The sequence below is a fragment of the Motacilla alba genome, chromosome 8 (assembly GCF_015832195.1).
Source record: "Motacilla alba alba isolate MOTALB_02 chromosome 8, Motacilla_alba_V1.0_pri, whole genome shotgun sequence".
NCBI lineage: Eukaryota > Metazoa > Chordata > Aves > Passeriformes > Motacillidae > Motacilla > Motacilla alba.
The window spans coordinates 10,993,241-11,128,735 of NC_052023.1; the positions used below are offsets into that span (position 1 = coordinate 10,993,241).

At 48.5% G+C, this 135,495-nt stretch overlaps 10 protein-coding genes across 21 annotated transcripts; 4 read left to right on the forward strand and 6 right to left on the reverse strand.

Annotated features, from left to right (window-relative positions):
* Positions 1 to 10,045: 10,045 nt before the first annotated feature.
* On the forward strand, positions 10,046 to 24,011 carry ELOVL1 (ELOVL fatty acid elongase 1). 2 transcript variants are annotated; one of them, XM_038144201.1, is made up of 8 exons: positions 10,046 to 10,098; positions 20,233 to 20,294; positions 20,732 to 20,922; positions 21,084 to 21,164; positions 21,371 to 21,427; positions 21,753 to 21,858; positions 22,009 to 22,145; positions 22,548 to 24,011. In XM_038144201.1, exons 2-8 carry the CDS (start codon positions 20,249 to 20,251, stop codon positions 22,800 to 22,802), a joined length of 873 nt encoding a protein of 290 aa, XP_038000129.1. In that variant the 5' UTR covers positions 10,046 to 10,098; positions 20,233 to 20,248; the 3' UTR covers positions 22,803 to 24,011. The 2 variants fall into 2 exon arrangements, with proteins under 2 accessions (XP_038000129.1, XP_038000130.1); XM_038144202.1 differs by lacking the exon at positions 10,046 to 10,098 and adding an exon at positions 18,302 to 18,448.
* A 3,158-nt stretch (positions 24,012 to 27,169) lies between these two features.
* Positions 27,170 to 32,647, reverse strand: CDC20 (cell division cycle 20). Of its 2 annotated transcripts, none has more exons than XM_038144196.1 (11): positions 32,462 to 32,647; positions 31,884 to 32,080; positions 31,192 to 31,337; positions 30,472 to 30,568; positions 29,809 to 29,937; positions 29,257 to 29,453; positions 28,827 to 28,921; positions 28,251 to 28,482; positions 28,016 to 28,141; positions 27,734 to 27,851; positions 27,170 to 27,440 (listed from the first exon to the last, which is right to left on the reverse strand). In XM_038144196.1, the coding sequence occupies exons 1-11, from the start codon at positions 32,506 to 32,508 to the stop codon at positions 27,262 to 27,264; spliced, it is 1,563 nt and encodes a 520-aa protein (XP_038000124.1). In that variant the 5' UTR covers positions 32,509 to 32,647; the 3' UTR covers positions 27,170 to 27,261. The 2 variants fall into 2 exon arrangements, with proteins under 2 accessions (XP_038000124.1, XP_038000126.1); XM_038144198.1 differs by having other exon boundaries at positions 32,391 to 32,541.
* Positions 32,648 to 32,660: 13 nt separating this feature from the next.
* MPL (MPL proto-oncogene, thrombopoietin receptor) lies at positions 32,661 to 40,023 on the reverse strand. Of its 2 annotated transcripts, none has more exons than XM_038144195.1 (11): positions 38,197 to 40,023; positions 36,021 to 36,150; positions 35,508 to 35,683; positions 35,048 to 35,301; positions 34,816 to 34,972; positions 34,521 to 34,650; positions 34,050 to 34,222; positions 33,803 to 33,945; positions 33,511 to 33,670; positions 33,258 to 33,345; positions 32,661 to 33,138 (listed from the first exon to the last, which is right to left on the reverse strand). In XM_038144195.1, exons 1-11 carry the CDS (start codon positions 38,447 to 38,449, stop codon positions 32,808 to 32,810), a joined length of 1,995 nt encoding a protein of 664 aa, XP_038000123.1. In that variant the 5' UTR covers positions 38,450 to 40,023; the 3' UTR covers positions 32,661 to 32,807. The 2 variants fall into 2 exon arrangements, 1 of the variants encoding a protein (XP_038000123.1); XR_005257784.1 differs by having other exon boundaries at positions 32,904 to 32,964; positions 33,051 to 33,345.
* Positions 40,024 to 40,162: 139 nt separating this feature from the next.
* TIE1 (tyrosine kinase with immunoglobulin like and EGF like domains 1) lies at positions 40,163 to 53,330 on the reverse strand. Of its 2 annotated transcripts, none has more exons than XM_038144193.1 (23): positions 52,722 to 53,330; positions 51,969 to 52,256; positions 48,525 to 48,635; positions 48,261 to 48,416; positions 48,039 to 48,170; positions 47,620 to 47,760; positions 47,287 to 47,415; positions 46,758 to 46,903; positions 46,470 to 46,614; positions 46,059 to 46,217; positions 45,747 to 45,884; positions 45,339 to 45,629; positions 44,034 to 44,324; positions 43,196 to 43,509; positions 42,884 to 43,094; positions 42,621 to 42,731; positions 42,327 to 42,517; positions 42,087 to 42,200; positions 41,852 to 41,922; positions 41,563 to 41,603; positions 41,344 to 41,440; positions 41,004 to 41,103; positions 40,163 to 40,767 (listed from the first exon to the last, which is right to left on the reverse strand). In XM_038144193.1, exons 1-23 carry the CDS (start codon positions 52,765 to 52,767, stop codon positions 40,696 to 40,698), a joined length of 3,495 nt encoding a protein of 1,164 aa, XP_038000121.1. In that variant the 5' UTR covers positions 52,768 to 53,330; the 3' UTR covers positions 40,163 to 40,695. The 2 variants fall into 2 exon arrangements, with proteins under 2 accessions (XP_038000121.1, XP_038000122.1); XM_038144194.1 differs by having other exon boundaries at positions 43,316 to 43,509; positions 52,722 to 53,327.
* Positions 53,331 to 56,029: 2,699 nt separating this feature from the next.
* Positions 56,030 to 60,778, forward strand: C8H1orf210 (chromosome 8 C1orf210 homolog). 2 transcript variants are annotated; one of them, XM_038144200.1, is made up of 4 exons: positions 56,030 to 56,459; positions 58,699 to 58,858; positions 59,498 to 59,644; positions 59,983 to 60,778. In XM_038144200.1, the coding sequence occupies exons 1-4, from the start codon at positions 56,370 to 56,372 to the stop codon at positions 60,330 to 60,332; spliced, it is 747 nt and encodes a 248-aa protein (XP_038000128.1). In that variant the 5' UTR covers positions 56,030 to 56,369; the 3' UTR covers positions 60,333 to 60,778. The 2 variants fall into 2 exon arrangements, with proteins under 2 accessions (XP_038000128.1, XP_038000127.1); XM_038144199.1 differs by having other exon boundaries at positions 56,036 to 56,459; positions 58,351 to 58,858.
* Positions 60,779 to 60,917: 139 nt separating this feature from the next.
* TMEM125 (transmembrane protein 125) lies at positions 60,918 to 72,050 on the reverse strand. Of its 3 annotated transcripts, XM_038144204.1 has the most exons (3): positions 71,779 to 72,050; positions 70,153 to 70,295; positions 60,918 to 66,360 (listed from the first exon to the last, which is right to left on the reverse strand). In XM_038144204.1, exon 3 carries the CDS (start codon positions 66,052 to 66,054, stop codon positions 65,392 to 65,394), a length of 663 nt encoding a protein of 220 aa, XP_038000132.1. In that variant the 5' UTR covers positions 66,055 to 66,360; positions 70,153 to 70,295; positions 71,779 to 72,050; the 3' UTR covers positions 60,918 to 65,391. The 3 variants fall into 3 exon arrangements, with proteins under 3 accessions (XP_038000132.1, XP_038000133.1, XP_038000131.1); XM_038144205.1 differs by lacking the exons at positions 70,153 to 70,295; positions 71,779 to 72,050 and adding an exon at positions 66,476 to 66,629; XM_038144203.1 differs by lacking the exons at positions 70,153 to 70,295; positions 71,779 to 72,050 and adding an exon at positions 66,471 to 66,629.
* A 2,473-nt stretch (positions 72,051 to 74,523) lies between these two features.
* On the reverse strand, positions 74,524 to 97,347 carry CFAP57 (cilia and flagella associated protein 57). Of its 2 annotated transcripts, XM_038144826.1 has the most exons (23): positions 97,076 to 97,347; positions 96,679 to 96,995; positions 95,127 to 95,410; positions 94,787 to 94,952; positions 93,733 to 93,885; positions 92,561 to 92,700; positions 91,726 to 91,891; positions 91,214 to 91,327; positions 90,624 to 90,711; positions 90,499 to 90,530; positions 89,698 to 89,871; positions 88,308 to 88,469; positions 87,668 to 87,823; positions 85,479 to 85,572; positions 84,624 to 84,814; positions 84,029 to 84,202; positions 82,761 to 82,919; positions 82,215 to 82,358; positions 81,000 to 81,116; positions 79,807 to 79,941; positions 79,580 to 79,723; positions 75,666 to 75,792; positions 74,524 to 75,381 (listed from the first exon to the last, which is right to left on the reverse strand). In XM_038144826.1, exons 1-23 carry the CDS (start codon positions 97,230 to 97,232, stop codon positions 75,203 to 75,205), a joined length of 3,573 nt encoding a protein of 1,190 aa, XP_038000754.1. In that variant the 5' UTR covers positions 97,233 to 97,347; the 3' UTR covers positions 74,524 to 75,202. The 2 variants fall into 2 exon arrangements, with proteins under 2 accessions (XP_038000754.1, XP_038000753.1); XM_038144825.1 differs by having other exon boundaries at positions 90,499 to 90,711.
* Positions 97,330 to 101,946, forward strand: EBNA1BP2 (EBNA1 binding protein 2). The gene is made up of 9 exons (XM_038144828.1): positions 97,330 to 97,425; positions 97,509 to 97,592; positions 97,836 to 97,993; positions 98,704 to 98,827; positions 99,955 to 100,044; positions 100,270 to 100,345; positions 100,603 to 100,693; positions 100,974 to 101,154; positions 101,499 to 101,946. The coding sequence occupies exons 1-9, from the start codon at positions 97,345 to 97,347 to the stop codon at positions 101,547 to 101,549; spliced, it is 936 nt and encodes a 311-aa protein (XP_038000756.1). The 5' UTR covers positions 97,330 to 97,344; the 3' UTR covers positions 101,550 to 101,946.
* A 56-nt stretch (positions 101,947 to 102,002) lies between these two features.
* Positions 102,003 to 105,185, reverse strand: FAM183A (family with sequence similarity 183 member A). Of its 3 annotated transcripts, XM_038144830.1 has the most exons (4): positions 105,039 to 105,185; positions 104,308 to 104,367; positions 103,305 to 103,408; positions 102,003 to 102,274 (listed from the first exon to the last, which is right to left on the reverse strand). In XM_038144830.1, exons 1-4 carry the CDS (start codon positions 105,166 to 105,168, stop codon positions 102,185 to 102,187), a joined length of 384 nt encoding a protein of 127 aa, XP_038000758.1. In that variant the 5' UTR covers positions 105,169 to 105,185; the 3' UTR covers positions 102,003 to 102,184. The 3 variants fall into 3 exon arrangements, with proteins under 3 accessions (XP_038000758.1, XP_038000759.1, XP_038000757.1); XM_038144831.1 differs by lacking the exon at positions 104,308 to 104,367; XM_038144829.1 differs by having other exon boundaries at positions 102,003 to 103,408.
* A 109-nt stretch (positions 105,186 to 105,294) lies between these two features.
* On the forward strand, positions 105,295 to 113,376 carry PIF1 (PIF1 5'-to-3' DNA helicase). Of its 2 annotated transcripts, XM_038144402.1 has the most exons (12): positions 105,295 to 105,824; positions 105,898 to 106,003; positions 106,079 to 106,204; positions 106,303 to 106,456; positions 106,991 to 107,105; positions 107,181 to 107,287; positions 107,686 to 107,825; positions 108,494 to 108,600; positions 109,373 to 109,460; positions 109,995 to 110,140; positions 111,051 to 111,242; positions 111,547 to 113,376. In XM_038144402.1, the coding sequence occupies exons 1-12, from the start codon at positions 105,348 to 105,350 to the stop codon at positions 111,601 to 111,603; spliced, it is 1,815 nt and encodes a 604-aa protein (XP_038000330.1). In that variant the 5' UTR covers positions 105,295 to 105,347; the 3' UTR covers positions 111,604 to 113,376. The 2 variants fall into 2 exon arrangements, with proteins under 2 accessions (XP_038000330.1, XP_038000329.1); XM_038144401.1 differs by having other exon boundaries at positions 105,898 to 106,204.
* The last annotated feature ends 22,119 nt before the right edge of the window (positions 113,377 to 135,495 follow it).

Here is a 135,495-nt window from a genome sequence, read left to right on the forward strand (position 1 = left end):
ATCTCCTTATGCATCTGTGTCCCTTGGGACACTGGACCAGGACACACTATTCTAATTGTGGGAATGGGAATTTCAGATGTAGAGCGACTTTAACCTCTTATCCAGTTGCTGCTAGTGTTTGAATGTTTAAACAGGGAGCAGGAACAAGCCTTTTACCCATAAAGTCACTGTGGAATTCATGGTCCATTGCTTGTCACTGTGGTCTGCGTGTCCAACAGGGATTGACTGTCCCCAGTGCACTGTGTCAGAATAAAAGTGTGACCCTGCTGGGTCAGGGCAAAGGCTCAGGCTGTGTCCTGCTGTGGCAGCAGCCAAGTGGGTGATTGGGAAGCACTTCCTGTGAGCATGGGATGTGCTGCCATTCTGAACTCGTGTGTTTTTTTCCCCTGCCTCATCCAACCCCTTTTGACCTCATCTCTTCCAAGTACGATAATTTTGGCAGGAAGGAGGCTCAGCCCTGGCATGGCAGGTGCTGCTGGGCTGTCTGGGCTCCAGTTCGGGTGCAGGAGAGTGATGGAGAAGACCACAGGTTTGTTCTGGCCCCCCAAACCCCCACCTCAGCACCTGCCAGGCTCTGGTGCAGACAATGGGATTTGCTGCATAGCCCCAGTGCCCAGGGATGCCAAGGGCTCCCAGGACAGCAGGCTGTACCCATGACTTAGTTTTTTTTCCAGGTAACCAGCTTTACCCTGCTGCAAACACAGGCTCAGTATCAGCTCCCAGAGGGGAGCAGCTCCTCTCCTGTCTCCCACTTGGCCAGGCCACCCATGAGCTTGTTCCTTGACCACACACACTGCTGTACCAGCTCTCTGATACTGAAGAATGTACAGTGCCAAAAAATTTATCATGTTAGTCTGACAGGCTTATTGTCTGTAATCCTTGTTGATTGATATTTACATTTCCCTGCTTTAAGTCTTTATCAATATGATCACATATTTTTTGGTCATTATTTTCCATGGGATGTCTGTCGAATAGGCACACCTGTTTACTAGGCCATCCTGTTTACTTTTTTAATATGCTGGCATAACATCAACTTGCTTATTCTCTGGAGCTTCTCCAGGTTTCCTTGTGTTACTGGATCTCAGCATTAATAATTTGGATTTTTAAAAATGGATGTTATTTTTTTAGATGCAGGATACCCAGACTGAAGAGTTTTCAACATTTGCCTTATCCAACTGTTGTTTAACATCCTCCTGAGTTACTGTTAGAGTGGAAACTGTTTCACCTTCGTGACAGGAATGTTTCATCTGGCTTCCTCCCAAATGCAGGAGAGAGATATTTATTGCCTTTCCTTCCTGCCCAGCTACCCCCTGTCCCACTGTTCCAGTCTGTATCTCACGTGCAGCCATGCTGGGTCGTGCCCACAGCCTGTCCTGCTGTTGCCCTGGGAGCCATGAAGCTCAGAGTGGTGCCACCACTTCCCTGCATCTTTCTGCATCCAGTGATCAGCGTGACAAACACCTGCTGTTTGTTTGTTCTCTTGTCCTGTCCCCAAGCAGCGATGTGCGCACAGATGTCTTCTGTTTAAACAAGCAAAACATAACATTTTGTTTGTTTTTTTAACCTACAGATCTTTTAAGTGGATGTCATTAAGCCTTTATAGTCGAAGTGAAGTGTGTGAGGTGTGAGGGAAGAAGCAGCTGAAAAGATGGGGGGACAGAGCAGTGAGGGGAACCTCTTCAGTTCTCCACTCTCCATACTACAGGTAAGGCAGGGTTTTGGTGTACGTGGCAGATTTGGTTTCCATCCTCCTTCTAGGATAGGATCTTTCTGCCAGAAACATCTGGGAGCAAAGAAAAAGTCTTGTGGTGGTTGGGTTGAGAAAGCCAGAGCACTTTTTTATGCTAAGAAGCAAGATAATGGGATGAGTGCTGCCAAAGGATGTTCAGCCAAGTTTTTCATCTGCATTGTTTCCAAAGCAGCTTCACCTGCAGCTCACTGAGGAGAGACAAAACACATGGAAACAGCAGCAGGAGATGCATTTTAACTGACCTCTGAAAAGCTCACAGACTGCTTGGAAGTCAAAGGCACAAACACAGGGTAAGTGGTCAAGTGGTGGAAACAGCTCCCCAGTCTGGGTCTTTGCTTTTCCCCAGGCTCCCTGCGTGAGCTTGGTGGCCCCAGGAGAGGCAGAGCCTGTCTATGTGACAGCTGGTGCCTACAAATAAATACACAGGTTTTTTTCAAAAAATCCCATGGATCTCTTCCTTCCACCCAAGTGCAATAAATCTTCAACTATCTTAGACATAAAATGTTACCACTTTGTACCTCACAGAGATGCTGTGGTGGTAAAAGCTCATGCTCAAGAAATGGGATGTTTGGATGTGTTTGTAATACATGCCATAAAAATAGTTCAAGCTGATGTGATTCCACAGTTTATTTATTGTCCCTATGATACTGCAGCTCTCTGGCTGGATCCAGGAACACTGCCTTGGTGGAAACCTGCACTTAGAAATTAATGAAAACCTTCTGCAATTTCCCTAGGGGTAACCCTGTACATAAGCATAATGCAAAGCATGCTGTCTGGCTCCTCTGAAAGAGAAGCCTTTGTCCTTTTTATTTTTTTGGTGTGTGTTTTTTAAAGAAAGGAAATTACTGCATGTATATTTCTGACTGAGATGCATATTTTCTAAAGTCAGGGGTTTGAGAGCTGTAGTTCCTGCAGCAGCTATCTTATCACTGCTGCTCAGATTCTGTCACTGATTTACCTGCTTCTTCTAAGGCTTCTGCCTTCTAAGGCTTCTCCCTCCTCATCATGTCCAAGCAGTTTCTGCACTGAAATAGCAGCGGGTGCTAAGTCCAGCCTGGTATGTCAGCTCCTTTCCTCTGAGTAAAGACCGTGCCCCAGGGTACTTTCGCATTAAGTTTTTTATTTGCTGGCCATACATTGGGGTAAAGGCCATGCTTTGGGGCATTGCTGTGTGTGGGTGTTATTTCAAAGCTGCAGCATTTCCCAGGATGTTCCTCTTTTCAACGCAGACCTCCCCCCTCTATGCCTATTGCCAGGTGGCTTTGGTGGGACGTGTCTGTCTCCCACTGCCAGCCTTGGGCTCTGCCCACCTTGGCGTGCAGCACAGAGGTGTGCTGCTCCCACGGGAATTCGGCTTTGAAACGTGCAGCGGATGTTTATGTGGAGTTTATTTTTGGTACTGAAGTCAGGGTCCCGCTGTGTGATATGACAGAGACAGCTCTTGTCTCCTGCTTTGCGGCAGCAGCGTGGCGGGACTTCAAAGCACTGCCCCAAGAACCCGTGGCAGTAGCTAACACAGGAGCGGTTTGCATCCCCCCTGAGAAACACGTTCTGCATAAGTGGGACTGTGGAACCAAGTTTGGCTGTCTTGTTTTTGTATATTTAGTCTCTCATGGGCATCGCAGCAGTAGAAACAGCATCAATCATCATCATCATCATCGTCATCACGGCACAGCCTGTTTTGCTCTGTCAGCAGAACAATGCATCAGGTTGTGGCTTGATGGCACACGGGGCTGTGCGGGAGCTCCCACGTGTGCAGCCCCCCCGCAGCTGGGCAGGGAGCCGGGCAGCGCGGGGCTGCGGCGGGAGGAGCCGGGCAGCAGCGGGGCTGCGGCGGGAGGAGCCGGGCAGCAGCGGGGCTGGGCGGGAGGAGCCGGGCAGCAGCGGGGCTGCGGCGGGAGGAGCCGGGCAGCAGCGGGGCGGCGGCGGGAGGAGCCGGGCAGCAGCGGGGCTGGGCGGGAGGAGCCGGGCAGCAGCGGGGCTGGGCGGGAGGAGCCGGGCAGCCCTGGGCTGCGGCGGGAGGAGCCGGGCAGCAGCGGGGCGGCGGCGGGAGGAGCCGGGCAGCCCTGGGCTGCGGAAGCCCCACTGCAGCTGCTGAGGAAGTAATGACTCACAGAATGCTTCTGTGGGTGCATCCACCATTCCTCTTAAATGTTGGTATTCGCTCACACAGGGAGTAAAGCCAATAGGAAATTATAGGAGTGTTCCAACCCACGTTTTGAGCATGCAGCTCCCTCTCCCTTTGCCTCTGTGTCCTGTGCTCTCTGGTGTGTCTTGCTGGAGCTCAGGTGCAAGATGCTTGTCCCCTCACACACCTTCAGGGCGGCCATCAACAACACTTTTTGGAGAGGTGAGTGTACACCTGTTACTGGGAGAAACAGTGCAGCTTCTCACCATGGAAGCTGCCCCAGTGCAGCTCTCTCCTTTCCCTGTGCCCCTTGGACCTGCCAGGCAGGTGCAGGAGGCCATGGCCGACCTGCCACAAGTTTTCTTATCCCTCAATTTCCTTTTTCTCCCTACCCACTATGGGTCTCAGGGCATGTACTTGTGCTGCTGACTATGCCAGTGGACAACCTCAGAAGCAGAGAAGATGCCAGGCAGGCCAGAGAGAAGAGTATGCCCTGCTAGGCTGCAGCCCAGACAGGCAGGCAAAACCCAGCCCTGACTGGAGCTAAACATAGCCTCATTTCGTGGCAAAACAATTCCTCTTTGTGCAGCCTGTTCTCCCAGAACAATCCTCTGCTCTGACAATATCCTTTCTATGGCTTAGTCCCTGTGGAGTGACCAGCAGCATGCTCAGCCTGATGCCTGGCAGCTCACGCCCCACTGCCCCATGGCTGAGGTGCAGCACCTGCGAGCCCTGCCCTGGGCAGCCTCTGCTGAGGACTCTGTGGCCACTTCAGGTCAAGGCAAAGTCTACTCAGGAAAGTCTCCAGCACAGCCTGAAGCACTTGGGAGGATTTTTCTTCTACCTTTGCTCACTCCATGGAGCTGCATGGCACCGCTGTTCCACAGGTTAGGAGGACAGCCCTAGGACACAGTTGCGGAGCATGACATGGGCATCGAGTCACCAAATCTGACCGTAATCCCAACTGCCTGAAGTCACCCAGCTTCACCAAGCTGCTCCCTCAGGCTCCAGGCAGTTTGGGATAGGTTTCCAGAGACGATCAACTCCTGTGGGCTTTAAATCACAGAGGTAAAATGAAATTATTTCGTATGGAAAGGGACTCTGGGGATGAGCAGGACAGTGGCTTTCTCATCACCTGCTTTTTTCTCTTCAGGAGCATTGCCCATGAAATGTCATGCCCACATGCCCAGCCTTGAAAGGTCCCTGAGAAGGGACAGTTTCCATGTCCCTACAAGACGGAGCTCCCAGAGCTCCCGTGGTCTTCTGCCAAGGTATGGCCTGTGGCCAGTCTCCAATACTTGTACAGTAACCAAGGACTCCTGTTGAGCTGCATGTCCTGAAACCTTCTGACCTCCTGACCCTTTCCAGCCTCCTCCCAGTCCACTCTGGGCCTTGAGGTGGTCCTGCCATGCCTGCTGCTGTGCAGAGACACTGAAGAACGGGCTTCTCCAGGCTTTGAGTACCCTCAGACATCTTGCTGTGGCTATGGCTTGGCTTCTTTCCCTCCCCCTGCCCCATGATTAGATGGACTTGAAACAAGCACCATTATTCCATAAGACTATCCTCTAGGCCACAGGAACAAATAAGGATGCTTTAGCAGGTCCAGAGTGGGCTGAGACTTTTGGCGCATCTGTGGAAGACCCCAGGGTGTCCTGTATTGCTGGGGTGATGTTGCCAGCCCAGGGAGGTGGGTGGCAGGGCTCATGCTGGAGAGGCTGCTATGCAGCTGACAAAGAATTCTTGTCCCAGTAGGAAACAACAGTCATGTGTGCTGCCCACCCCAGCTGGCAGGCAAAGTCCAGCAATTAAACACACCGGGGTGAAAGTCTGCTGTCAAAGCTCCAGTGCACCACCACAGTGCCAGCAAGCTCCCAGGTGATGCTTGCACTGCCCCTTCCATCTCGGGCAATGCCTTTTTGCCGGTGACATTTTAATGCAAATGTAAGTGTCATGTTACAACAGGGGTTTCAGCGGGGTCATTCCATGCCTGTCGGCTACAGAAATGTTGTGTGTTGTTTGCTGGTAGCTTGAGGGGCTTATAGGGACCTCAGATTCCAGGAATGCAAGCATTTCTTTTGGCTTAAGGGAAGAGGGCAACAGTGATGGGGTATTTGGCCTTTACTGCCACTACAATGTAATCAGCACAAATAACAAAAAATTTTCACAAGGTGAGTCACTTAATCTTGATATCAGCCGTGGAAGGAACACATGCCCAGGCATGGCCTACCTGCCCACCTCCACTTATTGAAATTGCGGAGTGACATGATGGCATTTAATGGGCCTTCAGGTGCTGAGTAGTGTCATCTCTCACCACTTTTAGTGGCCATGAAAGCCTTTTTTATTCTCTCAGTATAGACAGAGGTGTTGTAGGAGCATTTCTTGGATGTGTTGTGATTGTGAGCATAATCAACTTAGCATTTTTTTCCATGGAGCCACAGAGAAAGTGTGCAGCAATACTTTGAGGTTGATACTGCTTTAGAGTCCAACCTCAGGGAAAGGGAGAATGTTAAAACAACATTAGAGAGCCAATTTATATTCAGTGTTTTTATCTGGTCACATGCAAAATTTTTGGGTTTGCCAGATTAAATCAAAAGGATGGGAGGATCTGTAAATCATCTTCTCACTCCTCAAGCATATTAAGGTGTGTAAATTTACTATGTGTGTCAAATACATTACTGAAAAATGACAGGGCCAATTATTTATGTGTTTAATTTCACTGAATTCATTTGAAGTTTTTATTTTCTTTTAGATTTTTTTCTAGTTGAATAATGTTAATGTTTTTGCCAAATAAGACTCTCACCATTCAATTGATCAATATTTAAAAAAATTAATTCGTAGTTATAAACTCATTGAATAAGAGAATATAAACTTACTGTATAAACCAAGCATGATAAAAAAGATATTTTAGTTCTCCAGAAAACAAAGATTTTTAGAATTTCTAAATTGTCAGAAAACTGAGAAACTTGACACCTGAAGAGATTGAAACCTCCCTTTTCCCACCCAGGTGCATGGTGAGCCTAAGCCAGTCTTCAAGACTGGCACCAGAAAAGGTGCAACACTGCACCAGCATCTCTCATTACATGCAGAAGAAATTATCATTACTAATCCCTGAGGTCATAACCTCTCAATGAACTTCATTCCTTTTCCATTGCTTCGTTCTTGCAGACCTTCCCATCTGATAGTCTGGTAATTGTGTGCACTGAGGATGGCTTCAGTATTTGTGCCTTCAGCAAGTTACATTAGCCCACGCCTGCTTTTTGCACCAGGGCAGAGCTGTGAGGGGAAAGAGAGGCACACTTGGCTCTGCAAGGAGAAAGCAGAAGACAAGGAGCAGCGGAGGGAACAGTGCAAAGGAGGAATGCAGAGGCTCCCACCCACCTCTATCTGACTGGATCCCCATGCTAAGAAGGACCAGCAAGACCCTCACTAAAGCTAAAGTGAAAACGGTGTGTTGTTCTCCAGGATAAGAAATGGAGGAAGGAGCTCAAGCTTTTCCAGACTGGAGTCTGGTGCAGCCCAGGCTGCTGGGAGCAAGCACAGGTTGTTTCTTGAATTGCAGGTGAAGAATTAATGACTTTGTAGGGCTGTGCCAGCTGCAGGAGTGGCTAGAGCAGGCAGGACTCCCTCGTGCAGGCATGTGACAGGATCATCTCTGGTCTGGTGGTCCAGACTGTAGCCAGGGTGACACACTTGGCTGACTGCAAACAGCTTCTCTCCCCCAGATTTCAGGTCAGATGGGCAGGATTCAAGATGGAAGCAGAAGATCACTCATCTATAAAAGATTCTGTCCCAAGACACTTTTGGAAGATCAGGCTGTACACAACAGGTCACATCACTTGTCTCCCCCACCTCCCTTATTTTTGAGGGATTTTCTTTGCTGTGTTCTTGTGCTACTCCGCTTCCAAAGAGGCTGGAAGGCAGAAACCCAGATCCACAACACGTACCAGATTAGTCAAGTCCTTGCTGGAGACCTGTCCCCAGGGGTTAGGAGGGGACCCTGCATCACCCTCTTGGAGAGCACAGCACCATATCCATGTCCCTGCAGCCAGGCTTCTCCTGCAGACCAGGGTCCTTTCTCCAGCTGGAGCTCCTGCCCAGGCTGCTGCAGCACTGCCAACGGTGTGGGAAGGGTGAACAACAAGGAACCCAGACACCCGCTGAGCATGGGAAGTAAACAAAGGCCAATGTGCAGACAAAGGGAACCCATCAAAGCTAGTGAGTGTGAAAAGAAGAACAGACTGATGGAGGAGAGGTAAAATGGTGAAATCTATTAGATGTGTTGGAGAATTAAGGAGTGAAGCAGAAGGTGCAGTAGAAATTAAAAAAAAAAATCTAATGAGCAAATACCACACAGAAATAATAGTGGAGGTGGCAGACACAACAGGGAAATGGAGTCCAGGACCAAGAAAGGAGAAATAAATTGGATTCAGAGCAGAAGAAAAGAGAGTGACCTGGAAATTAATTCCAATAGCAGGAAGAGGCTGGGCTGTGCAATTTGGGGTTCATTAGAGCCTAACAAGCCTGCCAGCAAGGGTGGATCCAGAGGAGAGAAAGAATGCTTGGAGAAAGCTATGAGATGCAGGATACAAGGTGGAAAATAATCCAGTACGAGAGAGTGTGAAGGAATCCACTGATGTCTGATTCATGACAAACTTCTTAGCAAGGTTTCCATTGAATTGGAACACAAATCAACTAAAAACAGAGTAATGTTGCAAAATAAAAGGAGAACAAAGAAGAAAAACAGCGAAGAGTAACAAACAAGGCTGATGCCTATACTTAACAAGGGAGAAAAACTGATCCAGACTGCTTTGGCTCTGCCAGTCTGGTGTTAACAGTATCCAGTTAAAGAGTAACACAGAACACAGGCATGAAATGGAGGATAAAATAAAGTTTATCATGTCGACTAACTTGATAGTTTAAAAAAACCCCTTTCTATAAAGCCACAGGCCCTGCATGGACTCCAGGGAAGCAGCTCTGAACCTTGGGACCAATTCGGAAGCACGGTAGGTGTTGGGGCAGAAACAAACACAGGAATTTCACGTGGTAAGGAGTGGTTCGGGTCAAGACGAAGGCAAGGACTGAGGAAAAGGAGCATATCAGGACACACAGCTTACTACCGAGGTACTTTGTGGATATTTTTATAAATTAATTTCCTTGAGGACTGGCACAAATATTAGGTGTAATCTGATGAGATAGGAATGTTGTAGTGCATTAGCAATGTAGGGGAAAGTAAAGGAATGCTGTACCACCAAAAAAGGGCAAGAAAGTCACCAGAAGAGACACTGACCTGCCTCTGCAAATTCAGCCCTGCCTGTATCCAGGTGGAAATTCTCCCTAGGTGAGCACAAGTCTGTAACTGCTCCTGGTCACCCATCTTCAGGAGAGGAAATGTGAACAGCAGAACAGCAAAAAGAGCGACCATGGTATCAGGTGCAGGAACAGGCAGACTAATAAGAAAACGCTGGAAAGACTTGTTTAGTCTTCCCCGTAATGGCTGAGAGGGAGATGATTGCAGTCTACAAACACACTGCAGCATGAACACCAAGGCAGGACCGTGGTGAGATAAATTACAACGCTGGCACAGGAACAAGTGTTTATTAGCCAGCCGTGCATCAAATTAAGCTGGAAATGAGAAGATGATTCCTGACAATTAGAATAGGGAGTTTTGAAAACGCCTTCAGACCAGACGAGCGCGACTCAAGTCCCGGCCACTTTTTAGGGTGCAGATTGGCCTGGCTGTGGAGGCGCCACAGGATGGAAACACTCTGGGAACTGCCCGCGGTCCGGGCCGGCGTCTCTGGGCTCTGTCCGGTGTCCCCGAAAGCTCTCGGTGCCTGTTGCGGTGTCACGAGGCGGATAAAAGCCTATGAGCAGCAGATTTATGGACCTGTACGGGTCTCCCTCAAGCAGCCACCACCACCCCCGAGCCAGCCCTCCGCCCCGCTGGCTGACCCTGCCCAGCCCGCGTCCTTTCCCAGCCATTTTCCACCTTCCCCTCGCGCCGCCCTGCCCGCAGCCAGAGCCCGCCCGGCCCCTCAAGCCCCGCCGCGGTGGGCGTGGCCACGGAACGGGCGGGACGCGGCGGGCCCGCCGATTGGCCGCGACTCCGCCGGAGGCGGAGCTCTGCACTTTCTGCCAATCGGCAGCGACGAAGGGGCGGGGCTTCCCGCTTTAATGGCGGGGGCGGCCGTGGCGGCGGCAGATTGGGGTGCGGCTGGCGGTGAGTGCGGGTGGCCGTGGAGTGGAGGGTGCGGGGCTCGTTCCTGCCTGGCAGGGGGTGGGCTGGGGATGTCTGGTCTGTTCTAGCGGTTATTTGGGGTGTTTGCGAGTGGGGAGTTCGGGTGGAGGTGTCCGAGGTTACCGGTGGGTCGAGGCTGGTCATTCGGGTGTGCTGAGGGGGCTTCGGAAGGTGGTTGCAGAGCCAGAGGATGCTGAGGAGGCCTTAGCAGGGTTTAGCTGCTTTGAGGGTCAAGCCTTGCTGCTAGGAATAGCGGGTCCTGCCCTGGGGAAGCCATGTGCTGGCTTGGCACCTGTTAACTAGCCTGCTGGAGGAGGCTCGTGTGTTGTGTGTATGTCCATTTTCCCGTCACCTGGGATGCTCACGGTCATGGGAGGAGGTGTGTGGTGTCTCCTCACCACAGGGGTGGGGAGCCGTGGCCTGATGGGTGGGATGGGTGTTGTGATACTGTGACGTGCCCTTGGCGGGTGATCACGCTGGGTGCGGCTGTAGAGGCTGTCACCCCCCCGGAAAGGGGAGTACCCGCAGTACCGTGTGGCAAGTCCACCGGTGTGCAAACCTGCCCGTGTCAGGCGGAGGGACACAAGGGGAGTCCGAGTTGAGCTGTTGAAGTAGTTTTTGGGTTTGTGTTTTTTTTCTCAAAAGCAACAGGCTCCTGTGAGGAGCTGTAGTGCTCCTTGGCTCACAGCCTGGTGCCGCTGTCTCAGCGCACCCATGGTGCCAGGGAAGGGTGCGATTCCCTTCTTCCGTCGGCTGCTCTCCTTCGGGGCAGAGCCGGCCCCTCTGTGCGAGGCTGGGATGCACTGCCGGCCGGCCGGGGGGAAGGACTGTCCCTCCACGCTGTGTGCCGTGGCACAAACACCGGCCTCCGCCCCGGCAGGCCTCTGCCGGAGGCCGCGCTGGGTCCCGGCCGTGACGGGGCTGCCTCCCCACTGCTGGCCGGCGGCCCGAGCCCAGGGTACGCCTGCTTCCCGGCTCCGGGACCGGTGGCGGCGCGGCCTCAGGAGCGCGGTCGGCATCGCCCTGTTGGCGTTTTGGCGGGGTTGTCCCAGCTCCACAGGCAGCGGAGTAGCCCCGTGGGCTCGCTGGAAGGTGGCTGAACCCCCACACATCGCGGCGGCGGCGCGGGGCCTCTCTGGGCCCGCTGCGGCCCTTCCCAGCCGCGCAGGCCCCGCTTCCGGGCCCGTCCGCGCCACACCCGAGCCGGGCCGGGAACCGCCCGGGCGGGGGGAACCGGCGCTCCCTCCGGCGGCAGCGGGGCCGCGGCTTTTGCCAGAGGGACTCGCAGGGGTGGCAGTCAGCCTGAGCGGGGCGCTGCCCGGCTCCTGCCATGGGCACCGGGCTGAGAGCTGCGGGTACGCCGGGCAGCCGAGGGCTGTGGTCTCCTGGGGCTTCTTTGCTGCGGGGCGTGAGCAGCCCCCGGCGGCCGGGGAGCTTTCTTTTACCCGGCCGTCGGCATCAATGTAACCATTCAGACGGCTCTTCCCTCCTCCTCCGGGCAGGGTGGCAGTACCAGGCCTCCCCCGCTGCTGCGACACAATGTCAGCTTTGAGTGCCGGCTCGTGTAGGTGCTTGGCCTCCCGCTGGCCCTCGCTCTGGAACGCGGTGGCAGGAGGAGGAGGTCACTATCACCCCCCGGATGGCAGCAGTTGCCTGGCCTGGCGCTGACCTGGCACTGGTGTGGTCGTTCACGGGGGCTGTGCTTCCTTGACCACTGTGGGCTCCATAACCCCTGGTAGTACCGAGCTTGGTGTGTAGATCTCCTTCGTGGGCCAGTTCCTCTGTTGTAGCGAAGGGGAAGCTGGGAAAGCTACTTATTTTTACGTTGTAACAGACTAAATGAGGCATCATAAATAGGCATTGCAACAGCTTTGAGGGTGGCAGTCTGTGCCTCAGTGCCTGGGCTGCTGCCTGCAGAGGGGCTGTCAGGTGCTCTCCCTGTGACTGATCATGTTGGTTCTGCAGTCCTAAAAGCAGGGAGGGAAAAGTGGGGTGAATACCCCTTCTTATTCTCAGTGGGTAGCATGGAATAACACTAGGTGCTTTACCTGCTAGTGCATTTCCTCAGAGCATCTCTTCCCCTCCTGGAGGCCAGGATTGCCTGTGCAGCAGTGCATTCATCCTGCTGTGCTGTCCCAAACTGACCACCTTCTCTTCTACCAGAATGCAGCCAGGGCAGATTCCTAGCTGGATGGAGCTGACCTTCCCACCGGACCTGCTGGGCAGCTTCTTGAGGGTAGTTTAGAGTCAAACAGCTGGCTGAGCCCTTGGGGCTTGGCTGAGACTGCTGTGCCTTATCTCTTTCCTAGGAAGCCCCTCTAGCTCATGGGTGTGAGCTGCTGCTAACAGCCTGCTCCTATGAGAAACAGCAAGATGCCAGTTGTTGCAGCATCTGCTTGCTACATCTCGCTGCAGGGATTAAGCTGTGCCACCCACACAGCCTGGGCCTCTGTGGTCCTGCCTTATGTTGTGTTCTTATTTTTGTTTCCTGAAAGCCCATTGGTGGGGGTGATTATGTGGTCCTTCAGGGAAGAAGTGTAATATAAAAGTACTGTTAAAACTAAAACTTGGGAGTAGAAGCTCACTCTGACCAAGAGGTGTCTCGTACCATATGTTAGAGATAAAAAATAAGGGAGCTGATGTTGCATAGTGTCTCCTTTCTCTGCCGGTAGAGAAAAGCTTTGCATCCTGAGGAACCTCTGAAGCTGGTATTGGGGGCAGGTGCTTGACTGGGTGCTGTCCTTGAATGTTACAGGTGAATGCTTTCTTCTTTTCTGCTGGGGGTTACAGCACAGTGAACACTCAGCCTGAGATGCTTACAAGGGACACTGGGAGTGGTGCCTGTGATGGCCCAAGAGATGCTCTGTGTTTCTGTGCTTTTGTGTTGGAGTTCTGGTAGTGTGTGCCCTACTGGCTGTCAGATGGTGGGAGTACCTGGGCTGGAAAATCTGGTTCTTGCCAGTCAAACAGGTGAGGCAGCTTGGGTTCTTTTAGGGAGGAGACAGTCCCCAGGAGCCAGGACTCTTCCCTGCAGGAATTGTGGGGCTGCTGTTGCTCAGAGATGACAAGTTGCTGCTGCCACAGCCTATTCCCCACCATCATGCTGTTGTCTGCATTCTGAGCCTTTAGCAGCTTGAGGGTGGTGGAAGTGGTAACTGGGTCTGATGTTTCTTGATTTCCACGTTTCTTGATTTAGTGTGTCACAGGGTCGATTCTTCGCTCTGGGATGGGTTGGGGTGGTGAGCTGTCACTGGCAGCAAGCTCTCCAGCTTTGTTGCAAGGAGTGCTCTTACCCTGTGGATCAGATCAGCTAGCTTGCTCTCATAGTTTAAGATTTGCTCTGTGTGCACACAGATTTTATAACTCGTGCTGCTTCTACTTAACCCTAAGAGGCTTTCCTTGTCTGTACAGCAGTAGAAGCAAGTGCACTGACCGAGTGGTCAATCTACACCTGTGTTGAGATAGCCAGTCTTCATACTTCACTTTTTTTGTGCTTGGAAGGCTGTGAACCTCCTTGAATGTGGTAACCATTAAGCCTCAGGCATGTTGGGTTCTAGGTGCATATACTGTGCTACTGGAGTATGACATCTCCATACTGTCAGAGAACATCCTGCACTCTTGTTAGAAGATTGTGCACTGTCTTCTTGATGTGGAGGGTACAGAACCCAAAGCTGGTGTCATGGTACGTTCCAGGCAGTGGCCCCTTGTCTCGTTGAGAAGTGGCTCTGGATTCATACCTGGGCTTCTTGAATAGTCCAAATAAAGCTGTTGGAGGCAATTTGTGAGTCTTTCCTTTCTGCATCTTGCTTGTAGATTTTAATGTCCATCTTGTCTTGATGTACCTGTCTAATTAAGGCTCAAGCCTGAGTGGGGCAGACTACACTAATCATTACTGTCATGATTACAGCCAGGGCTGTGAGAACAGAGGTGAAGCCTTGTATTGAGGCATTTGCATAGTGATTACAACCAGAGATGAGTGCTGTGGTACAGCCTGTCCCACCTCCAGATAGGGGTACTCTGTGTCTTTGCTAGGTGGCTTTAGAAGGCTGACCTGATTTTGGATGCAGGTGTTAGAATTTGCCTAGCTCAATGTAGCCCTGCCTGCCCTCCTGTCACCTGCCTAGTTCTGTCCTTCCTGAGTGTGCTCTGTGCGCTCTGGGGGGCTGCTGGGTGCCTTCACTTCAGAGAGGGACCTCAGCCATCTCTACCTTCCCCCTTCACCTGGTGCTGTATGAGGGAGTAACACAAATCAATATGGTTAATTCAGAAAGGAAATACTTTATTTTCCACTTCTGTTGGTATCTCATGTTGTTTCTTTTTTTCCTTCTTTATTCCTTTGTTCCTTGCTATGTCAGATTTTCTGCCTAATGTTGCCTTTTCTAGTTTGTTTTTTTTTCCCTCATCTCATCTGCTCTCATCTCTACTGATATCAGTTCTCTGAATGTGCAGCCACCAGCTTTGAATGCAATAAGGAGTAAACCTACTCTTTACAGCTCGGGGAGGTGCTGCCCCTCGCATAAAAAAGTATGCTGTGCATATTAAACCTCTTACTGCAAGGTATGCTCTTGTGGGACCTTGAAGTCTGATTATCTGCCTTGATTTTTGTACAAGGTTACCAGACCCTATTGCAATGCATGTGCCCTTTTCCCTGAAAGCTTGTGAGGTGCCACACTGACTGTCAGTCAGAGCATTCCTGCTAATCTGGGAGTCTCCTCTTGCTTTCCCTGCTTCCAGTGAGTATGGGAGGGGGAAAGCTTAATCTGTTTGTAGGTTGCTATCCAAAGGCCTCAGGGTTTTACAGCCACTGTGTGAGAGAGCGGTAGAGTATTAACACACACTTGGTGAGGATGAGGAAACTGCTCAACCAGGCAGGGCACTTCCTGCCACTTGGATCCAGTGTGCCAGGAGCAGCACCCAGCCAGTGGGATTCCCTCACCAGTTGCAATGGCAGCTCTTGCAAGAGCTGTTACATATCACAATTTTGAGAGTTTGCATCCCTTATGTCTCCCAATACCTCCTGTACTGACTTCAGAATATGCTGGTGTAGAACATATGCTACCAGGTAGTTGCTCACTCAGCATGAAGCATGTGAGCCAGAGGAAGTGACTAATGGATAGGATATCAAATAGGAAAACTAGCATAAAGTTTCCTTGCAGTCTTTGTAGTTAGGTTGTGAACGGAGTTCTGGGACTGGTTGTTCTCAAATTGCAATCAGAGTTTGCCCCAAGTCCTCAGAGCTGAGGTGCCAGGCTAGCACAGTTGCTTTACTGCCCATATCTGTTGGTATGACTTTCCACACTTAAAACATAGAAGCTCTGGTTGTCCTGCCAGACTTGTCTTCTGTGGCTGGTGAGCTGGTGACAGGCCTGTCTTTATACTGGTATCTTTTGAGAAAAAACATGACTTTAGAAGCATGTGGACAATGTTATCTTGAGTCTTCAGTGAATGGCTGAAGTTATTAGCAGGAATGCAAGTGTACTTGAATACAGCTCTCCTGTTGAGTGGCCTCTGCTGCGTGTGTTTGAGCTGGTGTTAGGAGATGCTGTGTGTGAAATAAGTGTGTACTGCCTGGTTACAAGCCCCTCTTCCTTTGACTGAGCACACAGCAGCAGACAGTGGAGATCCAAATTCAGTTTTCTGTGCTTCACTGTACACTTCAGTCTTAGAGTGATCCCATTGCAGAATTGATAGAAAATAGGGGTTTGCAGCTTATTGCTGCCTGGACTCCTTCTCTCTTGTCTTGCTCTGGCTGCCTTGCTGCTTGTGTGTTGTTTGGGACAGATAAATTTTCATGTTCCTCATCTTGCTGGATTCACTTGTGCATAAGCTCAGGAAAGCCACTGGAGCTGTGGCTGTCAGCTCTTGGTGATGATGTTTTGTGATGCCAGCCTTGTGTGTGCAGTACACGCCCCTGTCTGTGGCTGGCTTGATCAGTTCCACTCTTCTGCAGGGGAATATAGTTCATGGGCACATGAGGCTGTGTGCAGGCTTTGCTGGACCCCATGGTGACTTTCTGGAATGCCAGGCAATTGGGTAGGAGCCATGGTGGGGAGCTGGAGGAGGAAGATGCCTCTTCCTGAGAGGTGGTGAGCTCAAAGCTGCGTTGGGCAGCAAGCCTTGTTGCCAGCTTGTAGGGCAGGGATGCGAGTTAGTTTCACATCTGGCCAACTGATTATCTCCTGACCTTTGAGGGCTGCTGCTCCCTGGGAAGCCCCACGGGGCCAGGCCTGCTTTAGCCAGTTCAGCAAGGGCCCTGTGCCAGCTCTCCCTGGGGTGGCAGCTCTGTGGCCACCTACCAGATGGTTTTGGTGCTGCCTTTAATTAAACTAGTGGGGAGATGAGGGTGTTTGCTTTTGCACTTATTACAGGACTGATTTCTGACCTGAATGCTGAGGAGTAGGAGTGTTCCGTGTCTGAGGCAGAGTCTGTTGCTTGCAGATAGTTGTGTGGGGAGATGTGTGCCCTGCAAGGCTGTTAACAAAACTAACTGGGTTGAGCTCTGGTCTCTGTCAGTGTCATGGTTCTGACAGTGCTGTGGTCTGACTGGGGCTGGTCATAAAAGGCCTTGCTGCTGAAGTTGCACTAATTAGCTGTATAGCTTGCTGGAAATATGCAGTCTACACATTGCTTGGTGTAAGCAAGTATTTAATCCTTGATGTCAGTTACTGGAGCAGATTGTGGCCTGATACTCTAGTTTGCAAATAGTGGGAACTTTTTGTCTGACATGGGGAAGCGACTCCCTGCTGCTGAGAGATAGGAGATGTGTTGCAAGGTTTCTCTGTATCATCTAGGGTGTGTTTAGGCCCCTAGGGTTCCTGCTCATTTGGGATGCTTGGACCTAGTTGCTTGATTTCTCTTTAGCTGTTGAAGGCTCAGCTTTGGGTTCTGCATCTTTTCCCAACTCCTTGCTTAAGAAGATCAGAATTTAGGAGGAGTTAGAGGAAAGTGAATGTCCCCCATGCGCAGAGAGGACAGATCCAACCACTGAGCTGTGAACACCTGCAGTGTGTAATGTGCAGTGTAGTGTGGAGTGCAGTAAGAGCCGATGCCTGTCTGAATGGTGAACCCCTCTCAAAGTCCAGGGGTCCTGTGCACAGAGGGGAGTTCAGCTTCCTGGACAGTTGGCGCTCGTGCTGGAAAACCCCTGCCTGCAGCAGAAAGGCTGGCATGGGGCAGTCATGGTTTAGACAGGCAAGTGCACTTCACATGCCCCTGCCTAGCGAAGGTAACTCGGGCATGCCCTGCAACTCCCACTTTGCTGCTCAGCTGTCAACACCCCAAGGTCAGTGGCTGGCCCTTGAGGGACAGAGGAGGGCAAGACATACCTGCATCTGCTCACTGAGCAAGGCATGCTTTGGCCACTTTGATGCAGGATGATGTACCCTGCCAGTGGGGACAGATGCCAGATCTTCTGAAGACCTGAAGACCTCAGGGGTTTCTCTGGAGATGTGGTTGCTCTGTTAACTTAATTTAGCAGGATGTTGTGCCTAGAGAAACCAAGGAAATTGGTCCTTTCCATAAGGGCCTGTAGCACAAATCTTCTATTTCTGTCTTGGTAGAAATGTTTGTGCTTGCCCAGAGATTGTGTTCAGGACAAGTCCAATGCCTCCCAACTTCCTGTGGCACATGTGGCTGTAGGAGTGTCAGGGGTGCTTTGCAAAACAGCAATAAGACAGACTTGTTACTGTTCATGCTGGTGGGCGTTTCTGTGCTAGTCCTGGTTTGAAATGGGCTTCTCCCACAGGTTGGGGGAATAGCTGTCATGGACCCTGGATTGTTTTGAGCTGGGGTCCTAGTTGGCCAGTGGTACCGGAGGCTTTGGCCCAGGGTCAGGGAAGTGATCCATGGTGTCTGAGCTGAAGTGTGTTTCTGCAGTGTGGGATACAGCTGACACTCTCTCTTCTCATCCAAGCCTGCTCAAAATAGGCAAGTACTCGGCAGGATTTTTGTCTCTGCCCTGGACCTGTAGTAAGGCTGACTCATTCACCTTGATAAGATAAACACAGACCTTGAATAGTCAGGTGCCTCTGCTGGGAACTGACTCTTGAGGGCTCCTCAATCTAGCAAATAAAGGTGTAGCTGGATGTAGTGGTTGAAAGCTGAAACTAGACAGACAAGTTTGGAGCTTGCTCTTAGCCATTAAAGCAACATAAAGCTCAGCAGCTTTCCAGACTTGTACTTACTGTGTTTCCCACAGCTGAGCCTTGAGTATCTCTTAAGGATGCAATAGTTCCTGCTATGCTTTTAGCTGGCCTTTGCTGCATGTGGTGAGTGGATTATCTTGGCAGTACCCAGCACCTGAAATATTACTTGCATCACGGTGATACTACAAGTGAGTATTACTTGCTGTTAAACCCTTTGAAACCTTGCTTGGGAGGGTGAACGTGTGTTTTGCTGCTGAGGTGCCCCTGATGTTTGGGGGGATTAGTCCCAAGTGGGCTTTCCCCTATTGCTCCATCTGCTTGCAGGATGGCACAAGGAACTACCTTCCCTGCTTTCTGAAACACAGCAAAACTTCTTGGGCTCTGTCCTTGGGCTGCATGGCTGTGCAGGCTGCTCTGGAACCTTGCTTTGTGGAATGGGTGCTTTGGAGGATTGAGGTGAAAGAGGAGACCTCTTCCTGCCTGCTGCCCTTGCAAAGAGGTTAGCTGGCACTCCCCAGTCTGGAGGAATGCAGAGGGTATGACTGGGCAGGCACAGAGCCAGCACCACTGCTGCACCAAACTGATTTGCAGGGAGTCGTGCACCAGAATGGTGTGTGCCAGGCCCTCCTGAAGATTGCTGCTGGCAAAGCCTGCAGTGGAAGTGCTTGGTAGCTCTGCACAGGAAGTGTCTGCTACCACCCTGTCTACAGCAAAGATGACATTGAGTTTTTCCTCTTGCTGTGAAGCTGAAGGAGCAATGCTGATGTTGGCTGGTGAGGGCTTGAGGTGGCAGTGGCTTCTGAGTATTCAGGGACCTTACTGGGAGGAAGGGTACTCTGGCTTCAGCTTCCTGGCTGCTGGTCTGGAAGAGGCCATGTGCTTCCTGGTGGTGGCAGCAATATACCTCCTGGGAAGACTGGGCTGGGGACCCATTTCCCAAGGCCATGTGTGGGCAGTGACTCCACTGCAACTTGGAGGGAAGGGGTAGGTGGAGTGTCTGGTAGCAGCTGTGGGGAATGCCTCCCTTGCAGATGGATGAGTCAGGTGAGGCTGGGCCTATGCTCTGTCTCCCTTCCTGCTGCTCTGGTGTCCTGTGTTCTGGGGGGAGGTTGGGGAGCACAGGGGATTGGTGAGGGTGTTCAAAACTTGCCTGCAGCAGTAAGAGCCTGGGCCTTTCCTGCTTTTCTGGAGAGCATCTGCCCGGATCACTTTCTGGTATGTGTTCATACTGAGGCTGAGCAAGTGTGGGGAGTGCCAGTCCTTCTCCTTGCAGCCTTCCATCGTCTGGCTTTCTCTTGTCTGGAAGGGGAGTGGAAATGCCATTGCCGAGCAGGATGCACCTGGCCTCTGAGGTACTAGGTTATGTGGCAGTGGTTTCTTGTCCGGAGGGTTTTGTGCAAGGATGTGAAACTGGGAACTTTGACATCAGAAACTGATGTTTGTTTCTGAACTATGGATTTCCTTCCTCATGTAATGGGCATGCCAGTGATGGTGTGCTGCTTCTGTGGTGGGAATCAGTTGGCAGGAGCCTAAAGCTGACCACAAAGGCACTGCGCTGTGGAGAGTGTGGGCCAGCCCTGCATCTCTGCTCCAGGGTCAGACAGAAGTGTGCTGAGTAGGTATGGCTGCCAATGCTGCTGGCGATGTCATGGTGCTTGTGGATGATAGTGCTTGAGCTTGTACAGCAGGAGCAAGATTAAGGGGCTGGAGATACAGTGCTGAGGTTGGAAGCTTTCCTAGCTGGCTTGAAGTGTTGGGTTCTTGCCTTGGAAGGACTGCTGGCATTTGACGATGGGGTTCCCAGCAGAGCTGGGGAAACAGAGCCAGGCTCTGTGAGAAGTGAGGAGGCCTGTGGCTCAGCTGGAACATGACTGTTTGTTTCTCTGAAACTGGGCTCGGTGCGCAGGGCTGTGGTCTGTAGGCTGCCATCCTGGGAAAACAGCTACTTGATCTTCCCTGCCTCTTTCCACAGAGACACTGCCACCACCATGGAGGGGATTGTGACTATGTATCAGGACTTCATGAAGAAAGCAGGTCAGTGTTTGGCTCTGCCCAGCTATCAGACAGGTAGCACTACATGCTTTACTGCCAGAGGCACTGGGGGTGGTCTGTCATCCCTGAAGCATCCCTTGGTGTAACTACATCCTGCCTTTGCCTTTACACAGATGCAACTCCGGGGTTTTTGTGCTGCCTGTTATGAGGCTGTCTTGCATCAGTGCCTGTGTAAATTGTTTTGGGGCACTTGTGTTCTCCTGGGCAGATGATCTCCAGGCTACCCTGCAGCATGGCTTCAGGCTATACAGTGCTGAGCCTGCTGATTTCACTGGCCTCTGCTCCCAGACTGCTTCCCTACTTACACTTGTGTCCTAGAATAGGATTGCCATGCCCTTGTCTCCACTGTGGCAGTAGCACTGCTGGCAGCAGGCTGGGGTGAGGATGCTAACCGCTCTGCACTGTGACTCTTTCTGCAGACCCTCGCATTGCTGATTATCCACTGATGCAGTCCCCATTCCTTGTGATGGGTATCCTTCTGGGATATGTCTACTTTGTCCTATCCTTGGGTCCCCGGCTAATGGCCAACAGGAAGCCTCTAAACCTGAAGAAGTTCATGGTGCTATACAACTTCTTTCTGGTGGGACTCTCCCTTTACATAGTCTATGAGGTGAGTTGTCGGTAGCTTGGTCAGGCATGTGTAAAGCAGTGTGTGCAGGCTGTGTGGGTGATGGGGAGCCCTTTTCCTGGCTGTTCCCTGCCCTTCTGTGCAGACCTTGATGTGCAGTGGGTGATGTGTTAGGCCTCACCCTGATGATGCTCTTTTTGCAGTTCCTGATGGCAGGGTGGCTCACTGGGTACACCTGGCGATGTGACCCTGTGGACTTCTCACAGGACCCCAAGGCCCTCAGGGTGAGTTCTCATCCCTGTCCTGATAAGTGGGGATCATTTTTAGTGCTTCTGTTCGGGTGGCAGGGTCACAGCTCCTGCCTTTCTGAGGCAGAGGATGTGTAGTCTCTGGGCCTTGGTTTCACACCAGGGTAACTGTACGAAGCCCTTCACTCACTGGGCTGGTTCAGGCTGAGGCAGGTCTCTAATGTTAAGCTGTTCTGTTACAGATGGTCAGTGTTGCTTGGCTCTTTGTTTTCTCCAAGTTCATTGAACTGACAGACACGGTGAGTTACTGAGAAGGCCTTTTCACCACTTGCTGGGCAGGGAGCTGAGCCCAGAGTATTTGGGGTAGGTGCTTTTGCAGCCCTTCCAGTCTAACCTGGTAGTGCTTCTGTTTGGCATCACTGCCAAGGAGGCCACCCTGGAATACTAGTGCTGAGGCCACTCTACATGCTACAGCTCTGGAAGCTGTGGTGTGACCTAATGGGTGATGGCAATGGGTGGGGAGGGAGGGAAGCATCATTGAGAGCACACACTGAATTAGTGGCCCAGCCTGCTCTAGCTGCTCCCAGGGCTGCAGCTCTTAATGCTGTTGGGCTTTCATTGCAGGTGATCTTTGTCCTGCGGAAGAAGAATGAGCAGGTGACATTCCTGCATCTTTTCCACCACTCTGTTCTGCCATGGAGCTGGTGGTGGGGAGCAAAGTTTGGTCCAGGTAAGATGGCAACTGTATGAGTGCATGGATTGAGTAGGGTTACCCCAGCATGCTGAGAAGGGGGTTTTGGCCCTGTTGTGCTCTTAGCAGCTCTGTAGTGCTGATTTTTGTGGAGTATTGACTTACACTAAGGAAAATCTATCTTAACAGGGGGAATGGGCTCATTCCATGCCATGATCAATTCCATGGTGCATGTTGTCATGTATTTCTACTATGGGCTCTCAGCAGCAGGACCTGCCTTTCAGAAGTACCTGTGGTGGAAGAAGCACATCACAGCCATCCAGCTGGTGAGTCTGTGTGGTAGAGCAGAGCATGTGCCTGATGTGATGGGCAGGCCAGCCCTTGTACCTTTGAAAGGTGCAGCCAGCAGCAGTTGTCTCCTGTGTAGCATATTGCTCTGAGTTTTTAGCAGCTCTGCCCCACTGTGGGCCTCTGATAGCCTTACCAGCCTGGTTGGGGTGTGGGTGCTGTTCAGCTCCTGGGCTGCAGCCACGTTGGGAGGGTGAGAGGCATATGCTGCTCTGAGACTTGTACCTGCCTCTTCCAGCTGCTGCTGAATGCCTCACCATAAGGACCTCTGCTTCAGACTGGGAAAGGAGTCTAGGTGTTGCCTTTAAAAATAAGGCCTCTAGTGGGTTCCCTGACCCTGCTCCCATGAATAACTTGTTCTTACTCTGCCTTGCTCCCAGGCACAGTTTGTGATTGTCTCCATCCACATCTCCCAGTATTACTTCATGCCCAACTGCCAATACCAGTTCCCCATCTTCATTCACCTTATCTGGATTTATGGGACCATCTTCTTCATCCTCTTCTCCAACTTTTGGTACCAGTCCTACACCAAGGGCAAACGGTTGCCCAGGGTGGCTCAACAAGCAGCCCAGCACAACGGTAGCAGCATCCATGAAAATGGCACTGTCACCAATGGCAAGGTCAAAGCCAACTAGAGGGTAAAGTGCTCCCAGAGCCAATGAGAGCCCCGGGGCAGAGGCAGCTGGGACCTGTCCCTCTGCTCCTGGGTGCCACTAGCCAAGTCAAGTGCCTACAGACTGTTGTACCCCTGTGCCCAGTCCTGCTGTCCCCTGTCTGCATGCTCAGCCCCTCTGCTCTGAGCAGCCATGGGCCACTTCTGCTCCTGGGAGGGCTTGTGCTGTTTCTCCGTGTTGCTGAGCAGAGAGGCAGCTGCCTGCATCACAGCTGTGGGGCTGCAGTCCCATTCCAGTGTTTCCAAAGGAACTTTCCCCAAGTGCCTACATCTGGCTCTTCTGCCTAGGGGCCATTTCCTTCTGAGTAGGACCAAAAGAAGAGACTGCTTCCTGTCCTGGTGCCCTCTCCTCTTCCCTGTCTCACAAGAGCTTGTGTGGATGAGCAGATTCGTCCCTGGCTGCTTGTTACTGCCAGCTCATGTGTGAGTGCTCCTGCTCTACGATGCCTTGTGCCACTTTGTTCCATGCCACAGTGCTGCATGTCCCTTCTGGTCCCTGTGTGCCCAGCTTGGGAGTCCTGCCCTGGCATATCTGTGCCCAGGTGTCTGTGGAGAACGTAGGGGCAGTACTTATGGGACTTAAGGGCCCAGACCTGCCCAGTACAGTACCCATGCCCTGTGCCTAGTACATAGCAGGGGCTGTGACAGCCTGAAAGGCTTCCCCCATGTGATAAGCCCAGGTTGCCTTGCTGTTCTTGTGCCTGGGCTGGGTGCTCAGTGTGTGCTTAAGCCACACTTACCTGATCCTCTAAGGCAGCTGGTGGCTTGCTCCATAGTGGGGGAGACCAAGCTCAGCCTAGTCTTGGACCACTTCCATTCCTGTAAATTCAAGACTTGAGCAATAAGTGCCCCTAAAATCAGCTCCTGGGCTCTCCTGCTTGGGTCCAGCCCTGCTCTGGCCTAGCCTGAGCACAGTAGAGGGTGGTTTTAAGTATGCTCGGCTGTGGTGCAAGAGTGAGCACCTCTTGCCTCTGTGGATCTGACTGGGTCTGTGTGAAGATGTGCTCTGTCCTTCAGCAGGGCAGTGCAGCATCTCTCCTGGCCTGGTGCCCGTCACCTGCTCTGATTGTAACCAAAACATGCTGATGGCCTCGAGGATGAGGTGAAGGAGCCAGGCCCTGTCAGATTGGGCTGCTCTTCTATCACAAATAAACAAACAGAAGGAGAAATGGCTCTGTTCTCTTGTTTTCTTGGCTCAATATAAAGAAAAGCTCTTCCAGGTCCTGCCCAGCATGGTTGAAGGCAGGGCTGGGAGCAGCAGCTGGTGTAGCAGGTTTGTGCTGGGGGAAGAGGGTGATGGTTGTGTGCTGATGCAGCAGATGGCGGATTGTTTCCAACTGTTTTGGTAGAGCAGTGCTTAGGGCTGGATGTGTGTCAAGGCTTCTGTTGTGAAAGTGACTCCACCCTGTCAAAAAATGGCTGGGGTGGAGTGTGGGTGTGGGCTGGGCCCTGGGCCACCTGCCCAGGAAGAACTGCTGCTTTTCAGAAATTACGGGGATTTGAGGTATGGCAGAGCAGGGAATAGAGACTTTGGAAACTTGAGTGCTTGAGAAGCAGCAGTTTGTTGCTTTCTGAATCTGCCAAAGCACAAACTGCTGCTATCTGTGAATGCCCCTGCAGCATGGATCTGTGCACAATGTAGCTCAGGTTTGTCAGAGAAATGTTGATGTTGCTGTCTTGCTTTTGCCTGGTTGGGCTTTGTTATCTTTCCAGCCATCTCATTCTGGTGTCCCTTCAGTGCTGTTGGGGTGTAGGGCTGCCTTCCCATCACCCCGTGACTGGGGCCCTCTTGAGCAGAGGGCAGCCTGGGTGCTGACTCAAGCCTGGGAAGAAGAGTGGGGAGCCAGCTGGGCAGCATGTGGCTGGGAGGAATGTGTTAGATCAGCAGCCTCCAGATGCTGAGTTTCACTGTAGGTTTGGTTGTGGGGTGGGAGGGTGTTGGTAGATGTCCAGCCAAAGCCCTGGAGCAGAGCTTGGTGTGAGAGAGCTCTGCTGATCTGCCCTGGGCTGCTGTATGCCTCAAGGCCATGCTCTGAAACGTAGGAAAGCATCTTCAAGTGCTCTGAACTGGTGTGACTAATATGCCTAAACTGCACACAGCCATCACTCTCTTCTACAGTGCTCAATGTCCTTGTATGTAAGAAGTCATGCAGTGTGTTCTCCCAGTTGTTGATGCTTCTCTGGGAGTAAAGACTTGGATGAGAATTTGTTCTTGTCCATGCTGAAGTGGTGTGTAATGTTAGTTCAGTGCTCAGAAGTCACCACTTCAGGAGCTGTAGGTGATGGTCCAGCTGACATGGACCTTTTCCTGTCAAGCCTCCTTCTCTCCTCCAGCTGGCTCCTGCTAAAGACAGGACTGTCTTTGCTTTTGCCCAAAATAGTAACAATGCTTTAAACTACTTATGCTTGGTATTTTAGAATGGGCTGTTCCCTGCATGTGCTCTGCTCTCCCTTCCTACAATTGTTCCTGTTAGCTGTGCTCTTCTATGGGCTGGCCATGGCACTTGGTAATTAATATGCTGTCATGCTGTGAACTGAATTCACACCTTATAGGGCTGTGTTTACTGGGCCTGCTGGATCAGTGCCCACTTCCTTCCTTTGCTCCTCCTCACTCCAGGACTGTAAGAGACCAGCATGGGGTCGAAGACCCTGCAATATCATTACCCTCTAGTAATGCTCAGAGGTATGTAATGTACAGCAGCTGGGTGTGGGGCATGTGCTAAGGAGAAAGAAAGAGGCTGTGAGAGAAAGCTGAGCTACTCCTACATAGGAGTGAAAAAAATACAGCAGCTTTTTGGCACATAAAGCTTTCCTTCCAGGTCAGGGACCAGGGAAGGCCTAATCACTTGTGGCCCTACAGGGCAAGTCTGTGCTAACTCTCAGTGCCAATGTGCAGGGGCATGGGGCAGGGCTCCTACAACAGCACCACTGCTCTGTGGAGGAGCCCAGCCTTGCATCTGGATTCCTGCCTTCTTCCCCATTAGAAACTAGCTGTGGCCCTAGGATTTGTGTCTGAAGAGGGAGAGCTCCTTCCTTGGACCTCCTGTGATCTTTCCCAAGCGGCCAAAGGGGGATGCACCAGCAGCACTGCTGGGAAGGTGCTGGGCTCAGTTGCTGTTTTTTGAGACTGTGCCCCCCATATCAGCTCTGTGTGTGGGGGGTGCTCTGGTGGGTGTGGTTACACCCTCACTGGCCTTGGCAGGGCACAAATTGGAACCTTTGAAAGTTCTAGCTGGTGTAAAGCTCAGGAGGCAGAGCTGGTGCTAGGTACAGTGTGGTACTGTGCTGAGGGAAAGGTGAAAACAGTTAATAATCCACCCTCAGCTAATCACTGGGGGCTGATGCGAGGCACAGGCTTGATGGAGCTGCTTTGCACAGGCCACAGTGCTTATCAGCTGTGCAGTGTAACCAGCAGCCCCTGGCAATGCTGGCGCAGCTGAAGGACAGGCTTGATGGGTCTGTTGCAGCCCCACAACCTCAGACACTGTGGCTCCACCATGCAGAGCAGCATGGCTGAGCTGGCTGTTGGTCAGGTAAGGGTTCAAATATGTTTCCTGCAACTTGCTCCAGCACAGTTCAGCCTGGAAAAAAGGCGTCTTTTCAAGTGTAGGGGCATCAAGCTTGAATAAATGCCAGCTAAGCCCTGGTGCCTGCTCCCCTGCATGAAGCCTCAGCAAGGCACCAGAGCTTCCTGGCAGCAGGAGGGGAAGAGAGATCAGAGTTGTTGGAAGAATACGTGACTGAAGGCTGAGCACAGGGTTGGTGGTGCTTTGCGTGGCTCTTGCCTGACATCCCGGCTGGCTGTGGCAGTGTAAACTAACCTTTTGTTTTGCATCAGGCTTTATGCCAGTGCCAGCCCCTTTCTGGCCTTTGGGGTGATTTCAGCTGTTGCTGTATGTTTCCCCCGCTCCTTTTTTTTTCCAATAGCTATTCTACTCCAGCACCGCAGTGATGGCTGCCTGTAGCTAACAAGACAAACTAAGGTCTGCCTGCAGAGCCACAGTAAGGCCCCTGTGGTTGTGAGACAGGACAACACAAACTGAGGCCACAGCCACGCTGTGCTTTCACTTGACCTATGGTGGAGCTGCTGTGCTTGTAGTCAGCATCTAGATGGGGCAGGTGACATATCTATCTTAGCTGGGACAGAAACAGAAGTACAGCCCTTACACTTGCACAGCATCCTTCTGCTAGGCTGTGCTAGGCTCAGGGACCTGTAAACTGGCCCTAAAGACCTAACTCCTAAGTCTCCACTCCTTGCCAGATTCCCAGCCTCAGGGAGAGGGACATGGGTTTTGGGAGCCATGGCTTTTTCTTCCATCAGACTCCATTAAGAAAAAGTCAAGTTAAGCAGTTTATTAACATTTAAAATACTGTACAGTGTGTAAACCAAATAACCCCCTCCCCACAACACCCCAGCGCTCTCAGCGGATGCTCTGGTGAATAATACTGCTTTTGGCACTGTTTGCCTTCTCTTTCTCCTTCTTCTTTATGGGGTCCATCTCAAAACAGCGCCAGAGCCGCAGTGTTTCATCAGCAGCTGCTGAGGCCACTGTTGTACCATCAGGGCTCATGGTCAGGTTCAAGATTCTGGCAGTATGACCTGAGGAGGAGAGGGAGTGTGCAATCAGGGCTGAGCTGATCAGCACATGCACATTTACTCCTGTATGCTCCCATGAGCCCTGCCTGCTTGCATAGCTATCCCCCCACTGGCTCTGGCAGCATGAGTTCAGACCCCAAGCACAGACTTGGAGCAATGGTATTTCTTCCACAGCCCATGGGCATGCTTTACTCCCTGGATACTGTCCTGTATTGGTGCTGATGTAGGCTCAAACCAAGGAGTGCGGCTGCCTTCAACTTCTAACAGCCCCCCCCACCCAGGCCCTGTCCACCTACCTTGCAGCTCTGCGACCTTGGTCATTGTTGGATACTTCCATAGAACCAGCTGATTCTGTGCAAAGCCATGGCCTGAAACGAACTCCTTGTAGTTTGTTGACCATAGGATAGAACAGACCTGAAAAGAGGCACAGGTAAGACAAGGGGCTTGTGCTGACGCTCACCACTCAGAGGTGAGCATGATCCCCTCCTTCCCCATGCCTCTGGGCCTGAGGAGCCAGCAGCTCTGTGTAGGTGTGCTGCCAGGAGGTGTTGGTCTCCAAGCTGATGTTCATTTCTCACCTGGGAATGGGTATCAACAGTACTGAGGCAGGCACCAGAACACACGTTCCAGATGCGTATATGTCTGTCACTAGTGCCACCTCCAGTGGCTAGAACGTTCATCTGCCATGGGCACCACGCCACAGCCTGAGAGTGAAGAGTTCATTTTAAGACATACAAGAGGCAACCTGCACCCAACCAGTGCTGCATGTCTGCACTGCACACAGATACCTGCCCGTGGCAGTCCTGTGCTCACCTTGACAGCACCCTGGTGCTGAGTGAAGGTCTGTACAGGAGCGAAGTCTCCACCCCCACCTTGGGTGCATGGCCAGACATTCACCAGATTGTCATTGCCACCACTGGCCAGGTAGCGGCCATCTAGAGACCATTTGAGTCCGCACACCTCCTGTGTGTGGCCAGTAAGGGTGGCCACATGATGCTCAGCCACTCGGACATCGTGGTGATGGATGTGCCCAGTCCGCGCGCCACTACAGAGAGAAGAGAAGGTTTGCAGGGTCTGGCTGACACATTTTCACCCAAATCCATTTTTGTTGTTCCAAGACTGCTATACCTGCCACTGGGTTTCAACCAGTGTTACCAGCAACACTGGTCTGTTGGTGTGAGTGAAACACCCACACTAGCTCTTTACAACTGCAGCACAAATTGCAATACAGGAAAGAGGCCTTCTCCTCACAGTCCCAACAGATAAGGCTGAGTAAGAATCCCAAGCCAGGACAGAAACTTCCCTCTGCCATCCCCAACCCACACCACACATAGATTGAGGGATAGAAATTTGCAACAACTGGAAACTGCCCTTGACCCACTGCTTTACCTGGAGAGGATGTAGCTGTTCCAGCTGAGGGTTCCCACACGAGCGCAATGGCTGGTCATGTTTCGGAGACGTTTCTGCTGCTGAATGTCCCATAGCTAGAGAGGCAAAGCAAAAAGTTCTTCAGAAGAAATCCAATCCTGTTTCTATGCCCTAGGAACCTCACTGCACAGGCTCTGGCATTCAGCTTTCTCAGTAAGGGAACAGAGAAAATGTGTATCTCATGATTGTAGCACAGAAGGTAACACTATCAGAAAACCCCCACACCAAACCCTGCCTTGCACACTGTGCTTGGCTGGGGCAGTTCCACCCCACACCAGGGAATTCAAGTCAGGTGCATAGCATCCTTTCTCTGCCTGACAAGGTTTGGTCCCGAGGCCCCACAGTTCTGTCAATCCCTAGAAAACACCTCTAGTTTTATTCCTGCATTCACCTGGACCTCAGCATTACTTGTGCCAACAGCAAGGTAGTTTCCTTCTTTAATCCATGACACAGAGGAAATGTAAACATCTGGATGCTCCATCTGCAGCAGCTGGATAATCTCCCCAGAAGCGTGATTCCACAGATAAACAGAGTTGTCCAGAGCCACTGCCAGGAAGTTCTGGGAGCTCCAGTCTATGAGATTCAGATCTACGATTTGAAAGAGCAATGCAGGTCACACCATGCTTACCTGGAGAGCCCTGCCCTTCACCTGTGCTGATGCAGCAGGTGTGGGTGCACATGTGCACACACACACGTACAGGTGAGGGGCAGCCTTCTGAGTGTCACTATGCCCAGCTGGTGGGGTCAAGTACCCTGCTCCAAGTCATCTACACAGTGCCCTAGACCACTGTTCCTGTAAGGCTACACAGGGACGCTCCAGAACTGGTCTGTGCCAGCCTGGGTACATAAAATAGTACAAACAGCCCAGTTACACTGTCTTAGGAACAGCAATCCAGTGCAGAATGTTCTGGATGCTCAGCACTCAACCCTGTAGCCTACTTACAGTAGTCATTGCGGATCTCTGGTGCATCCAAGATCCGGTCTGGCATTGAGGGAATATATCTGCTATTCTTCCTGCTGGATCCAGGCGTCATTTTCTGACTGTAGAGCACTTTCAGGTTATTCTGATAGCCTGTGTGCAGAGGAACAGGTTTGTTAACCTGACTTAGTTTCCTCCCAGCTGAGTGCTGCTCACCCAACTAGGAATCCCTTGGAGTGAAAATGAAGTCCTAAAAGAAACACTCACAAGAGTGCAGTGCACTAAAATCACTGGCAGTATGAACTGCTGAACCGGGGTGAGCTACAATTTCAGCATTCATGGAAACAAATTTTACAAATATTTGGAGTTTTATATCCCATTATATTTAGTTACAGTTTAAGCTAGAAAGTGCACAGCAGAGTTTGATGCTCTTACAGACTTCATGAAGGTTGGGAAACTGCAGTATAGGTGAGCAACTGGCAGTCATAGCATCTTCTCTAAATAAATTCACTGTAACTGTCATGCCCTCCCTCAAACTCAGGAACCTTAAGAAAGGAGAGACTCCAGCCTGTACAGCTGTCAGAAACCAGTTGATTTCTCCTGTGACTACACACAGAGCCTCTGTATTGCTGTTCCCCTGACCCGATCTCTCCCGCTGATTCAGCTCACACAGACCCTGTATCATACCTTCTGGAGCATTCTGTGGTTTTCCACTGAGGCGGAGGATCTTTGCCTCTTCTACATCAAAACCATTCAGATTCACTGCCCAGGCTTTCTGTTGCTCCTACAGAGACAAATCACCCTCAGTGCAATGCATTTAAAACAACTCCTACACTGCAATTTAAACACACACCTAAGTCCCCTTCTCTTAGAATCTGAAGGTGTTCAACTGTGCTGCAAGGGTCAGCCACACAGAGGCAGGTCAAAGCAGTTTTTCCTCAGACTTTCACACATTGTCCTGCTCACATTTTCATACAATCGCAAATTCAGTGTCATTGCCAGTGGGAAAAGCCACAGCCACAAAGCGACCAAATGCTTCATAAACAGATTTCAGAACACAGCGAAAAACATTCCAGAAAGCGTTCCTTGTGTAGACATTGTCCTAGAATAGCTACCACCAGCAGTTTTACTTTGCATAGGCTCACAGCTTTGTGTTTTTGTTGCCTACTACATTTTAAAGCCTCATTAGTCAAAAGCTAAATTTTGCTACCAGAAGCATAGGCTATAGTGCATGGCAGGCTCTACAGCTTCCATCTCATCCTAGGCTCCTGAAGTCCAGGGCTGCAAGTAGTGATGGCTGGGGCTATCCCGTGTGTCCACTCGATAGAACCTATAGTTTACTCCTCTGTAAAGGGGCAGGAAGGATTAGTGGTTGTTGTAGTAATTGTAACTTAGCAACATGCTCACCTTCTTGGTAGGGGATTCCTCAGCAGGGTCATTCTCTTTGGTTAGGAGGAAATTTGCCATCTCCATCTGCATAGTGCTGCGGTTGGGAATGTAGCGATCTCCCCCAGCCTTTGTGGGGGTGCTTTGAATTTTGGATCCAGATTTACCTGCATTCACATATGAAAATATTATCTTACAGCTATTTAACAGCTGTATTCGAGCTTTCGCGAGAGCAAACCCAGCACTCTTCCACATCACACCCACCAGACAAGTAGGACTCTCATGCCACCCAGTCACAACTAACTTATATTTTCCTCCCTGCCGCCAAGCTCTGGTTAGGGACTGTCTGGAGCAACTCCTTGGGTCTAGCGCAACAATTCCAGAGTCCAGAGATAAGGGGAAGATACAAAAACATTGTTACGGGATGCAAAGCTGTCAGCTGACAGTCCCGCCCACACTCGTCCCAGCATGCAGCTGTGCCAGCAAGGCTCAGCTGGGCGATCCGCAGTTCGCCAGCCGCGGTGCTCAGAGCCCTGCCCCGCATGCTGGGAAGGAGGTGGGTGACTGTCAGGAGCACAGCCCACCCCCTCCTGCCTGACCAGCAAGCGGTAGGTAGGGCAGCGTGGCAGGGAGCCCAGAGCCCCACGGCTACAGACAAGCAGCCCGGGCGAGGCTCCCGCACTCAGCCTCTGCCGCTGGTGGCCGGCGCTCACCGGGTGTCTTGGACGGCGTCTTGCTGGAGCTGTGGGAGCGATTGGCCGGCTTCATGGGCGACACGCCGACGGGGCTGAGCCCGGGGCCGCTCTCCTTGGCCTTGCGCTGCCATCGCGCAGGCGGCGCGTTCGGGATCGGCGTGTCCAGTTTCAGCAGCCCGTGCAGGTCCGCCTCGAACAGGAACTGCGCCATGGTCCTGCGAGCGGGCGGCGTTAGCCGTGCCCACCGGCCGGGCTGCAGCCTACTCCGACAGACCCCGCTGGCCTCCCCACCACCGGCCCCTCCAGCCCTCCGGCCGCTCCTCCCCACCACCGGACCCTCCAAGCCCTCCGGCCGCTCCTCCCCACCACCGGCACCCCGCACTCTCCCCAACCGCTCCTCGGGACGCTTTCCATCAGCCGACACGCCCTCCCTCCGCTCGTCGGGGGTCCTTTCTATCAGCCGACACCCCTTCCAGCCGCTCTTTGGCGCTCTCTCCGATAAGCGATATTCTCCCTTCCCCTCACCCGCCTCGCCACAGCCTCCCCGCTCGAGACTGCGCCTCCGAGCCGCCTGGCCAGCCCCGCCGCACGCTCACCTGCGCCGCGCCGCCGCCGCTCGCCCGCCCCGCCTGCGCCGCGGCATTTTAAACGGCGCGCGGACGGGGCCCCGGTTGGCCGCTTCAAACCCAACGGCCGCGCGCTGCCAGGCGACGGCAGCGCGACGCAACGCGATTGGCTGAGCCGCGGGACGGGGCGGGGCGCTCCGCGCGTGCGCTTAGGGGGCGGGACCGGGGGCGGAACCGGGGGCGGGGCGTTCCTGCTGGGGCGGGGCGATCCGGGCCGGGGGCGGGGCGGCGAAGGAGGGAGCAGGCGGTGCTCGGGGCGGGAGCAGAGTTTATGGCGGGCTGGGGGCGGCCGCGGCTCCCCGCGGCTCCCAGCCGCTCATGAGCAGGTAGGACTGGTTGGCGATGTCGGTGCTGGACAGGCGGCCCGCAGCGTGCTCCGGCGGCGGGCCCGCCTCGCGCCGCGGGCCGGGCAGCACCTCCAGCAGGCAGGGCAGGACGGCCTCCTCCGGCGGCTGCTTGTCGAAGGCGCTGGCCTGGGGGGAAACGGAGTGGACGCGGTAGGGACTGCCCTTCGAGCTGCCCCCGGGGGCAGCTGAGCAGCCCTGCCCCACTCCCTCACCTGGCCGTGCTTGCTGCTTTCCTGGAGGAAGCTGCCTAGAGCACGGTGCAGGTCAGGAACGGGCGGCCAGAGTTTCTGCTTCACATTGCTGGGTACGGAGGAAGGGGCATCGAAGGCACCCTCAGACTTGGGGTGCCCTAATGCCCCGTGCAAAGTGCCCAGGCTTGGTGCTGGACCGCCCCGCCTGCCCCTGGCACAGCCCTTTACCTGTAGAAGGAGGGGAAGGTGCACCGCAGCGCCAGGAGCACTGCCGAGAAGAGCAGCGGCACCACCGTAACACTGGGGATGAGCCAGCCTGCATCGGAGAGGACCGCTGGAACTGTAGCCCTTCCCAGACCCACCACCTCTGAGCCCTTGCCAGCACCCTGCCCGGTGCTCCCCACCCCAATTCCAGCACTCTCCGTCTCTTGCCGTCAGCCGTGTGGCTCCTCTGGCCGCAGCCCCCAGCCCCAGCCCTTACCCGCATCAGCCATGGCATCCACCACAACAGGTTTGGACCAGGCGCTCCAGCTGCCCTGGTACCACGGCCCGCTGGGCTGGGCCCGCACCTGGGCGTGGTAGCGGGACCCTGGCCGCAGGTCCAGGACTTCTTTCCTAGCTGCTCGTGGAACCTGCAGGACCTGCGGGGCAGAGCCGGGGCTGCTGTCGGGGGGCACCTCGGGGCGGGGTCCCGGTTTGCCTGACCCCGCGCCTGCCGTGTGTCCGCAGCGGAGATGGACGGCGCTGCTCGGGGTATCCTGGCCGGGCCTTACCTTCCAGTCGTGGCTGTTCTCCGTGGCATAGCGGACCTGGTAGTCCAGCTGCTCTGCCAGCAGCTCCAGGGGCGGCAGCCACTGCAGGCTGAGCCGGCCCTGCGACACTGTTGCCTGCACAAGCTGGGGGGCGTCTGTGAGCACTGTTGGTGTTGGGGACAGGCATGAGTCGCTCCTGTGAAACGGGACATGGGACTCTGTGTCCCCCTGTGAGCCAGGCAGGGGCTGTGGTGGCACTGGGACTCACCAGCCTGGTGCAGCCAAAAGGGCTCCTTGAAGTAGCTGAGTGCGGGCAGCATGTGGGTCCTGGTGACATTCACCAGGACGGAGATGGCACTGCCAGCCTTGGGCTGGAAGGTGCAGGCATGGGTGCCCTGTGCCCCCCTGCTCACCTCCTTGCACTGTTGCCATGCATCTTCCCTGTGGGAGGAGTGGAGAGCTAGTCAGTCCCACCAAAGCATACCCACAGCCAGCATTTCTCCTGCACTGGACACAACGGAGGCAGAGGAATGGAAAGGCCCAGGAAAGCTACTGCTGCTTGTAGCCTGAGGTGCAACGTGGCCAGGAGAGGTGGTGAGGAGGTATGAGATTGGTGGTGGTAGGGCAGGACGGAGCAGGGCATGAGCAAGGGGCCCAGTGTGGGATATAGGGACACAGCAGGACCAGTGGTCCCTGGGATGTGCCTGCCTGAGTGCCATCTGCCTGCCATGCCCCTTACCTTGTGCCAGCCCCGCTTGGAGGTGGCCGGTAGAAGAGCTGGTGGGAGCTGTGGGGCTCTGCAGGGTCCCAGCTCCACTCGCAGCGCACGTGCCGCAGGTCGGGGGTACTGCAGCACAGCCCGATGTCTCCTGGGCAGGGGAGAGCCAGGGCGGGGAGAGGGCTGCTTCCCCTTGCTCCCCAAAACTTGGGAGTTGCACCTCGCCTACAACAGGACCCCCACCCCCTGCAGCCCCAGGCGTGGGTGCCTCCCTGCTGTTCCTGCCAGCACCCCTGCAGAGGGGATGGCTGCTCACCGGAGGAGTGGGGTGTCTCAGCAGCCAGTGCCTGCGACCAGGGCCCCCAGACGCCATCCATGGAGGTACCGTCGGGCTTGCTGCGCACCTGGATGTGGTACCTCACCCCTGGCTGCAGGTCCCGAAGCACCACCCAAGTGTTGGCCTGGACCAGCCTCTGCAGGAGAGGGGCCAAGCTGAGGAGCAACTGCAAGCCCCAAACCCCCTGCCCATCCCTGACCCCTCGGTGTACCTGCCCCACTGCCGGGGAGGCTGCCCTGGGTGTGCGGGTGCTGACAGTTGACTGAATGGAGGGGTCTCCAGGGTGCTGCCCACCAGGATTCAATGTGGTGCTGCAGGGCACCCCTGGGGAGCCGGCAGGACAGCACTGCACCTCGTAGAGAAAGAAGTTTGGGAAGTCAGGAAGTGGTGGCTGCCATGACACGCAGAGCTGCCCCGCAGCCCCAGCCCAGCGGGCCGTGATGTTCACTGGGGGAGCAATGAGACCTGCAGAGAACATGCCAGGGTGTTTGTCCTCCTGCAGCAGCCCCGGTCTGGGCAGTGCCTGGTCCTGCTGGGGGACACGTGGAAGTCTCCCCCCAGGCTCCACCGCTCACAGTGTTGCCAGGCCCCGTGGCAGGCAGAAGGTCAGGGGACCCAGATCTGGGGACTGTCCTGTTGTCAGAGGGCATTGCCCAGTGAAAGAGACTCACCCACTGCGTCCACGCTGAGCTCCCGCCAATACTTTGTGTGGTTTGTGGTGGCATCCAGGACGCGGAGGTGGAGCTGGGTGAAGAGCCGCACGTCCCGGCTGGGGAAGACGCAGACGTGTCGCTTCCCGCCAGCCCCATGGTGCCATGTGGAGACCACGCATGCTGTGGGCACATCCCTGAGGAACATAGAGCGGGGTCTTGCAGCACCTCACGCCTCCTGCCTCGCGCCAAGCTTGAGGAGAGGCAATGTGGGGCACAGCACCAAGACCTTGATGTCACCAGCTCCTTTCCCGTGCCATAATCCACTGCAGGGCACCATCCCCATGGGACTGAGGGCCAGCCAAGGCCCCAGCCCTGCTGCAGGGTGTGCAGTGGCTGCTCCATAGCTTCTGTGGGCTCTCCATCTCTTGCAGCTTGGAGCCACTGGGATGGCCCAGATTGCTGTGACACCCTGACGCTGCTGCTCTCTGTGCAGCAAGGAGGAGGCTGGGCTGTGTCCCCACCATCTCCTACCTGCTGTACCAGTAGTAGAAGTGGCACATCCCAGTTGTTGTCTCCTCCTCGTCCCAGAAGCAGGTGAGGTCCTCGAAGGAGCGGGAGAAACAGAGGATGTCCTCGGACACGCCTGCTAGCAGTGCAGCGTCTGGGAGGAGTGTGGCCATGAAGGAGCTCCTGGGCACAAACCCATCCCCATCTCACCTGCTTCCACCTCAGACACACAGGGCAGCCTGAGCGCGGCCGTGGCACAGGTGCTGTCCACCAGCTTGGCACACTGGGGAGGGACATTGGCACCCATGCTGGCTGCTGGCTTGCACTGGGGTCCTGGCTGGTGCTCCCCCCGCCCCACCACGCCCCCTCCTCAGTACACGAGGTCCTTGAGGACAAACAAACATCCCGAAATAGCCCTGCGGTCAGAGGGGAGCTCAGGGCCCAGCGATCAGGGGGAAGCACCCCTGCCCTGCTCATGCCGGAAGGTGCACGGAAGTGAGATAAGGAGGAGCAGCACCCCAGGGAAAGGGAAAGGGCCTGGGGGCTGGAGGGGGGGCATGTGCTCCTGAGCAGGGGGGATGCTCAAACCCCTGCTCAGGGACTGCCCTGGGGGCACATCTGTCCCCCTCAGTAAGCTGTGCTCCCTGTCATTACACGGACAAACTGGAGCATCACACCCTGCAGGATCTCTATCTGAAGCACTGGTAGCTCTGCTGACATAGGTGTCTGCCCTTGTTGTCGTGGAAGAAGGGACAATGCCCTCAGCATTGCTTTAGCAGTCCCTTCTCCCCCTTCTCCTTCTGCCCTGTGATCTGCTCCAGCCCTTTTCCTCCTCCCCTTCCTACTGGCATTTGCTGCCTTCCCCAGGGTTTGCCCCCAGCTTTGGGACCCCGCAAGCCTGCTGCCAATGTCTGCTGCATTTGCTGAGTGTATCCATTCTCTGCTACACACCCCTGCACTGCCACTTGAGCCCATCCTGGGCAAAGAATAAGTCACAGTTCCCAAGTATTCTTGCCACCTTCTTGGTGTCCTGCTCGCCGTGTCCCTTCTCTTGCCTGGACCCTCCAAGACCTGTTCCTCATTTCCCAGCCCTGTGTTGCCTTCTTCCCCATGCCCATTGTCCCATCTCTGCCACAGCTTCCCCACCTGTTCTTCTCTTTTTGCCCCCCATTACCCCACCCCAGGCCTCATGCTGGCTCTATGACTTCACCCAGCTCTGAGCACCAGGAGATGAAGTGGCCAGGTCGCAGCAGCTCGGTGGCACAGGGACCCATGGCATCAGTGGAGGCCCACCCATGTCCTGTGGGCTACCAGAGCATCTTTGCTGAGCACAGCCCATTTCTCAGGAAGGGCAGCTGCCCAGCTCTGCAGCCCACACCAGCCATGCTGGGGCAGTGCTGCCAAGCTGGCGGAGGGCTCAAGGCACAATGATTTTGCAGAGGCTGTGGGCAGAGTCCACCCCTGACTCTCATCCCACCGCCCCTATGGGGGTGACTCAAAATGTGCTCCCAAGTCTGTCCTGGCCAGAGACCTGGGGTGGGGCTGGAGAGACAAGGAGGAGATCAACAGGGTTTTATTCAACTTAATGCTTTTTATGGTGTTACAGAAAGTTCTAAAGGGGCTAAAGAGGCGCTTAAAGAATGCATGATTTCATTCTGAAATGAGACAAAGTTGGGGAGTGGCTCTGGCAGGTGCAGTGAGCCAGACTGGAGCCAGCTATCAGCTAAGATGAGGATGTCCAGCAGGACAGTAAGATCATGACAGCAAGGCTGGTGCAGGAGCACTGGGGTTAGCCTGGAAGTGCCACTGCATTGCCCGTGGTGCAGAGCTGTGTTAACTTGAGTCTTGTTCAAACCCTCATCATTTCATAACTCTGAGAACTTCTGATGAGTGAGGAGCACCTCTGCTACCTGAGCAGGACTGGGAGCACCAGGCTGCCATCCTCAGGGGCAATCCATGGGCAGCCAAGCTCTGCTTGCAGAGAGCATGGATTTTCCTTTACTCCAAGCATCTCAGGGTGTCCCACAGGTGAGAAGCACACTCCATTGCTCACTCTGAACACTCCCTGCACACCCTCCTGGAATGCCCCCTTCCCAATCCCATAGATTTTGGCTGCTGTGAGGTGCTCGCTGCCCACATCTGGCATTCTAGCTCCTCTCTGGCCCATCCTTTGGGGGAGAAAATAGCCCCAAGGACCTACCTTGGGATGTCACTGGCTCAGGGGCTGACGGTGAGCTGCGGAGGCTGAGCAGGATGGCAGGGAGCAGTGAGAGCTGCCAGCCCTGGCACAGGCAGGCTGCCATCCTGCAACCTGTGTGCCGGAGCCACACGTGCCGCACTCGGCCCTTCCCAGTGTCCTGGGAGCTGCTGCGGCTCCTCCAGGCGATACCTTTATCTGGGAAGTGGTGGCTCTGCAGCTCAGGAAGCCTGGCTGGGGGCTCCCCCCGCCCCATCACCAGCACTTCCCTGTGCCTGAAACCACAAGGCCACAGCCCCTCTGCCGCCGGCCGCAGTGCCAAGAGAGACTGCTCCTATCAGATAGGCGGCATGTCCTGCCCTTGTGGCTACTGGCATGCTGGGAGGATGGGGTAGGAAGAAAAACAACCCCCGAGAAACTAGGGAGGCCCCTGTGTGGGGCAGGGCAGGCTATTGGGGCTGCTGCCACATGGGAGCATTGGATATGGCACAGCTGATCTGCCTCCATTGTGTCCTGTGCCGCCCGGCACCGGTGCACTCCAGGTCTGCTCTGCCAGCAGCACCATCTCTGTGGCTGTGCTGGGAGCAGAGCTGCAGGCACAGGGGACAAAGCCCTCAGAGGTGCTAGTGGTGGTGGTGCAGGAACAGGGTCACCACAGTGAGGTCCCACCGCTGTGTTAACCTCCTGGCAGTCGATTACTTCTGGTACTGGAGGGTCTCCCACCCTGCCAGGGCACAGCACTATTGCATAGCCCGGGGCCACTAGCCAGGGCACAAGGAGCCACTTGCACATGTGTCCCCTGTGCACCAAGGCCAGGTTTGCTTCTTCAAGCCCAGCAGCTGAGGACAGCACTAGAGGCACTGAGGGGAGAGCAGTGCTAGCCCCAACTTGCCACAGGCAAATTTTGTCAAAAAAAGCAGAAAGACCTGGGTGTGAGCAGGACTGGTGGCACTGCCCCAGACTGTTCCCAGCTGGGAGCAGAGGGGGTGCAGAAGAAGTGGCATGTGTCAGGCTGTTTATGAGGGCAGTCCCCATCACTGATTCACTGGGGACCTCAGGGATGGGGCAGAGCTGCAGTTCACACCAAAGAGCACTGGAGGCCAGAATGGAAAACCAGAATGGTATTGACAGGGTTCAGAGACCTTTTGGGAATAAAAGATGCTTGCCTAGAGGGACAATGCAAATGTCTCTGTCTCCTGCAGTGATACCAGGCTCTGCAGGAGCCACTCTTGCTTCCCATGGGACTGCAGACGATGGGTACACAGACAGCTGGATGGCATGTCCAGGGCTGAGCAAGCTGAAGCCAGCACAGGTGAAGCCCAGCCCCTCTCAGGGTAACAAACAGCAGCAGTGCAGGTGAGGGATTAAAGCCTGGGACAGGAGCCCCTCCAGGAGGGTTAGGGCAGAGCCCAGGCTACCCTTGAGGGACGGGCACGTGAGGCTCACTCTGGAAGCACATGTTTGAGCAGGCTGGTCAAACACAGCCATCACTTTGCCAGATGTGGGAAGTTACCTGATGGCTCAGCACAGTGCTGGCAGGTGCCAGCTGGCCAGGGTGGGAAGGGTGTGGAGTTGCACAGCTCCACGGGACCCAGATGGAGGAGCAGGGCCATCCCTTTAAAGACCAGCCAGCTGAGGGGAAGCTGCAGGAACAATTTTTAAGCATGCAAGAGGCAGCTGTGCATAGGAAGGACATAGTCTGCTCTCCATATCCGTTTGGGGACAAGACCAAGTCTTAAATTGTGTGTGGGAAAAGATCCCAGTTGGATCCTAAGAAAACTCATTTCTATGCCATGATGAGACCTGGGACTTGTCTGGGAATGCTGAGACATTATCACAGGACCCCAGTGGGAACAGGATTCTGAGGAGTGCCCACCAGAGCAGCAGATCACTGGGCCCCCACATGCTGTTCCCCAGTGCTGTCAGTGGGGCAGAGGTGGGTCCCCACCAACACTCCTCTGGACCCGGCTGTTGCATGATCTTTATTGTCCATAAGGCAGAGCTGACATCTCCAAAGGGCCACTGCAGAGCTGGAGGCTATGCACAGCCAACATTGTCCCTTTGCACCCGCCAGGGTGGCCCCATCCCATGCCAGCGCGCTGCTCACAACCCCTGGCACCATTTCAGGCCCAGAGCATGCTGAGGGCTGCAGCTGTACTGCTGCTTCCTCCTCTCGCCCAAAGCTTGAGCATTTGTGTCCGTGGGCGTAGGCAGTACCCTGGCTCCTGAGGGAGGCCGTCTCCTGCCTGCTCTGCTGCCAGCACCCTGCTGCTGCTTGTCCTTGGGGGCCATCCCAGTGTGTCCCAACAGTGTGGGGCTGTTAGTGGCTGGCACCATGCCAGGGAGGGGATGGCACAGTCCTGCTGCGGGGAAGGCGCTCTTGGGAAGGGGCGCTGCCATTTGGCTGCTTGGCCCTGGAGCGGATGAGCAGCCCCTTGTCCCCACAGCACTGTTCCAGCAGGCTGGGGCCAGCGCTGCCCCTCTGAGCGGTGCCACGCAGCATCACGCCTCCTCGGCGGTGGCGTCAATCCCCGCGTAGGTGAAGTTCTCGAACAGGGCCATGTTCACGTAGGCCTGTGGGGGAACCCCAGTTAGGAGCCAGTCGTGAGCATGTCCACATCTACCTCCTGTCCCCACCAGCATGCTCACGGGCACTGTGCCCTGTTGTCTCCCCGCACCCAAAAAGTGATGGTGGGGTTAACCCCCATGCATGGTTCTGCAGATGGCTGTCCAGTCCTCGAGGCCGCTCCAGCATATGCAAAAGCCCCGTGCCCTGTGGGCATCCCTCCCACTGAGCCGCTACCACTTACCTTCCTGGCCTCCAGCATGCGGATGAGCTGCATGGAGATCTGGGCGAAGGGAGGGCGCTCGTAGGGGCGGTCGCGCCAGCACTGCCGCATCAGCTCGTACCTGGGGACAGAGAGTCGTGCGCGGCTCAGTGCGCACAGGAGGAGAGGAGAAAGAAAAGCTCTTTGTGGGAGATGGGGGAAGCAAGCAGGAAACTAAAGCCGAGGAAAGGTGTTTGGGTGTGGGACCCCAGCCATTCCTCAGCCACAATGCAGAGGCAACCAGGCAGAAGCTACTGAAAGTTGGTGCGAGCCCTGTGGGGTTACGTGGGTGCCACCACCAGCCGAGGCTCTGTCCACTTACACCTCGTCGTCGCAGTTACGCGGCTTCTCCATGCGGTATCCCTGGGGCAGCTTCTCATAGAGCTCGGCACACGTCATCCCGCAGTACGGTGTCCCCCCTGCAGCCAGAGACACTCAGGGGCTGAGGAGGTCACAGTCCCTAGGGTGTTCCCCCCAGGACCCCAGGATAACTAGACCTACAGGGACCTGAGTGAAGGCAGGGGACAGGGAAGAGCCTTACCCAAGCTGACAATCTCCCAGAGCAGGACACCGAATGACCACCTGAAAGGGAAGGAGCCGAGGCTGTGACAGAGTGCCCAGCTGTGCTCCGCTGATGGGCACAGGGCAAAGCCCAGGGTGGAACAGGCAGCCAGGGCTTGGGCTGAGCCAGCAGCTCCTCAGGAAGATGCACCAGCATCACCTCCTGCCCTTGCAGCACCCAGAGCAAGAGCATTGCCTCTCTGCACCAGAGAGGGGTGGAGGTGGCCACAGCCATGCCCCAGCCCCGTGCCCCCGCCTGCAGCACTTACACATCGCTCTTGGTGGTGTACACACTGTAGTTGAGGGACTCGATGGCCATCCAGCGAACTGGCAAACGGCCCTGGGGAAAGAGAGAGCCACCATCAGGGCTGGAGGGGTTCCTCCTGGGTGGAAGACAGCTGTGATCCAGCCAGTCCTGCCATGGCGGGTTGGTCACACTGATGGTGGGCATCCTACCCACCACACTGGTGCAGGCCCCATGGGGATGTTTCACTCCTGGCTCACCATTGTCTTCTTCACATAGACCTCCTCCCCTCTGGAGAGGCCAAAGTCAGCAATTTTGGAGGCCAGGTTTTCTCCCACCAGAATGTTTCTTGCTGCCAGGTCCCTGTGGATGAACTGAAAGGGAAGAGCAGTTAGAAGGAGCTACACGCTTCCTCCTGCTGGCCCCAGGGACTTCATGCCTCAATGGAGAACCCCCAGGCCTCAGGGAGAGGGTGATCTGAGGGGCTTGCTGGGATGTACCTGCTTCTCACTCAGGTACTGCATCCCCTTGGCCACGTCTGAAGCAAACTGGAGGAGCTGCTGGGATGTGAGGGTGGAGGCAGTGCCGTGCTCCTTGGCAAAGGCTGGGTCCGTCTCCAAGACTCGACTTTTGCGGAGGAAGTCGAGGAGGTTTCCATACGGAGCATACTCAATGGCGATGTACAGGTAGCCTGGGGGGCAGGAGGAGGTTGGGCTACTGGGGCTCTCCCCAGCAAAAAGGAATAGACAGCTGGGGAGAGGTTGTGGGGCAGGGTAGAATGGGACAACCCTCACCCTTGTTCTCACAGGCACCCAGCAAGTTGATGATGTTGGGGTGATGGCCCAGTTTGCACAATACCTCCAGCTCCCCAGCAAAGTCCCGATGGTCATTCTCTGAAGCAAATTCTGGAAGCAAAAAGGGGATGAGCACCTCAGGCTACAACAGGGGCCTTTCCTCTGCTTCTCTGCAAATAACTCCTGATGCTCCCCAGCACAAGCCTGGCCCAGGACACAGATGCAGCACTCAGCCCACCCTGCCAGTCTTCCCCAACACTTACCTTTCAGCATCTTGATGGCTGCATTCATTTTCAGGCCGTCCTTTTTGATCATGGCCCTGATTACCTGCCCAAAATTGCCCTCCCCGATCATGTCCTCAAACTTGATGTCTTCCCACTCCAGGATGGGGTAGCTGAGGGGCTCAGGCTGTGGCTTGGGCCGGCGTGTCAGGGTCAGGGTCCCCGAGTTGAACTGGAGGATGGTCTCTTCCCCCTGGCAGATGGAAGCGGGTGAGGTTAGAGGCACCGGGCACCTGCCTGCCCATGCGGCAGTCCCAGCAGGACAGGAGTCATGGGCAAGGGTGGGCTCCGCACCCTCTCCGTGTGGAAGTGAGGTCTGGCTGCATCCGGACTGGAGGCTATGGAACGTGACCTGGATCGGGCTGGGACCTGGGGAGCAGGGGACACGGTCCTGGCGGGGCAGGCGGCACTCACCGAGCCAGACTGGTACGTAAAGGTGCGGCGCCGGTGGAAAAAATTCTTCTTGATGAGGAAAAGTGCCAGGAGAGCAAAGAGGATGGTGAAGCAAGTGACGGACACAGAGCCAACAATGGCCAAGAGCAGCTGCTGGTCTGTTCCCGCCTGCTCAGTGCTCTGACTGCCCAGGCTGGGCGGCACGCTCAGCACTCCTGCCAAAAGGAGGGATGGAGGGTTGTGGTCCATGGTCAAGCCCTGCCTGGCCTGCACTAGTGGCCAACCACCATGACAGCAGCCCTCTCCCACCACCAAGATCCCCAATGAAGATACCATAACCACATCCTGAGTTCCTGGTGCCACAGTGGCACAGAGGGGAAAGTGTCACAGCCCAGCTTCTGACACTGAACCACTGGTTTCTGGACCTCCAACCAGCTTTGGGTCAAGCCATGATCTCCTCCCATGCTGGCTCTGCTCTGCTCGCCCAGCCCCTTGCTTCACATCCCCCACTGCCCAAGGCAGAGTCACTATGTAGGTGCCATGCTGTCATCATGCCACCTCTGCCCCTGTAGGAGTAGGAGGAGCAGGTTTTCTTAAGACATCAAGAGTTTTGGTCTTAGGCTGCTGCTCCAGAGCAATGCTCAGAGGTTACCACAAGCACCCCAATCACTCTTTGCTGACCCGGAATCTGAGCCTAAGCTGCAGCAGAGCTATGAGCCTGCTGGGACACCCCTCTCACCGTCCCCGAGGGTCTTGGCTTTCACGGGCAGGCTCCATTCCCCTGGAACATGGGAGTTGGCACGGACACGAAACTGGTAGCTGGTGCTGGAATTGAGGCCCCCAACAGTCTTGGTGGTCTCGGCGCCGCTGTCGGTGTCAATCCATTGGGGTTCACTGGTGCCCCCCACCTGCTGCAGCTCCACGATGTACTTGGTGATGCCCCCGTTGGGGTACTCGGGCACCTGCCAGGAGAGCCTGACAGCGGAGTCGGACACGGGCTCTGCCGAGAGCAACTGCGGGGAGGAGGGCCCTGGGACCAAGAGAGGAGAGTGTCAGTCCCAGAACAGGGCTCCTCGCGCTGCTGGGGCTCAGTAGGATTGGTCCCTGTGGATGGCAATGGCAACCAGAGCCAGGTCAGTTTTGAGGGATCTTCAGGGATCCCTGGCCCCTGTTTGGAGGAGGTGGAGGTGCTCTCCATGTACTACAGTGAAGCAGGACTGTACTCCCAAATGTTCCAGCCACACCAGCTGTGGTCTAGATGCTTGTCTATTGACTAGCTCTAGTGACATTTTATTTCTTCAGGCCTACATCACATACTGCCTGCCTACCACTTCCTCTGAGCTCCCTCCTGCCTGCCCACATCCCTAACCCCAAATTCCCAAATCTTACAAAGCTCTTACATGCAGAGAGCAGAGGAAACCTCTTATCCCTCAAGCCTGATGCCTATCAGTCCTCTCAATGTGTACCATACCGTGCCAAGCCCCTCCAAAGGCCTCATGCATGCCTTTCCCCTTGGTTGACAGAAAGCTTGGTCAGGCTGGTGCTCCATCTCTGCATCGTCTTACACCTACTTCAGGGGCTGAGTGTGTGTGTGCCCACAGGTGGGACTGCAGGGCTCCCCAGGCCCTAGTGACTACACAGCAAAAATTACCCGGCACCAGGGTTAAAGCAAACCAAAGGGAAATATTTTTTTCATGCAGAGTATAATTACATAGAGGAACTAGTTGCTACAGGGTATTGTAAAGGCTGCAAGTACAGACAGGTTTGAGCAGGGTGTAGAGAACAGATCTGTTTGTGAGCATCACTCATGATGACCTGAATGTCACATTCAGCTTAGGAAGTTTCTCAGCTCCTGGGTGCTGGGTGTGAGACCTGCTGCAGGGTCTAGTGAGGAAAGGAGGGCCCATTTTCCCTAAACAACTGTTCGTGTTCTATCAGAGATGGGATAAGGAGCAGCCAGACCTGGAGATGGTTGCTGCTATAGTTATAACTGATTTATCATTGTAATTCCCTGTTACAGTTCCCAGCACTCTGCTGGACCCACCTTTACTGTTGATCATGACTTTATAGGGGTCAGAGGGTGGCCCCAGGCTGGTGCAGTGGTACACCAGCACCTCCAGCCTGTACTCCTTGTTAAACTCCAAGTCCCCGATGCGGGCAGAGAGCACAGAGATGGACGTGATGTTTTTCTCAGAGACCAACCGCCTTGCAGAGTCGAAGAGGTGGACAATGAACCCATGTGCTGGCTCATGGTTGCTTGGCAACTTCCAGTTGACATGAAGCATATTTTTCTCTTCTACGGACCAGCCTTCGATCACAGGTTTGACTGTGGGCTCTGCAAACCAAAAGGCAGCAAAATCTCACGGTGCATCAGCTGTGAGACTTTTCAGGCTCTGTGCTGTGCAGGGTCAGGGTCAGGGTGATGGTCAGGGTCAAGGAGATGGAGGCTCACCAAGGCAGTCAGTCACCATGATGGCTTCGGGACCCTTGCTGCCCTCTCCACCAGCCCCTGGCCGGCTCAGCTGCGCCTTGACGATGTAGGCGGTCACTGGCCGGAGGTTCATGAGGGTGATGTTCTCACTGTTGTCAACTGTTGGCCAAGAAAACATGTCAAAACTATGCCCATCATCCGCATTCTGCCATGCCACCGAAATCCTCCTCAGCATCACCACAGGGGGCCTGGTATGGAGACATCTGCCCACACCAGACCTCACCCTCCCACACACAGGTTCTATCTGTGTTCCTCAGCCCTGCAGACACATACCCACAATGGATGACCACGCTGAATTGTCATCCTTGGGCTTGTAGAAGAGCTTGATGGAGGTGATGGGCCCATCACCAGAGAAGCTGTCCACAGGTGACACCACGAGCTGGCGACTCTGCTTGGCCAACAGCCGGGGGGCACTCAAGGGCACTGGTGGCACTTTGGGGGAAGAAGGGAATGACACTGGTGGGCCTGGGAGCAACAAGGAGCAGAGCATGGATACATCTGCCACCTCTTGGCTCCTTCCAGCTTTGTCAGGAAAGTCTTTTATAATCAGCCAAACCTGTCTGCTGGCACTGTAGCTGACGAGGGGGGCACACAGTCAGGCACAGGGGTGGTATTGCACACCATGCTGACAGCCTCCCCCAGCAACCCTGGCTTGTCCTGCTCATGCCACCACACTTTCCTCACCTCGGATATTGACCTTGACTTTCCGGCTGTCCTGGCCCCCGGTCGTGGAGACCCGGCACTCCCAGAGCCCCGTGTCCGCCTTTGTCAGGTGCCGCACCTCAAACTCGCAGGTGATCTGCTTCGGCTCGATGATGGTTTTGATGACCTGTGGCACAGAGGGTGCTGTCAGCCCTTCCACTCTGCCCCTGGCTCAGCCCCCATGAGTCTGGAGCTGCCCAGCAGCTGCAGGTATTCTTGAGGGAGCTGTCAACATGGAGATGGTGGTGGGGCAAGGGCACGGGGCAGTACCTTGAGCACAGTGCCGTCAGCCTTGCGCAGCTCCACGCTGTCCCCGGTGGGCAGTGGGTTGCCAATGGCCATGCAGCTGATGATGGGCTCTGAGCCCAGGTTGAACTCCAGCTCTGAGGCCAGCTGGATGATCTGCGGGAACCGGTCTGGTACACAGAAATCAACATTAGGGCTGGCCCTGCTCTTCCCCTACAAGAAAGCCTGGCACCTTTTCTTTGATCCAGATGTGGCCAGACTGTGGTGCCAAGGGAAAGGTGATGGATGCAGTGGTGTAACCCTGATCCCCACCCCACATGCTGGGCTCAGCAACACTCTCAGCACAGATAATGCTGGGATGCCAGACCAGATGTTGCCTTTGCAATGTCCTTGTTTCTACAGACTTGGAGTCTATTTCTGCAGCCAAGGGGTCCTGCTGAACCAGCTGGCGAGACCAATAGCCAATGGCCCTCCCAGCCACTGATGAGGAAGGAGCCAGCACCCACTAGAGAGTGGGGGATGGAAACCTGCCACAGCCCTGTGCCAATCTCACCTGACTTCTCACAGTGCTGCCCATGCCAGCCTGCGGGGCAGACACAGCCACTGAAGCGGTTACAGCTGCCTCCATTTTGGCAGGTGCACTCCAGGGCACAGTCAGGGCCATAGAATCCTGAGGGACAGGCTGTGGGAAGAGAAGAGCTCACTGCTACCCCTGGCCATGGCACAGGACCACAGAGACAGCAAGCAGCTGATACAGGCAGCAGTACTGCTCAGCCTGTGCTGACCCTCAGATGTGGAGAGGGTTGCAGAGGTGCTGCTGGAGAGCAGCCAGGCCCTGGAGGAAGCCCAGCTGGGTGAGAGATGATGGACAACCATGTCCCTGTACCTTGGTCGCAGCGGGAGCCACTCCAGCCTGAGGCACAGGAGCAGCCATAGGGGTCGAGAAGGCAGAAGCTCAGCCCCTGGCAGCCCTGGGCACTCTGGCACGTCTCCTGGCAGTTGCGGCCAAACTGGCCTTCCTGGCAGGCTGGAAAAAGAAGCATGGTCTGCCCTCACCCACCATTCATCCATGCACTTACTGCTTGTGCATGGCACAGAGCTGGCTCGGGCGCCCCAAGCCCTGTATCACCACCTTGAGGAGACACGGGACCCATGTGGGTGGTCCAGAAATAGAGGGCACTGAGGGTGGGGAGGCACTGGGGATGAACACTGCATTTCTAGACACAGTGCTCAGGTCTAGGGGTGCAAGAGAGCCCCCACATATGCCCTGGGCACAGCACCCAGTGCTGGGCAGGTGGAACACACCTCTCTCACAGCGGGTGCCCATGAACCCTGGAGGGCAGATGCATTCGCCAACGTGGTCATGGCAGATGCCACCGTTCAGACAGTCGGGACAGTCCTTCTCACAGGATGGTCCCCATTTCTTCGCAGGGCAGGCTGCAGAGAGAGCAGAGGGGGCCAGAGTGCCACCTGCCACAGGGCCGGGTAGGGCTGTCCCCAGTCCCAGGCAGCCAGAGCCCTGCTCACCTCTCACGATGAGGCGGTAGAAGGCACTCAACAGAGGGCTCTCCCCCATGAACGTGGCACTGTAGACACCATTTTCGCTGACACTGACACTGGGGAGTGTCAGGACGACGTGGTCATCCTGCACCTCGCGCCGGTCTGTGGTTTGGTAGTAGGTGCCTGCAAGGGGACAGAGGGTTGTCTGTGACCTCCTGTGCTCCCAAGGGCCACTGCCAGGCACCAGCTGGGAGCAGCTCCAGGTCTGTGTCTGCTCTTGGAACTACTTGCCGTTTCTTTTCCACATAACATCTGTCTCCTTCCTCTTGAGGATCCTGGCAGAGAAGGTGGCCACCTCGGCAACATTCACAGACTGTGTGGCCTTCACTGGGAAGAGGTGGGCTGCAGAAGAGGAGGCACAGATTGCACAGCAGTCACCCCCCCGAGGGCACTCACACCAGAGGGCAGTACTGACACCTGGTCACACCAGGACACACCCTGGCATGTTTCCACTGGAATGTCATGACACATCTCCCTGTCTGCTCCATGTTGGACCCAGGACCCCCCCAAGCCTCTGCAGGAACATGGCTCCCTTCCCAGCCCCTTCAGGCAGACACCAAGGAATGGAATTTGGCACACTCTGACCAGCCCACCATCTGCACAGGATGCTGGTGGCAGCAGTCTGGGGAGTGACATCTGGAACAAGTGTGCATGGTGCACCCTGCCTGCTGGTGAGCTGTGGAGTGCTGCAGGCAGAGAAAGCAGGGCCGGTGAGGGGAATAATGTGCAGGAGGCTGAACTCCAACACCCATGACAAGCAGCCCTGTCATGGCTGTTTTCCTGATTCCCCAGGTGCCGGTGTATGCAGCAGCAATGAACTCCTGGAGTATTAATGTGAGTCAGCCAGACCCCAGCCTGAGCACAAACAGGGCTATAAATACCTTAAGGCCTGGGAAACCAAGCCCTGGGCGTGCCAGGACAGACACAAAGGAGGACACAGGCAGCTGCTGGCTCTTGGAGCCTGGCAGTACTCCAGCTTGCACACACTAAAAGGAGCCACGCCAGGCTAGAACTAAAACACATCCAGCCCTGTGTCCTGCCCCTCTGAGGCCAAGGACCAGGAGGAAGCAGCACATGCCGCAGACGCCCAGGGAAGGGCACCGCAGGTCACACTTGGCAGTAATTTCCCAGAATTACCTCCCCATCTATCCCTCTAATTTCCTTCCATGGACTTTGAAGACCTCAGGGGTGGGCTTACAGATATGGCCCTCACTCTGTTTCAATCCACCTCACTCCCTGGAACGAAAGGCAACAGTTCCCTGGGGACCCCCAAACACAACGCTTTGCATTTGTACACACCGATTTACCGGTCACTCCATCACTGAAGCCCTCCCAGACTGCATCTCTCCCCTCTCTGTCACACCATAGCGCATTCACCATCTCCCCAGACAGCTCAGGGACAGCAGCCAGCATGGCTGCTTGTTCAGCTCTTTGCACCCGCAGCTGGTGACACAGGTCCACACAAAGACCTCGTGCCATGCCTCGTGGGAACTCCCTCATGTGACAAGAACCGCTCCTATTCCTACTCTCCCTTTTTTTGGTCAGTTATTTACCCATGCAAAGATAACTCCTGCCACCCCCTGGGTGCAAAGTTTTCCCAGTTTTCTCCAGGAATTTGAGCAGACAGTATCAATTTTTCACAGCATCCTTACTGCTGCCGCCCCAGAGACCCTACCACTGCAGACTCAGCTGCCTCTTTCTCAGGGACCACACCACCACATATTCTGCTCTTTATTACAGTTTCTGCTAATTTGCCAGGTTCTGACTTGAGTTTTCAGGCCTGTAACTCCCTACCCAAAAGTTTTAGGAAAGTCTGGTTTCCCAAGGACAGCAACACAGCCGTGCTCACTGCACACCCAGCCTGGCGATGTTGTGCTGCTCCGTTCTGCAATTTACTGCCTGTCTCCTGCTAACAACAGTGGCATTTTAGACAGAACCTCCAGCAAATTTTCCCAACCTTTCTGTTGTACACAGAGATACAAATTTTTTTTAAATGTTGGTTTTCTGCAGTTGTTTTTCTGCAGTTGTTTTTCTGGGTGTCTTTCTGCTCTGGAAAGTGTAAAAGATAGTTTATTGACAGATTTAAACACTTCTGAAATTGCTTCTCAGGATCTCTTTGGTTTGCTTTACTTTGTTTTTTCAGTAATGCTTCCAAAATTTATCAAACTTCCTAAGTTCTTCTCCATGCATGACCTTTTGGGAGCTGCCAGCTTTCCTCTAACAGCATTCCCCACCCACTGTTTAATCGTCCTGGCCTGCTTTGGTGTTCTCTCAGGCTAAACAGGAGAGATGGCACACACCAAGCCACTTCAGTGGGTTCTGTATCCAGCCCTCCTGCAAACATGTAATTTTTTTGCTTACTAATGCCTTTATTTTTTTTACCTTCTCCTCTAACTAGAGCAATAGAAGCTTCTTAGAAACTTGTGAAAGGGACACCTTCTTGGCACTTGTAACTCCCACAGGGGCTCCTCCAAAGCACGATTTTAGCCTGGCTAAGTGCACCCAGGAGTGGGGGCTGACTCAGAACACCCCGCCATGGGAAGCACTGTCCCAAGGATGGAGCCCCAGAGCCATCACCTCCATCCATGATTTATAAACAAGGACATCTGGGGGTGCAGAAGTCCCTCAGTGCTCCTCACCCCATGCTGCTGGTCATGTCTCCCACACTGTCTCCATTGCCTCTGCTCCATTCCTCAGTGCCACCCTGCTTGCTCAGACAATCCAGCTCCGCTTTCAACAGGACCACTGCCATTTTTCAGCTTGAGCCTCTTTACAAGGACAAAAGCTGTGTCCTGCTCCCTGGGGGATGCTTAGACCACACCAGCAGTCTCTGTACCCCAGCTTGGAGACACTCGATCTCCTTGCTGAAGCTGTGTCTTAACACAAGCAGGGAAACTTGTTTCCCTTCCTCTTATTCTAAACAAAAGGACAACTGTTTTAGCTAGACTTTTTAAAAAAGAGCTAGAAAGCATCCTGAGACAAATATCACAGAAGGCTTCAGTCCTAATAATTTTGCAAAGTGTCAAGCACAGGGAGGGGAGGTTGGATGGGCAGTGTGGGAGCGTGCTGTCCCAGGTGGTATCCTTGCTGCTGGTCAGCCCAGGGAGGTCCTTTGGATTCTTATGGCCCAAAATAGGAGCAGGAGACGAGCCCAGCACTGCTCTTGGCTACAGAGCAGTCCGGCAGTGCCTCTCAGCAAGCCGCACTGCTGGAATGGCGATATGCTGCCATGGGAAGGTGTTTGTCCAGCACCTGGGGAGGCTGCCAAAGATCTACCCCAGCACTACCTCCCCCCCTTGAGCCTGTGGTGAGGGCATGGGCTGGCACAGCTCCAAAGGGCTACCCCCGGATCTGGTTAATGATTTCCAGACCCCACAACCTCCTCCAAGGGCACTCAACTTCCTCTTGGACCTTGCCCTTCTCCCAAGCCCCATTATAAATACAGGTCCTCCACAGGGCTCGACCATGCTCCTCCAGCTGAACAGCCCTTCCACCTCCCTTCCCCCTTCCATCTCCCCGCCAACAGTACTGGTGGACCCCAAACCTAGCTTATGGGTCACCACTGTGCCCCCATCACCCTGCCTGGTGCTGGGATTGTGAAGCACAGGGCAGGCAGGTCCCCTGTGCACCTGACTGGCAGGTGGGGGCCTCCTGCTGCCCCCAGAAGCCACTCACCATTGTGGCTGTTGTGCACATAGACCACCTGGGCCTGCTCGGTCGGGGTGCGTGCCAGGCAGTAGAGGATCCCCACCAGGTCAGCATTGGAGAAGCCCCTGGCCTCGACTTGGTTGCTGCGGTTGCGGTAGTTTTGGAAGCCCATTTTGGGGTGTGTCATCACGATCTTGTTATCCCGCTCGATCTGCAGGTTGCTCACATCATGCTCCCCCACGATGCAGGAGAGGAAGAAGTTGGAGTGGGACAGGCTCTGCACGTTGGCGATCAGGGTGATGTCCAGGATGGCCCCTGGGGTGAGGGTGCACAAGAGTGCATCACAGCTGGGCAAGAGCATGGCCACACCTGCCCTGCCTCAGGGCCAGATCCTGCCACCCATATGTCTCCCCCTTTCCAGGACATTTTTGCCATCCCCATCCCAGAAGGCAGAGTTAGGGCAAAGCAAGGTGCATTGCAGTCACATTGGGATGACAAAGTGCACATTTCTGCTCTCCTTTTGGAGACCCCAGCTGGATCAGGTCTCTAGCATGAGCCAAGCATGCATCAGAATGGGGGTCTTGGGGTGCCTCTCCTCCCATGTCGGAGAGAGGCAGCCAGGGGCCTCTGAGAGCTCCAAATGGCTGATCACAAAGGGACATTTCCTCCCTCCCAACCCTGCTCCGATGGCGCCACTGAGCTTCCACAGCTGCCTCTTCCCACCAAGCCACCCTGAGGCAGGGGCTGCTCACTTTAAGCAGATGAAAAGGAGCAATTTACCTGCCACATGTGGGAAGAGAAGTAGAAGATAAAGCTGGAGTCCCATGTCCTTGGAGCTTGTTCCAAATCTGGCAGAGGTCAGAAAATTCCCAGCATTTCCTGGCTATGGGGGTCAGAGCTGGAGGCTGTGGCTGCCTAAGAGCTCCACGTGAGCAGCAGCTCAGGTCCGCTGCTCCCTGCCCGTGTCCCCCATCTCTTCGCCGTGCTGTTCCTTGACTTCCAGGGCAGCTGGGACCACCTCCTGTGGTGCATAGCCTGGACACGGACTGAGAGATGCCCCCGTTTCTCTCCAGCTGCTCAGGAGCAGGGCTCGCTGGCCAAGGGGCCCCTAGGGTCCCCTGCCTGGTGGCAGCTCTTCCAGGGAAAGGCACCCGCCCACCCCTCCGGGGCTAGGGCTGTGTGCTCAGGGTTCCCTGAGCCATGCTGAGCCCCTAGCCCAGGCAGGAGGTGCCCCGACCCTGCTTTTCGTCCAAGGTTCAGAGTGCCTCATGCCCCAGCCCGCCCGGGCGGCAGCATCCCCATCCCCTCGGTGCAGCCCCGCGGCTGATGGCTGTGGGAAGGGCTCTCTGGAGCAGGGAAAGGAAAGGGGCCAAGGGGCCGTGGCTGGCGGCGGCGGCGGAGCCAAATCCTGTTTCCCATGCGGCGTTTCCTGCTCTCCACCCATTGTTTGGAGACGGCCCTGACTCCAGGAGCCGTCGGGAGCAGCCCCTGCTCAGGCTGTCCCCCGGGGAGCGGCGTGCGGCGGGGCTGAGGCCGCGCACACCTCGGGCCGCCTCAGCCTCCCGCCGCCACGAGCCGCGGTGCGAGGCAGGGCCCAGCCGGGCTCCGTGCGGTGCCAGGCCGTGCCTCAGCCTGCGGGGCCCGCCGGGGGACACTGTCCGGCTTCACAGGGGCTGAGTGGGAGCACAGGCAGGGCGCCAACAAGCTGCCCAGCTCACACGGGAGGGTGGCCGCTGCCCGAGGAGAAAAGCCTGTCATTTGTGGTAAACATGTCTGGGGGGAAGGGGAAGCAGGAGAAAGCCTGGCTTTCCCTGAGCACTTTCCCATGCACAGTGCTGGCGTGGGCACAGCACAGCCTGGCTTTGCTACAGCCCAGCCCCAAAGTGTCTCACGCCCAGCATGGAGGCTGTGCCAGCCTCCAGCAGGCTCCAGTCTTCTTTGCCTGGAAAACAAAAAGCGTTCTCCAGGAAATCACCATAAGCTTCACGCACCAAACCTCACGCTGCTTCACAAATCAAACTGTTCCCATGTGAAAGCCAGGGCTGCCAGGGAGTGAGTCTCATGTTTTGATGTGTCCTGGGCCCATGCTGTATCCGGCCAAAAATCTAAAGCACACATGGAGAGGAAAGGGAAATCTATTCATCGCTTCCGACTATTTACAGAGCGCTCTGGGGCCGCGCGGTGCCCATGGCATGCCGAGGGAGGGATGGCAGTGAGCAGGGGCTCCCACAGTGCAGCTACCTGGCCACCCCACAGTAGGAGGGGTGGAGAGGATCTGTAAAAGGTAGATACCAGGTGCAGCTGCCCTCATTTGCCTGGAAAACGAAGCTGGCTGTAGAGGCCAGTCAGGCTCAGAACTGTGTGCTTACATGTGCAACTCATTCTGTGCTTCCCTGCAGCTGTGGGGGAGCACATCACACAGAGCCAAAGTTGCAGTGCACTCTGTGAAATGCCCTCTTTCGGGAGGATCTGTTTGAGGATAGGATTATTTGCGCAGAATTTTTGCGGAATGGGAGCCATTTGGGGTCATTCTCTGCACCAGGCCATACCCAGGAGATCTCAGGGATCCATTTAGGAATCTGACCCAATGTGATTTGTTTGCTTGTGTTTTTTCTAGGAGCACCTGGATAAGAGCTGTGCTGTCTCTATGTGCAGATTCCTTTGGCTGGAGGTAGGGTAGGAAACCTTTCTGGAGAGTTTTCTGGCCAGCTAGGACCTTACAGCTCCAATTTAAGTTTATCTGTCTTTAGAGGAGGCACCAGAGAGATAGTCATAGCTGAGCACAGCCAAAGCAGCTCTCCACACTTGCTCTCCTGCCACATGGAAGGCTCCAGTTGCCCAATCCATAGGACACTCCAAGCATCTGAATATCTGCTGATTTCATGATCCTCAGCTTTTTTGCCGAATCACAACAGACTAAAAAAAAAAAAACCCCAAAAAACCCCCAAAGACTGACAAAAATACTTTGTGTTATCATTTGCACATTCTAATGCATGGCACCACATGCCAGAAACCATAATGCACAGATACATTTCCTGATAGGAAATGCAACCGCCCTGCAGATCCACCAGCGGACTGGGGTGCCTCAGCAGCACTTTCTAGCCCTGCTTCTCTGGATGCTTGTTTTTTTTTCATGTGCTCAGCGGGTCCTGGGGAGGCCCTGCAAGACTGGGCTAAGGACTGATCCCACCAGGCATAGGAATATCCTGCAAGCAGGGTATTTGAGCATCCCCAGCCCACCTGGGCAGCTGGGAAGCTGGAGCTGCCTGCTGCGTTGGCATCCAGCACATGCCCACGGGATGAAGGACAGGCTGCTGGGGAGCCCTTTCCCTGAGGAAAGGGTGGGACGTGCGGCTGTGGAGGGGCCCTTTGGCAGCTGGGGGAGGAGGAGCCGTCCTGTCCCAGCTGCCGACAGTTCCAAAGTGCTCTTGCTGGCAATCAGCTTCCTGTCGTTGAGCAGGCATGGGACCAGGGAATGGGGAGCAGGGAAGAGAGCTTGGGGCTCCCTCTTGCTTCAGAGGCAAAGCCAGGAGCAGGTGCAGCCAGTTTTTTCCCTGCCTGGCATGTGGCTCTGCCAGCCTTGCCCACTCACCTGCCCCATCACCCATGGGCACAGGAGCAGGTCTGGCGTGCCAGCAAGCACCCATGAGATGCTCCTTTGACATGATTTCTCAGACTTTCACTGACTCCACGGCAGGATTGGAAGGGAGAGCTACTGTTAAGCGGCAGGTCTGCATGGGGGTTGCCGAAGGTGGTGGGGCACTTCCATCCTCTGGGACCTTCATGAACAGCTGCTGTTCACTGAGCTGTTTCTGCTGGGTCTAGAGACCTGCCAATTTGCTGCATGCTTTAAACACCTTTCTGCTGGAATTCCAGCAAGACCTTTATTTTCCTGTAGGATACCTTCTTGCTGCCTCAGCCCCAGCTTCCCGGCCGGGGCTGGCTGTGTGCCCGGTCCCAGGCGCGTGGACCAACACCTGGACCAGGCTCAGGCTGCTCTCCTCCAGTGCGGCATCTCAGGGCAGAGGCCACAGAGGTGCCCCCTCCTCCCTCTGGAAGCCCCCCTGCCCTTCCAGGGTCCGCAGCCAGCCCGGCAGCCTCCACGACGCCCCACAGCGCAGCAGGCAGTCCTGGTCACCGATCACGGGCGGCCACACGGCTGGGAGGTGATGGGGCGCGGCTGTTAATGTGTAACTGGCACCGCCACCTTTCACCAGCTCGGCAGGAGCGGGGCCGGGGCGCAGCGGGGCCGGGGCTGCAGCCAGGCCGGGTCCCGGGCGCTGCTGTCTGCGGGGCCGGCGTGTGGGGACCCGGTGGCGGCCCTGAGCCGGGCGGCCGCGGCCACACCTCACCCGGCAGGGCCGGCTCTGCCGGCTTCCCAGCTTTCCCCGAGACTTGTTTTTCTGGCCGGAAGTTTCCTGGAGCCAAATGGCTCCTACCTGCCTACTCTGCTGGGTCTGTAGCCTCCTCTGCGTCTGGTCAGTGGTGATGGGACACCCCTGCAGCCTTGACCGCCAGGTAGGGGGGCCGTGGGGGCTGCGGCGCGGGCAGCAGCTGGGGGTGGGCAGGGCCCCGCTCCTGGTCCTGCCAGCACAGCTGGGGTGCCACGGGGCAGCAGGGCCTGGCAGGCAGCTCCTGCTCTGCACAGCTCAAGAGAAGACGAGTGGTGAAAACCCACGGGAGGCAGCAGAGTTAATTGGGAGATGTGCTGTGCCAGTGGCCACTAGCCACAGGGGTGGTTTGCCCGTGCCCAAAGCCTGGCTGTCCTGCTCCCAGCCTTGGGCTGAACGTGTCATGTTGTCCAGCCTTTTCACCAGAGCACAGCCTGGGAAAGCATTGTCTGAGTCATGGCATTTCTGACTGTGGGGGTCTCTTGGCTGCAGGTGTAACACAGTTTCCCATAAAGGGTACATGGCAAGCAGCCATGAGACACATCCCTGAGGAGGTCCCAACCCATCACTCCCTTCCCAATGCATGGTGATGCAGTGACTGGAGCCAGGGTGATTGGCAAATGTGGGGCCAGGATTGCTGAGCACCCGGCAAGGAGCAAGAAACACTACTAAGCCACTGGGACAAGCACTGCAGCCAGCAGCCTGGCTGCATCAGGCAGGAGCTGAGAGAATGAAGGAAAGTGGCTGTCATGGGCCACTGACCTTTCCACTCAGCTCTCAGTTATTCCACCCAAAGGTTTGCACTGTTTTCCAAAGCCTCCCTGAGCCCAGCTGTGTTTGAGCTGGAAACAGGGCCCATGTGGTGCCCCTGTGGCTTGGCCCAGTTATAACCCAGTCCTCAGTGCCTGAGGTTTTTAAGGGCATATCTGTTCCTCTACCAAGCAGGAACAGCAGGGTCTGATAGGAGATTTAAGTGGAGAGGAGGATGAAAGGAGAGGTGAAGGAAATGGAAAGCCCAGCTAGCTGGAATGTAGCCAACACAGAAACCCAGGACTATGGACCACAGTAAACTGAAAGCACAGCATCTCTGCTTGCAAGGTCCAAACGCAGCACTTAGCAGGAGCTTGTGCCTGCCCAACCAAACTTAAATTGCTGACCTGCTCTCTGGCAGCTTCAGTTTGGACACTTGACCCACTCCCTAAAAGCCAGGCAAGAGTAACCCATGCTGCGGGCTGCTCCCCAGAGCTATTTGAGTTGGGGCACACTGTTTTACTTGTAAAAAAAATAAATCACTCCATGTGGGTTGACTGATCCTTCCATCCTGCTCTGCTGGTCTTTTGGGACAGTGAATGGTCCTTGGCCTGTTTTATTTCCTAATACTGACACAGCCAGCCAGCAGTAAGCCACAGCTACCTGCTGTGTATCCTCAGGAATGTGGCTTAGATGGGAGCATTAGTGCACTGTCCTGCACAGGCTCCAGGGAGCTGCTTCTGGCACGGGTGGCTGGTACAGGTGCCTATCGCTCTGCAGCCTGGTCAGCTTCCTGCCTGCCCTTGTCACAGGCAAGGCTCGCCTGCTTCCCTGCTCCAGCTGGGAGGATGCTCCTGTGTCACATAGGGGCTCCCAGGGGGCTGGAGGTGGGGATCCAGGAGAGGAAAAGGAAGGCCCTCTGCAAACTGACCCTGTATGACAACTGCCCTGTATGGAAGGACAGGGAGGTGACAACCTGCTGCCTTTGCACTCATCCATTTGGGTTTTTCCTCCAGCCCTGCATTCTCCTCCTTTACTGTTTCAGTCAGCTGCTCTCAGTCCTGGGCTCATCTCAGTCCTGCTCATCTTTCTCCATTTATCTAGGCCCACTCCAATCTGGCAGCTCATGACTTTTTTTAAATGTGTGTGTGTCTTTGCTTTTTTAAACTCTGCAAGGGTAATTAAGACATTTGAACCTTTGAGCAGTCTCTCTGTGGGGACACTCCCCATCATGGACAGCCCATCTCAAACAGTAGCTTTTTTCCCAGGGGTGGGCCAACTGCAGTGGGAAGAACCTTCAGCATGCTCCAAGTTCCCTTCCAAGAAACATCACCAGTTTGGACCTCTCCTTCAACTCCTTGGTCATGCCCCATCACAGGACTCTGTTGAAGCATTTCCCTTCCCTGCACTCTCTCAACCTCTCCAGCAATGCCAAGCTCACGCTGAGCCCAGCAGTCTTCTCCAACCTCGGGGCGCTGCGTCTGCTGGACCTGAGCAGCTGCAGCATCACCTACATCCACATGGACGCTTTCAAGGGCCTGGGAAACTTGCACACCTTGCTTCTAAGAAACAACAGCTTGCAAGAGCTTGATGTCCCTTTCCTTTTGCCGCTGAAGGCTCTTTTCCACCTGGACCTGCAGCACAACGTGCTGGTCTCTGTGGACATTTGGAGCCTGCAGCTGATGGAGACAGTCCCGCAGGTCCGTCTGGAAGGGAACCCCTGGGTCTGCGACTGCAGCGCGCACCCTCTGCAGCAGTGGCTGCGGCGCAGGCGAGGTGAGTGGAGGGGATGGGTGGCAGGCAGTGTGTCCGACAGGCAGAACCTGAGTGTAGGAGTCTTGCTTGATCCATTTGCTCCAACCCCTGGGCAGGATCTGAGATGGCTCTCTGTCCTACACTGTTGAGGGACAGCAAACCGAAAGGTGATGTGTCTGTTCCTTGCTTGCAGTTATGCAGGATACCAAGGATTTCTAAGAATGTCAGCAGGATAATTTGGCTACTCTTCTGGGAAATGGGTTGCTTGTAGACTTTGGCCTCTAAATCCATCTTTATGTGTCTTTGTGGAGTGACCACATTTTCATTGTTGAGGAGTTGGCAGCTCTCTCTCTGGAGCCAGGTCAGGCTTCAACCATCTGAACTCATCTCCGAGTAAGAGCAGTGGGGTTTCTGTGGGTATCCATGAATTTGTCTGTATCCAGTTTAAAGGAGTTGCTAATCGGAGTCGCACACAGTTCCTTGGTCAGGGGATTTTCCCTTTGGTTGTTTCCTATAATATGCTGAGGGTCCGTGTGAGGCAGAGCCAGGAGCACCTTGCAATGCAGCCCATCAGCCAGGAGCAAGCGGGGATCATCTTCTCTAAACTGGAGAGGGGATGGGTGCAGACCCCCATCCCATCTTAGGCCATTTTTCTCCCAGCTGTGCAGGTGACCTGCATGTCCCCCCCAGGGCTGAGGGGCCAGGAGATCGCAGCTCTGGATTCTCAAGACCTGGGCTGCCAGATTAAGCAGCGGTTTCCTCGTGAGCTCACCACAACACATCAGATCACAGTGACTGAGAACAACAGTAAGTTGTGCAGATTCAGAGGTGTCCATAAGGTCTAGCACCTTGCTGTCCTCCGTCATACTGGATGGGGCTGCAGGTGGAGACCCCCTGCTCTGCCCCACGGTCCCAGAGGCTCAGGCTGCTGGGCCACGCTGGTGCAGTGTCTTGGTGGGAGGGTGGCCAACTCCTGGAGGTGTTTGCTGGCTTTGTGACAGGAAAGTTAACAGGTGCCACAAAGCCACATGTAGCACAGACTCCAAGTGATGCGCAGCAGTACCAGCCAGCTGTCAGGCAGTTTTTCCCCCAGTGTTCACACCCCCTGGGTGTGCCACAGGCTGACTATGTTTCCTGTGTCACAGCCACTGCACTGCCTGCCAGGAAAGGGGGAAGGAGCTGGCCATACCTGGTGGGATTCCTAGTGACAGCGATTGGCATCTCCATCCTGATTGCACTGGCTGCCAAGTGCAAGCTTGTCCACAAGAACTTCGCCAGCTACCGCCACCGGCCGCTGCCTGAAATCAGCTCCATCGGAGGCAGCCCCATGGAGGATAGCAGCAGCTGGGACAGGGGCTCCTGTGGGAGCCATTCCATAACTGATGCTGCTGACCTGCAAGCTGAGGATGATGATGGCTTCATTGAGGACAACTACATCCAGCCCAGTGAGCAGCTGCCAACAAAAGAGGAGCGGGAGTTGCATCGCTCCATCTGAGCTTGCAAGCTTACAGCTCAGCCACCGCTGCTATGGCCTCTTGCTGTCTCCCTAGCTCCATCCCTTTCCTACCTGCCTTGGCTTTGTGCCCCACATGTTTGGGGCAGGAGGAAGGGAGCAGAGAGGAGGGGAGAGAGGGATGGGCTAGGAATAATGATGGAGGCTGAAGGCAGCCGGTCTGAGTGTCCCAGCATGACACCAGTAGGCTGCATGTCACAGGGACACCAATCCAGATGCTGCTTTCCCAGCCTTGCTCGGATGCTGAGGATGAAGGAGGTGGTGCCTATCGTGCCCAGGAAGACAGGTGAAGTGGGAAGAGGAGCCTGCCCTGGTGCTGCCCTTGTCTTGGGCACTGGCCCCATTGCCCCATGGCGCCAGATCCAGCCCTGCTCTGTCCCTCAATGCATTGTCACTCTGAGGTGTGATTAAAGCATGATTTAGCCCTGCCTCTGCCTGCAGTGATTTGGTGGGACTCTCCCAGTGGCAGTGCTGGGAGGAGACCCCCAGCCCCACAGCTGGGGTGCAGCTTTTTTTGCATGTGCTTTCAAGGACCATAAATACATTGCTCTAACTGTGGCGATGAGAGACCACATCTGTGGCACAATGAGTCCTCTTGTCCATACAAATATTTCACCTGCTGTGGTGCAGGCAGCCCTGGTGCACCATCACAGGGTTTCTGTGCATGTCTCTCCAGCTACGGCCCTTCTTTCTTTTCTCTCTTTCCTCTCCAGGAAGACAAGCTAAAAGACACCTTTCCCCTGTCAGCTCTGCAGAACTGAGCAAACTCGTCAGTGCTGCCAGTTGCAGTGCCAGGCCCATGCGCTGGGGCAAGGTGACCCTCTCCCCCAGCACCCATTACAGAGTTCCATGTGTCTCTTCAACAGTGGAGTTGTACGAATGCAATAATTTTTACATTCCTGTCATCTTTGTGGTATGATGAACAGCACATGAGAGACGGGTAACTGCAAGTTATTTCTGCTGGAGTTGGTCGTGCCTTCATGGGTTGCTCTGGAGTTAAAAGCAGGGAGCAGCAGTGGCATTCACCTTTAGTAAGTGATTCATAAGGCTGGTACCACCCAATTGGGAAGATTTCCCAGGGCACAGCCCAGTCATTACCATCCCTGATAGCTCAGGAATCTCTTCGTCATGCTCCAGAGCATGAGATAACACAGGACAGCATTTCTCAAAGGTCTGCCACACAGCTAATTCTCCCACCTCCTTCAAATCTCTATTTCACTGCTAACTGCCTTTCTATTTCTCCACTCATTAAAACATTCAATGTATAAAAGGGGTAAATAATACACCTCAGAGAATGCAAACCAAAGGGGAAAAATGGGTCAGGCATTGGATGGATGAGACAGGCTAGAGAGCAAATGTGCCACTTGAAGCCTTGAGCAGGAGGAAAACCTGCTGGCTTCTTTCAGTGGTCAGCCAGCTTTTGCTCTTAAATGCCATATTTATAAAGTGAACTTTACTTTTTCAGTTACTGTCTCATAATTTGCCTTCTGGGCTCATCAGCTACCTATGAAAATACACTATACACTGTATTTTTGGAAGTTTCTAATATCTTTTGGCTAAGAGATTTAAATCTGAAGGCTGGGAAAGAGCATTTCAGTTATCATTTGTAGGGTATTTTCTGGGCTTTTCAACATGCTTTTCAGTCTCACATGAATTCATGCTAGATGCAGTCTTTTCTTTTTAGTCTCGGTGATGTCTTAAAAGAAGTTAAAATACAAGTGCCCAGGCTTATTTGTCCAGGATCTTACTCACCAGTCCCTCAGCACTTAGTGGTTGGATGGCTTGTCTACCTTGACCCTGCTCATAAGTCCACCTGTTTATTTTTTAGCCAAGCAGACATGGCAGATTTTCTTGTGTGTATGCATCTGTGTGTGTGTGTGTGTGCGCATTTTCTGCCCTCAGGCAGCTGCAGCGCAAGTAGACAGGAACCTGGCAACTCATGTTTGGGGGGAAATACATCTGGCATGCAGAGCTGGGAATACAAGGGGTCAGAGCATGAAAAGGAGGATCCTTCTCCAGGGGTTCACCCAGGAAGCTGCCATGAGGGCCTGGCTGAGGCTGGCTGGAGCAGGAGCAGGTATGCAGGCAGACTGGTTCCAGGTGTGAGGCTCAGCCCTGCCACAGGGTGAAACAGCTTCTCTGTAAACAAGCTAGCCAGCACTACACATTCAGGAGGCTTTGTGTGCTCCATGCGAGCATCTTTCAGGGGCATAGTGAGGTCTCAGGTTCCCAGAGCAGCGTTAAGGGGATCTGGATACATCTGGGTTCTTAAGCAGAGAGAGATTAATATGGATCTGGAGGTGGGAATAGTGTATCATGAAAGAAGTACATGCATTTTTGGGGCTGTAGCGGCATTGACACCAGTAGCTGGTGCTCCAAAACCACAGCCACACGAGGGACCCTGGGCTGTTGTGATTACTGCCCTGGGCTGAGGCCAGCCCTGACACCTTTGCTCCGCAGAGAGGCCTGCATTCAAGTATCAGCCTTCAACATCAACTTCTTTAACACTTTATTATGTATGTCCACACACAACACAGGAACCAAGAAACAAACCAGCACCTGTGCTGCAGAGGGGAGTCAGTGATTGGGCAGTACAGGCTGTCTCTCTGGGCAGCTGGACACCCAGCCACCATCTTCAGGCACAGCCTGTTCTTAGCCATTATCTCCTTGGGTTGCTGTCGTGGCCCACAGTCAATCACCTTCTCTGGCACAAGTCACAGGCACTTGGGGCATGTTTTGAAGGGCTGTGGAGGGGACAGGATTCACATTGACATGCAGGCAGCACGGAGCTGCGAGCTGGGCACAGTCACGCCTCTTCACAGAAATGCCCAGATGTGCAAAACAGCTGGTGTGCAGGCAGCTGTGGCCTGTCAGCACGTGCAGGCTGGTGGAGCTGGCAGTCACTGCTGGACCACTGGTGCCGGCAGAGGGGGTGCAGCCAGCATAACTGCACATGCACTGACACAGACCTGCAGAGCAGCAGCAATGGTGATGGTGATGGTGATGGTGATGCAAGACCATTCAGCTCTGGCCTGTCCCCTCCTGTGTAAGCACAGGGGTCCCTGGTGGACCTGAGGCCAAACAGCCCAGAGGGGAAGAACAGCTCAGCTTTGAAGAGATTTAGCAAAGGAGGATCTGAGCTCACCACCACCTTCTAAGCTCCTGGGCAGATTAAGGGAGGAGATGCAGAAAGAATAGGAAACAGCAGTTTAATAAAATCTACAGATGATGTGAAAGTGGCAGAGGAAAATGTAGAAATATCAGAGATACAGAGAGAAAAGCTCGAATTATATACCTTTACATTGAGGAAAACAATCCAAGGCTTCAGGCAGAGGAAAGTCAGCAGGAGCAGGGCAAGAGCAGGTGAATACATATGTGGTTTCATGAGATCTCACTGCATTGGGAATGGTTGGTCTGGAGCTGTGAAGGGGTGAAGCCCTCACTGACCAGCTGATGGTGAGCTCCGACACTACCACCAGGTGTAACATGGAAAGTGATTTGTGCTGTTAGCAAGGGAATCAGCTACCATCCTCTTCCACATGAATTTGCTACCAAAAAAACAATAGCTCAGTCTTGTTCCATTGCAGAGGACACTTGGCAAATAATGAGCAAAACTAACATCTGGGGCAGAGCAACTCAGGTGAAGGAAAGATGGGAGCACATAAGATGAAGAATCACAAAACAGTCTGAGCTGGAAGGGGGCCAGAAGGATCACAGAGTCCAACTCCTCAGAGAATAGCCCACATGGGGTTCAAACCTGTGACCTTGGTGGTGTTAGCACCATGCTCTGACCAACTGGCTAAGAGGAAGAGGTCATGCAGGAGCAACTTCAGCAGGAGGTTGGGATCTATGTCTATGGAAAGGGCAGTGAAATGGTTAGTGAGTCTATGAGGAAAATGAGAATTTTGTCAGGTAAATTAGACTTAAGTCCCAGGAAAAGTTCCTGGGATGAATTGTTAGTCTGCCTCTGGTAGAGGCACCATGATGATAAAACAAGACACCTTGTAGAGATGAAACACCAAAAAAGCTCCAGGTAAGGCCCAAGTGACAGTAGAGGAACTTTTCTGTCCTGGAGCAGCTTCAGCAGTTGGGAGACAGAAACAGCATGGAAACAAGCAGGGACTGGGATGAGCTGCAGGGCTCCTGGCAGCAGAGGTGCCTCTGCATGGGAAACTCCTGTGGGAGGGCACAGCACTCTCCCCTCACACAGCTTTTGCAGAGGGCAGCCTCAGCCCTAGGATTTGGGCATCCTATCACCATCCCCCAGCGACTGCACCTTGCTGTTTGTAGCTGGAGCATCCTGGCATGATAACAGAGCCCCAACACTCAGTCCAGCACAGATAACCCATCAGGGCCTTGACACCAACACTGCTTGATCTCCCCTTTGATAAACCACAGGTGATGGTGGGCTGCAGACATGTAACACTGGAACAGATCCTGGCATTGCAAACACAAACAGCATTTCATGTGAGGTCCAGCCATGCTGTGGCTCTGACACACACAGTCCTATGCAAATCCCACACTCACTCCCACAGACACTGATGATTTTTTGGGAGCAGCCCCTGCAACCTCCCACCAGGCTCTCTCGTGCCTGCTCACATGCAAAACATCTCCTGCCATTCACCAGCTACTAGAGGCTCTACCTCACTCAGGAGCTGGAGGCTCTGCACAGAGCACAGGTTGGTTTTATACCACCTGCAATTGCAGCCTCTCCTGCCAGGAGAGCGTATGACAGTTACTGCAGGAACCAAGCAAGTACTGGGGTTCCCAGGGGTACAGGATAGGCTCACCTTCACTCTGTAACATGGTCACAGCCAGGCAAGCAGCAGCTGACACAGGAGGCTGTGTGGAGATAAAATGCCAGCCAGGTCAGAGCCCATCCAGGCGCCCCGAGTCTGTGCTGTGCCACCAGCCTGGGGCAAAGCAAATGCCAGTCATCTCCAACAGAAACACAGGGCACACTGCAGCTCTCGCCTTTCCTTGGGGAAAGGCCATCACTGAGAGGTTGTATCCACTAAGGTTCACACAGAGGTGTCCTGGGTCAGATCAGGTTGGCCATGCTGGAGGTGGGGGGCAGCCGCCTGTTTCCAGCGAGGCGGCCGGAGATGGTGAAGACGCGGATCTCGCCGGTCTCCAGGCTCCGAGGAGCCGCCCGGCGGCACGAGGTGCACAGCAGGTATAGCAGCAGGCAGAGGAGGATGGCACTGCCAGCAGTCAGGAGGATGACCCCGCTGGTGAACATGCTGGCCAGAGGCCGCGCGGGGCTGAGCTGCATGGTGGTGGTGGAGAGGATGGTGAGCACCACCCCGCAGACCAGCAGCACCAGGGCGCTCAGCAGCAGCACCAGGCAGTCTGAGAAGCCTCCGCTTTTCAGGAGCTCGATCTGATCCCGGCTGCGGATGCAGTTCATGTCCTGGATTGCAGAGCTCAGCAGCTGCTTCAGCAGCACGAGCAAGGCCAGGAGGCAGAGTGTGGTGCCCACGGCGAGCCGCCACTCTCCAGACCGGCTGCTGGTGCTGTACAGCAGGATGATGCCCCCGATCCCGCAGGCCAGGATCAGCACCACGGCCATCCCATAGCACAGGATGGACTTCTTCGGGTCCTGGAACCACCAGAGCTCCACATGCTCTTCCAAGATATTCCTCTGGATGTGGTCTGCATCCGCAGGGGTGCGAGGGCTGCTCAGCTCTGCCAGCTCTGGCATGGTGGGCAGCTGGGTGAAGAGGGCACAGAGGTGGCACAGATGAATTTGGACCCTTACAGCAAATGGAGGGTCAGTGCAGCAGCAGTGGTGAAGGCAGCTGCATTTGTCCAGCAGTGATGTCTCAGTCTCATTCTTTGGATCCTGATGGAATTTCCTTTTGCAGTGGTGCCGCCTGGAGAGCTATGGTCCATGTGCTGGGGTTGAGCCCACCACTGAGGCAGGGCTGTGAAACATGATGGAGCATTCCTGGAGCAGCACCACAGGGGAACAGCCAAGGCTGTCTCCTTCCTTTCCTGTGTCTTTCATCTGAAAAAGTCAAGAAGAGAAGGTATCATTAAACAGAGACTCTGTGCCCCTGTACCAAATAATCCTGTGCCAAACCCGGGGCCTGGGTTGCTCCAGGCTGGCCTGCAGACCTTACTGTGCTTCCTTCACAGAAGCCCTGTGTGCTGGAGAACAGATCAGCCACACGTCTTTGCCGGAGACCTCCATGTGTTGCAGGGGAACCCCTGCGTGCCCCAAGGGCGAGTGTCCTGCCTCCCCAGTGCCGCGTGCCCTGCTCAGAGACTGCTGGCACGTTTCTGCCTGAAGGACTCTGCCTGCAGCTGGTGCTGGCAGCAGGGCAGGGACGGAGCAGAGGCAGGTCCCTCCTGGGATAAAGCCCCATTCACAGCTCCAGCTTCACATGCTCCCTCATCAGCATCAGCCTCTTGTCACCAACTGGCTCTGCTGCCCAGAAGGGGAGGTGGGGGTCAGGACCAGGGTTTAACCCTTCCACTCCAGTGGCTGGAAGAGTGAGATCTGCCATAGCTACATGTTCTCGGCCCTGTCCCCATCCCTGCACTGCCAGTGGATTTCCCTCAGAAGTTCCCTACAGAAATATGGTAGCTACATGTCTAATGATCTCAGCACTTCCCTGGGAAGAGCCCTTAGCTGTGGCCTGGCACCCTGCGATTTTGCTCTCCTTGCTACTGCTCTGTGAAGCACTTTGCCACTGGAGGGGAGCAGAGGAAGGGCAGCATTGCCTACGAGGTGCTGTGCTTAGCTGGGCTCCCCTGAGCACAGCACCTTGTCTCAGCCCACCACTCGTGGTTCCCAGGCTTGTGTCCCCGCTATCCTGGCCCCCCCCTTAATACTTTGGGTACAGTTTTAGACCAAGAGTGGAAACCACTTCCATTTCTCTCACATACCGTTCCTCCCTGGCATGTGAATGCTCCGGCTGGTCCCACAGCACCACAGGGACCCTCTAGAATAGCTAGTACCCAAACCATGGAGAGGTGCTGGAGAGGACAGCACGGGAGCATGTCAGGAATGGCTGAGCCTGGGAGACACGGGGCAAGCCCTGGAGACCCAAGAACAGCCTCTCAACAGCCTCTCTGGTCACCTCCTAGACAGGATAATGCACCCTTGACCACCACAGGCACACACATGCACTGCTCTGAGTCCTGCAGGAGCCCATGGCAGGGACAGGAACTGACTCAGGTCCCTTGTGTCAGAGTTGTGTCACTTCTGGGTGGGGGGACAGCCACCCTGCCTGCTAGAAGTGGCTCTCAGGAGCCCATCAGCCCACGTCAGACACACTCTGTACCCTGCTCTGCTCGGCACTGGGGCGCAGGGCTCATTACACACAGGCAGGGACAATTTATGACCTCCACACGCGGCAGCTCTGCACACACCAGGGATCTTTCCTCCCGTCGCTCTCCCTGTCTCTGTTCTCCACAGACCGCATCCCTTACGGCAATGCCTTTGCTGCCTGCAAACACCTCGAACCCCCTCTGTCGGGGCCCAGCCAACACGGGCCGGGGGGAGAGGGAGGACAATTGTGCGGGGAGTGCCCGAACCAGACACCGCCTGACAGTGTCAGGCCAAGCTCCTCCTGAGTCACTCCCGGCTGTGATGGACGTGAGGTCACTTCGTCCCGCTCCGGGCCCGCAGCCAGCGGCAGCACGTGTCCGGGACACACGGGGCCCGGAGCCGCCCGGGGCTGCCCCGCGCAGCGGCTGCGGCTGGCGCAGCCATGGCTGCGGCACAGAAACCCGGGACACGCGGGGGCACCCCTGCTGCGAGGCCCGTGGGACACCCACAGCTCCTGGCTGGAGCCAGAGCCGTCAGAAAGCACCAGTTAGAGAGAGGAAAGAGCTGCGGCTGAGCGTGCTGGTTTGTGCCTGCTGGATGCACTTTGAGTTTGCGTGAGACAGCTGATACCTTGTGTGTGCCCAGGACACAAGTCCCCAGGGAGGTGAGGATGTCACGGGGCACTACTAAAGTAGAGAGGCACGGAGACATTGAGTCTGGAGTTGTTTCCTTAGCCGATGCAAATCAGCTCGGTGCTAAACATTGCTCTCTCTTGCCCGTCCTTCTCCAAGCACAGAGGTGCCTTATCTCCTCCTTACCAGTGAATGGGTGAGTCTAGTAGGTAGCAAGTTTGTAGATTAGATTGAGATTTCAGACCACGAGAACATAAAGCTTGGAGAAGTGCAAAGTCTGTGTCCTTCTGCTGCTTGACCCAAGTTACACGAGTCAAACAGTAAACAAGGAAACCACAACAGCGTGAACCACAATGAGGGAAAATGTGATAAAAAAATCAAGTTACAGCACTGCATTCTCATGTTACTTTTTAAAATTTAACCATTTTAGTTTTTTATTTGCTCAAGAGAAGGACAAGGGAGCAAAATAAAACCATAGGAGCATCTGGCCGAGGAACAAAATTAGGCATCACCTTTACAAGCATGTATTTCCCAGTGTTATATTAACCTCTATGAAGCAGATTATTTGGAGAGTTTCCCAGTGTTACATTAACCTATATTAAACAAATTATTTGGAGAGGCAAAGGCTTCCACTGAAATGTGCTTTCATGCTTCCTTATGTCTGTTTGAAAATGTTCTGGGAATATAATCTTTTGCTCTAAAACCATCCACACTTGCTTCTCTAGACCCTGAGGGCTTGTGCTGCTAATAGCAGTATTTTTACTCCTAGAATCACAGAATAATTAAGGTGGGATGGGACCTTGTGAAGTCACCTGCTTAAAGCAGAGTTCACCTAAAAGTCAGACTGAGCAGGTCAGGGCCCCATTCATTTACATGCCGAGGATGGAGGATCTATAGCCCCTCAGGGATCATTCCAGAGTTAAATCACCCTCACCATGAAAACATTCCTCCTTAAATCTAGCTGCAGTTTCTCATTCCTCAGGCTGGGTGCATTGCCTCCCACCCTCTTCAGAAAACTCTTTATATGTTAAACCAAAGCAGCCCTCTCCTGGCCTGTCACCCAGCATGCTCCTTGAAGAAGGGATGAACCCCGATCTCACAGCCACTTTGCTGATCTGCTTTCTTGGCACTGTGCAGCACATCACTTTGCCCAGGTCAGACTGAGAGAAAGGAAGGAATGTAAATGCCTGCTCTGCCATGAAGGAGGACAGCCATCCAAAGCTGTTGCCCCTTCTTTTGGTGTTCTTTGGGCTACCTGGTCTCACTGGTCTAGGACAGACCATAATAAGCCAGCTGGCCCATCAGATTGGTGTGTTTGATAGTGTGGATCACAGGTCATTAATCTCTACATTTACTCACTACTGAAGCCAGCACCTTCTGTGCTCCCATCACTGTGCAAAAGAAAAAGGAGGAGAGGACCAGCCTAGCCACACAATGCTTTAAGTCCAAAAGGCACATTTCAGGAAAAAAGTGACATGCTGTCCTTCCCCGTTGCTGGCTGGCAGCTGTGGAGGAAGAACAGGAAAGCACTAGGAATGCAGGAAAACAAAAATATTCATGTTTTTCCTTTTCCATTGTGTTGGTTGTTTTTTTCTTTCCCTACTCTGACAACATTTAAGTGGAAATTGAGGGTCATCATCAATGTGCTCCTGGCCACTCCTGGCTGCAGGTGTGGGAGATGTACGCTGGCAGAACAGCTCAGAATGACACATGCATATATTTATTTACTTATATATTTTTTGTGCCTGACAGGCTGATATCTGGTAGACAGGCCACGGACTGTACATTAATTAACAATTCAATTTCAGAGCCCCATACAATTCAGCTCTTGAAATATTTCTCACTTCCCTCCTCTTCTCAAACCCAGGGTACCCCTCGAAACAATGCTTACCCACAGGGTTTAGGAGGGGCAGTCTGGGGATGAGACAGGCTCCTGCAGTACTTCCTTGTACTTCCAGCCTTGGAAGGGTTTTATGCAGCTTTTATGTGGACTTCGTAAGCATCATGGAGACTGGGAGAGTCCAACAAGACTTCCTATAAGATAACAATACATAAAATTATTTACCTGAGCAGCGTGGATGAGAGCCAACAGAGCTTCACAATCTCAAGCAAATCCAAGCCATCTCAGCCCTCTGTTTTCCCAGTCCATCACAGCTTATTTGCTTCTTTGCCTGAACTGTCTACTAGCCTAACTGTCATCCTGTTAGGGATGGACCTGCCACCATTCTGTGCCTCACAAAAATCTTTAGTCCAGAATAGGCATAAACATTTTCCCATAATTTCATGTAATTTTTTCAACCTCCAATGCTCTAGGGAGCATTTCTTTACCAGGAGAGTCAGCCCTGAATTGTTTTATGTCCCTTCCAACTGAGACAGTACATTCTATTCTGTCTATTGTATTCTAGTTTGTCTATTCTAGCCTATTGTGTTGTCTATTCTATTGTATTTCAATAGTCCAACTGCCTGACCAATTCAGGGCTGACCAAATTCAAGAATGTGTTTTAGGGCATTGGCCAGAAGCTTCTTCAATACTGACAGGTTTGTGGTACCAATCAATTCTCTAGGAAGTGTGTTCCAGTGTTTGACCACCTTTTCAGTAAAGAAATGCTTCTTAAGCATATTTGATTCTGTTCTAACTCCCTATAGGCTCAAAGAGAATGAAGCTCCTGTATCTTGTTTTATGACTGAATTACTGTCAGTGCACAGACCAGAAGCTCCGACTGTCATGGTGCTCAAGGCCTGTCTGTGCACCTGGGAGCATGTGGGAAGGTTCCCTCTCTGAGAACTCAGGACTGGGAATAGAGGAACCTGCAAGGAATGGGATTAATGGGGCTTTTATGTGGCATCTATCTGTCTTGCCCAAAATCCTAGCTCGAGATCCACACTCCTTTGCCTGCCACACCAACCACCAATTCCCAATGCTCCTCCTTTCCTGGGCTGCTCGGGACCCATGCAAACCTGTGCAGTTTGATCTGCATCTCTGGGGAGAGCCCACCCTCTCTCCCCTGACAGATGGATAATGCTTTCCCAGAAGTGAGCATCTGTCCCAGCAGTGCTCCTTCCATGAGACCCCATTTGGGAAGCCCCAGGGAACCCTGGGTGATGGTGGATTGTCCCTTCCTTTCCCCAAGCCTAGGGGTTCTTGCCTTAAGGATGGTGGAGGGCTTGTTGTAAGAGGGTCAGTGCACAGCTGCCTTTTACACAGATCTAGACAGTTTTGGCATGTTCCATTGTAAAATGTCATGTTCCCCTTCCTCTTTGTACGCTCAACAGGCATCCATTATCCTGACCTCACAGAGCCTGTCCTGATGCACCTCTGCCAAGGGTGGCCTGGGGGTTCCAAGGGAACAATAAACTCCCAAGCCTGACGTGCTGAAACAACAGCACAAGGAAGAAATGAATTGGAGGCAAGAACTAGGGTCTCTTAAGAAGGGGAGTCTGAAGCAGCCTCAGACCTGCCAGCAGCCACTGCTGAAGCTCCTTCCCGCACAGTTCCCGGGAGGAAGGGATCACTCACCTGCAGCAGACGCTGCCCACATGCGACAACCTGGCACTTCCCTGCTCCAGGCTGGCAGCAATGGTTTTTCCTGGCTTTCCTTCCACTGGATCCAGCTAACGAGGGAGCCCACGGGGAAAATCTCTTCCCTTCCTCTTGCGAGTGCCTGCCAAGACCCAGGCGAGGCTCCCCTTCCTGGTGCCGCGGCAGCACCGAGGTCCGGCGGCAGCCCTCACCTCCTGCCCGGGCAGGTGCATTCCCCAGCTGGGTGGCGTCTCAGCAAACCTGCTGCTGCTCTTGGAGACGCTCCAGAGCCGCGCCGGTGTGCAGGTGCTACCCCTCCTTCCCTCCTCGGGCAGGATCTGGCCTCTGGCCACACACCGATCCTGGAAGGTGGCTCATTTCCTCCCAGCTGGAGGTGAAGGGGTGCCAGAGCCGGGGAGCAGCTCCCAGGCAGCAAGGGGCAGTGCTAGGGGACATTTGACACACTCAGCAAGTATTTGGTATTAAATAAAGTAGCTCCTGCTCACTGTGTAGGTTAGGGCCATCCAGTCATATCAGGGCTGCCTCTTTCTGTGGCAGAAGTTCAGGCAAACATTCAAGTCAGGCAAGATGTTACTGTCACATCTTCCCACCAAAAGGCAGCTGCACAACCCCCTCCTGGGAGACAGCAGCGCCAGCAGAGTTTACCATGCTGCAGAAGAGCCGATTTCCTGGTAATCCGGTGGGGAAAAAAGGGTAACTATTTTGAGAGGAATCAGGGAAACAGAAAAACATTCATTTAAGAGTTGAAGAATAACAAAAGGGAGTAGCAGGAATGTTGAAGTCAGTAGGGGAATGGGATTCCCAGACTAATCAATGTCTCCTCCTTCCTGGCTAGGTTTCATGATAGCAGAAGGGATCATTACCGTTAGTCTGAGCAGCTGGAAAATCTCCAGGAAAATGCAGGAAGAAGAGAAAGGGACTGAACAACAGCTTTTGCCTGGCTAATGGAAAGGGAGGCTCGGTTATTGAGTCACATGCTACTTTTTTATCAGGCTGTGAGAAGGGAAGCTTAGGATATGCTAATCAAATAGAAACCAAGTAATGTGACAGGTTCAGGAATTTGTCTGAGAAAAACCTGATACATCTTTGGAGACTTGTGAAATATCATCAGCCCAAAGGATGTTGTCCTACACATAAAAAAACAAATGGTATGGGGTAGGTTTTCCTATACAAACACCTTTGAACAATGAGCTTGACCCTATCCAGAAGAACCTGGTTTTTAGTTGGCCCAGTTAGCAAAAAAGTCATCTAAGGGGAAACCTTATTCAGATAGCCATATAGTCATTTAAAAAAATGGGCTGTAGCTTTATAAGAGCATGAAATCCTTACCAGCTCCTTTAGGGAGGTACCAGTAGGAGAAACAGAACAATGAAGGTCAAGAGAGGATGAAAGCAGAAAATGATTTTGCACCCTGAGAGAATTCAGAAGACCATTAGCACACAAAACCATAATCCAGTTACAGCTTAATTCTAAAATATTTATAGAGTTTGTGTGTGGGTGTTTGACCTTGGTCTGCTTTTCCCAGTATAGAAGGGGCTTGTACATCTACTTTGCTTCCAGCAGGTCTGCTGAAGTTTAGTTGTAACACTCTGCTGTGCCTGATGTTTAATGCTCCCCTTTACAAGCAATGTTTTAGCTGCCCCTCAGCCACTAAAATCAAGTTCAAAATCCTCTTCAGCCCCGTGTGGCAGCTGAAGCTACCTAGGCTTCATCTGACAGGCTGTGCCTTTAAAATCTGCTAACAAGGGTGACACAGAGGCGTATTTTTAAGCATATCAGTCACCATTTAGGCATAATTCACTATCTGTATAGGGATGTTAGGAAAAGATTCTTCTTATTCAGAAAAGTTGATTGCATTTCTCTAAACCACAACTATTAAAGCAGTGTGGTGTATGATTCTAGCACTCAATTTGTCCTGACAGAGAGAGGAGAAAATTATACCACAGGAGAGCATAGCAAATTAAAATGGGTGTGTCCTGAAAATTTTAGAGGGAACTAGCTTCTAAAATATTTACTAATTACATTAATTACACCCTCTTTCTGTACAGGAAGTATCAAGATGATTATATGGGGAGGGAAGGAGGAAGAAAAGGTGTTAAGCTAGCCCATTAACAGACCATTAACTTCTTCCTTTTGCTCCTGTGAAACCTATGCTCCATAGAGGTTAAAGATGCAAAATGGAAAAAAAATAGACCAAAGAAACTTAATTCTACATTCATTGACAAAGCACTCAGCTGAAGTCTCCAAAATCATTGGAACTCATGGAACCATCTATTTTGCCATGGTATTGCCCTGGAAATGAGTCTAGTATTTCTGATGGCAATGCAGCTTACATGTTACCCAGCCCTGGCACCACCTTCTGTATAATATTAGGAGTATATTAAAAGCACTCATCACTTTTCCACAACTCGGGATAGGAAATGAAACAGCAATATACTGGCTGTTGTAATACCACACAGTTCCATGCTCAACCAGTAGCTCAAACTTCTGATAGATGTGAAATACTCCTCAGTGGCTCAGTGTGTCATGCAGTGACAACAAAAGATGAAAAATGTAGGGGTTTCCCCCCCTCATTATTAAAGAAATTACTCCCTGCCTTTTTCTGTGTATGAGTACTTTGCAGAGTGACTTATTAAGAGAATTTCACTGAAAAACTGAACTAAAGGGATTGCAGATGTTGAAAAAATACAAACAAAAATCAGTTAATCAAAGTTATAGGAGTTATGACATAAAGTTTGGACTTTATTCCAGATTTTGGGAGTTTGAAACAGGGCGGCCTTTTTTGTCCTGCTGAAATTATTGTAGCAGATGAGGCAACACATCTCTAGACAGAAAGCAGAGGCTTTACCAAGGGCTCTAGGTCATGTGTGCTTGAGTCAAAGGTTGTCCTCACAAGGTAATTGATTGTTAATCTGTTACTGGATACCTGCTTGGAATAACAATGACATCGGTCTTAAGAGCAGCAGTCCTTTGTATGGACATAGGCAATTTAATATTGGAAAATAAAAGGCTGATGTTGAATTTTGCAGCACAATGACACCAAATTGGAATTCTAGCAGAAAAGGCTTACAGTTTGACCAACTTGTCTGAATTAGGACACAGTAGTTTTCAAGAGAAAGATGAGTATTTAGCATGAAGGCACAAAGATTAGTCTAACACTAACACGAGTTTATTTTTTTTCTTTTGGCTCCTAAGTCTCACGAAAAGGGCAGATTTCAGGAAAGTAGAAGTGTTCTGAGCACCGATTGTTTCATAAATGCTCCTAGTGGAAGAGTATAGGAGGATGTAAGTCTACTCTATGCTGTTGCATTTCTGATCTTGCCAGGAGGATATAATAAGATAAGGCATCCTTTAACCACGTAAGCATTGCTGTGTCTTGTGGCTTCTTCCCAGATTCAGGTCAGGAAGATTTCTGACTGAAAGAGACAGAACCTGGACAGTTCAGGGCTTTCCCCATCTCCTGGATTTGGTCTCGCAGATACTGAATTTCTAGCTGCTGCATTTCTATGATTTTTTCATTTTCCATCTCTGGATTCAACCTCAGGACAGCTGGGCTGGATGGAAGTTCACCGGAGGGAGCTAGAAGATAAAATAGAGAGGACATAGCACAGTAACAAAGGTCCAGCTCATACAGTTCTTTGGCATGAACAAAGGAAAGCATCTTTCAGCATTGAAGGAGTAGATCTAAATAGTAAGAATCTGCAGGATTTAGCAGCTTCTACAATTAACATTAAAATGTACCAGGTACCACCAGGCAGACAAGTTAGAATGAAACACAGACAGTAATAGAATTGTTCACCAAGGACCAAAAGAGCTTCTGACATGAGTACTGACAATATGGAAAATATACAAGAACTATTCACCTGTGTCTTGAATTGCCTTTTTGTTCTTGTTTAATCTCAGTGCAGACTGGAGGTCGTGCACCTGCGCGTTGGCCACCCTCAGTTCTTGCCTCAAGTCATTAATTTCCTTAATCAGACTCACGTTTTCCTGCAAAAACAACATGCTCTATAAGGAAAGGCAAAGGCAGTATCTGGTTGAGCAACATGTATCTTCATATCTTTGAGAACGGCACTGGAAAGTATAGAATCAGTATCACAAGCAGAAGGTGCCAGGCAAGCAGGAGAGTACACAACATTTCAGGTAAGATCACAGTAGATGTGACTCAGAACATGGCAGTATTCACACCATGTTAGCTCAAAAAACTAATATTTGTTTTGCTTTTCTGACTGCAGCTGCACTCCAAGGTATCATCTTCCTTGCCAATTCCAAAGGGAAGCTCAGGGCCTTCCTAAATTGATCCAATTAATTCTGAATTAATGCGAAGAATTCCCATCTCTCCCTCCAGTGTGTATTATTTTGCTTTTCAGTTGTCACTATGTATTTGTTCACCTAAATTATCTTTATCTCCTTGGAATTAGTCAAAGCCCTCTTCATTAGTTCTGACAGACATTACTTTTCCACACTCCTTCCAAATTATTAGGAAATCTATAAAGCACGTGGAGACTTGAGGTACCTACTCCTAACATGCTGTTATGAGGAAAAGTTAGCAATGTATTAATCTTTTGTTCTTTTTTTTTTTAGTCCATTTTCAGCCCATAAAAGTTCAATCCTCTAATTTTTTAGTAGCCTACCATGAAGCATCTTCCTGAAGGAGCTGTGAAAGTGCCAGTAAATGTAATTTACCCATTGTTACAACAGATTCAAAGACTTCAGCAAAACCAGTATGGGTTAATACCATTTAAGGATGATAACACTGCTGCTCATGATTTAGAAACAGGAGCACCATTATCTAAGTGTTTGTTTTCTGTATTCAAGAGAGTGAAGTGGAATTGTATATTTGCCTCTTCCAAGGACAGTGAAATAACACATCAATAACTAGGGCAAATGTTAAACAGCTGCCATCATACTTGAACCAAGAATAGCAACTATTTCAGCTACTTGTGTTTTTTAGAACTTTTGGAACAGAGTGGCAATATTTAAAAAAGATAGATGGCAAAAAGTCTTGTTTAGGGTACCTCACTACACCAGTCTCAAGCAGTAGGGAACCCACTAAAACACAGGAGATAAGAACAAGGATGAATGAAATTTTTCCATGAAATTGGTGTCTTCAAATCTTGTTTTCTACTTTTGTTCTAATGATAATTTTGGTTGATAGACATAATTATGGTGCCACAAAAGACTGTGCAAAGCATACGACCCAGTTCCTTCGAGTATACTTATAAAAGTGTTGGCACCACACAACTGCAGGCTGGGCAGAAGTGAAGTACAAAGCTCCCTGCACCTCTCAGTGTGTGCCTGCACTCAAGGAGTTCAAGCTGGCAGCTCAGGGCATGTGTGTGGCATGATTATCAAGACTTCACACTAAGGCAAGTAGAGCAGCTGTGCTTTAGTTTCTCCTCAGCTGAAAATCACTGACTGGAGGAAGAGTGTGGGATTCATTAAGATCTGAACTTGTTGGGCAAGAAGAGTTGCTCTTGCAGTGCTTATGTAGGACTATAAATGCAGCAGGAGTTGGTGTGCTCAGGCAGCTCTAGAACTGTAATATTTTGTTGAGTCTGACTTGTCTAACGCAAGCCTTTAAATACAGATGAAATTTGACTCTGTGCATTTATTCCAGAGCTTGATCCTGAAAGAGCACATGAAGAGGGTAACTTCCAATAATTAGTCAAGGTAATTTTCTTTTGACCAGCTTTCAGGGTTGGGTCATAACATTTGCCTTTAGGTGTACTTTAGTCATGAGCACCTTCATATGTCCAGTCCAAGTGATTACCTGCTGCTGTCAAATGAAGATCTTGCTTTTGGTTTATCAGAAAATATAATACTGAGTGTCTTGTATGAAGCAATCTGGGCTATGTAGAAATGTCTTGTTTGGTTTGCTTGATGCTAAAAGACTGTTGGCTGACACTGATAATATTTTCCTGAAGAGGAAAATCTCCAGAGAGATTAGCCTTTAATTCAATATTTACATTCAGACAGAATGCTTGCACTGCAATGCAATGTCACAGAATGGATATATAAAATAAATGTTCATGGGAAAGCTCGTTGTCACGAGAGGCTGGGGCAAAGAACCAATTGTATCAGAAAAGAGACTGATCAAACGCATGGATAATGAGGCCATCAGGTACACTGACACGTCATATGGATGCAGTCTACAGTCTAGGAAGTCCCTACAGTGCTGACTGTCAGAGACAGGTAGGATATTTGGAAAATTTCATCCTATGTGGGCTTCAGGCTGCTTTAAGAAGCACTACTTCAAGGTTATTCAGTGTCTCTGTTTTTATGTATCCAAAGAAACCATTACAAATACAGAAGGCTGGGGAAAAAACTAACAGCTGAATAACAGGCAACTTGTCAACTGGTAAGAATAACTAAAATTATCTTGACAGTTCTAATCATCTGTTGCAGCAGTCACTAGTGCAGTGTACCTATGAATAATCTGTCAAAGAGGAGGGCATAGCTATGAAAATGTAACCGCAACTGAGGAATAATAGAAAGACAGAGCTAGAAGACTGTCAGGATGTCATTTGCTTTTTCAAAGCAAATCCTCACAGAAGTTTGTCTAAACTAGTCGTAAAAGTCCCTGTGAAAGACTGGAAGGCCATGATAATTCCTGCTGGTTATAAAATCTCATTAATCTACTGGACTTCAGAGAACTGCTTTTTCTTTGAAGCAACCAGGCTGGTTAGAATCTTTGATATCTTCATCTTCCAGATGTTTTATTAATTTGGTTTTAATCATCATTTCATTTTAGGCTTACTGATCCAAGACATCAAGTATTATCATTATGAACACCATCTGTCACCCTATTCCATTAAGGAAATTCTTCAGGTTATTTTCTGAACCCATCTCCTTTTGTGCCAAAGGAAACATCTATCTCACAGAAAGAGTAAAAAAAAAAAAATTAAAATAGCATCAGGGAAGAAGATTGCTGCTGTCTAGCCCTGAAGAAGCAAATTATGAATAAATAGCAAACAACAGATGACTTAGGAGGGGATGAGATTTAATGATCCTGAGGAAGCATAATAAAGTAACAATGTAGAAAGGGCTACTGAGGGGAAAAGGAAATGCTGACTGAGCAGAAGGAGAGCACGTTAAGAAGAGACTAGAAAAGCTGTCCTCCTAGCATGTCTGGTGTGGAGCTCTAGGTCCTCCCACTCCAGATAAAAACAAACTGGATCTTTGACCCCAGCAGTCACGAGTTTACTTTGCCTTGTAAGAAACAAGGATTCTGAGCAAGAGATCTTAGTACAAATAGACATATTATCCATGTACTTCTGAACTTCCTTGAAAATTTTGAATGTGAAAAGCAGAAAGTTCTTCTCAATTCACACCAGTAGGGATGGGACTATGTGGACAAAGAAGGGGTTTTTTTTTTCCTTTTCTTCCTCCAAAATTACTTCCTAAACATTACTACATAGCAGATACAGCTTGACATCCAAACAAGGGCAAATTGACTATGATGGCAATTATAAATACTGTTTGAAATAAAAAACAGGTACATTAATTTCCTTTAAAACATCCATGCAACAGAAGTTCCCTATCTCCTTTTAGGGAGTGGGAGATAAACAAAAGCCATTTCTGACTTCTGATATCTTGCTCTGTTTGTTCAGAAAAGTTAATGGAAGCACTTGAAAAATGTAGGAATTTCTGGCAAGAAAGCCAACCAAAACTATTTCAAGGTCCTAAGAAACCATAACAGAGAGGTTAATAAAGTCTCTTTTGTGCAGGCACTTCCTTTGTTCCCACTCCACACTGCAAGGAAAAGGCTCATTACCTGCATGATGCGCATGTAAGCAGTGTGCTGCATTTCCTTATCCTTCATCACCTTCTTCCTCAAAACTGCCAAATTCCTCTCATTATACTCTTGCTGTTTCTTGTATTGCTGCTGCAAATCTGCATCTTCTGCTTGAGCCTCCACCTGAGAGGGCACAGCATGTTGCCTCAGTGATGACACTACCAGACAAAGTCACAGGCAAGGAGAAGGCAAAAGTCCTGACTCACCGTGTCTGGTTGATGCACGTACTTGGCGTAGAGTTCACGGATACCATCTTTCATTTTTTTGGAATCGTTAATGAATCTCACACAATTATGAAGATCTGCCTTAAATCGTTTGATGAGAGTTTCCATATTTTGCCTCTGCAAGAATGATGTAGTCACATTCTTATTTGGTTCATCAGAACACTCCATCATGCAATTTTCTAGAAAGTCTAGTGGAACTGGTGAAAACTCTCATATACTTTCTTCCACTTCATTAAAAAAAATAATTAGTTAACAACTCACTGGGAATGTGAGCACTATGTGTTGAACGGCAATGACAGATTTTAGGATAGATTTTTCAATAATAAGCCAAGATATTTTTATTAGGTAATATCAGTGACAACCTGCAAAGATGACAGCTGAAAAACAGTGGCTCATTATGCTATTGCCCACTGTCCTTTCCCAAACACAGAATCACAGAATATGCTGAGATGGGAGAGACCCACCAGGATCATTGAATCCAACTCAGCCCTGCACAGGACATCCCAAGGAGCTGCATCACGTGCCTGAGAGCATTGTCCAAGTGCTGTCCTACCTTCTTATTTAGAAACAACACACCAACAGTTAAGGAGAGAAGGCAAGGGACAAAACATATGAGACACATGCACAGCTTGCTGATTTCACATCAAGACTGCCTTCTCATTCTCTCTTGGTTTCTGCCAGGCCTCCCTACCTGCTTCCTCACCCATGCACTCTTGCTAAGCTCCTTCACCTTCACCTGCAGTCCCTTTTCCCCCCTCATGTCTGATACGCTGTCAAACAAGGGGTCTTTGACTCCTCCATTAATGAGACCTTCCTTTCTGTCATCCTACTAATGCCTAGGTCCTATCCTACATGCTGCTCCTGTTTAGGCCAAGTGTTCCCAGATTTCAGGCTTGGGCAGGAGCAAGTAGTTCAGCATTCACCTCACAGTTCTCTTAAACTCAGGACAATATGTGTTGACTCATAAATAACTGGATTTTTTTTTTTTAATATGAACACTCTAAGCTGGTTGTTGGCTTGGAAGTTTTGTGTCTTTGTCCCCCCTGACCAGAGACTCTCCTGATCCTTGGACACAGCACCCCTGAAGTAACTGTTTGCTCAGATTAATGTTTCACCAGTGTTCTGTCCCCACCAATGTCATTCTGTGGGACCTGCATGGTGGGGGTACCCCATACCTTTTCCATCTCCCTGTGCACCTCGCCAGCAGTTGCCTTCTGTTTCTGCTGCAGTTGTGTGATGTTCAGCTTCAGCTCTACACTCTCCTTGCGGAATTGTTCCAGCTCCGCCTCCATCTGAAAGGAAGCAGGAGGAGGAAATCAGGGCTAAAAGGAGACGTGAAAAAATAACACACAACAGGAAAACCAGAGGCTGGAAATACAGACTTTAGGGAATAGGTCCCCCTTCAGGATGAATGACAACATGAGAAACTTCAATTTTGTAACAACACTGCCCTCTGTCAGAATATCCAGAAACCACACAAATTAATGTGCAGCTCCCTGTTGAGTCACATTAATTTAAATTATGTGATACTGCTTAAATTCCTTGAGCTGAACGGGAGCTCTACCGTTCCATCTAAACAGAAATGGATGAGGGGGAAATGAACAGCCAATACTGGAAAGACTAAGGGCAACAATAACTAGACCCTGATACTGAAAAGAAACAAATGGATTGAAAACTGTGGGTACATACGCAGAACACACATGAAAAAACAATAAGGGTACTACAGCATTTACTTATGGCACAAGATGGTGACCAGAAACGACAACAGGGATTTCATCTTGCTAGTCTGAAGTACATACAAATTGTTGCTTAGTTTGTATTTTATTTAAAAGACTAAGTCAACATAGTCCTAGTTTGGTTGAGCTAAGGATATATCTATGCAGAGATCATGGTAAGCTTCTATCATAAATAAGTTCCCTCAACGAATTTGCTGCATGCTAAGTATGAATACATTCAAATTTCCCATCAACTGATGAATATAATTTGTCCATGTACTAAACTCCTATCAGAGTTATGTTTGCATAAATCTGCAACATTTATGAGAGAAGAAATTTACTCTTTTCTGCCAGATCAATAAAAGCAGTGTCTTGCAAATGCTATAGGGCACATGGAGGGCAACCACATAAGGATAAGATCTATTTTTAAGCAAAATTTAGAATTACAAACAGGAACTTAAATAACTATGTTGATCACTGCTAGCATGTGATAGAAAATGAATTAGCTATTGTCTAAAGATATTTTTATTAGCTGCACAGATATTGAATCAGTGCTATGTATCCTTGAAAGAAGTCAAGGAACAACCAGGGTGGAATCTTTCATGGACTTGTTGGGTCATGTTTGTATTTAGACAATGGGCTTAGTAGCAGAGGCCAAATGAGAGTGTTACTCACCTCACTGATCTGTTTCTTCATTGTCTCAATATCATTTTCACGTGACTCTATTTGCTTCTTAAACTCCTCTATTCTGTAACTCAGCACAAACTTGAAATTTTGCAGTTCCTGATTTTTCATTTTTAGATCATATACATGCTTCTCCTGGAAGAAAGGGGTACAGAGATCTGAATCAGACCCAGCATTCTCACACAGATCCCTAGGACAAGACACAAATATGGAAGAGACAAAATCAACAGTCACAGATCTTGTGGAAGATTGAATTCCAATTGCAAATCTACAGGTTAGATGGGAAGGGGCAATTAATGCTGAACCATCTACAGATCCCAGAACAGGGAATGAGAAAGTCAACATCCTGAACTTGAGCTGCCCAGGAAAAGCTTAGAATGCCAACTAAAAACCAAAATCCCAAACTGGAGATCACAAATTCTTTAAGTTGAAGCCGACTTTTCAGTCATCTGATATTATCACAACAAATACTATTAAAATAAATATCTCTAATTAAGGGAGGTGATTTTGACCTCATCCAATCGTCCACTTTCTCACCTTCTCTAGGATAGTTTCAGTTCTCTCTTTAACATCTGTCTTTAGTGCCAAGATGTCCTTTTCCAGTGATTTAATGATGTCTTGCAGCTTCTGCTGTTCCAGTCTCATTTCCTCAATATCCCTGTTTCGGTCCTTGAGCTCTTTCTGTAGGCTGTTCAACTAGAGAGGCAAACTAGTAAGAACTTACCAGTCTCCAAAAGCTATGCACTGCTTGGTCCTCCTATTCTGTAGGATACCTTGTAGATAGTGTGGGATAAAGGATATCAAATTAAGATATGATGAAGGAGCAGCACATCAGTTAAATGCCTCTAACTCAAAAGGGGGTTGAGTATCCATTTTGCTTTTTCTGTATATTCTGACAAGAATACCTGCTGCACTAGAAGGAAGGAAGGAAATTGCATGCAGCAGCAAGAAGGGTATGGATATTATACCTAAGCATCAGCTGCAGCTAACACTCAATCCATGGAATATTCTCATAAAGTGAAGGCAATACATCTCTAAAGATGGAAGACTGGAAGGGTGCCCAGTTCATAGCTCTTGGGTACCCTCAAAATTGCTGCCTCAGTACTAAGATCTGCAAAACCAAGAAAGTTGGAACCAATGAATGGCACTGGACAAACTGTAAGGACATATGAAGAAATCCCTGAGGTCTAAGAGACAAAGAAAATAAAAAGACAGTACCATGGTAGTAGAGGGTATGAAAAGAACCTCTCTGTCTCTAGCTAGATACTGGAGAAAAGAAAAAAGAAAAAAAGTCTCTCTAACATCCTTAGAAAATGTAATACCCTGACCATAAAAGAGGTAAAATATTTTGTCTCCTTAAAAATCCCAGTAAAGCCAATAAAAAATGATGAAGCAAACAAAACACAGGGATTATTGCATCAAATGAAGCAGTATAAGTATTTTACTAATAAGACAAAGTATTCAATGATAGAAAAATTAAGAATTAATTTCTTTCCTGTTAGAGGATGAACAATATTATTTGTAGTTTAAAACCATGTAGATCAGAGAAAATGTACTAATAAAAACATACCTCCTTTATCATCTATCTATAATCATATCAGCAATACACTCAGCAGACAGCTTCTTCTTCTGCCCAAATACTCTAAACATTCAGACTAACCTAAGAACAAGCTACTGTTCTCATATGAAATGCCACATATTCACAGACTGGATTAATGGACTAAACTGACATGCCATTAATCACATCCAATCCTCAGTTATAGTCTTCTTGTGCAGGTCTGATACTAGCACAGAATAAAAGATACCCTTTTATTCATGACTCCTAATTCTCCTTTCAGTTGGATGTTGGACTCCTTTTCCTCCAAGAGCTGTTTCTCATACTTGTCTTTGAGTTCAGAGATTTCTTTGTCTCCATCTTCATAAATTTGTTTCTCCATTTCTTCATGTGCTTCAATTTGCTTCCTCATATTCTCCTTTGCCTACAGTTAAGGAAAACAAGCATTAGAGAAGGCAAGTGTAAGAGACCAATGAAGGAGAGAAATAAAAGGTTATTTGTAACTGTGTTTCTCCTGGGAGAATCTATGTTTAGTGGAATAGTCAATTGCAGCAATATCATCTAAGATAACTTTTTAGTGGATTAAAGTAACTTTAGAAACTTATAACACACACATGGAGGTTCTTTTTATTATTATTTTTTTATTTACTATTAATTTAATAATTCTTAAGACTTGAAAGCTTCAAGTTAGGATTCTGGCCCAAAACCCAAATACTAACATCACCAAACTTGTTCTGGCTGCAGAAATCACAAACCAGTATGACTTAGGATCTTTTAAAATTGCTGTTTCTGATGCAATAAAAATTGCTGTTTCTTCCAGGCTGTGTGCAAATCAAGCTTCCTACCTCTTCCAGCAGAACAGTTTTATGTTTAAGTTTTTTCTCATAATGTTCCTTCAGCTCTGCCACAGCCTTGATTTTGCTTTCCTCCAAATGGTGCAATTGTTTCTCGTATTCCTCCTCCATCTTCTGGGATTTCACCTGAAGCTCCTGGTATTTCTCATTTTCCATTGAGAGTTTCTGACTACTGTCAGATTCTGTTAACAGGAAACATATGGAATGGATAAAACTAATAGAAAAGAAGAGTGAATCCTATCCTTCTGCAGCTATCACTGCCTTATTATTTACTGTCTTTTTGGCAGCTGGTTGCAATAAATTACAAGTAGAAGTATTTAATAACTTCCTTCATCAGATATACAGGAGCTTTAGACTCTGTAGCCATGCAGAATTGACAATTAATTTAGGCATTTCCTTGGGATGGCAACCATGGCAGAGCTGTATGAGCTCAACTGCTACAAAGTATGAACAGGCAATGGTGTCATTTATGGGGGGATTCCTTGGTGCTAATTTGCAGTATTTTTATCTTGGTTACAAATCTAGAGTCCAGGTATTTCCAGGCTGTTTACACCTCCTTCCTGAATTGAATGACTGCGCTGTTCTTGCACAGTGAGCTGTGCATAAAAGAAATGAAGAAATTACTAATCTCAAGTACCAAACCTGTAAGACACAGGGCCCATGTGCATGTTCTCATCATAGGCACGACTATGGTGCAGTTTAGATGACCATTTGGTCTGCACTAAATACCTACATGACATACATCCATTTTTCTTATACCTCTGCTCTGGTAATCCCTCCCTGTCACTGGCTATCAATAGAGCATTTCCCCCAGTTTCTAGTTACAAACATCTGTTATGGTCTGACCTAGCCGTTGCACCTCCCTGGCCTGTTTATCCATCAGCTCAGACAGTTGAACCTCATATTGTAGCTTCTGTTTTTCTTTCTCTTCCTGTAAAATCTGGGATAAAAAATAAGAAAAATACATTTAAATTTGAAACTAGACAAAGCAATGTCCAATTTGTTTGCGCTCTTGCCCTGGTGAGGAATACATACAAAACAGAAATATGTTTGAAATCTCTCACCACAACTGAGGTGCCATGTGTCACTGAAACAAGTTTTCCCACATATTAGTTTGTTTTGACAAGTTAAGCTAAAGAAAGCTAAGGAAAAGCAGCAAACAGTGTTCATATAATACAAGGTACTGATCCTAATCTAAAAAGAAAAGTTTGTGAGCTACAAAAGCCTCCTCTCCTTTATGTGTGCCTGCCTGAGGAGAATTTGCAGTTCCATAAATTATTGTCCAGATAATAAAGTTCAACCTGCTTCCTGTCTCACTTGAAGCAACTTTGAGGTCCTAAAATGCTGACATTTGCATACTATGACATAAACCTAAGCAAGAGTGAATTTTAAATGCCATTTGCTTGAAATGTCAGCCTGCCACTGTAAATTACCTAATCTTCTAAAAAAGCTCAAAGAACTGGTGCAAGAAAACAGCTGAGAAATTTCCCAGAGATGCTAGGAATTGTACCATAGTTAACAATATTTTCACCTTCTTCTCACAACAACTGCATGGGTCTTTCATAAACAAAAATATTCCATTTGTCTGATGGATACAACTAGAAAGTTGTTTAGCCCTTTCAGTCTAAAGCTGTCATTCGGTTTAATCTTAATATGTACTGATACTTGGACAGGAAGTACAACTTGCCTGCCTAGAGAATTATATTCACCTTCAAAGGCATTTGTTTGCAAGCCTATAATCAACAAGTCTAGAGAATTTTCAGTGTAGCTGAGATTATTATAAATATATAGCCAAGCACTAGTTATCAAAAGACCTGAAGAACCACAGAAAAAAACCCAGCAGAGATAAAACAGAGGTAGAGGAACCCACAGAGGAATTTAAATGGCTTTCTTGTACAAGGTTGGGTTCGACAAAAGAGAGGAAAAATAGAAAGGTTTAAACTCAAGTTGTTTAGACAAAAAAAACCCCAAAAACCCCCACAATGAGACAAGCCACAGAATCTGAAAAAATACTTGAAGAAAACATTAAAATGAATAATTAAACCTCCTCAAAAAAAATGAATATCAAAAACCTACTGGAACAATTGTAGGGCCAAAAGACAAGAGAGGTATAAAAAGAGCACTTGAAAATTACAAACCTGTAAAATACTACAACTAATAAGTCACTTGGCAAGCTTTCATACTGAACTTCTTTATGTGGAGTCAAACAGAAATACTGCTTGAAGGTACTATGCACAACTCGACAAAATAAGCAGTAACAAATCACAAGAACAGGACAATATTCACCCCAAAGCTCAAAAAGAACATGAGGTTGACAGGATTGAATCATGTGATATACAATCCCTTTGAGTTGTTTTACTGCCAGAGAAATTATTACTGGATCCCTTGCCTTCTACGTCTAAAAGAAGTCCAGAAATACAACAAATTACAGGTCAGAAATCCAGTGTATGCACCAGTCAGATGAAAAGAATAGCATTATCAGACACAGATAAATAAGACACGGGGAAGAATTATCATAGCCTTTGCATTTCAGGGGAGCCCTGCTTCATGACCACAAAGAAATCAATAAGCACACAAACAGAAGACATGCAGGGAATATACTTTACTTTTATTTTTAAAAAACATACAAGAAACCTCAGCAGATGTTCTTAAAAATCTAAGCAGACAGGACATAAAGAAGGCAGCATTGAGGAGAATAAGTGTTGGATCCTGCAGCAGCTGTAGCCTTACATGGAAAAGAGCTTTTAAGGCACAGTGCCATTTCTACTACTGATCCTTGGGCTCAGGAAATATTTATTGTGCTGGTTTTATGTGAAAATACTTACAGGGTACCTAGGAGAACTCTTGCATCCTCTTGTACCTATAAGATACTTAACTCAAAGATAGTCTCATGCTTTATAAATATCAAGAACATCTTAAACTGGAAAGGAATTATTTCAGATGCTGTGTGGCATTTCTACATATGTAATGCAAGCTTGAATTCAACTCTTCAGTGAAAGATTTCTTACTGTTTGGTTCTGCAACATGAATCATACCTGGTGTTTAGTTTTAAGAGAGTCTATTTCCTGAGTGAAATTCTCTTCCAATGCTTTTATTTTTCCTTCACAGTACATGTCCTTGAGACGTAGCTCATAATCACTTTCTGTCTGTAGATCTCTCACACAAATCTGCAGGTCTAGTATTGCCTGACTCTGTTAGGACATGGATGAGAAAACAGTTTTAAGGTAGAGAATATTTGTGTTAGCAACAGCTTGTTAAGGATGTTTTATTTACATGCACATATTTATGAGCAACAGCCTTTACAGAGAATCTTCAGGCAGATGACCAAGAAGTCTAGAAGTAAAGTTCCTTTGCTGTCTTAGAAGATAGTTTATGGCAATGCATCTTCTGCCTTCTCTACTCCATTAGAAGTGCTTTCAAGAGACTGGGGAAAGTATTACAGAAAAATCTAATCCACACTTGCTGTTTGTACAATGCTGTTTGCATATTGACAAACATGCAAACATGCAAACATGCATGCTGACAAACATGCAAACATGCATGCTGACAAATTTAGTGCAGCAACTTGCTGTAACCTCTTTGACCAAAGCCATCTAGGACTGGCTGGTAGCAAGCATTATGGAAGAGCAATTCACAGAAATCCTATGGTTTATGTTCACAAGTTGCTCATCCTACCTTCTCATCTATATCTGATCTCATGATCAACACTTCCTCAGCATACTCAAGTTCTTGTTCTCCTTTCACTCCCCCACCTTCTTTATCATGCACTTTCCAGATAAATACACAGCCATCCTCTGAGGCAGTCAGTAGAAATTGGTCATCACTTGTTACTGTCATCTTAGAAGAAAGAGACAACAAAATAATAGATGAGACATGGAAGAATGGAGATACATTTTTATTTTGCACCACATTTTTCTCCCCACCCCCATACTCTCTTCATTTCTACCCCAGAAAATCAACAGTGGAAATAATAACACAGTCCCACTACCAACATTTTGATTAAGTCTCCGACTCCTGTTCCACTCCGGTTGAAACAACAAAGGGAAGGGAAAGAATATGTGTAGATACTGGATCTGCTTCTGGTCTCAAAGCCATAGCAAGATTTTTAAAAAGCTGAAACAGAAAAGACCTTCTAGACAATTATAGCACAGACCAGCAATTTAGATGACAACTCCAAAGGTCTCTAGAGTTTTTCTTTGAGAAGTTGCATGAGCGACAGATGGCTAAATGTTTTCTTTTGAAACTACAACTAAGCTCACCAAGAACTATGTAGTAGTAACTCCTGTCAGCTCCTCCAGACCTCCTGTGGCTGCCTGATCTGGCATAGAGTACCTGGGAGCTGATACAGCTTACAACTGAGGTGAGAGTAGAGTTACAGTAATTGAAACTCATATTCTAATGTTGGACTGTGCGAGGATAAGTCAAGGTGCTGTAGTTGACAGTGGTACTTAAAATACCAAAATTATGACCAGTTATAACAACACAGAACATGTGGCTTCCTGGAGAATGGGGACCACCAAAGCACACTGAGGGAGTTGGCACAAGTGCTCACTGAGCCCTTTCAGTCATTTGGCAGCAGTACTGGCTCACTAGAGAAGTCTCAGGCATCTGGAAATGGGCAAATGTGATGCCCCTCTACAAGAGAAAGTGGCACAGGAACCATCCCTGGAGATATTTAAGAGATGTGTAGATGTGGTGCTTGAGGACATGGTTTACTGTAGACTTGGTAGTGCTGGGTTAACAGTTGCACTTGATGACCTAAAAGCTATTTTCCAACCTAAAAGATTCTACGACAAAATTACTTTCCTCTTTCCAGAAGGAGCTGTATCAAGTTCTCCATCCAATATGCCATGTTTTGTAATATGGTGCAAGCCATTTTTTAGTCGACAGCTTATTCCCTGACATATCTAGAGACAGGACTCCTATGAATCCTGTGATATTCATTCTCCATGTGCAGACTCAGCCTTAATTTTAACATATTATGCTATGAATTGAGAAGGAAAATCAGCCCTAAAGGATCTGTGTGCAGTTGGTACCACAGGGAAAAGAAAGAACTCTGTGCTACCTTTGTAACAGCACCTGCATGGGCCTGGTACTCGCTGAAATCCTTCTTCAGAGTTAATGGGTATTTCATAGCTCGAATTGTCCCCAGGGAGGTCCCAACAAATACCAGGCGCCCGGAACGGGAGACAGCGACAGTCGTATAAACAACGTCATAGGCAGGCACTTCGAGCTGGATCTGCACATAAACCAGCAGCACAAACACAAACCTTGTGTTACAGTAAGTATTTGATTACATACTGCATGAGCAATTGTTATACCTCTGCCTGCAGCAATGCAGTTAAAAGAATCTATAGGTCTATAGAAGTATATCCTCAACAGTAATTAGTACTAAGTTTTATACATTTTAAAAAATTTAGATTTAAAAGAAATATTTAGATATAAAATCTCTATATTTGTTATAGTTACCACTATTAAAATTTCAAGCCAAGCTGATGTGTGATCTAAAAGATGTAATGGTTATCACATACAATTCACTACTTTTCTGGAAAAAAATGCACATAGATACAGTGGTGGATGTGATACACTTGTATTTCAGCAGAACGGTTGATACAATATTGCCTTGTTAGGTTGTTAGATGGATTAGAAGATTTCTGTGTAAATGCAAGTAAAATTACAAAAATATAAAACTACAACAGAATCTCAGGTTTCATTGTAAAAGACATTAGAACACAAAAGAGTCAATAAATACCAGAGCTTTCAAAACCAGACCAATTCCTATTTACCAAATGGATGCTAAGGAAAGCAAAGCACCAGTACCCTCCCCAGAGAATGTAGCAAAATCCAGGAGTGTTTGTTAGCTCACCGAAGACTCTGAAATTTCTTTGAGAGTTTGGTCTGATCCAACAGCAAAGATAATTTTGGCATCATAAGTCAGGGAAATGCTGCTGTAGATGCAGGTCTTGAGCACACACTCTGACTCCTTTTTACCTGTCAACAAATTCCACTCGTACACAGCACCATGTGTGTCACAGGAGACAAATTTAGTGTCATCTGCACTCCATTTAATTGCGTGTACCTGGCAAAAGCAAAACACACCAAGGAGCTTGATGTGTAGATTACAAACATACAGCATGGAGTCATTGTACTGCTAAAGCCACGACAACCTCAGAATCATACTTCAAAGTCTTACTGAAAAGCCTTTAGATGTTTCTCAACCAATTCTATTTTAGCATTAGAAAAAACTAAAACCAGTAAGAACTATTTTATGAACACACTATCAGGAAAAAGTTCATTTCAATATGGAGCAGTAGATTTTATTTTTCTAATATATTACTTGGATATTTTACTTTGTTCAGCCAGCTGCCAACCATTCACTTCCAATTTAAGGGCAGACTTTTCAGGTGTATCTAGTGCATGAACATTTTGCCTTCTGACCAATGAAAACTACGTTTTCTATTTCTGTTTTTATTTTTTGGGGCCATCTCAAGATCCAAAATTGTACTTTACCTCTTCAAAATGCATCTTATCAACTAGTTAATAAGATAATAAGTTGTACCGTATAAGATTTGTTTACTTACCTTCCCAGTATGTCCTTTCAGATTAGTAACATTCTCAAAGGTGATGCTGGAATAAATTTGAATCACATTTCCATTAACTATAGCAAAAAGATGGCCTCCATTACTGAATGAGCACTACAAAAAGAACATAACACCCATTACTGTAGATGGAATGGATAAAAACATTCATGCATTGAATTTCAATTACATCCTTTAATATCAAATTGTTGCATGAAAAGAAAAGTCCATTACATAATTAGCCACATATAGTTTTCTTAATCAATGCTTTCCCCTGTAAAATTCAGTTCTGGAGTATTTCTGAGCAAATTATCCCTTCTGCTGCTTCCCAGGCCCACACTTACACATCAGCCTCTGGGCCTGTTCTCCAATAGTCAGAATCAATTTCTCTAAGCTTTGATATAGGACATCATATATAGTATTGGGATGTATTGGAGAAGTTTTTATTTTCTGTCATGTTCTTCAGCACTCTGTTCCACATAACTCCCTAATTTCATTTTTACACCACTCCTTACCTCTCTACACTTTTTCACAGCAAACTCCTTGAAAACATGCATGTCCTCATACAGGAGACTTATAAATCGTAGTTTGTCAGAAAACCCAACCAAACAGAAAAGGCCAGTGGGATGAAGTGATACCGTGTATGCTTCCTCCTGATACTCCTTACACAGCTCCAAAGTGCTGAAAGAGAAAACCATTGAGCAGTATGGAATAGGACAAACTCCCCATTGCACACTTGACAGGATATTATCTGGCCCAGCAAGGATGCCTGCAGCTAAAATTTCACCCTGCTTTGTCCTTGAGGAAGTGTATTGTTGTTCAGTTAAGTAATGATCACAGAGATGTTACAGGGAACAAAAGCAAATTTGACTTTCTGGTTCACAGAGAAGGTGTGGGAGGTGCAAGAGCAAATCCTTGTGTACTGTAATATAATGAAGAAGGTAAATGAATTGCTGATTGTAATCCCACACAAGCATCTCTTGAGATTTGTTTTTCCCTCCAGGGAACCTCAAGAGCTGGAGTAATTTTGCTTAAGATCTATGCCTAAGAAGCAGGATATGGGGCAACAGTATCTTAAGACAAAGCTGAATGAAAGAGTTTTTTTCAAAACACAAGAAGTCTGACACAAAAATAACTTACTAGAAAAGTCTTTGTATTCTTTTGGCACCAGTTTTAAAGGCACTGCATAGTCTCTCTCCCCAAATCATGTCAGTAATACCATTTACATCCCACACCACACAAGAATTTTACCAGAACAACACTCTCATTCATATGAGATTGCTGCTGTTGCCTCCTAAATACAACATACAAAAAAGCAAGAGGTAATAACAAACACAAACAACTCTTTACTTTGTCTTGTAATTCCAGATGCGGACAGATCTATCCAGGGAACACGTAGCAAGAATGGGTTTCCAAATACACATGTCCAGACCAGTGATTGAATTAGAATGCAATGGGAAATTCATATATGCAAAATAAGATATCTTCTCCTGAGAAGGAATGAGAACATTAAGAAATCACAAATATTTCATTGCAAGCAGTAAGGCAGATAAAAAAAAATCTATCATGGGTATTTGCATACAGTTGTAGAATAGATTTGAGGGAACCACTTAATCCTTTCACTGCACTGGTCTGAACATAACAATGCTAAAAGCCTAACAATGTTACTTCTAAGTTTATAATTAATAATCAAGAAAAGTGATGCAGGGAAGAGCAGTGAGAGCAGAACATAATTGGTATATAAAAAAGGGCAAATTAGATAAATAAATAAAACTGGACCTGCAAGAATTCAGTTCATACCTTCTGGTCAGGCAGATACTTAAAAAAAAGTCAAGTGCTGAGTGATGGAAAACTTCACTAGGATGTCCAGCTACCACATGCTGGAAGTGAAGCACCAATAAAATTTCAGGCTGCATGTGGAAACAGAACCCCTAACTACAACCCCTCTTCCTGTGAAGACCTTTCCGTATGCCTCTACACAGGTTAGGTACTCAATTCCATAAAAGTCTATTTAATGATAATACATTTTCCACTTATCTTTGTATTATTTAATTCCTTCAGAGTAGGGAAGGTTTTTCATTATGTTTGTATAAAGCGGTTCCACTTCTAGCTAAGACTCAACAACTGTCATTTTAGAGTAGAATGAGATTCCCATGGCTGTTGCAGCTTTATCACTGCAATAACGTTTCTGCATATTGCAGAGGAGCATGAACCACAGAGCTACATTGAGGATATCTCACTCCAAGCCTTAGTGAAGTGGTTCAGCAGTAACAGGCACCCTTTGATGGTCTCAAGTGCTCTCTATCCTTCTGTTGAATAGCATCAGGTACTCACAGGGAGGGCGGCTTGAGCAAGGGGCTACAGAAATACTGCCCTCAGAGGAGCACACCAAGCACTTCCTGAGCTTTAAGGGTTCATTTGAAGGATTTAATGAGAATGCATCACAGAAAACAACACTGACTAGCCTGTATCATTGCAATACTGGACATGAAAGCTGTGCAATGTGACTGAACTGCACTTACCCTTATCAGTTTGGTGGAGAACATAGTAAACATGTAGAGCTGATTTTTGTTTGTGCTAACCACCATCATTTCCTCCGAGGGGCTGAAGCATATACATGTAATGTCCTGTCTGCTTGACTTTTTTGGCTCAGTGCTGAACAGGTCCTGAGGCAGCTGCACAAGAAAGGCATCCTGTGGGTTGTGCCAGGTTTCCATGTTTTGGTAGTAGGCACACACACACACAAACTTTTTTTGTAATGCCCTTCTAATAAGCACAAACATAATATCAGCAAGACAACTTGGATATTTGATAGCACATAACTATAACATTACAGCTGAAATAATGTATCAGGGGATATTTCAGCAGTAATCTGAAGTACTGCACTAAACAAGAATTAAAATGGTAGTAGAAAAATATCAAGAAAAAAAACAAGCAACCGTTAGAATGAGAGCTGCCTAAAAATTGTGATTAGAATAACAGTTCTTTTATCATTAAGGTAGATAAGTCTTATTACAGGATCTCATGCACAGGGAAGATCTGACCTTTTAGAATGAGAGTATGGAGTCTTGACTAGTTCATTAGAATTAAATGTTCTTATCCAGAGATTTCAGTAGGTCAATGCATACAGTTTGCTATAGAACAGTTAGAAGGATTATTTAAGAGTGCACAGGTCTCATGACAACTTCTAATAAATACTTGAGGGGAGAAAAGCTTCTCCTTAGAAAAAAACAAGCAGCCAAGTTCTTCAAAACTGATGTAAACTACCTCTTAGTCCCAAAAAGTCTCCACAAATAAAAGTTTCTTAAAGGTTTCCTGAAGTTTAGCAGCCTCAAAACACGTTTTATATGTGGAAAGGAAACATACAGAACTACCTTGCAAAGGGTCATCAGGCACTGCCTTTCAGTGTGACCTTTGGCAGCTCCTTTTGACAGCACCAGGATAGTTAGCTAACCCTTACAATGCAGTTTAGCAGGGTGCTAAAAATTATTATTAATAACTAAATAAGAAACACTCTCAGTTCTCTAAACAGAGCTCTGCTGCATAATTGCTTACAAAAGCTTTTCCCCTCCTTACCCAGACTTCTTGTTTCTCCTCGTAGGCCTCCTTTTCACAGGTCTTCTCAAACAGAAGAACAACTCCTGGGCTAGGTGAACATGCAAAGCCTTTGGAATATGCTGCAACTGCAGATATTTGAGGCAAAGAATGCTGTTGTAAACCATTATCTTCAAAGGCCACTCCACTAGAAACACCAGAATTAGGAATTGAATTAGGAAATGAATAAAGACTTAAAAATAAAGAAGCACAAATCAAAAGATGCTAAGCAGCAACTGACAACATAAACTGGACAGGAAGGAAGGAACTAATCTGCCTGCAAAAGCATGGAACTATTACTAATAACATTGAACAGATTTACCTCTCATATTCTTCTGTTGTATCTTCTTCTTGTTTCCTGGGTGGTTTTCTGTACTCCAAACTTTTCTCCCACTGCAGCTCTCCAGTTTCAAACAAGCTAAGTTTGCCTGTGTCAGTGCCACATATCACTTCCTCCTCAGACAGCCAGGCATGGCACAAGTAGTTTTCTGGCTCTCCCCTTTGTAAATTCATCTGCTTTAAATATCCTTCACTGTACTTGAAAAGTTTAAAAAAGCCATTTCCAGTGATACAAACCTGGGTATTGTCTTGAGGATTAAAGCTCACCTATGGAACAGAAAAGAGAAGAAGTATTTTGTCCAACTATGTTCACAAATAAGCAAATATTATACCTGTTCTGAAGACTTTCTGTACCAGATACAGGAAAACAAACAAGGGAAGATGGTTCATAGAAATACAAATACCAAAGAGAGTAAGAATTAGCCACCATCACTACACACTGTAGTTTTTCCCCTTTCAAAAGTGTGTCAATTAAAATTAAATTACAAAAGTGAGGCCAAAATACCTCTTTACTACTGATTAACAAATTTTTCCAGTAGCAAACTTCCTGAAAAGTGGGATCTTTTGTTCTCAAAAGGCCAGGAATAAGTTCTGTATTCCTGTGTTTCAAGTTAACGGTATGTACATGAATTCACATAATTAGGTGTTTATTTGTGAAAATGATGGAATAGCCATCTCAGTATTCAACCTGGATAGGAAGGGTAGTTTGAAGTAATTTTTTATGTTTTATGGAACTTTACACAGCCAGAGTCTTTACACTCCCCTCTCTTTAGGAATTGAGCTCATGATTTCAGTAGTTCAGCCAACCTCTGCTTGTAGCTGTACCCCAGAAAAAATGTCAGCTGGAGTTCAACCAACACAGGGACTGAAAGTATCAGACCTCCCTACATGAAAGAATCTAAAAAGGGATGCAGAAATCATTTGTGTGCCATCAGCCTGCTCCTAGCCACTCTTCTCCTCAGCTCTGAACACAGAAGACTGCAGGAAGGAAAAGGTGCACTGAGAGCTTCCAAGAAGTGTGTTACAACTACTGAGCACAGCCCATCTATTTAGTGTTTGCTCTTACAGGGACACAAGGGACACATTGCACACTCACTGGCCTGTTGTACTGGCCCTGTAACATGGATCTCGTGTGATGTAAGAGAATCTCATATGATACAACAGATACAGACATGAGAATGTCTATTATGGGTCAGTGCAAAACTTTATTTCGCCTAGTGTCCTGTTGCTGAGGGAGGCCAACAGCAGATGTCAAGAAAGGTCAGAGAAACTGTATGAAATCTACAGTGTGGAGCCCTCTCCTCCTCTTGCTGTGGACAAAAAGCCATGTGGCCACAGGAAAATGCACTGTGCACATGTCCTGAAGTATGAACGTGTGTCCAACCTCGCACCTGCTACTTGTTGAACTAAATTTCGATCGTTTTATCCACCTTTTTGAAAACCTCCCAAAGAACGGGAGTGTCAATGATGAGCGGCAGGGACGCTGGCCCAGCGGGGCTCGGGAGCTCTGGCAGCGGGCGGAGCTGAGCCCTTACCTGGCAGGGGCCGTCGCCCGCGGCCGGGACGCGGACGGCCGCCGCCAGCTGCTGCTTCTCCCAGAGCCAGCAGGTGAGGTGCCCCTCGGGGGGGGCCGTGGCGGCCGCCAGGAACCGGCTGTCGGGGGAGAAGGCGAGGGACACGGTCTGCCGCGCCGGCAGCTCGTCGGCGGCCAGCACCTTGCGCCGCCGCGCCCGCTCCGCCGTCAGCTCGTAGACCGCCAGCACCGGCCGCTCCCCCGCCGCCTCCGACACCGCCAGGAACCGCCGGTCGGGGCTGACGGCCAGCGCCTGCACGCCCCGGCTCTTCTCCGTGCCTGCGGGGAGCAGAGCGGTCAGGGCGGGCCGGAGTCGGAACCGGCAGCGGGGTTGGGGTCGGGACCGGGGTCGGCACCACCTGGGATGAAGTTGTGCCACTTATGCTCGAGGTGCAGCCGCAGGCAGCCCGCCCCCGCGGCGTGCAGCACCACCCGCTCCTCCAGGAAGCAGACGCCGCCGGCCACCCGCGGCCGGCAGCCGAACACGGCCACGGGCAGCACGGCCGCCCCCGCCATGCCGCCGCTGCCGCTGTCGCTGTCGCTGTCGCTGTCGCCGTGGTGACCGCGGCCCCGGCGGCGGCCCCGGAAGCGGCGGCGCACGCGGCCGGAAGAGGCGGGGGCGGCAGCGATGGCGATGGCGGCGGCGCGGCGCGGCTCCTTCTCGGACTCCGGCTCGGACTCGGAGGATTCCTCGCTCTCGGACTCGGAGGTGAGCCCGTGGCCGCCGTGGCGAGCCCGGTGGGGAAGGGCCGCCCGGTGCCGGCGGCGCGGACTGACCGAACTCTCTCACAGCTCCAGGAGGCCTTCGCGAAGGGCGCGCTGAAGCCGGGGCTCAACGTGGTGCTGGAGGAGCGGCCGAAGCGTCGCAATGACACGGTGAGCGGGGAGCGCGGGGCCGGGAAAAGCCCGGCACGGGGCCGCGGCCCCAGCGCCGGTGCGGGCCGCGGGAGGCTCGGCGGGGCCGCGGGCCGGGGCCGGGCGGGCTCCGGTGCTCTGCGCTGCGGGGCGGGTTGCGGCTGTGCCCCGGCGGCCCCGAGGAGCAGCCCGCGGTGCCTCTCGGCCACTGAGCCGGGCGGATCGATCGTGGCGCTGCTGTGCTGAGCTGTGCTCCTTTCACAGGACGGCCTGAAGCAGTGCCTGGCCGAATTCAGGCAGCAGCTCGCCTGGGTGGAAAGGCTGGACGTGACTCTGGGCCCGGTCGCGGATCCCCTTTCTCAGAATGCTTCTGCGAATGATGCCGTTGACCCTGAGAATGATTTCCAGAGAGAGATGAGTTTGTAAGTGTCAAAAAGAGATTTCATGGAGTGTCCCAGTGTGTTGCTGCGTTTTTGGAGTTATGTTTCACTAGTGTGCTACAGACTGCTACACTGGCTGTCACTGTAGTACTCTTGGCTGTGTTATTTTACATTCGATGGCTCTGAATATTTTCCAAAATAACTACAAATTAGTGCTAGTATATTTAACTGCTGTGTGACTCAAAAGAAATAATTTCCTCTTCATAGCAGGCTTCATTCTTTGATGAGTTAATTTTAAAAGCTCCTTGATAGCAGGACTAATGCTTTAACACAAGATACAGAATTTTCTTTGTGGGTTTGTTTTGGTGCTCATACAGTTCTCTTGTTTTGCTTTGCCTTTATATTCCAACCAAAAAAACCATGTAACTGAAAATAAGATAAATGTATATGTGCAAGATGTAAATGTTAATGTTGTACTGGCACCTAAGCCACTTTCAGTAACACTGGATGTGCACAGAATGGTGATATAATTCCAGACCAACGCTTGCTAGATGCCAGTATCAGCCTGCTTGTGTGAGCAGTTTGTGTCAGCACTGTGAGGTGCCCAACATGCAGTGACAGGGCCAGGGCAGTGACAGTGGTGTGGTGAAGGGCTGCTGCAATGACAGTGGCGTGGTGACAGGGCTGCTGCAGTGACAGTGGCGTGGTGACAGGGCTGCTGCAGTGACAGCTGGTGCTGTGCTCTCTCCCAGCTACCGGCAGGCGCAGGCGGCTGTCCTGGAAGCCCTCCCTAGGCTGCGTAAGCTCCAGGTTCCCACAAGGAGGCCGGATGATTACTTTGCAGAGATGGCCAAGTCAGACCAACAGATGCAGAAGGTACGTGCAGGGAATGGTTTTCTTTCCTGTGTAATGTGTGTGTTTTAGCCTGGGGTAGGGATTAAATTTAATGTGTGATGTGTGAGTACTGACCTTCACCTCTTTATGGATTCCTGTGACAATGATTGGGTTTGAAACTTTGTGACAAGAGATTTCTTTTTGTTTAGGTTTTTGGTGCAATGTGGGGATTTTTGTAACAGGTTGGATGATAAAGTAGAAAAATATTATTTATACTTTAATATTAAAAAGGGAGATTTTTTCTTAGTATGTGTAACAGTGGATGTAAAGTTGCCTGTGTTTTTGCTCTTAGTCATAAAACTTGCAGTTGACTCTGGCTTTAATGCAATCCCTTTTTCCTATTTAAGTATCACCTTTTGTTTATTGTCAGTGTGTTCTGGTTTTCTCTGATTTTAAATTGTATGCTATTGAATGAATCTGTTTTGGATAGGAAATTAGATTGGTGTTGGAAATAAGACTTTCACACATTTCCTTCTTGACTGTAGTCTTTGTTCAAAATTGAACTCTATTTTTGGTTTAGATTTGGAAAAAGGACTACATTGTATAAATTAAAGAATTATGAGCTGGAGTCTAGTTTGAAGGTTCATGTATCATTGGGTCACTGTTCTGCTTTCTGATGGAACCTTTCTAGATTAGCTGAAGAACGATAATTAGCTGGTACTAAGGCTTAAGTCAATCCTGCACATTACTGTTCTCCTCTTTTGCTGATTTCACTTGAAGAACAGCTTTTATCTCCTACTGGAGTCACTAGACTGAATCACGAAGATCTGTGTTGTAATCTTTGTAATTCTTCATAAGGCAGCATCCTTATAAAAATGTTTGTGAACAAGGAGGGAACAGAAAAAATGTTTTCTACAGGATTGTTGTCTTTTCTTCAGTGCTTTTAATAATGACAACAAAGAAACTATTAAGTCTTTTTCATACACCCAAATAGACTGACAAGATACTCTCAGTTCCATTACAGCGCATTGTAAGGCTTTGTCTTCTCTCTTGTATGAATTTTGTCTTTTTTAGCCAGATTTTGGCTATAAATCAGTACAGAAATTATAAAATTCTCTTTTTTTCCTCTGTGTTACTGATAAATTTTGGTTTTTCTATTCCCTAATTAGATTCGACAGAAACTTAAGAGTAAACAGGAAGCAATGGAAAGGTCTGAGAAAGCAAAACAACTCCGTGCAATGAGAAAATATGGCAAGAAGGTGAGGAGCTACAACAGGAACATGTGCAAAAAGGATCTGTGACAAGAATTTAGAGCCTGAGTGGGGAGCTGGAAAAGTGCAGCCACAGGATCTGGCTAAAACACACAGAATCTGTCTAGTCTTCTCTAGCTGCTCTGAGGGAAAACAGAATAAAAGACAGGATACCTTAAAAGAAAGTGTGGGACATTGCAAGGAACAACACTAACATTCTGCTTCTGCTCTCAGGTGCAAGTTGAGGTCCTGCAGAGGAGACAAAAGGAGAAGAAAAATATGTTGAATGCAGTCAAGAAATACCAGAAAGGTAAAGTCAACATGTCTCAGGGAGCAAAAGTGTAAGGACAGTAGTGGTGTGAGCAGTGTAGGGCAGTGTGATGTGGTCACTGTGTCTGTAGTTCTGGGCCTTGAGGTTGGAAAGCTGCTGTGCAGAATTGTGTGCCAGTGGCAGTGAAAAACCTCCCAAGCAGCTGTTCTTCAGTGAGGGTGACCTGTTGCTATTACTTGCTTAGACTGAAAATTTGTACTTTCTGAGGTGTAGCTGTGATGTCTTCACTCTTGCAGGTCTCTCTGACAAGCTGGACTTTCTAGATGAAGAGCAGACGTCATCTCAGGGAAATAAAAAAGGCAACGCAAGTCAACGGACAAAGAAGGGGTGAGACCAGAAACGAAAGAGAGTTAAACACAGAATGTCTGATTTTTCAGTCTTTTTAGGGGATAATTTTGGGGAACAAGAAAACTGTTCTGTTTAGTGTTAAAGTAAGTCTGAGGTGGTTTTCTGTTGCTAAAGAGAAGAAAACTATGGCCAAAATGGAATAAAGACTGGAATGTGCTAATTTCTGCATCTTTGTTAGAGGGGAAAGGTTTATGTGTGTGTGTTGAGAGCCTTCTGAAACAAGGAATGTAGGCAGTGATGCTGGTTGGTTGTTTTTCAGACCAAATGCCAAAAGACGATACAAAAATCAGAAGTTTGGTTTTGGTGGGAAGAAGAAAGGCTCAAAGTGGAACACAAAGGAGAGTTTTAATGATGTATCCAGCTTCCAGTCAAAAGTGGCTCACAACAAAGGCCCAGGAAAAGGAGGAAGAGGAGGAAAAGGAGGGAAAAAAGCCCTTAATGTAAGTAAAATGTTGCGTGAAAAGGATCCTGGTTGGCTAGGAAGCCAGGCCATGTCTGGCAGGGAGAGATCAGTGCATGATGGGTGCCTCCAGCATCTGGAAGTGATGCTGTCTTTGGGAGCTAAGCATAATTCAGTTACTAACAGAGTTGGGGGCAGTGGTTTTGTATCAGCAGGAAAATCAAAAAAGTAGTTAAAAAGTGCTGTTTACTACCTGTGTGCCAAAACCTTCCTCTCCCGATGTTCTGACAAATACCCTCTCTTTGGTATCCTCCCCAAGCTATAGAGCTAGAATAAAGATGGAGAACATGAAAATAAAAATCTGAATCTGTCTTTTTTTTTCAGAAGAGACCTGGAAAGAGAGCAAGGCAGAAAATGAAGAACCGAGCCCGCTAAGAGAACTGTGCTCCCCAGTGGGGTTCCTGTGTTTCTTTGTGTTGCAAGAGGTGTTTCTGCTGTCATCAAGCAGTTAACTGTGGAGCAAGCTGGATGCTTTGCACTGGCAAGGAAAAAAAGTCAGTGGAAACCAGTGCCTTATCACTATTTTTTTCTTAACTCTGTTTTGTTGAAGGATTGTTTTCTACTTAAACCTGTTTTGTGTGAATGCATTAAGTGGTTTGCACAGAACTATGTGTAACTCATGTTTAGCTGTTCAATGAATGGTGGCTGAAGCCTGCCCTTTGTTCTCTTCATTCTGACAGCTTTTTCCACCACTACTGTTATGATGAAGTTGGTGACCTTGAGTTCTGGGTTGTGTTGCCAATGTCAAAATAAGAAGTCTGAAGCTTTTTGAGATATTAGAGTGGACTATTTGTGTAGATGGGTATAGGAACAGCAGTGAGACAAATACAGAGCCTTACAGATAGGTTTATTTGTGACACTTGTCAGGTTGTAAATCTGGACAGATTAAAGTTCTCTTTTCTATTGTCTCTCAGTAGAAATCTGCCAGACTTGCTAGATTACAAGCAGGACCTAACACATTAGATATCATTAACATTCTATCTGTGGCTTTCCCCCTGGTCTTTAGACTTCTATCCCCGTGGTGCAGGGTAGCCATGGATGGTAATCTCAGTTGTCCGGCGTGGGAAGTAGAATCTGGTATCATTGTGGTCAAAAGGAACCTGGGAAACAAAAATGACAAACAGTCATGTGTTTTTACTAAAACCAGTAGTAGGAGTCCCTCCTGGGGGGAGTGATGCGTGGCGTTCCACTGCTGAGAAATGTCCAAATGACAGAAGAGCAGGGTATCACTGTACTGTTCTCTGCTTTGTCTCATCCACACCTGCTGAATAAGGAAAACTTAACAAATTAAACAACATCATCAGTTCTGACTCTTAAGAATGGAACTTGCTTCCCTACACACAAGTTTAGTTGCCTCTACCTTGCCAGACTAATCCTACCAGCAGTTCCTTAATACCATAGAGCCCAGCTGGGATGTCTGTCTCCACTCTTGTCATTACTAACTAGTTTACTTGATATATAATATGAAAAGTCAATGAAGACTGTCTTATTTTCTTATTTATCTTCGTTTTCTTTATAACAGGCCGAAATTTGTCTTTCCCAAAACGCTAATCTGCAAAGTCAGTCATCATCACAGCTGTTTGCCAGATATGATTGATGTCTCAGCTTGTTAATCATATTTCTTCTCCTTCTGTTTATTCACACTTCCCCAGATGAATCCTCACTGGTGTATCTGCTTTGGGTATACTTACATGATTATTAATTTTATGGTTCTGCTTGCAATTTCTTTGAAAGATGCTGTGCAGCAGCACGTTTCTTTTCACAGTACTTCTGTACATCACTTTGCATTGCTCACTGTGCCATTTCTGATGGCTGAGCGCTTTAGTAAACAGCCCTGAGTACACCTGTGGCATTTGGCAGTGTGCTGTCACTGTCTCTGTAGATGTTTTGCAGTCAGGTTTCTCAGGGGAAGTGTATTGCTTCTCTGTTCACAAGTCTCTGCCAGTGTGAAGAGTCCTCTTAGGTGTAAATTTTAAAAACATGTTTTCTGTGAACAGCTCTGCTCATTCTCTGTAATTCTTGTTATCCTTGTTTGTCACAAATTGTTTTCCAGCATGCGTATTTTTCAGTGTGGCAGGCATAACATCTCTGAATCCTGTAAAGGGCTGAGTCTTTAAGCATCCTACTCACCAAAGGTGTTGTATGCCAGCCAATTTCTTGGCTTTCAGTTTGTGGCTCTGAGTATTTCTCTCTTGGCACCACTGCTGCACGGTGAAGAAGTTTCAGGAATTCATCTGTTGTTTCAAAAAACGAGACACAAATACAAATGAAAGTATGTTTAAAAATCACCTGTGGACACGTGTGATGGGACATCTTAATTCTATCCAAGCAACAAGAAGAACAGCGAGGGTCGAGGCAGCCTCTGTGCTTCTGTGAGTGATACTGTCAGAATGCGCAGTGACATTTCCACTCAAATATTTCCTGAGGAAGTTTCAAGATTTGCCTGACAGTACTGTCCTGGTAATTCTGGTATCCCTGCCTGCTGTACTGCAGCATCTCACTGCATTTTCCTACACCACTAGTACAAACCAGTGCTCCATGACAGCTCTCGACTTTCTCAGTTGCCTGAGACCTGCGGCCTTTCCCTCGCTCGGTTTGCCACCCTCCTCAGTCCTTGAACAGAGAGGCCAACCTTACCTGACCCATTAAGGTTTCTAGACAAAATTGGCATGTTAAGAAATAAGGCAGCAGTTGCTATAAGGGCTCTTGTCAGTATTCAAAGTAAGACTGGGCAGTCATTTCAGCAGTTTACCCTGCGTCGTGGTTGGGTAGGATCTGCAATGGCAGGCAACATGCTTCTAGGTATTTTTGTTTTCCCAAGAGGTTTGGATTCTCAACCAAAATTTTATAGTATGAATATAGGGAATTTTATCTATTTTATAGTTGTTATATATTTTAATTAAAAGTAAGAGCATAACTGCATGGATGCAAACTTGTGCTGAAAATGGAAAGTAATGGGCAAGGGCTTTAAAGTGGAAAAAATCCTGCTTTACAAACAAAAATCATAAATGAGTTTGACTTACATGGTCACAGAGGTGTTTCCACATACATTATATTTTAGACTGGTTACAATTATTAAATCTTATGTTAATAATTTTCTTATGTAGTTACCACAAGCTTTCTGACTTCTTACCATCTATCGGCTCCTGTATGTTCTCATGCCAAGACATTGGCTTCCTAGCAACCATGTGAACTGGAGAGAAATGAGACAGCTGAATGACTTCAATGTGAATTTGGCATCACAGCCAGGTATAGAGCATGTATGATTGAACTGCATGTGCATAGAAGAAAATGAGTTAGAAATACTGATTAATGGCAGCTTCTAGGAAGGGAAGGGCATTAACTGTGCTAAAGGCCTTTCAACAGGATGCTGCCTGTGCTTACCGTATCAGAGTCCCACCCCAGCAAAGGGGTGGCCTGCAGAGTGCCAAGTCTCAGGAACTAATTTTTCTTTCTTGTTTTATTGAAAAACCTAGACCTGAAAGAATCTACTTACATCACCTGCCTGTGCTAGCACAGACTGTGAATTGGCAGGGAGAAAGCAATCAGGACCTGAAGGAACATGGTGTAGTGTTGGGGCCCTCTACCCCATCTTGGCTCTGTATTTACACTGAATTTCAAAGTTCCACACCCTAAAAAATTGGTTACTGAAAGCACCACCTGGGCAAGTGGGTCATGTCTCGGTTCTGTCTCTGAGTGCAAAAGGGAAGTGCACCAGTTGCCCTTTCCAGCTTTACCCCTCTCGCTGTTCGTCCCTGACGTGCAGCTGAGCACTGCGGGCCCGCCTCCGGCCCCCCCACTCCTCTCACGGCTTGTTTTGCCCCCGGGGCTTTACGGCGGTTCCCTGTGCCCGCGAGGCCTCACCGGGATGGAGGGGGTTCACGGTGTACTGCGTGAAGAGCAGCTGCCAGCGGCGCTCCTTGCTGGCGCGCTCGGCGTGGAAGCGGTTCTGCAGCGCGTCCGGCGGGTCCCTCTCGCCGCGCCGAGCGGCCATGGCGGCGCCGGCTGCGCGCGTCCCGCGGCCTTGGCAACGCCCGCGTGCCGCCGCCGATTGGCCCGCCCGGCGCCCCGCCGCGCGCCCCTCCCTTCCCGCCTCCTATTGGCCGCCGAGTTAAAGCCCCCGGCGCTGATTGGCGGCGGCGCACGCGGCTCGTTTGAACGGCCGGCGGGGCGATGGAGGCGGCGGAGCTGCGCTGCACGGCGGCCGTGGAGCAGCCGCTGCCGGGGGGCCTCGCCCCGCGCCGCCGCGTGATGCGGAACGCGACCGTGCTGCTGGGCCGCGACGAGCTGCGGCAGCCCGTGCTGCGGGTGGCCGGCGGCAGCGGCGCGGCGGCGGCGGTGCTGAGCTTCGTGCTGGCCGGTGACGCCGTGAGGCTCTTCACGCGGTTCGCGGGCGAGGGGCGGGCGGCGGTGCGGGTGGGGCCGGACGGCGCTCAGGTGCTGCTGTCCGACTGCCCCCCGGACGCGCTGCGCCGCTTCCTCCGCCTCCTGCGCCTCAAGGTGGCCGCCGGGTCGCGGGACGCGCCGCGCCGCCCCCGCCTGCTGGAGCGGCCACCGCCGTCCTTCTCCGTGATCAGCCCGGTGCAGGAGCGGGACCTGCTGTGCGGCCCCGGCCGCCTCGGCGAAGAGCGGGGGCAGCGCCCGGCGGAGGTGAGTCCCGGGACGAGGGGGCGGCCCCGGGTAGCGGCCCTGCCCTCACGGCGCACCCTCTCCTGTCCCGCAGGTGCCCCGCGCGGAGAGGCGGCCCCCGGCGAGGCTCTCGGCGGAGCAGGAGGCGGTGCTGGGCGCCGTGCGGAGCGGGAAGAGCATCTTCTTCACCGGCTCTGCAGGTGAGGGGTCCCGGCGACTCCCATCGGCTCCCCGGGGAACGTGCTGGCCATTGACCTGTTGCTTCTCTCTCGAAGGGACTGGGAAGTCGTTCCTGCTGAAGAGGATCGTGGGCTCCCTCCCTCCAAACACCACCTACGCTACAGCCAGCACGGGAGTAGCGGCTTGTCACATCGGTGGCACTACTCTCCACGCCTTTGCAGGTGATGGCCTGCCCGACAGCGGGGGGCTGGGATCTCTTACTCCCTTCCCAAAGAGTCAGGAGTATCCTAAAGCATTACTTTTTTTGTCCTTGTGACAGGGATCGGCTCTGGGAAGGCACCGCTGGAACAGTGCATTCAGCTGGCAGAGAGGCCAGGGGTGCGCCAGCATTGGCTGGCCTGCCAGCACTTAATTATTGATGAGATCTCAATGGTGGATGGCAAGTTCTTTGACAAGCTGGAAGCAGTGGCAAGGTGAGCAACTGTCAGGTCAAGCTAGCAGAAATGAATTTCTCTAAACTTCCAGTCCGCTTCCTTTCTTTCATTTTGTGAATGGATACAAGGCAGCTGCTGGTACAGGACTGTAAGGAAGCACAAAATCCTAGCATCTGGATCGATCTTTACCATGAGATAGGTTTTGGTCATGTCCACTCCTCACTCACAGCTGTGATTGTATGGGTTGTTCTCTCCATCTCCTAAGCTAAGTGCTGTCTGTAGAGCTGAGTCCAGAATATACAGCTGTGCCCAAATGGTCTCTCTTGGCAGAGAGAAGTAGCTGTAGTATAACAGCCACTTCTGAACCAAAACTGGTATTGACCTCTGGGCTAGGTAAGCAAAGAAAATTTAATGTCTTGTACTAGCACTGCTTAATTATTTGAGCTCTTCTGAGGCAGCTGGGGATAAATATCTTTCACTGCAGGTTGTCCAGGTTTGAATATATTGACAGATTGAGAAGTATCTGAATATATCCAGATTCTGGAGGACATTCAAAACTTCTATCCCTTTCAGGGCCGTCAGAAAACGGGATGAGCCTTTTGGAGGAATTCAGCTAATTATCTGTGGGGATTTCCTACAGCTACCCCCAGTCTGCAAGACTAATGAAGAAACCAAGTTCTGCTTCCAGGTACAAAACTGTTCCTAAACTCATTCTCATACTTTAAGTCTGCCTCTTTCTTAACAAGAGAATGATTTTTTCCAGGCAAAAAGCTGGAGGAAATGCATCCACATAAACATGGAGCTGACTGAAGTGCGGAGACAGACTGACAAGGCCTTTGTCTCAATCCTGAGTGCAATCCGTTTGGGCAGGTGAGGAGAAACTCATCTCTTTGTAATCCCTGGTCCCCACTGGTGGAGCAGAGGAAGGAGCAGTTTTTCACTTTTCTGTATCTTGTCGGGAATGTGTGGCCGTGGGCAAAAGCTATAAATGCTTTAGTTAACGTAGACGGGTTTCACATATGCTGCTCTGGTAAGGAAGGACACTTCCTAGGGTCCCTGTGCAATTTCTGTGAATTAGTTCAAAGGATCCTGAGCTGGCAGGGCTGGGGCACACACTGGCTCCGCTCTCTCACTTTATGCAGGTATCCTTCTCTGTCTTCTCTGGAGGCCTGTAGCTTGCACAGACTGATCTAGCTGTGTGGAGGTTACTGCTGCTCAAACCTGTTCCTGATCACTTTAAAGAAGAATTCCCTTTTCCTGGCTACCAGGTGCACAGAGGAGGTTACCAGACAGCTGATGCAGACAGCTGCTCACAAGTCTGAGCGTGATGGGATCCTGGCTACGAGGCTGTGCACCCATAAAGATGATGTAGAAATAACCAACGAGAGACGTTTACAACAGCTTCCAGGTGAACTTGGCAGGGGAAACTGCTGGCTCTGGGGCTGAACTCTGCGTGGATGCAGTGGGGTACTGGGCTGTCAGGTGGAACCAGTGTTCTGTCATGCACAGCAGCACCAGTCCAAGCTCTGTGTGTTGCAGTTGATGTGTCTGGGGAAAAATCAGTTTTTTATTTAAAAAGCCACAATGTCACTGGTTTGTGAGAGACAGCAAGCTCCTTGCTTGCTGTGAGCTAGGGTGGGTAATTTATTGCCTCCACACCCCTGCTTTTTCTTTCTATAGCATCATAGAAAGGCCATGTTCTATCCAGTCATGACTTTAATTAAAGACTATTTAATTTTTTGTCTCCCTTGCTGGCTCTTGGATTCTTCCTTAGTCTGCTTTGGAGATCTGGTGTTGACAGTGAGTGAAGTAGCTCAAAATGCTGTCTGCTCAGTTCTTATTTACTGCTGACCTTTCATTCCTGTGCCTTTTCTTGTTCTGGAAGTTATATAGGGAAGAAAGGCAATAGTGAGCTCTCTGCGTTAGATGTGACTAGTTTTGTGTAAGGATGTCCTAGCAGCAGAGCAGAATGGATATTAAAAGAGGAATTGCTGTTAGAAATAAATGCTGAACCTCCTGAAATGCTGTGTAGAGTGTGTTCAACAGTTGTAAGTTCTGCCTTTCTTTCCTTAACAGGAGAAGTGCATCTGTTTGAGGCTTTGGACAGTGACCCAATGCTAGTGAAGTTAATTGATGCTCAGTGTCCTGTGGGTGGTAGAGTTGAGCTAAAGCTCGGAGCTCAGGTAAGTGTGTGTACATACATGTGTGATAGACCAGAACAAATGGCATAAGAAAAATGGAGGAATGTCAGGGAAGTGTATAGAGTAGATTAATATATAGAATGCAAATTCAGTCTAGAATGGCTATGCCAGGCATACAGAAGACTCTGTCCCAATCTCTGTATCTTTTCTGCTTAGAGTCTTATCCAGACAGAAGATGAGTTCAGGTCCATGTCTTGAGGACAGTGGTGATTGCTGTGACTTTGACAGACATGTCCAATCAAATTTACACTCTTTCCAGTAGCAGAGAGCATAAGCAGTCCTTGCCTGCAGTCTCAGCACCAGGCACAGCAGCCCTCCCCACCTGTAAAGGTATGGCACAGCTTGCCATATTTGCTGGACTGGGCACCTAGCTCTGAGCTGGGGGTGTCAGAATGGAAAGGATGTAGGATTGTACTTAGTAGTAACACTGTTTGCTTTGGAAACTTGTTCCTTTGCTGTTCCCAGAGTCTGTATGTGCATAGCCCGGTGATGCCTGGTGAAGGGGAAACTGCTCCCTGGATCTGAGCTCACAGCTGTGGACAGAAATAGCTCAAGTAAAGTGTTCAGTGCTGTAAAATGATGTAGTTAGGAATCCTAGGGAGGAAAGGCTGTGAAATAATTCCAATCAAATGAGAGATGGTGCTGCAATTGGCAGCATAGGATGACTTGGCCAAATCAGCCTCATGTGCTTATGCTTCCTGGGCTGAATAGGCTGCAGAAGCAGTGCATTAAAGGTTTTTATTTTCTTCTGTAGGTGATGTTAGCAAAGAATCTTGATGTGTCTCAAGGGCTGGTGAATGGGGCACGAGGTGTTGTTGTAGGGTTTGAAAGTGAACAGAAGGGTAAGTAAGCCTTTTGATCTTTTGTTGAAGGAAGTGGGAAAATAACAAAACAGTGTGTCATTGGTGGCTGCTCTCTTCTTAATTGTTTACAGCTTGGTAATAATTTGAGGGAAAGCAGAGAGATCTCTGCAAGCTTGGGGCTCTCATGAGCTGTGATGTCATGCACTGCATCAGCTACAGCTATCTGTAGGCCTCTTGTGTTCTGTATTCTGTATGTAAATGTGTATGCTCATTTGAATTTCCTGTTTGTTCTGCTGAAGCAAGTTTTGATTAATTTTTGTTTGTTTTTCTCAAAGAATAATGTTCTGCTACCTGCAAAATCTATTTTTCTCTGCATCTCAACTGGTAGAATACCTGCCTTTAATTCTCCTACTTAAGTAGATGTCAAACATCATTTCAGGACATGCAATATTAACTGTCTGTGGATTCAGGTTTAGTTTAGGCAGAAAAAAGGTGTTCTTTAGCTGCTGACATCCTGGCTGTTGAGTGTCAGGAATACATCCCTGCTTTTTTTTCCTACTCCCATTCCTACAGGGCTGCCTAAGGTGAGGTTTCTCTGTGGGGTCACACAGCTCATAAAAATGGAGAAATGGATCATCAAAGGACCATCAGGAGTTCATCTGAGTCGTCAGCAATTACCTTTAAAATTGGCATGGGCCATTTCCATTCACAAGAGTCAGGTGGGTGTTCTTGTACAGCTGTCTATAGACTTTTACAACATTATAAACCTTGTTTCCTGGGTGAGCTTGTATTGCTGGTGAAACAGCAGAGAAAGCTGAAAGGCCTTTACTGGGGGGGAGCTCCAGAATGTGTCTAGCTGCAGAGAGTGGGGCTGTCAGTACTACAGGGGTTTCCCTAAGGGCACTGCCATCTCCAGAGTTGGAGTTGGGCTATAAAGCAGCATTGTTTATCACTGTGGGCTGACGAGGATAGTGCTCCCCTGAGAGCATTAGGGACCTGAGCTCTGCAGTGTGACTGGGGAAGGTGCTGGAGCCACAGCTGTGCTCTTTGGGCTGGACTCACCCTTTGGTGGTGCGCAGTGGGAATTTTTTCAATACAACTTTCAATGTAGCAGTGTAATATTTTAAAAGTTCCTTCCTTTCCAGAAGACTTCATACTTGATAAATACTGGTCTTGGAGACCTGTGAGTTTATTCCCATATTCCCTTTAAACTAGGCCATACTGTAAATTCTGCTGCACCTGGGACAACTCATGAGGCAGGGCTGGCCAGGCCTTAACCAAACTCTCTCTAAGGTCTCCCTGAGGACTGCTTGAGAAAGGTGCCTGCTCCAGTTAACTACTATGAGTGAAACCAGCAGGATTTCTTTCTCTGCTGTGTTGATTAGATGGGATTTATGGAGTTTCATGCAACAAGAGCCTCACTGGAGTTAGTTAGTGGATCCTACTATCTACTAGAAGTTTCCTGCCAGTGGAAAAATGCCTTTGCTTTCTACTAATTCCCTTTTTTAAAAATCAAAACCTTTTACCAAAGATGGTACCTTGGACAGACTCACAGGACAGGTTTAGTGTTGATACACGACAATGTTCTCGTTTGTTTGCTCTGTAACCAAGCTCTCTGTGCTTTGCTAGGGCATGTCTTTGGACTGTGTGGAAATCTCCCTGTCTCGTGTCTTTGAAAGTGGCCAGGCTTATGTAGCCCTCTCCCGAGCCCGAAGCCTTGCGGGTCTCCGTGTCCTGGATTTTGACCCAAAAGCAGTGAGAGCTGATCCTGCTGTGCTGCAGTTCTACAGACAGCTGAGGCGTCATCAGCTCCTAGCCCAGGTAAAGAAAAATCTCACACTAGCAAAGCCTGCCTTGTGCAACCAGGACAAGAGATGTGGGCACCAAGATGTTTCTTTTTCTTCCTAAGCAAGATCAACACTTGTAGTGGCAGTAGAGATGAAACTGCAGAGAGGGCATGTGGCAGGGTAGCTCTTGTGGCAAAATACCACTGTAGTGTTGGGGTTGTGTAACACCACCTGGTCCTCTGGGTGAAAGGATGGGTTGGGATTCTTTGATCCTCCTCCTGCAGTAAGGAATTAAGAAGTGGGCACAAAATAAATTTCTGGTATTTTTTTTCTTAAAGGATTCACTACACACCCACTCAGATGCTGATGAGAAGGAGAACTGGAAACGCAACTGAGAATGCTCTTCTAGTTTCTGTGAGGTGTCAGCTCAGCCTGCTGAAATGCAGCAATATTACTGTGTATATTTGACAACACAGACAAAGTCGAAGGAGATTTTTTGGATGTTTGCTTCATTCAGCTGACTCTGGATATGTGCAACTATCCCCATCTCCCATCTCTGGAATTTGGAAAGCTTCTGCAGACCCCTTCGAGCCCCTAGCCTTGAGTACTCCTGTGTCACAAATGCAACTCTAGCAAACAAAATGACTGAACAAGGATGTGCCTGAGGGACATTTCTACAGTTTTATCCTGTCTGAGGGACCTTCCTACCATTCTCTCCTGCCTGCTAATTGTATTTTATTATCTGCACATACAGACCGAGACTTGTGTGCCTTTCTCAACCACTGCTGAGAGACACAAAGTGTGTGTCCTCTTTGCTTGGATGGATTGCTCACAGGAGATGCTGACACAAGGGAAAGCAATGCTAAATATCTGGAATACTTGATTTGTGTGCAAGAGAAGAGCTGTTCTTGCTGTCTGGCTCCAGGAGTCTGCATAACTTCTTCCACAAGCAGAACTGTCAGAGTTGCACATTGCCTGTTATGCTGATACATAGCATTTTTATTAGTCTGTTGCATACAATGAGGTGATATTTTTCAACCTTTTGAGATGACCTGGCACTATTTAAAAATAGGAGGAAGTTCTACATCTTATACCCATAATTATGGAACCACAAGAGCTGTGAAGATTCATTACCCCATGAGCAAGAAGGGGGTCAGAGGAGATGGGTGCTGGTGGGACCCCTCTTGTTTAAACACATGAGGTTCCCATTCAAATGGGAGTTTCTCCTGGAAAAAAAAGTCTGACTAAGAAGGTGGAACTTGAGTGTGCAATAGAGTAATGGTTAAGGACATGTGGAGTGTGCTGTAACTTCACTCGTTTCAGGAAAAGCAGAGATGAGCAGAACTAATGCACTGTCTTCCTCATAAAGGAGAAGCTTTGGTCTTTGTATTTTAGCACTTTGCTTAAAGCTAAAGTAATTTGCATATTTTAATATGCTTTACATATGGGAATACCATGAAATAACATTCAGCTGGAACCTGTCTCTTGCAGGGGAATTCTCTAAAGAAGTCTGTGCAGTGTAAGCAAGTTAAAGGCCATTTCTTGGCAGCTGCTCTCCTTAAGGCCAGGAAAGGATGTTGGCTAGCCAGTGCTTAACATAACAGAAAACAGACTTCAATAGGATTTCAAAATGTACTTTTTAGTATTTTTTTGTTTGCTTTGGGTTTGTTTTGTTTGATTCTTTTTTCTGGCCTTGAGAAGGTAGAGTCTTGGAGGAAGCAATAGTGTAAGACAGAAGTGTGACTGTTACTCAGAGAAGTTCTTTAAGTATCAGCAGATTGTTTGTTCAAAGAAGTTTGGTGGGGAGTGGATGGAAGTACGTGGAGGTGGAGCTGGAGCCTATGGAAGGCAAGTCCCAAACCTTCTGCTTGGCCAGGGGGCTGGTTTCAGTTGGCACTCTTGTGGGTTTTTAAAGATGGGATGCTGCAGTATAATGAGGGATTTATGTTGCATTGGACTTTAAAGTATGGGACCTGAAATGCCCAGAATGCTCAAATGAGTTTTACTGTTGGGGTAGACAGCTATGAAGAACAGGCCAGGCAAGTTCAGTCACTGACAATAAATTGATTTATTGATTATGTCAGAGCGATAAGGCAGGTTCAAATCCTTTAATGCCTCTTAAAAAGTTCCTGTACCCCTGTAATTGCAAGACAATTTAGAGTGTAATGTGGTGATTATGTACAATGCAAATAAACTTTTAATTATGATCTTGTGAAGTAACTCACTTAATTGCAGCTTTCATGGGCTTAGGGACTGAAATCTTTGCAGTTGTATTGGGGGACTTGGGTTGGTGCCAATTTGGGATAAAATGCTAAAGAACTTAAAGATGAAAAGGTTAATATTTCATTTAGTATTAAATCTGTGTGGAATATTGTGGATGCATTCTCAGTGATGGAACTATGGAAGCAGAATCACTGTGGCTTTTGAAGGGCTGGCAGCTGTTCTGATGCCAAGAGGTGTCCATCTGTGTAAACTTTGGATGTTCTCACTTCCAGCTCGAGCAGATATCTGGATGGGTGCTGAGTTTGAAAGCTGCTATTTAAATCCTAAAATAAGCAGTCAGGACAAATCTGAGCTGACAGGCTCTGTCATGGCTCCCCTTTGGTCAGGATTATGATGAGGCCTTTTTTAAATGGAATAATGCTTGAGCTTTAAATGGAATACTACATGAGCTAAAAAAATCCTGTCATACAATAATAGATATCCCTTCTTCCACATTCTCCATAACAAGGTCATTTTTCTAACGGAGGTACTATCTAGAGCTAGAACTCAGTACATCACCATGGGATTAAAAAAAACCAAAAACAACCCCAACTTTTAATTATGGCGATTGTACTGGACGAAGAGAGATGCTCCTCCTCTCTTCATTAGTCAGTCAAATGAAGAAGAAGCTGAAGACCGAGCAGCTTTTTACAGGAGCCTGCCCCAGGCCAACCCCAGCCTCCCTGGTGCTGCCGCTGCTTGCAGCTGCTGGGCCAGGCGCGCTCAGCGGCCCGGCTTGCTGCAGGGACGAGGCACGGGGCTCAGGCCCGAGCCAGCCCCGGTGCCATCCTCAGCCTGCACGGCCGAGAGCTTGTGCTTCTGCCCTGCCCTGCGTGGATCCTGTCCGCAGGCTCAGCTCCTTCAGGGAGCAGTCCGCTCCGCCACGGCCTCTCCGGGGGCCCCGGCGCTTCTCCCGCTGCCGCTCCGGCCTGGCTGCTCCCAGCGCTCCTTCCTCACGCGTTTTCCCCGCAGTTCCCCCTCAGTCTGTGGCTGGCACTGTCTGGAGCTGGCCCGGTCGGACCCGGGGCAGCCCCGACCCCTCCTCGCAGAGGCGGCCAGCAGCACCTGGGCCCGGCCGGCAGGAGCGGCGGGAGCCGGGAGAGAGCGCCCAGCCCCGCTGGCTGCCCGCCGTGCCCGGGAGGAGCGCCAAGGCTGGAGCCGCTCGGGACAGGGACAGGGACAGGGACAGGCAGGAGCTGGCCCGGTGCAGCCCGAGCCCAGGGGACCCGACAGGCTCCATGAGGACACTCGGCTGTGCAGCCATGGCTGGCTCCTATCCCCGTGGAAAAAGAGGCTTCCGTGACTGTACTCTCAGAAATAGGGGGAATGAATATTGTCTCTCTTCACAAAGTGAAGAGAAATAATTTAAGCATTTAAACATCTGCCTTAACTGCAGCTATTATTAAGTGAATTAAACTAAGAGTTTGATTCATAATTGGTATTTCTGCTACCACAAAGTACAGCCATTCTCATTTCAAATACATTAAACCATAAGAAACTGCTTTATACCAGCTAAAGCTCCATAATACATTTATGTGTTATTGGAAGCATAATTCACAAACAGAGTGTTATTAAAACCTTACCAGCTTCCCGTTTAAATCTTTGTATGGTGATTTAACACCCTTCCTGTTCTTTCTGTGACATTTTCATTATAATTAAACATGAATGTGTCCTCACAGTCTGTGCCCACAAGTCCTGTGAGTAAAAGAAAGGCAGCAATAGTCCTGTTGATCCTGGATGCTGCAATAAGATTGTGTCCAGGAATTAGACCTTCATATGCAGAATTGCTCTGAATAGATAAAAAAATGCTACTCTTAAGTAATGGAAATACAGTACATTATTGGTTGTGCTATGAATGCTAATAATGCCATTTTTCTTGTAGATATTACAAGTTTCTCATTTTATATTAGGCCACTCCGTGACATGTAATTGTCTTCTGCTGTTAAATCTAAGCAGTTCTATTATTAGCATGAGAAAAGACCTGAATTGCTAGAGATTGCATTTAGATGTGTAAAATTTCTATTTTGCTCTTTCCTATATAACTATTTTATGCTTGTTTCTATTAAAAATCATAAGATGGAATATTTTAGCTGAGCTACTGACCTGTATATAATTTATGAAATCTGGTTATGGAGGCAAAATAAGTTGATAAGAAGTCGAAGAGTAGTTTTTCACTTATAATTATGGAATACTGCACTATTTGATTTTTTTTTTTCTTTTAAATTTGTTATGGTGTTGATACTGAGGGCTGTCAGATGTGACAAAGAATGTATGAGAGCCCTCCTGGGGTGGCAGCTCTGTAGGACCAACAGCTTCCTAACTGGTACCACATGTGGGCAACTGGGCTCCAAGGTAACACATGTTTTTACTAAATTGTTTATTACAATATTTCTGCAATGACAGCTACGATAAAGATGTCTCTGGCAGAAATTTAAGATTTTTAATTAAGGTTTTTAAAAATTATTTTTATGGATTTTGTTGGGGTTTTTTCCCCTCTTATTTCTCAAACTACATGTTTTTTGTCAACAGACAGGTGAATGTGTACAGGAACCACACTACTGCTACATCTACTGCTTCTTAAGCCACTGGGCTATAAATCAGTTTTATGTAGGACACATTTTGTTTTTCGAATTAATATAAACACCCTGAGAATTACAGGGGGATTTGCACAGACTTCCAGCTGGAGGTTAGGAGTTGGTCCAGGTCTTTTGATTTTAGATTCTCTTTTGTTTACTGAAAGATCTGTGTTTCCCTCTAATTAAATATTAGGTTAGAGAGGCTATAACATATGTGAAGACAATGCTAGACATTAAATTAAAAACATAAGTAAAACTTAAGATTATTCCAGTAGATAATAATTCACAAAAACAAGGCATCACATATCTTTTTGTACTTGCTGGACAAACTTACTGAATGTAACAAATCAAATATGGAAAATATTGCTGTGAATTAATGCGAATAACTTGGATTAAAAAACAACTTCTAAAGGTTGTGATTTATCTGAGAAGAGAGTATGTAGTGACCAGCCAGTTTTTAGGTTGTTCCATAAGAAAATTCCAGAAAAGTTACCTTTGTGTTTGTGTTGAATTAATAGGACACCTTGTAATAAAATATTTGACCATAATAACACCAGGTACTTTCAACTGACACTTGGAAATACAAAGTAAATTTTAAAAACAGATCTTGAATCTTGAGCAATGAGCTAGTAATTCCTTGCCAGAATGTCAATGCATAATGCAGACGGATGTTACCAGATCTAATTTAACAATAAAGAAGGAAGCTTTAATAATAAAGAAGGAAGCTTTGAAATTGTTTGGGTTTTACCTGTTTCCTCTCCAGATGAGAGAGACCTTGCAATAACCTTAACCCTTTTACGTGTGATGGTAGCAAGCTATGGCTATTTTAACATAAAATCCCCACTGAAAATAAACACATCAGATGATTCAGTCAGGTCAAAATGACAAACTTTCATAAAATCTTGTCCCTTTGTCTTCATTAGCCATAATTATTGCTGTCAGTTAAACTTTGGGACAAATACTACATGTCTTCCTTTTGTTTTAAAAATAAAGGATAAAAATGGCTCCGTAGAAACAATTTTAAGTTCATGTTCAAGACACAGTAATATTTTTGACAGATTGCTGTGAAGTCTTGTGCACTCTCGGATCTCAAAAAAAGTACAAGGTCAAAAATATTGTTTGTGATGCCCTATATATTTTAACAGAAATATTGTCAAAACAAATTATAATCATGTTTTGACACTTGTCCTGAAAGTGTCAAGGCCTCCATAAAATATAATACCTCAGAAGCTTCAGGCAAAAAGTCCTAAGTGTGAAATTCATTCAATAATTCTGTAAGGTATAGATCACCTTTGCAGTGCTCAGTTTTGGGGTCAGGACACCAATATAAGAAAGAGGTGTCAGCCCCTTAACAACCTTTGCCATGGATTTCATGAGATGTTCTTGAAAAAAAAAAAAAGGGAAACCCCCCCAGCTAAACAGAAAAAGCCCAACCCCTGCAAAAAACCAGATTCAGCCTTGTACCAAGCTCTAACAGCTCCAAGCAGGGTGCTGCGAGTGGGGTATCAAGATGAGGTGAAAGCTATGTCAAAAACTGAAGATGAAGAGGGCACACAGCCTCTGAAGGACTCTGTTTAGAGCCAGAGAAATGGAATCATTAGGAATATGTCCGGATCAAGGCATGCAGGGGAAGTAAATTTAGAATAGTTACCAGGTATTTTTCCAGATTCAGTAACGCCTGTGGGTCCTTGGGTTAGTTAAGAGATCCAGCGTGGTCCATAAGTGTCTGAAAGAGCAGGGGGAGGCACAAGATCATCCTTTAGCACCTTTGGTGTCACTGTGGAATGGCCAGAAATGTAAAAGTAGAGGTGATGATGTGAGGAAGGAAGGACAGGAGCAGCACCCAGGCAAGGGCCATTCAGCAGCGCTTGCAATGCTGTGCACAGGGACATCAGCTCAAATTCAAAAGGAGCTGCTGGCTGTTCTCAGCTGCAGAAGAGTTTGTCAGCTCACCTTGGGGCAGCAGATGGACAGCCTGTTCAGAAGCCATTAGGAAGCATTATGGTGAAGTTGGTGCTGGGGGCAGACAAATGACTACAACCCTTGTCAGAATCATCCCAGTCCGATGAGGAGAGGGTACAATGAGTACTCTGAAAAGAAGCTATGGCCAGGGGCATGTACACTGCACATGTAGACAAGTGTTTGGAACAGTAGAAAACCTGGCAACACGTTTCAGTAAATATTTTTTGACTCACATGAATCATGTTTTGCTATGATGGACTCCTTGAAGAGGGGGAGGTGGATGGAGAAGGCATTTCTAGGACATTTTAGAGATGACAAAAAATATGTGCTATGTGTAAGTATATAAAGTACATAGGATGATGATATGTCCACAGGCTGGTTACATACAAAGAGATTTCATCCCAAACAAGTGGAAAAAGACACAAAACCCCCAGTAAATATTACCAAAAGGGAAGATATTTTATTTCCAGAGCTCAGTGAAGCATATTTTGTCTTTACCTCTCAGTTCTTTAAGACCTCATCTTGCTCTCACTAAAAAGATTGCTGCAAATCACAGGTGAATTCTCTGCTTAGCCTGCTGACAGGGGAGGAAACTGTTTTATATCTCATTTTCTTTTCCCTTCATCTAGACTTTGGCTGGGGGTTCCTTATTTCAAAGAGAATTTACTTGTGCTAAACCCCTAAATGTGTATGCTTTCTATAGTGAAATGAAAACTATATTTTGTTTAGCATTTGTTTTGCATACTTTCCAATAACTGAGGGGACAAACGCTACCTAACACATATTTGAATAGAAAATGCTGCTCAGGAAATAGGCTACAAGCCAGCTCTTTGTTTGGAAGTTGGTCTGATGTTACTAAACACTCTAAAGTAAACACTCCTGTTTAGTTCACTTTTTTAGAAGTGTGGGATTGTTTTCTACCTCTAAAATATGCAGTTTCATTAAAGAGAAGATAATTGACAATAAAAGCAGGGGAAGAGTGTGCATTCTGATCTTAAATGCTACGCAAGTGATACAACATCAGAAGAAAACTGCATTGCCTACTTAGCAGGCTGGAAGCTGCTCTTATTTTCTATCAAACAAGATTTTCAAAAATCACTTTACAGCTTTTAAGTGGTATGCAGGCTTAATTGTTTCCTTATGCTCCATTCTGCAAATATACTAAACGATAACAACCAATTAGCCATTGGTGTGCCAGACGGTTTCTTAATGTGGAATGCCTGCTGTGTCTTAATTTTTGCCTTGAACAGGTATTTTCACAGGGCTAATTCATAATATCTTACAGTCTCAGTATAATCCCAAGTAAACATTTTGATACTTAGTCCCATGACTGCCTCTTGGAGCTCTTGTGCCAAGGGGTTCTTCCATAACCTGTCAGGGAATATGACATGCACCTGGGCAAGTGCAGATGCCAGTGTGAGACAAGTCCTGTGGAATGCCTGAAGGATGCCATAAATATTGCATGCCATGCAAATTCTGTTGACAGAGATATCCAAGAGAAGGTGAAATTCTTATCTGGCTGTATGGAGGACTTGGTGTGGAAATGAACCACTGGTAGTGCTCTAGGAATTGCCATATTCCATCAAGAACATCAAGTTTGATTTCTTGCCCTCAGCAATGCCTACTGTTTTATAATCTGGTTATTCAGAGAATGAAGGACCACCCTTCTACAAATATGCCAGTCTAAGTCACTCAGAAAGCAGCTATACTTGTTCAGGGATGAGGGGTAGACTCCTTGTTGATTTTTTTCTTTTGCAAGCCCTGAGCATCTTCCCTGAAAGATAAGAGTACAGTATCCTCAAAACATGTACACGTTGACATGGCTACAACAGGTCTAATTACTGCACTTTAAAACAAACAAAAAATACATTCTGCAAATATTTTGTGTCCAATTTCTTTTAACTTCTTTTAATTGGTAGAACTTTTTACCTGATCCATCTTATCTGGTATTTTCCCTGTACACTAGCTGAGGAAAAGCATAAATTCCTCACATTTCTTTTTCAAGTGCATCAGTTAAAACCCTTTCCTTAAGTTGCTTGAGGAAACTGGTGTTTAGAAAGACAGACATTTTCTTGAGTTTGGCTGGTCTTCAGTTTCAGCTGCAGTCCAAGCTACTGGGCAAGTGGATCAGGCTTATTGGGACTGCAGCTGGGAGCCTGGAGCACAGAGTAAACTGTGTTAGCTTCATTCTGGTCAGACATAGCCATTATTTAGACATTTACATTGGATATTTCAAGCTAAGCAAGTGTGGTCTCAGTGTATTTTATCAACTTGCTGATTAGGTTTTATGCAAAGTGTGGCTGTTATGGGTAAATGACATTAAACATCCCCTGTGGGCCTCAGTGGGAGCTCTGCACAAGGGTTTGCATGCAGCTTTATGATCCACCATAAACATGAGCCACATACAAACTTTAATGGCACTATTATGTTCCTCTGTATCCTAGAGAAACCTGTTAATTCTGAGTATCTTCACTGCTGTTTATTTTCTAATTATTTCTCTTTCTTCAGTTTCTTACAAGGAACAGTGAGGGAGGACCTATAGTCCATTTTATAGTAGGACCTATAGTCAGTTTATCCAAATTTGTGTCAAAGCATATGAGAAGCTGTATACAGTTTGTAGATATATATTTAAGAGACTATGAGAATGAAGTTTTTTCCTTGTAGTTTTCACTAGCAGCTGTTGGAAAACAGTTACAGCCAGAGAAAATATGGAGAGATGTGAAACTCAGGGCACACTAAATGCAACGCTGATTAAATTCATAGCAAGATCATTTCCTGTTCAGCAAAGCTTGCTCAGCCAGCCAAGAAAAAACCAAAAAAGAAGACAGATACTCAACCTGCCTTTATTTTCAGTGCTCAAATCTTGTGCATTTCATCCTCAAGGTTCAACAGTGTGTTTACACTAAAGCTTTAGTTGGATCTGTATTATTGAAAGCCTGTCCTGGAGAGAAGCTCACAACACATTACCACAGAAATCACCCCTGGCAGTGGAAACCTAAATGCTGCTTAATTGCATAAATATCGGCAAAACTCAAAGCATCTACAGGCTGCAGCAGGGGTGGCTTAAAATAACATATTCACAAATTGCTCAGCTCGGGTAACAACAGATAATAAGCATTAATGCACAACACAGCAAAGAAATTATAGACATTTATATCCATCTCCTCTCTACAAAGAGCCATAAATGTTGTTCTTTCAAAATGTGTTACTGCAGTGTGTGAGACTTGACTTGACATTGGTGTGACGAGATAAACTATTTAATTGGGATTTTAGCATACTAGCAATGTACTTATCACAGTATTTGGCACTCAGTGACTAGGGAGCCATGACAGATTATCTTTCCTGAAGAGCTAGAAAACAGCACCTCCTTTCCACTTGCTGTCCTCTAAGCCTCTTCTGAATATCCCATTTACCTTTTGGAATGACCTTGTTTTTCTGTGTGTCCAGTTTCCAAGGGGAAGCTTATCTTGGAGTTGTTCTCCCAGGTTAAATGCATTGCCTCCATCTATTTCTCTAGACAGATGGAAGCCTCTATTATCTAAAGGCGTTTGAGGCTGTATTAACTTGTGCTTTTCCTCCCTCTGCAGTACATTGCAGTTGCCTTCTGAATGCAGGCAATCAGGGTGGCTTTGGGAGTTTATTGTTTGGAAGATTTATGGTGTGGATCACACTGAAAGAAAAGAAAAACAAGAAAAGAGAAGAGAAAAGAAAAGCTTCATGTGGATGTCCAGTGATTCTCACAGGTTCTGGGAGCATCCTACTTTCCAGATGTGTATTTCAACTTCTGTTATTAAGTGACAGGACAGGTGGAGACAATTTTATCTTAAAAATATTGGATGAGCTACAAAGTAGTTTTCCCTCCCAGTTTCATGTTTTACATCCAACAGAATAAGGCTTTTTTTTACTGCTACATACTCGTGTGGTCCAGTTTACTCTCTCTGCATTTCCAGAGGCAGAAAAAATTGATCACAATTGAGAAACTGCAGCAGGGCACAGGTGAAAGCATTATCTACTGCTCCAAAGTCTTAAGTACGAGGAAGGGCAAAGTTAAAAAGAAGGTCAGCATTGAATCTTTCCATCTTGACAAAACTGTCTGAAGTACTTTGCTTCATTTTCACGTTTGTGGATGTCATTGATCCAATCCAGAGCCTGCAGTTTGACACAAGTGGGAATGGACTAATTTACAAACTCAAAGCACTTGTAGCATGTTTCTGGTGTACTCAATTCCCCCTCTGTCTTTACCAAAACCACAAAGCTTTAGTCACGTTTCCTTTTTGGTTGGAAAGGGGAAAGAGTAGAGTATGACATAGTTTTAATATTTAACTATATAATGAATATCACTAGGATCATCTTGATAGAGCTGTAGCTGTCAGTGGGTGAGGCAATTACTAAATGAGGGCATAGAAATACCCTTGAATCAAGATTTTGCAATAAACTGCCTTATTTATAAGTACTAGAGAGAATATATTTTGTAGTAAAATATTATTTATTTGGAAACTGCTGAACAGCTGGGCAGACAAGTCACAGGGCTGTGTATGTGGGTATCTGGTTGTGCGTTATCTTCTGTGGACACACAAGAATTCCTGCACCAACCATTTGCAGAGATGGGTTCTACCAGCTGGAGAACATAATAGCCTTCCTTTAGGTACACCCATCAAGCATCTGACCAGCAGTAGCCTTAAAAACTCAGCTACTGCAACACCACTTTTTTCTTCTCCACAGGTATTTCTTACCCCCAGATTATTAGAGTGCTGAGTTTTATGCCTTTCTGAGGAGTGGGACACAGATCAGATTATTTTGTTGGCTTCAGCTTGTTTTTCCAAAATGCTTGACTTTTACTGACAGCCATTGTCATCCATACTTTCATCCCATAGGTAGCCTTTCTGTGTCTCTTTAAATCAAAGAGCCTGATCTTCTGATGTGCTGATCTCCTCCCATTCCACTTGGCTGCAGCTGGCACTGTGAGCACTCAGCACTACTGTAAATTAGTTTCCAAGTGTGTAACTGGTAGCATGTGTTCTTTGTAAGCACTGGCTCACTTCAGCTGAGCTGCTGCTTTAGTAGCTTTGAACTTAATCTTAAGTCACTGAAGCACAATTAATTTCCTATTGGATTCAATGATTGTATGGGAAAATCTTTATCTTGTGAGAGACAAAGGGAAAGGATGTACTGAATTTGTGTTTTAAACTTTGCATGATGTCATGCACTGCTCACTAGTTTCTGTACACGTTTATTGAATTTTAATTCACAAGACTAGGTGGAATTGTAATCTTCTTCATCCTATGTTTTCCTAACACATCTTGTTAGGCTGATCACCACCTCATATGACCTGCAACCTCAGGCTGACAATTTCTAAATCACATTGGCTTAAATGCATAACTGCTTATGTGAACAAAAATCAATGACTTTCTGCAGTGCACAGACCTAACACATCAAGACTGCTTCTGCTGTTCTGTGGTCACACAGTTTTCGACCTATTTAACCTCACCAGCTCTAGATCTGAGCTTCCTAGGCCAGATATGCCAGATTCCCAGGAAAGCTCCCACCTTGCTTTGAGAAATCTCTTTGTTATTTAAGACACTGAGCCTTTGCCTCTGCTCAGGTTGGTAACTGGTAGCAGTCAGGAGTGCTGTCTGCAGCTATTTGTGCTTGTTCCCAGAACACAGCACTGCCTTATCAGCCTGCCTAACGTTCTCATCAGCAAAGGCTGCTCATGAGCTGTGCCAGCTAAGCCTATTTGTCTCATCTATGTTTCTCCATTGTAATCCATCTCTATTGTTTCTGCAGGAGTCACTTGTTTTGGCATGCTACATGGCTGCAGTATTTCAATCACATAGCACAGAGGATGTTAACTAATGGGATTTCACATTCTTTCACTAAGGTGTCGCTGAAACTGGATGGCTACAGCAAAATGGCTGTGGGGCAACTGTTTGTAGCTATATAAAAGAGATGCTGGGATGCACAATAGCTGCAATGATTGCCTGCTTAGCATACACCAACATAATTCATCCTGACAGCAACTTTGTCCCATGGCCAAGGTAGGTTAAATGATGTTGCAAACACTGCTCAGAGAGAGAGATGGCACTGTAGTCCTCCAGCTGGGACTGCCAGTAAGGACAAACCCTCTGTAGAAGCTGGAGGAAGAAAAGCAATGTTTAATTGCCAACTCATCCTTTGTATTTATCTGTTTCACCTGGGAGCAGTGCCTTCTAATGGAACAAAGATGTTTTCAGAACAGAATAAAACCAGCATGGACATGAATAGCTAAAAGGTGGGTTGAGGTTCCAATAGCATAGAAACATATTAGAGGGGGCAGAAATTGAGCATTTTTTTTCTTAGTCCCCCCACACATCCTTTATTTGCACTAGAAGAGCTTTCCAGTATTGTATTATGTGGTCTGTGATTATCTGTTGAAAGAAAAAGCTACAGAACACTTAAATCACAACCTAAAATCACCACCAAGTACAGTGGTCACGCTATTTCTTGTTCTCCATGACTGTTTGTGGTAGTAAATGAGAAAAAATCTTGTCACTTCCAAAGAATTTTAACATCATTTATGTGTTATAAACACAATTAATTAAGCTTCCTTGGGAAAAACATCTGTGCCTTTTGCCTCCCACATCTTTCCCTTTTGCAGGCAAGTTTCCAGCTCTGCAGATCTGGGAAACAGTTTGTATGGAAGAATTTGGGAGAGATTCTCTGACATAGCAGATACTACTGGCAAGAAAAGATACTGGTGATTTTTCCATTTACATTTTGGCTATTCAATTGATCAAGATAAAGGAAGTTAGGGACTACTTGGTTGTATGAGTGCCTCTACAGTGATTTACTGTGGCTTTGTGGTGAAGAACGGCATTCATCACTGCAAATGCAGCTCCAGACCTGCCAGCCCTGGGTAGTACCTGACCTTTTCTGTCTGCAGGAGGAACTGAGGAGCTTTGCTTAATCAGTCCCAAACAACTTTATAGAGCACATTTTCCTCCTATGTGGTTGAAGTATTTTTCCAGAGAAACATGGGAGGGAGGTGGTGGCCTTAGCAGGTGCAACAAAATTGTTTTTAATAAACTTGGACAGTTTATGGACTGGAAGAGTTTCTCGTGGTCTCTGTAAGTAAGTGGTCAGCTGATGGCAGTATCAGCATAGTTTGATCACCTAAATTAGCTCCCAATTGTCCACCTTGGTTTTATAGCATCTACTTTAAAAAGAAATTAAATGTGAAATGAGATACCAAGTGGAGTCCCAGCAGTAAGCTACAAGTGGGGATCAAGTTGAACTATGTAATCTAACATGAAGGAATGAAGAAGCCAACACATACCTAGAGAGCCAGGGAAAGGAAGCAAAAAGAACCTGACTGGAGAAAGTGGCACAAATTAGTTGTTTGTGCCAAATAATTAGATTAACTAACTGGAGCTGGGAGACAATAGTTTGCACAGCATTAAGGCTGCAGCTGCAGAGAGTTAGTTGTCTGACTTTGTTCTAGTAAACGAGTTAAATACCTAAATACCTTTGGAAACTCTAGTCTTCAAATGCATACAGCTGCTCCAAAATTTGTAAACCTAGCACAGTTACTAAAGAAGTGAGCAGGTAGGTAAGATTACAGTGGCTTTGCCAAACAGCTGCAGAGCAGAAGCTCTGGTTGTGACAGTCCCAGCTGCCCGAGGATTCCCCAGGAGGGAGGTGGGTGTTTGTTTGCTGCCCGAGCAGGTTGAGCTCCATGGCTGATGTGGCTGAGATCCAGGGGAGGGAGCTGCTTTCTACTCCAACAGCTTTTCACTCAGGGCTTGCACTCAGGAGACCAAGCTGAGCATTGTGCTGGGTAAGTGTGGAAGGAGTAGGATGTGCTGATAAAAGTCGGTTTGCAAATGAAGCTGGGTTGGTGAGGTGTTCTCAGGAGTGTTTTTTTTTTTTTTTTTTTTTCTTGTGACATTACATGTGTAGTACTGGCTTTCTACTACTAACACATTTCAGAATATCTTCACTTGTGTGGGCTATGCTGTTTCTCAAGCAGCTCTGGAGTTTCACATGCATGTTCAGGGTAATGAATGTCTATTGTATTTGCTTCCCCATTTTGGAATTACTTTGTATTAGAAATTTTCCACTTTGTTTTAAATAATTTAACAAATGTAGATCTTGAAGTGTCATGAGGATTAGCTTAAATATTTTTTCTATGCTTGCTTTGAAGATGTAGAATACTATTCAAGTGCTAAGATTAAATATGGGCTGTGAAGAAAGTGCTGCTGGTTGAATTTTTAGAGGCAATGTTAGATAATGCTGAGTTTGTTATTTAAAGGTAAAATGAAAACCATGGAGAACTGCAAAGTATGACTAGTAGAGAAAACTTCTTAATGACTTTGTAGAAAACAATATGTCTTTCTCTTACGGTTGCTTAAGAACCTTTAGGGTTTGATACAGATTAGAAGGCCTAAGGGATGGTGATGGGAATGGCAGTCAAAGCTCATCTTTTGGCCTGAGACTATCTTATGTCGTTATGGATGACAGATATAATTTATGCTTCATATTTTTTGTTGTTTTAAATTTTGATCCATATATGCAAAATTAATAGAGTAAAGCCACCAGAGCTTTACTATGTGCATTCCACCCCCAGAGGATAGGGAAATACAAATGAACAGGCCTCAGACGGAAGGGTTATGATTTTTCCTCTAAATCAAATACCATGCTGCAGAACAGTATGGCACAGATATTAATGGGTTAAAGTATTCTGCTAAATATGCAGTTAAGGCTCCAGGAGGAAAAGAAAAAAATCACAGTTTAATTCCAGTTTTCCTCAGGGAAAGTATATGTACAATCCAAGTATATGGATTGTAGTGTTGTATTCTATGCAGCGGATATAAAGCCCATATGGCAAATTTTCTTTCATTAATAAAAATTTTGAAGGGAAACTTAATAATAGATACGCATTGATACGGATTGATATGTTTCTAGTTTTTCTCTTTAAACAGATAACATTTTAAAGTCTCTCTGAAAAACAGTATTAATGACTCTTTTGCAGAATATGCAATAAACATTTAAAGTGTTTCCTCTGTCAGTGTCTTTTGCAGCCACATTTCAGAAGGTTAAAACCTTTAGGTATGAAATGCTGCCTTCTGTTTTGAGCAGGATTTTTTTTTCTCCCCCAAGAACTGAGAATATTTTTGACTAATCAGAAATGAGTTTTTATGTTCCCCAAGCAACCTGCAATGTCAGTTATTTGCATAGCCTTAGTCTCACTGTGTGTCATCTGCTGCTGTTTGTTGTCAGGAAGACAGTACTTCTTGGGTGTGCTGGAACATTTCCAAGCAGCCTAAGTGGTAGCTTATATCAGTTTGATTCTGTGATTTACAAAATCAGCATAAAGATGGAAGCAAATCTATTTTTCATTTGTTTCAGCAAGCAGCTTTGTTTCACATAACAGTGTTTTACCATGCTTCATCTGACATAGAATAATCCTTGTAACACATTCTGAGTAGGATACTGGAAGGATGTTCTAAAAGAAAGGGAAAAATATATTCTTAAAGGGGCAAGCACTTCTGACGAGAATAAAAGGCCAATGAATAGTTGAAGCCTTTTCCTTCACCTTTCTCCATAGATTTTTCAAATATATTTTGACAGAATACAGCTGTCAGCACTGTAAAACATAGAATGCTTGTACCATGCCAAAAACGTGATGTCACATGCAGAAACTATCAATAATAAGATGTATTTTCTATTTTAGAGGGCTCCCTAAATCATGAAATGGAGTGAAAATCTAAATTCTTGATCCCCTGCAGGCCTAGGCAGAATTTAAGCACTATTTTTGCTGATTAGTGAAAGAAACTGATGCATTATGTGAGAGTGTGCTGGATTTGGAGAACTTGTAACTGAGGTAAGAGGGCTGCAGCATGAAAAGACCTAGGGATGGCAGCAGTGGGTAGAGAGCCTTATATTGGCCAGGAAAGCCAGGTAGCAAAATCAGAACTTTATAGAGCATGTATTTATCGTGTACTTGGTAAGCTAGCCTTGGATCTTTCTGCTGCGTTGGGTATTTTTCCTACAGACAGGCAGCTCAGACTCCCCTTTGGCTCACTGCAAGGTTTCAGTTTGAAGTTGAGAAAATATTGATGTTCTGACTTGATGTGCTTGGCATCTGGTGGGTAGGTGCGCCCTTTATGAGACTTTGGCAAAGGAAGACTTTAGGAAGAGGTGGTCAGCGTTGGAAGCCCCTTTTGTGTGCTGCCAAAAAGCTTCTTCAGGGGCTGCAGCAGTGACAAGAGGGTACCATCATGGCAGATGGGCAGCACTGAAACTGTGCTGAAGTTTTTTCCCCAGGGTCTTGCCTGGCATTTATGACCTCAGTCAGTATTTGGGTGCTTCCCAGACATTAAGTGACTTGTTTGCAACATCCAGTGCTTTGCCAGCAGCAGCCAACAATTAAAGCTCCTATTGGAAGCAGCTGGAGGAGGAGATGGACACTGCTCAAGCATCACTGGTGTGTGTGGGTGACTTCTACACCCATTTCCTGCTTTCAGAGTAAAGCAGGAAAGCTTGAAACCTGCTTGATGATTCAGAAACCCTCAGCTGCAGATGGATCCCTTCCTTGGTGTCCACTGGTAGCCCTGCCATGGCCAAGCTGAGCGTGTGAGATGGAGATGCCCTCATGGAAGAACACCCTAGGGTTGTTGTTATGCTCTCTTTGAAGGTTTGCAGAGGTCTCTTTTTCCCTGGCAGATGTTCTGCAGCTGGCTATTACACAGGAAGGAGGCAGCAATAGCTCCCCCTTGTTTTTAATGAAACAGATTTTTACCAAAAGAGTTTTGAGTATCTACCCTTGGCAGTGTGTGACCACAGAAAGCGCTTGGATGAGATCTTCAAAGACATGGCTTACGGAGTTTTTGTGGCAAGCTCAGGGCATCATTTTAGCTAAGGATGGGGGGACTAATTGAGTAAGTACAATGGAAGCATGTTAATTTGTGCAATAATCACTGTCCCCATCCACCTTCACTCTGGAGACTAATACCAGTCAATTCAAGGCTGCTTAACCCCCCTAAAAACAGAAAAAACCAAGTAATTGATATAAAATATTGCGGGGGAATAGAATGTAAGAAAATAAAGATAGTGCAGAAGGTAATCTCAGCCCTGAAGAGTTGCAACTGTACTAATTACCAAAATTAGGAACAGACCTGCCCTTAACAGGGCTGCGTCCAATGAGGATGAGAGCTGCTTAACAGGCCACAGCTGCGTCCAATGAGGATGAGTGCTGCTTAACAAGCCACAGCTGTGTCCAATGAGGATGAGTGCTGCTTAACAAGCCACAGCTGCGTCCAATGAGGATGAGTGCTGCTTAACAAGCCACAGCTGCGTCCAATGAGGATGAGTGCTGCTTAACAAGCCACAGCTGCGTCCAATGAGGATGAGCGCTATAAAAAGAGCGGGTTGGTGGAGAGGGGACCTGGCATTTGCTGGCTGCGCTGCGAGGAAGGAGGAGTCTGCGCTGCGAGGAGCTGCCCATGAGAAATCACCAAGAAGGTATGGAACTTTTGCAATGAGACGACAACAAAATACGATCATAAAGTCCAGCAGTAGGAGTGTTAGGGTTGTGTCTGAGGCTTTGCGTTCAGGTAACAGCCACTTGGTTACTGAGAAGAATAAGAGCTGTAATAGGTGAAGGCTGTAATCTTGCTAGAGAAATAAATCTGTCAAAAGCTTCCCTATGAGGTTCTGAGTGTTAAGCTTGGGGAAAGAAAATCTGGAATTAACTCAATTAGTTATATAAGCATATGTGATTATTCTTTTCCTACAGGGAGTATGCTATAAATGGAGTCAATCCAGAATGGCTCAGGGGCTTTTTGGTTTGTTTTGCTTATATCAGCTTGTTAGGGTCACTTGTGAACTTATAGCTTCAGAGAACAATCACATGGAGGGTCTCTGGCAAATATTGGGAAGATACGAATCACAAATCTGAAAATGCTCTTCAATGACAGTCTATTTCTTATCTGTTCCTTAGAAGGACACGAATTTTCAACTGATCTGAAATTTCACTCATCAGGGTGTGTGAGGATCAGCTATGGGGCAAGGGCAAACAAAGAGAAAGTATTTTTCTCAAAAAACCTTCCAGGGAGGATCACAAAAAGATAATTAATTCCAAAGGACAGCAATACCAGTGAGATAATTCACTTTTCTCATATGTATGTTATAAATTGCTGCCACAGCAGGAACTGAGTGATATAAAGTCCAAATGCCACAATAGATTAACTTAGGGGAATTTTGAAAATGAAATTGAAAACATATGGAGGCAATATGAATGTCTTCTTAGTGTGAGGATCCAGACTAGATCATTACAAAGGGGTGGTACCTCCTTCCTGTGATCTTGCATCATGTTTGGCTAGTGACAGACAGGAGTATTGCCATGATTTGTGTCCCCCAGCTCTGCAGAAAAGGCAGTCGTTCTTCAGAAACTGAAGGATCCAGTTTGAATCATGACTCCGACTATTGAAAGCTTCTTTTAATTGCACACATTTTTCTGTGGTTTATCTCCTAATAATACTTTATTATCTCCTGTGAATACTTTAGTGGAAATCATAATTTTTTTTCAACACTTAATTGAAGTGGGAAATTCAGATAGACAAGCCCATTCTATTATTTAATTCCAAGAAAAAATGGTTGATTGGCTCTTGGTCCGTATTCAACATGCTACTGGTATTTGCCCTAGGATGCCCACTAGTAATATTACTCCTTTATTTCTCTTCCTCTTGAGACTGATTTCAAAGTAAGACAAGGTGGGCCCAGGTGATCCTGGTCACCTCAGTCTGTCCCTGACAGTTTTTGCATTATAATTTAACTGATGATGTGGTCCGTCCCATTAAATGCCAATATTTTAAAAAAATTATTTTTATGTTTGTTTTTTTAATAAAAATAATCTGGTTGGGCCACAAGTAACATAGGAATACGAACGCGATATTTGATTCTGATATCTAGACTGGTGGAGCTATTTGAAAATGTAAATGTGTATAACGTCTGGCTAAATCAGGCTGAGTTCAGATATTCTGTGCCATCAGAATGCTGCACTTGAGACTGTTGAAAAGGAGAGGAGAGCAGCAAGGTTAGAGAGGGCAAGTCAGAAAACTCTGACTCGGAAAAGTAATTCAATCTTCTCACCTGGAGAGTCACTGTTAAGTACAAGCCATGAATTGCACTGTTGTAGTTCTGAATGGCATTTAAGAACTGCAGTGAGCTGCTGTACCCATCCAAACACCGTGAAGGGGAATGGAGGTCAGTGTATGTGCTTGGGTGCCTTTTGGATTTGTCACTTTAAAGGGTGCATTCTCTGAATGCTGCTGCATGTGTGCTCCCAAGCAAAAGCATTCAGTGAGAATTGGAAAGCTCAATGCTAACATGTTTGTTCTCCTATGTTATTTTATGTTTCATTGCCCTCTGCTGAAATCTTGACCAAAATGTACTACCTTTTCTCCCATGGCAGTGGTTTGCCCTCGAACCCCCAGGAGGAAGGACATGGCTATAGAAATTTGAGCACTCTGTCTAATACCACAGCATAACCCCGTCACAAATAATCTGTCTTGGAGGTTGCCAGTGCCAGGCTCTACCATTGTTCTTGTTCTATTATTGCTAGAGTGCTGTTTGACTACAAATTCTGTTTATTATCCTTCTGGGAAGGTTTCTTCTCTCTTGCTTTCCAAAACAAATCTAAGTGTTCACTATTTAAATTCTTACTTCATTAAGGTAACTAAGCCATTAAAGGCTGTGAGACAAATACCCTGAAACAATTTTGAGGGCTAGTGTGAAGAAACTGAAGTGCGTTCACAGCCACAGAAAATAAGCTAATTATATGAGGACTTTATATACATACACCCACAGACATACATGTGTGAAACCAGACATATATATGTACCCACGCTGTGGCTAATTATATTGTAGATCATTTCCTAAACTCACACTCTTTTGGATCCTTCTCTTCTGGGTTGCAGTGTCCACACAGGAATATCTGATGTGACATTTGCTAATCCAAGGTGAAGAGAGAAACCATTTAATTTGTCATGATACGTACCTAGGAATTTTTCTGTTATATGATTCTTATCAGTAGTTCAAATACCAAGATGTTTTAATTAAAAAGAAAAAGGGGTTTATAGCATCTTTTCTCCCATAGTTCTCTTACTGCCTGCAGAACAAAACTGGTTGCGGGGGAAAATACCCTTGTTTTTCTCTAAAATTACCAGTTCTATTTATAACTAATTATTGGTAGTTCTGCGTGCAATAAAAAGGAAGCAAGGATCCTGTTACCTGTGGGTATCATGGATAATCCCAAAGAATAATACTGCATGAGAACTAGAGTATACTTGAGGCTAAAGCAAAGTAATCTAATGGGGTATTTGCTGCTCAAGACAAGTGGCTCTCCTGATGGTAATATGATTAAGTGCTTTTTTTAATAACCAACCCTGCCAGCTATACACTTAGTGAAGCTGCTGCCCTTACGCAGAAGGTGTTTGATGTCTGTGTCAGTGGTTGCCACCATTCCTTGAGCTGCTGCATGGTGCTGTGCAGGTAACCAGTCTGCAGCTCAGCCAGTGCTGCTTTTCAGCCATGTCTTGAACACTCGGGCCAAGTAACAGGCAACAGCGCAGATTTGGCAGAGAAGATGTTGAAATAACTTTTTCTTAGGAAAGAATTCTGTTCCAACAGAGCAAGCTGTTAGTTTTATTTGCATTTACCTCACTAAAAATGCATGTACTTGCTGTGGAAGGGGTGGGTGACATGACCACCTAGTGGGGTTTGTTTTTCCAATGTGTAAATAATTTGCTTTTGGAATAAGATGTTCCAATGTTCCAGTACTGACACTGTGGCCTGAAGTGAGAACTGAAAGATCCAATATAAATCTGGGCTCAGCCACTCTCGTTAGTGTCTTCAGTTCCTAAACTGTTTCAGAGCAGATGCTGACTTCTCTGAATTACTTTATAGCACATTTAGGAACTTCCTGAGTTGTTGGAGTTTTCTTTCTCAGTGGGCTAAATCATAATACTGTTTATTTGCATTTCAGCCACAATAAGGAGATTTTCTGACTAATCTTGGAATAAGTGAATTTAGACTGTCCCTGTAAATAGGTTCATGTTTTGTTAGAGAATATTTTCCAGTGATTTTCACACATCATTGGAAATTCTTTTGTAGTTTTAAAAAGGCACTGCAAATGTGTGCTAAACACTTGAGCAAATGCCTCTTTGAAATAGTAATTAAATTAACATAGAAAATAAATGAAAATATTTAAAACTTTAAATTTCCATCTGTGTCACGGTGAGATCTGTGTGTTAACAGCCTTGTCTCATGGACTTCTCTCTCAGGTTCTTCCACACAGACTTGCAGAGTCCTGGTCTAGTTCATTTTACCTCATGAAAGTTTAGTCATTATTTTTGTCAACTGCAGCAAGCAAACAGTTAAACAGAAATGTTGGATTTTTGTAGATTGTTGCTTGCTCCCCAGCTGATATTATTTCCTCTAACAACCCATCTCCCTTTGCTGTATCAAAAGTATTTTTTCCCAGCATTTACCTGGGTATGTGAATATAGTGCCATGTGGGTGATCTCTAATAGTTTTCTATTTGGCTGTGGTCAGCATCCCTGCTGCTGCTTGGAGCTGCCTTGGAGACAGGGAAGGAAGGATGAAGGAGAGCAGGAGGCAGCTGGAAGGTTGGGGAGAACCCCACATATTTCTGCAGCTATTCTCAAGGAGAGACAGGATACCATGATAAAACTCCAAAAGCTTTGTTCAAAGTACAGCAGAGCTCCTGTTTGAAATGTATTTGAAGCTAAATTCTCCTGCCCCTCCAGTGAACTCACTTTGTGTAGCAGAGTGTGTTTTGACTGTGCAAAAGAAAAGCTTCAAGCGATGCAAATAATGGCCTTCTGAATGCTGGGTAGCAATAAACTGGGCACGCTCCAGAAATGTAAATGTCAGTAAAATCTCAAGTGGGTTTAAGAAACTGCTTTGAAAATTCACAGATTTGCTCTCACTTAGCCAGGCCTTCTGTTGGGGAAGCTATGTTAAAGGAAGAGATTTTCACTTTAGCAAAACAGCCTCCATTTCTGTTTGTGAAAACAGAATTAAACACCAATCTGTCAGCTCTTTCCCCAGCCCTGGTGATGGCCTGTTGAACTATGCCAGTCAGTGGCCTGGTGCCTTTACCCTTCTAGTACAGAGCTGCTGTCACCTTGGAGGAATTCCTGATGCTTCACTCTGTGGGATTTAAAAATAGTAACTAGGGGAAGGAAGGAAGGAAATGCTCTTGAAGTTGCAACATGGTAATTTCTGATTGTCATTTTCTTTATCACCCCACCATCTATTAATTATTCCAAGACCTTTAGTCCCAACTGAAACCTTACAGCCCTTAGCAGCCTGCAGCAATGGCAGCAAACTGCTTGGTTCACAGAAGGAGAGTGTGATGGCCTTGGTGTTTCCAAAAGGGAACTCTTTACTGGCCACTATTATATTAGACTAAGATTTTTACACAGCAATGTGCAGTTTTCTTTATTCTTATCAGGAAAAGATACAGAAATGTTCAAGTGCAAAGCGAATTGTCCAAAAATACAAAGGCAATGTCTGAGCTGGGAGCACTGTCCCTCCTTCCCCCCCCTCACCTTCTGACCCAGTTGCCTCTCAGTTGGTCATGACTTCACCCAACAGTCAAGTTTATTTCTTCCTTCTCATGAAAACTCTCAAAAGATTTTGATTTATACCAGGAAGGATGTAAATATCATCCTGGACAAAGTTCACTGGATCTGGCCATTTCTCCTGTGACATCTGCTTCTGGAATGATAGTTCATTAAGGGAATTAAAGGAGAGGATTAGTCCAATATAATAAAATCTCCCTCTATCCCTGCTCCAAAGATATGCAAATCTACTTCAGGGGCCTTTAACTGCAAAAGATAACTTAATTTCAGAATAATGAAATGGAGGAGCTCTGTGTTTGTAGGTAAGTATTGCATTTAGTGTCATGCAAAAAAAAAAAAAAATCTAGGCAATCCATATGCTCTGGCACTTTCTAGTGCTAGCAACCATCCTGTGTGCATCTGAACTCCTGAATTTCAATTAAACCAGCCCTAAAATCCTTCACGGACCTTGTCCTGACAGCTTGCTTCCATGACTGTTATACAAAATGCCAAAACAGGAGTAAAGTAAATCTTAGCTACTAATGTGTGGTTTTTTCAGTCAATTAAATCTGGTACTGCAGTTTCTCCAAATGCTGTCATCAATTTTATTAAAATGGAAAGCCAGACACAGTAAGTTTATCTCCAGCTATAAAGTATTTTTTTATCATGTACTGCAGCATTATAAAGACAAAACTGAGCTATGGCAAGAATTATGTCACATTTTGATAAAGAAAATCCTATAAGGTCTCAAAAACAATAAAAATGTTCTAAAACTGTATTGTGCTGTGCATAATAAATTACAAGCTATTTTAAAATCTGATGCTTTCTAGTAGATTAACAGCAATACTGTAGTTTTATT

What these genes read in the sequence shown, in the direction of transcription:
- ELOVL1 (XM_038144201.1), top strand. Translation starts at nt 20,249, where the DNA reads ATGGAGGGGATTGTGACTATGTATCAGGACTTCATGAAGAAAGCAG. An exon ending in GGGAGCAAAGTTTGGTCCAG is followed by an intron (nt 21,859 to 22,008) that starts GTAAGATGGCAA and finishes CTATCTTAACAG; the next exon opens with GGGGAATGGGCTCATTCCAT. An exon ending in ACATCACAGCCATCCAGCTG is followed by an intron (nt 22,146 to 22,547) that starts GTGAGTCTGTGT and finishes CCTTGCTCCCAG; the next exon opens with GCACAGTTTGTGATTGTCTC.
- CDC20 (XM_038144196.1), bottom strand. Translation starts at nt 32,508, where the DNA reads ATGCCGCGGCGCAGGCGGGGCGGGCGAGCGGCGGCGGCGCGGCGCAG. An exon ending in ACCACAGAATGCTCCAGAAG is followed by an intron (nt 29,938 to 30,471) that starts GTATGATACAGG and finishes CTCTGCACACAG; the next exon opens with GCTATCAGAATAACCTGAAA. An exon ending in AGCACCAGGGTGCTGTCAAG is followed by an intron (nt 28,142 to 28,250) that starts GTGAGCACAGGA and finishes CTTCACTCTCAG; the next exon opens with GCTGTGGCGTGGTGCCCATG.
- MPL (XM_038144195.1), bottom strand. Translation starts at nt 38,449, where the DNA reads ATGGGGCGGGGGGAGCCCCCAGCCAGGCTTCCTGAGCTGCAGAGCCAC. An exon ending in AGAACAGCCACGACTGGAAG is followed by an intron (nt 33,671 to 33,802) that starts GTAAGGCCCGGC and finishes TCTGCCCCGCAG; the next exon opens with GTCCTGCAGGTTCCACGAGC. An exon ending in ACCTTCCCCTCCTTCTACAG is followed by an intron (nt 33,139 to 33,257) that starts GTAAAGGGCTGT and finishes CTCCGTACCCAG; the next exon opens with CAATGTGAAGCAGAAACTCT.
- TIE1 (XM_038144193.1), bottom strand. Translation starts at nt 52,767, where the DNA reads ATGGGACTCCAGCTTTATCTTCTACTTCTCTTCCCACATGTGGCAG. An exon ending in AGCGTGGTCATCCATTGTGG is followed by an intron (nt 45,885 to 46,058) that starts GTATGTGTCTGC and finishes CTTGGCCAACAG; the next exon opens with TTGACAACAGTGAGAACATC. An exon ending in CATGGTGACTGACTGCCTTG is followed by an intron (nt 45,630 to 45,746) that starts GTGAGCCTCCAT and finishes TTTGGTTTGCAG; the next exon opens with AGCCCACAGTCAAACCTGTG.
- C8H1orf210 (XM_038144199.1), top strand. Translation starts at nt 56,370, where the DNA reads ATGGCTCCTACCTGCCTACTCTGCTGGGTCTGTAGCCTCCTCTGCGTC. An exon ending in CCTGCAGCCTTGACCGCCAG is followed by an intron (nt 56,460 to 58,350) that starts GTAGGGGGGCCG and finishes CTTTTTTCCCAG; the next exon opens with GGGTGGGCCAACTGCAGTGG. An exon ending in GTGGCTGCGGCGCAGGCGAG is followed by an intron (nt 58,859 to 59,497) that starts GTGAGTGGAGGG and finishes TTTTTCTCCCAG; the next exon opens with CTGTGCAGGTGACCTGCATG.
- TMEM125 (XM_038144204.1), bottom strand. Translation starts at nt 66,054, where the DNA reads ATGCCAGAGCTGGCAGAGCTGAGCAGCCCTCGCACCCCTGCGGATGCA.
- CFAP57 (XM_038144825.1), bottom strand. Translation starts at nt 97,232, where the DNA reads ATGGCGGGGGCGGCCGTGCTGCCCGTGGCCGTGTTCGGCTGCCGGCCG. An exon ending in ACAACAGAAGAATATGAGAG is followed by an intron (nt 94,953 to 95,126) that starts GTAAATCTGTTC and finishes TGGTGTTTCTAG; the next exon opens with TGGAGTGGCCTTTGAAGATA. An exon ending in AAACTGTTCTGCTGGAAGAG is followed by an intron (nt 84,203 to 84,623) that starts GTAGGAAGCTTG and finishes CCTTAACTGTAG; the next exon opens with GCAAAGGAGAATATGAGGAA.
- EBNA1BP2 (XM_038144828.1), top strand. Translation starts at nt 97,345, where the DNA reads ATGGCGATGGCGGCGGCGCGGCGCGGCTCCTTCTCGGACTCCGGCTCG. An exon ending in AGTCAAGAAATACCAGAAAG is followed by an intron (nt 100,346 to 100,602) that starts GTAAAGTCAACA and finishes TCACTCTTGCAG; the next exon opens with GTCTCTCTGACAAGCTGGAC. An exon ending in GAGGGAAAAAAGCCCTTAAT is followed by an intron (nt 101,155 to 101,498) that starts GTAAGTAAAATG and finishes TTTTTTTTTCAG; the next exon opens with AAGAGACCTGGAAAGAGAGC.
- FAM183A (XM_038144829.1), bottom strand. Translation starts at nt 105,168, where the DNA reads ATGGCCGCTCGGCGCGGCGAGAGGGACCCGCCGGACGCGCTGCAGAAC. An exon ending in CGTGAACCCCCTCCATCCCG is followed by an intron (nt 104,368 to 105,038) that starts GTGAGGCCTCGC and finishes ATTTCTCTCCAG; the next exon opens with TTCACATGGTTGCTAGGAAG. An exon ending in CATACAGGAGCCGATAGATG is followed by an intron (nt 103,409 to 104,307) that starts GTAAGAAGTCAG and finishes TTGAAACAACAG; the next exon opens with ATGAATTCCTGAAACTTCTT.
- PIF1 (XM_038144401.1), top strand. Translation starts at nt 105,348, where the DNA reads ATGGAGGCGGCGGAGCTGCGCTGCACGGCGGCCGTGGAGCAGCCGCTG. An exon ending in TACTCTCCACGCCTTTGCAG is followed by an intron (nt 106,205 to 106,302) that starts GTGATGGCCTGC and finishes TCCTTGTGACAG; the next exon opens with GGATCGGCTCTGGGAAGGCA. An exon ending in AAACCAAGTTCTGCTTCCAG is followed by an intron (nt 107,106 to 107,180) that starts GTACAAAACTGT and finishes GATTTTTTCCAG; the next exon opens with GCAAAAAGCTGGAGGAAATG.